The 144,179-nt window shown below is 40.3% G+C and overlaps 2 protein-coding genes across 2 annotated transcripts; one reads left to right on the forward strand and one right to left on the reverse strand.

Annotated features, from left to right (window-relative positions):
* The first annotated feature begins 17,636 nt into the window (after window positions 1–17,636).
* LOC124789170 lies at window positions 17,637–27,710 on the forward strand. The gene is made up of 2 exons (XM_047256464.1): window positions 17,637–18,574; window positions 27,545–27,710. The coding sequence occupies exons 1-2, from the start codon at window positions 17,637–17,639 to the stop codon at window positions 27,708–27,710; spliced, it is 1,104 nt and encodes a 367-aa protein (XP_047112420.1).
* Window positions 27,711–29,152: 1,442 nt separating this feature from the next.
* Window positions 29,153–89,442, reverse strand: LOC124788008 (probable NADH dehydrogenase [ubiquinone] flavoprotein 2, mitochondrial). The gene is made up of 7 exons (XM_047255054.1): window positions 89,288–89,442; window positions 79,300–79,359; window positions 51,670–51,732; window positions 38,735–38,922; window positions 37,364–37,571; window positions 31,996–32,072; window positions 29,153–29,314 (listed from the first exon to the last, which is right to left on the reverse strand). Exons 1-7 carry the CDS (start codon window positions 89,417–89,419, stop codon window positions 29,221–29,223), a joined length of 822 nt encoding a protein of 273 aa, XP_047111010.1. The 5' UTR covers window positions 89,420–89,442; the 3' UTR covers window positions 29,153–29,220.
* Between the last annotated feature and the right edge of the window lie 54,737 nt (window positions 89,443–144,179).

Below are 144,179 nucleotides of genomic sequence, written 5' to 3' on the forward strand. Positions count from 1 at the left end.
GTCACTAGAAAGAAATCCAGTGCAATTTGTACCTTCATAGCCAGTCTGTATTTGAATATTGCGAGTATTTCCAGGAGACACTTTTGATTCTCTTCCTATGTAAATTACAGTAACAGCTTGCAGGATCCTAGCACCTCAAAGTTCCTAAGTTCCTACTACTGTGCCATGGGTTTGTACTGGATATTGATTCTCTTTTCTGAAAACAAATAAGTGCAATTTGGAAGACCTAGTCTTATGGTTATAATTTCATAGCAATATTTTGTAATTACAGTAAGAAATATTTAATATATGACCATTGTTTGTTATAAAATTTAGTCTGACTTCTTGTTCGAACAATGTAAAAGGTCGTATTGAGGAAAGTAAATGATAATTCTTTTTGTACTGAGCTGAATCCAGACAAACATTCATTTATTTATTTATTTGCATGTATTGAAGACAAATAATTCCCCCATAGTCAATAAAAAACCTATCTCCATTCTCATCTTCAATATGTATCAGTAGCAGCGAATGTTGTTATAAATTTGGCATGTTATGCATTAAGTGCAAAACAGAGGGGAATCATGCACAGTACTCAAGCATTATTTGTAATTAGTTACACAGTTTGAGGGAGAACACAATCTCAGGTACCATTAATATACAAGCTGTGGAAAATCGTGGATGGAAAATGACAATATTATGAAAACGACAGTGTTACCATATAGAGGACACACTGAGTTGCAGTAAAGCACAACAAAAAGACTGCTATGAATTGAGCTTTAGGCCAGAAGGCCCTCTTCTACACACACACACACACACACACACACACACACACACACGCACACACACAGTCTGGCAGCTGAGGAGGCTGGATGACAGCTGTGTCAGATGGGAGAAGCAATCTGTGGGTGGTGTGGGTAAAGAGGAGGTTGTGGTAGGGAGGGGGAGTGATGGCAGTTTAGGGGTGGGGGAAGGTGTAGTGCCATTTGTGGGAGCATGCAGGGATGTGGATGGGGCAGGGTAGGGATGCTAGGTGCAGTCAGAAGGTTTGGTGTAGGAGTTTGGTGGACAAGGAGGGAAGTAGAGGAGGGGAAAAAGACTAGTGGGTGTGTAGTGATAGGGTGGGAGCAGGACAGGGACTACTGAAGGTTAAGGTCAGGGGATTTCTGGGAGTGTAGGATATATTGCAGGTGGAGTTCCCAACTGAGGAATTCAGCTAGTGTTGGTAGGAAGGATCCAGATGGCACAGGATGTGAAACAGTCACTGAAGTGAAGCATGCGTTGGGCAGCATTCTATTAGTCACAGATTGTCAGTGGTCATTCATAGGGACCAAATGCATGTTGGTTGGCATGCCTACATAGAAAGCAGCACAGTGGTTGCAGCTTTGTAGATCGCATGTAGCCCTACATGACTGCACTGGAATAGATGGCGGTGGGAGGATGTATGGGACTGGCCTTGCATGTAGGTCTATTGCAGGGATATGAGGCAAGGGGTTGGGAGCATTGGTGGAGTAGGGTTGGACGTGGAAATTGCGTTGGCTCGGTGGGTGACAGGATACCACTGTGGGATCGGTGGGAAGAATAGTCTGTAGGATATTCCTCATTTCAGCATACGACGAGAGATACTCAACATCCTGGAGGAGAATGTGATTCAGTTGCTCCACTCATGGGTGTTACTGCAGCATTAGGACAGTGCTCCTTTGTGGCTGGACAGTGGAAGTGTGAGAGGTTGTACTTGCCTGGAGAGGCAAGGCACTTGAGATCTGTTTCTTTACAGTGTTACTGTGCCCCATTGAGAGAATCTTTGCTGTCATGGACCAACACCTTCAGGCTGTTCCCTGAAACCTACCCACTTGTATAAAAGAGACCTACCATTTCCTCCTCCTGACTCACACATTTCCTGTCTGTTTACCACATAGTACCCTGCTTGTCACTATTGATGCCACTTCCCTCTACACTAACATCCCAGCTGTCCATGGCCTTACTGATGTTGAACACTACCTTTCCAAACACCTGACTGATTCCAAATGTACAACCTCCTTCCTGATCATTATGACCAACCATATCCTCACCCTCAATTGCTTCAATTTTGAAAGCATTGCCTACAAACAAATCCGAAATATAGTAATGGGCATCATATGGCACCACCCTATGCCAACTGATTCATGGGTCATCTAGAGGACTCTTCCCTGGCCACCCGGAATCCGAAACTGATTCAGATTCATTATTGACAGCCTCCTGAACAGGACTGAAGAAGAAGAAGACATGCTGTCCACATTCCTCTGCAACTTCAACGCTTTCTCCCTCATCATTCACTTCACCTAGTCCTCCTCAACAAAACAAGCCACCTTTCTTAATTTTGACCTGCACCTTAAAAATGACCACATCAGTACCTCCACCCATATCAAACCTACCAACCATCAGCAATACCTATGTCCCTTCCATACAGCCTAGTCTGTAGTTATGAGGCCTTCACAGACCAAAACTACCCTCCCAATCCTGTGTAGAAACAGGTCTCCCATGCTTTGTCTCTAGAGTCATCTAACACCTGCCCATTCCCACTGTCCAGCCACAAAGCACTCCCCTCGTGACCCAATACCACCCATGACTGGAGCAACTGAATTGTTTTCTCTGCCCTCATTGCACGTTGAAATGAGGAATAGACTTTCTACCCACTCCTCCCATGTGGGTATTCCGCCACTCACTGAACCTAAGCAACATCCTTGTCCATACCTACTCCAACCTTGCTCCCAACCTCTTGCATCATATCCCTGTAATAGACCTAGATGTAATATATCTTTCCATCACCACTTACCCCAGACTGTTCACAGGCATCACCCATCCCATCAGAGGCGGGGATGCCTGTGAAAGCAGTCATGTGATCTACAAACTAAGCTGCAACTATTGTGCTGCTTTCTGTGTGTGCATGACAACCAACAAGCTTTCTGTCCACTGACAAACTGTGGCTGAGAGACAGCTGGACCACCCAGTTGCTAAGCATGTTGCCCAATACAATATGCTTCACTTCTATGACTGCTTCACAGCCTGCACCATGTAAATCCTTCCTACCAATGTCAACTTTTCTGAAATGTACAGGGGGATCTGTCCCTGTAATATATCCCATGTGCCTGCAACCCCCTGGCCTCAACCTTCACTAGTACCTGTCCTTCACTCATCTTCCCCTTCCATGCTCCCACACCAGCAATACATAGCCTTCTATTTCAATAATCTAATAATGCATGCACTAGTGTCCCCCCCCCCCCCCCCCAAAAAAAAGAAAACCCTAATGACTGCACCTAGCAGCCCTACCCTGTCCCCACCACATCCCTTCATAATGCTTAACACATTTTTTTTTTATGTTTTTGTTTACCCAGACAAGTTTTGACACATATGTGTCATCTTCTGCAGGTCAAATTTATTTCTGTAAAATGTAATGCAAAGTTCATGGTCATTTATCTATATTAGGCCTAAAACTACAACACGTCCATTTTGTCTGGTTTGATTGCTCAGTTGAATGTTCACATTGCTAGTGAAAATGGATTTTTGTAGGTCAGCTTTTTGTGCCTTTTTATCCTTTTGGACAGCATATCATCTGCAAAATAACCAGAAGAAATATGTATTTTTTTTTTTTTTTTTAAAAGGTGGAAAATGTATGTATGATGTGAGGAGGTGCTGAAAAGTAATGCCTCCCAATTTCTTAAGTGAAACTCTTAAAAGCTTTGTAATAAAACAAACTTTATTAACATCCTACATCTTTATTCTGCTTGCCCACATATTTATCCCTCCACATAGTCACCCTGGTGACAAACACATTTCTTTCAATGTGATACCATCACTGCAGAATATTTGACTCCATGGACAGAGCCACAACCCATCTCTGCTTGCACTGCTTCATCACTTTCAAAATTTAGTCCTCAAAGGTGTTCTTTAACTTTTGGAAACAGTGAAAATTGGATGGTGTGAAGTTGTGAGTATATGGAGGACGATGACAACGTGCACCTTAGGTGTCTGATCGTTGCAGAAGTTGCACAGCTTGGTTATGGCCTGGCATTATCATACTGAAAGAGAGGGTGCTCCATGTGTGGACAAACATTTTCTGTGGTTAGAAATTCAACTACAACACGCTGCTTCTTGTGTAATACCTCAATCAATATTGAGAACAGAATAGAAAATTCAGAAGCATTATTTGGCATGCCCTTGCATATTGAGTATTGCAAACAGTGTTTTGTTGCAAAGGTAAGTATTTTCATTCAAGACTTTCGTTCCTTGTATCATTATTTTTTGTTTGTTGTAGTTCTCCTCGTGGCAGAGACTATTGCGTTCTCTGAGGATCATAAGATAAATTTCAATGTTGTTTGGGTGGTGGCTTTGTTCTACAAGAAGATCTGCCACAGTAGACTGCGTACCGTCACTTTTTAAGGCTCTGAGATGTTTAGAAAACCTAGTTTTAAAATTTCTGTGTGTTTGGCCTATTTAGACAGACTGCCATGAGCTACAGGTAAACTGATAAATACCGGCATGGGAAAATTTGACTTTGGAGGTGTTCTTAGTTTTTAGATTTTTCTGGGGAGAGAGAGAGAGAGAGAGAGAGAGAGAGAGAGAGAGAGAGAGAGTAGAATAATATCTGTAGTCTTCATTTTTCGAGGACCCCCACTGCCCCCCCCCCCCCCCCTCTCTCTCTCTCTCTCTCTCTCTCTCTCTCTCTCTGTCATTACACACACGTTCTCCCCCCAGCACACACACCACAACAGTTCTTACGTTTAATACTGAACAGAAAACAATGAACAATTGAGCAGCAACAGTGACATGAGTGTTTGCTCAAATGTTTTGTGGAAAATACGCACAAAGAAAATAGGCGAGAGTGAAATACAGGGTGATTTTAAGTACAGTTCCAGTTTCAAAATGGTGTGAAAAAAGAACCATTGCTCAGAATGACATCAAATTTGAATAGAATATTATTGAAGAAAGGGGGAAACGTTATGGAGAAAAACAAATAAACAAAAATTTTCCCCCTAGCTAGATGATACCATAAGTGTCATAATTTAAATAAGTTTGGCTACAAATGACAAATAAATTGCAGTACATTGGTTATGATGTGAGTTGCACATTAAACCATCTGTACTGTGCAATGTGCATGAATGCACAAGTTCGGCATTCAACAGTTGTGGCAAGACTGCAGCACGTTGGATGGCAAAAATCAGTTTTTGATTGTCCTGAAGCCAAAAACTGAAAGCAACAATGAAATGAGACTGGCCCAAGACGTGTGCAACAAACTGTCCACAGTTTTCTGCCATAAGTTGCAACTGAGAAAAAGTTCCTCTGCAGCAGCTGCTTCTCTGGCTGTGCAATATGTGGAGGAGTACCATCTTGCATAAAAAATGATCCTATCCAAGCTGTTGAAGGGTTGGAATGATATTGGTGAGCAAAGCACTCTCATAACATTTTTACCAGTAATGGTGCTGGTAATAGGACCTGCAGGACCCATCTCATAACTCGTTCATTGTCCTCTTCCATGATACCAAGAAATTTTATAACAAAGTACAACTCCTAGACATGGGTAATTTTGTATGGATAGCAATGCAGGACATTTTCTAGTCAGCTCACACACATGTCCAAAATTAATTTATACTGAGCATCTCAGGTGCAAACAGAGGAATAGCCTCTTACCCTTGCTTATTCTGCCACTTACAGCACCATCGAGTGGTAAAATTTTCATTAAATTGTTTTTGTTTCCATAAGGTTTCCCCTCCTTCTGCTTTACATTTGAAGTCATTCTGAGCAGTGGTTATTTTTCTTACAGTGTTCTGAAACTGAAACTTTAATTATAATCACCATGTTTATGTGTATAAAAGTGTACACAACAGCAGTAGAAAGAGAACTCCCAGAGGTGCATAACAGGGTGGAGAAAGTAAGTGCAATGACAAACAGCCACTACCCATGAAAAACGTTTTCCAAAACCATGCATATTTTCTTCATGACTACTTTGGTAGAGGTCATGCGGTAAAAATGATAAAAAAAGGGGTGCAAAAAGCTGACCTATAACAATCCATTTTCACTAGCAATGTAATTTTCAGGTGAGCAATCAAAGTCAAAATTACATTAGTGCAGTTGCACAAAACTATCCTCAACATTAGAGACCTACTGGTTTGTCACTTCATCAGCTCTGTGGAGCAATTGGTCAACACACTACCATCTGATGTTGCAGATGAGATTTGGAGAGGAGCCAGGTTGCTCAAAATGAACTTCTTAAGAGACGAGAGGATAGCCCTCAAAATTTTGTGAGAAGATGAAAACTTACTGGTGTTGCAAGGGGAACTGTGCTGTCATAGTGCAGAAGACCAACTATGCACAGAAGATCTGTCAACTTTTAGAGAACCCCACTTACAGTCCACTAGAAAATGACTCCAGCAATAGAGTGGACAGGAAAACCAAGGCCCATTTGAAGGAAATAGGGCGACATGAGAAAGTTGTCAAGTAACTGAAAGGTAAGGCACCAGTAACACTCAGACTATACAGATTACTCAAGACCCATAAAGAGGGTGTACCGCTTCATCTGATCACGAGCAATATCGGTGTAGCCATCTACCCTACAGCCACCTATCTTAAACAGGTGTTTGCGAGTGTTAGCACCATATGTGGGAAAGTGTGTCGACCACATCCGCAACTACTCGGACTTCATGGAATGTCTCAAAAACCTATGAATCCCGAACACAGTCGTAATGGTCATCTTTGATGCTGTGTCTCTATTCACCAGGCTACCACTTCAGGATACAGTAGATTTGATCAGTGAGAGATTTGACGGATATCTGCTGGATTCAAGCATATTTTAACACTTACTTCCTTTGTCAGTGCCAATTCTGTGAGCAGACGGAAGGGGTGGTGATGGGTAGGCCCTTATCTGTTTATGGAGAAATTCGAAAATATTGCCCTTAAAACTATTGCTTATCAGCTGACATATTTCTTCAGATATGACAGTTTGTCATCTGGCCACATGGACGGAAAAGACTGGACTAGTTCCTGACCTCAAAGACATCCCAATATTAAGTTCACCATGGAACTTGAGAATGATGGTCAACAGTATAGGAAAAGAACGCACACCGACTTTCCAGCACAGACGAATGGGGTGCACTTAACACCAAGCTGAGGCACTTTCTGACCCAGACAGCTTTACAACACAGTTAGAACACATACAGTGGGTGTTTACGGACAGCAGTTATTCAACCCGGGGCATCCACAGTGTTACAACCCACACGATGACCTAATGAAACATAAAAGAAACAAGAAGAAGAGACTGGGAAGGTAGCCATTCTACTGATTGCTTGACTATCTCTGCTAAGATCAGCAGAATACTGAAGAAACATAAAATCAGAATTGTGTTCTGTCCACCCAGCAATATCACAGCACTCCTTGGAATGGTCAAGGATGTTCTGGGGTTACAAAAACCTGGTACCGGTATGCGTCAGTCAGCATGCATATGTAATATATTTGAAAACAACACACATAAAAATGGGATTTTACAGTGCTCATACCTCGGGTTCCATTGGTAATAAAAGGGTAGGGTCAAATGTTTTGCGTAGCCTTTGGACTAGGGACAATTTGTACAGCCTACAGAAGGACTGTCTTAGTGTCAATATGCTACAATACAGTGTCAAGATATGAATATTAGACTTCCTCAAGCTTAGGAAAATCGTGCAAATTGGTTGGTTCTTTTTGTATTTCATGTAGTCTAAAGGTGGACTTGATGGAGCTTAATGAGGCAACATTAGTTAGAGAGACCTTGGTCTCAAATAACTTTGAAAATTTTCTTGTTTTAACAGTATATTCTCTAGGCATTTATCAGAAGAAACATCTCTCTCTTTTCAAAAATCTTAATCCATTATCGAGAAACACCACAAAAACTTGTTTTTTGGGTACCAAAATGGAGCTGCGGATTGTAAAGTGTCTCCGTTATCATATGGAAACCTCATGTTGTAGTACTGTAGCAGATGCAATTTTTTTTTTTGCACATGAAATCCAGCCTCGGGTGTAAAATTAGTTCTGTGGTATTTCAGTTTCAAAAAACTAAACTATCTAAATTTTACTGATCAATATATTTCTTTTCACATGAGTTACATGCTCTGCTGCAGCAGGGAAAAGGATGCAAATATGTCCCTATTTATTTATAAGACACAATGAAAAGTGAGGTACCAGCTGCCTTGTTCTACCTTCCTCAGCACCTTTAAATTTTGGCATGTGGACATACTTGTGCTTCTTTTATACTGAGTGAGAACACTATAGCAGTGGCAAGGAAATGGAAAAGTAATCAATAATAGAAGATAGTAGACACTGGTTGTGTTCTAGAAAGAGTGAAGGAGACAGTGAGACAAAGAGTTGGATGCAATGGCAGTGGAACATATTGACAGTGATAGAACAGTGCTAAGAAAAAAGAGTGAGACAGTGCTGGGAGGTGGGGGAGGGAGGGGGAATAATGAAAAGTGAAAGTGGGTGAGAGCCCATGATAATAAGAGACAGAGTATATGATGACAGCGAGGGAGAGGGAGGGAGAGAGAGAGAGAGAGAGAGAGAGAGAGAGAGCAGGAGGAAGGAATGACTGAGATATTAGCAGTAAGAAGGAGACAGTGACAATGAGAGGAGAGTAGCAATAGGACAGAATGAAGGGGACTGTGACTGTGACACAGGAGACAATGGCAAAGACACACAAAGAGTTAATAACAGTGAGTGAGAAAGGGCAACAGGGAGTGCACTGCTATGAACGACTTACAGTGATGGACTGGTAGGCGTGAGTGAGTTACAGTTTGGGGAACTTGTGGAAGGTTGAAATGAGTTGCATGTTAAAAACTGTGAATATGTTTGCAGGCAAAAATTTTTAAAGCTGCTGAGGAAGGTAGAATGAGGCAGATGGTATCTCACTTTTCAATCAGAGCTTTTTTTTTAAAAAAAAAAATAAACCGGAACATATTCACATTTTTTTTGCTCTGATAGGAGCATTTTCTTACTGGTTTACCATATAACTTGTGAATGCTGTATGTATTACATCTGTCAAACCACCAAAACAGTGGACATAAGCTGTAAGGAACACCAAAGATATACGGGCCACTAAATTAGCAAGAGAAGAACATTGCCTGAATGTTCAACACATCATTAACTATGACAAATCCAGGATACTGGCTCAGACCCCCAAATTCTGGGATGGTGTCATCAATGAATCTATTGAAATCAATATTGCAAATAACCTGATCAACAGGAAAGCAGGATACCAGGCTACTACAGTGTGTAATCCAGCTTTGGAACTAACTACAGAAACACGAAAAAAGTTATCTTCTTCGATAAGGAACCTCTGATGACCAGGAGCATAATTAAAAGGATCAGCTCTCATACAGAGCACCAGGTGGCAACTACCTCATCAGGAGGCAGCCACGGTGGTAATGGACAAGATATGCAACATCACCACCACCGGAAACCCCAGGTATTGCACAATCAGGGAGCAGACATAATACAGAACACCAGATGGCAGCTACCGTCACAAGAGTTTGCTGCAGCATGCAGGGACATAATATGTAACTCTAATAGCAGCCTTGCAGGTGTGTAGTGAATTCAGAATGCCAGGAGCTTGACATGGCCATGAGAGAAAGCTGTAGTAGCCACGAACTGCGTAAGGAACATCTATAGCTTTATGATAGTGCTAGGAATGCCCCTGTTGGTTACGGACCTAATAAGGAATGCCAAGAGATGGCTGCCACTGCAGAAGACAGCTGCAATGGCCATGGACGAAGAGGAATGCATGGAGACAGATACCACCACAAGAAACAGTCACAGCAGGTGCTGACGGTGTGGTGAACACCAGACAGTGAGCAGGCATAAATATGGTACCCGGTCAGCAAAGCCCCCAGACTCAGGAAACACCTAATGAAGATGTCGAGTTGAAACATCAAAATATTATGTTGGGAAGATGTGGACCACTGGCAGTACACCCAATTCTATGAGATAACAAAAATATAATTCTAAAATATTAAGGAAACCGACAGTCACAGTTAAAATCGTATAGGCAGAGAGAATGAGTACAACAAAAATAATAAACAAACTGCCCAACAAAATAAAAAAGCAAATTAAAAAAGAACAAACTATGAAGAAATTACCAGCCCCGACAAAGTGGCAAGAAAACAAACACAGGGAACCAGGAACATCTTACAAAGATCATAGCATGACACATACTAATATACAGCAACAAAAATGCCCATGGAGTGGGAGTCATTGTAAAGTTACGAGAACTATAAATATCATTCTACACAAATAACATGGTACAGGAAAGTGTAAACAGTGAGAACAGCTCCACAGACATATTTTCCAAATCTGAAATCTTTCAGTTTACCAGTAGATCATGAAAATCTGTCTATGTGTGCCAAACATCCAGAACTTTTAAATCTAGATATTCTTAACACCTCAGAGCCTTAAAAAAGAGGAGTACACTCTCCACTTTTGCAGATATCTTGTACAAAAAACCACCACCCAAACAACATTAAAACTGATCTTAAGCCCTTCAGAGAAAGCAATAGTCTCCATAAAAAGCTTGCATTAGAGGAGAATTGCTACATACAAAAAGTAATGATATAAGGAAAGAATGTATGGAATGAAAATATATCACCCTGCAACAAAAGTGTGTTTGCAGCACTCGATGAATCATACAAAGACACTTCTCCCCAAAAAATGTAGTAATCAGATACCCTAAAATATTCAAAAACATTGGTTTCTCAATCCCCTCCCCCCTTTTCCCCAGCTCAATTCACCCCTGACAGACACACCTCGATAGTCCTCATTAAACATTCAAAATTAAAGCCACACTAAAAGGAAGCAAAACGATGAGCAACTGAGCAGTGACAGTAACGTAGAACCTCTCAATGAATATTCATGCTACATAAGCAGTCAGCATTCTACATGAGTATGTGGAATACCTCTGTCCCTAGCACTATTGCTGACTGTTGTTGTAGTACGAATACGTGCATTGTGGCACAGTTTATGATTGATGCAATAATTTATTCTACAGTGTGGCAACAGTAACAAATTCATGGATTGTATTATGTGACACTGATGACTCTATAATGCCTAATATAAAGTAAATACTTGTATGAACCTGATGATCATCTGTGAACCAAAACTGGTTGTTAAATGAAGAAATTTTATCAGTGGCTCTCAGCAGTAATCATGGCATTCTTCAAATATTTACAAGTTGTGGGGCACCACCTTGTGCAAATTTTTAACACAGCCTCTGTCAGATGTATGGTTACATACTTTCCTCAATATTCTTATTGCTATCTTCTGCAGAATAAGTACTTTATTCACTTTAGATGCACTGCCACAGCAGATAATTTTATGCGACAATGAGGTGAATGTATGTAAATGGTCATCTTTAGAACATTACAATGAGAGTATACAAACAAGACATGCTGAACTGAATTTTTGGTTAATTTATCTACATGTTGACTCCATTTTAACTTGTTATCCAGCTGAAATCCTTTTAGAAACACTGTTTCATATTAATGGATGATCCTTAACGTGAACTTCTGATGCTAAAAGCTCATCATAATATAGGTCTCGATGATCTGCTTACCTATAGTTTGATTTTGCTCTCAGTTTTGAGAAAACATGACCTTCTCTCTTGCTGTACTCAAAACATTTGAAAGCAGTTCATCCCACTTTAAATGCATTATACTGTAGCTGATGGCTAGCTTACTTTTACAATCCACAGTTCTTACAGATAAAGTGATGACAATCATACCTAGAAAAGCTCTTTGTCACCTGATCTTCGCAGTATCCTGGTCAGACCCTATGCTCCTTCTGCACCTATCTTCTTACCCTACGGCTCCTACCCCTGTGACCGTCCCCACTGTAATACTTGCCCTATGCACCCTCCTACCACCACCTGTACCAGCCTTGTAACTGGTGGCAAAATATATACTATCAAAGGGAGAGCCACCTGTAAAACAACTCACACCATATACCAGCTGTTGTGTAAACACTGCATGACTACCACAAATTTATCAGTTAGGATGAATGGGCATAGGCAGAGGACGTATACTGGCAACACACAATATCCTCTACAACAAGACAGTCATGACCTTCGATACCTGTATCACGACACGCATCATCTGGATTCTTCCCTCAGACATCAGCTTCTCAACTCCGCAGCAGGGAACTAGTACTGTATCACTAGTTCCGTGTTAACATGTCCTTGGCTCTTGCCACCCGCATAGTCTTAATTTACTTTAATTTCTTCTGTCTCAGCTTTTCTTCACTGAAACTATTCTTTGCTTCACTCCTTTTCAATTTCCTACATCTGTCATTGTCTTTCCGTCTATTTTTCACCATCCCCTTCCAACTCTGTTACATACAATGCACTTAGCGTTTCTCTTTTATTGACCCATACATGATGTTTAAGCAGTAATCTCTGTCTTGCATATTATCCTTTCTTCCCCCTTTAAGCTCTCACATTGTCAGCTCTCGTCCAGTGCAGTCCCCAACAGTCTGTCTTTCCTTCTCATCCCATCAGGTAAGTCTGCCCTGACACTGGGTTGTGGATAACTTTTCTGAAGTCTACCCATTTTCCTAAACCTCTCCAGTCCTTTTCCTTCACCAATCTTGCTTCCCCTTCAACCCTTCTGCTGGAAAAAGAAGTCACTGGCTCCGAAAGTTTGCATACATAAAACTTTTTTTTGTATGTATTCTCCTGCCACCGCTGGGTAAGTAGATTCTTCTTTTCCATCCAGTTACACTATATTGTCAAAAATTGACTATTTTTGCTATTCATTGTATTGTCAGATAAAGTGATGGGCATCTCTTCCGTTGGTTGATTCGGGGGAGGGCATCAAACAGCAGTGTCATGGGTACCATTAGATTAGGGAAGGATGGAGAAGGAAGTCGGCCATGTCCTTCCAAAGGAACCATTCATGAAATTGCCTGAAGCAATTTAGGGAAATCATGGAAAACCTAAATCAGGATGGCCGGACACAGATTTGAACCATTGTCATCTTCCATGCGAGTTCAGTGTGCTAACCACTGTGCCATCTTGCTCAGTATCTCTTCTTTTGCAACTACTTAGGGAAGAATTGCTGTCGCAGTACAGGTTAAAGTTCACAGTGGCGTAATGTACAGTGACAGACATATGAAGATAACAGTACACATTAAATAACTTGCATGTTATCACCAACATTAACAACACTGGTCAGTGAACAGAGTTTGTAGATCATTAACACTTTCAGGTAGTGCATCAACTAGCTTGCCTGATATTTTTAAGACAAAATATTATCCAATTTCATACTCTCTATAAACATGTGTTGTGCATATTATATTGGGGTGCAGAATTCCACTTTATCTGACATGGAGATTGTGACCATCAGAAATAGACATTCTTATTCGAAGAAATTGTGGTTGGTGCATCACAGGTATCAGAACTTCGTCTATTCCTTTCGTTGTTGCAATTAATGTATTGCCTCGCTACGTAGGAGCTAACACAGTGATATGTTATGCAGAAGACCCATCATAGAATAGCACCACAGATCTATATATCATGAAACAGACAGCTCGAATAAACTTCCAGAGAGAAGTTGAAGGGACTCAGCAGGTAGAAAGATCAAGAACATATTAGATGGAAATTGTAGAGACAAACACTGCAGTGAGGGATGAGCACTAGATGATATCATGCACAATAGTTTTCATCCTGGAGGATTTGGAGGAGACCTGTACACAGCACTTGGGAAACTGCAGCAGTTAAATAATAATTATGATTTTATATTGAAATATCCGTTAACTTTCATCTTAAGTGAAAGCAGTCTTGCAATTCACAGCATATTACATGACAAAACCAATTCCATTGGAGTTGGTGAACTATTAACAGTAATAGCTGTTTGTGCACTGGCAGGAGGGGGGGGGGGGGGGGGGGTTGTAGCCTCGTTCTGCACCTAACTCCACATGTATTAATCATGACAGCTGTGAATGTAAAGGTGTGATTGATTGCTCTGAATTGGAAAACAGATTGTTCATTCCACATTGTGGAAATAAGTTTCATATTAAGTGTTATTGTCACTTAAGTTGTTGATTGAAAAATCAGTATAATCAAAAGAAGAGTGGAAAAATGGTCACTTTTCTAGGAGATAAGCCACTGCCAAACTCAAATCTGAGAATAGAAGTAGATACACATAGATTTGTTCAAAAAATGGTTCAAATGGCTCTGAGCACTATGGGACTTAACATCTGAGGTCATCAGTCCCCTAGAACTTAGAACTACTTAAACCTAACTAACCTAAGGACATCACACACATCCATGCCCAAGGCAGGATTCGAATCTGTGCCCGTAACAGTCGCACGGTTCCAGACTGAGGTGCCTAGAACCGCTCGGCCACACCGGGCAGCCCATGGATTTGCCCCCTTTCTTTCTGCCATATCAAGACAACTCTTATGCCCGTAAGAAATAATTCAGTTCTAAAGTCTTAATCTTCCTTGTGCAATAGGTGATCATTTTAGTTTTGATACATAAGTGTGAAAAATTCTGTTCCATTTACTTTCAGGGGGTACGCAGGTATGTCTGGCATGCCAGAACTTATAATTTAATACTGTGGAGGAATTGTTATATATTCCATCTATTGTGCAAGAGTTGCAGTTGAGCAGATCTATTAGGAATATGCGCAGCCTATTCCTGGAATTAAAATGAACTGAAAAACGACACACCAGCAGCAAAAATTAACTTTCAAGAAAAAAAATGTAGACAGGGCAAAATGATCATCTCTAGAACCTGATGAGGTTACCTTTCATTCATTTGCACTTATCTGCAGTTCCATATTTTATCTTAATTTTGGTTGGTTGGTTGGTTTAAAGGTGGGAGAAGGGACCAAACTATGTGGTCATCAGTCCCTTTTTCCCAATAAAACAATGTCACAAGTGTGACAATAAAACAGACGAAACATATAACACAAAATGGAAAAAAAGAAAAGCCACAAGAGCGAAGGGAAGGCAACAAACACTAAAAGGAACAAAAGCGGACAAGAAAACAACAGAGAGAGACTAGAAACAGAAGAGAGTAAAACGTGAAAGCAGATTACAGTGGCTGGCCAACCATCGTGAATGCTTATTATGAGCGTATGTCCTTATAAATCTACTGAATTCTTTAAACACCCATTCCACGGGACTTGCTTCTGGCTGGAAAAAACTTACCAATATGTGTTTAATGCTCTTTGTGCTCATGAATTGTTTCCATTTTCTTCCTACGAAATAGGCTGCATTGTCTGTTAATGTGACTTTGGGTTCCCTACTCTTCATAAATAATCCTCTTCAATTCTCCTTGTGATGTTACTGGCTGTAGTGGTTTTGACAGCATAAAATTTGATGTATTTTATGAAAATGTCATAAAGAGCTATTATGTATTTGACACCACCTTTTGCTCCAGGATATGGCCCTGTGATGTCCAGAGAAACCATTTCCAGTAGAGCTTTGGTTAGTATAGGGTGCAGTTTGTAAACTTTGACATATTGGATGATTTTGTTCGTTGACAAATAGTACACTTTTTTAATATTTGTGAAACATGTTGTCATAAATTAGAAAAGTAATAAAATTTGGAAATCTTGTCTGTACATTTATTACTCTGTAGTGTCCTCATACTTCGTGTGTGTGTTTGATAAATTCATTGATATATTCCTCTGGAAGGCATACACACCAATGGTTAGAACTTTCGTACTTCCAGTGGAACAAAACACCTTCGTATAACTGATACCATTCACTTACCTTGTGGTTTGCATTCCGGTTAAGATTTTGTATTACCTTCTTCCACCTGTTGTCTTGCTGTTGTATTATTCCCATTTGTTTGCAAAATTTTTTGTAGTCTGATTTTTGTGTACTACTTTGCATCAATAATGTACGGGTTTCTGAATCGTGTTCAGACAGTTCACTGAACTCGTCTAGTCCCTGCGGTAATTTGGATAATGCATCTGCAATAACATTCTGACTGCCCTTTATGCATATTATTTCAAAACTGAATTCCTGCAGGTACAAACACCACCTTGCTAGTCTTCAGTGTAGCAGTTTACATGTTAAGAGAAAAGATAATGACTGGTGATCACAATAGACTTTAGTGTTTTTACCCCAAAGAAAATACTCAAATTTCTTAAATGCCCAAATTACTGCTAAACTTTCCAGTTCTGATACGGAATATGATCTTTATCTTTCTGCCTTTGATAAAGTTCTGCTGGCAAAGCTGATGACTTTGGGTACTGTTTTTCCTCCTCCTTCTTCTTGTATCTGGAACAAACATGCCCCTAGCGTCCACGCTTAAACAAAAGTCTTTGGACATGTCAGGATGACTCAACGTTTGCTGATATTAATGCATTTTCAATTTTGGGAAAGTCTCCTGGCATATCTCATCCCATAACCAAGGCTTATTCTTTCTCAACAGGTTAAGTAGGTCATCGCTATTCATAAGCTGCTGTGGTATAAATTTTCGGAAAAAGGAAGTTAGTCCTAGTTATGCTTTCAATTGTTTTCCATTCCTTGGGGGTGGGCAATTACGTATGGCATCTAGTTTCTTTGGGTCTGGTAATATACCCTGTTCTGATATATGTCCTAAAAATTTCACTTGTTCTTTGCCAAAGTTAGATTTCTTTAGATTTGCTGTTACTCCATACTTTGTAAATATCTGAAATATCTTTTCTATTATACTGATGTGCTCTGCCCAAGCTGATGTGGCTATTAACACATCGTTAACATAAATGGTAACTTTACTGAGCAATTCAGGTCCTAAGACCTTGTCCAAGGCTGACATAAATACACCTGCTCTAATGTTTAAGCCAAAGGGTGGAACTTGAAATTCATAACTCCTGCCATTGCAGACAAATGCTGTGTATTTTCTACTCTCCTCATGTAACTATTTGCAAGTAAGATTTTTTAAGATGAGGCAACCCTCCTTTCTGGGGATTAAATGAGTAGGGAACCACTGCCTTGTGGTGGAGGAGAAACTCCAAAGGCTAAGGGAGACAACCCCAACAGAAAATCCTTCCTTGCGTTAGGCCTAGCAAGCCAGTAGGAAAGTCTTCATATATTGCTTTCAAAACATAGATGAGCCTCGGAACGAACCACTCAGGATTTGACCCCACTGCTTCTTCAAGTACTGGTGCAAATGATGGGAGACCTGATGATATTCATCAGTACAAGAAGATGAAACCAACTGGACTAAAAAATAACCTAAATATTGGCACCCTTAATATATTAACCCTCAATGGAAAAATGGAAGAAATGACAGATGCACTAACAGAGAGGAAGTTAGATATATTGGGATTAAGCGAAACAAAGTGGAAGGGAAAAAGTGAGATGAATTTGAGAGGAGGAGGAAAACTGTACTGGAGTGGGAATAACAGGTCTGGAAGAAATGGTGTGGCAGTGATGGTGAACAAGAATGTACAAAGCTGTATTGAAAATGTGAGATATATATCAGACAGGATCATAATCTTAAACCTGAGATTCCAAAAAGAAACACTAAAAGTAATCCAGATTTATGCACCTCAAGTGGGATGTAGCGAAGAAGAGAAGATGGACTTTGAAAATGTGTTAGAAAACCATATAGAGAGTGCTAATATAGTGATGGGAGATTTTAATGCACAGGTAGGCAAAGACAGAAAGGGATTATGAAGAGAGAAAGTCATGTTATCACCAGATACAGTTGGGATGGAAGAACGAAGAGTGTAATTGATTATATTCTAGTAGATAGGGAATGGGGAGAGAAAGTAACAAATGTGAAGGTAATTCCAAGTGTGAGTGCAGATGGAGACCATAGATTACTGGTGGGACAATGGAAAATGAATCAATGTGTGAAAAATAGAAAACAGAAGAAAGTGATGAGGATACGGGATTGGAAATTGAAGGAGAGTGAATGTACTGAGAAGTACAGAGAATTAATAACACAAAAATTTCCAAAAGAAGTTTTCTGTGATGTAGAAAAAGAATGGAGTTTATTCAAAGACACTTTAGTCGAAGCAGCACAAAAAGTATGTGGCAGAACATCTGGAAAGGAAAAAATAAGACAGACAAGTTGGTGGGATGATACCACAAACCAAGCAGTTAGAAGAAAAAATGGAGCATGGAGAAAATGGTGGAAAACTAAAAATGACGAAGACCGTAAAAGATATATAGAGGAAAAGAAGAAGTGCAAAGAAATAGTGGAAACAGCAAAGAAAAAGGCATGGGAAGAGTATACAAAAAAACTTGAAGAAGATGTGAAGAGCAATAAGAAAATGTTCTATAAAATGATGAAAAATAAAAGGAAGGCTTCTGAAGTACCAGTAAAGATGGAAACAGAGGATGGTACCATTATTGAAGATTCAGGGAATATAAAAGATCTCTGGAAAGAACACTTTAAGAAGCTGTTAAACGCTGAGGAGCAGGTACATGAGGAAACAACAAATAATGGAGAAATTGAGAGAAGTTGGGAAGGAGAATTAGGACAAATTACACGGGAAGAAATGGAAAAAGCTGTGAAGAAGATGAATGGGGGGAAAGCCCCAGGACCTGATGAAGTATCAGTGAACATGATAAGAGCAGCAGGTCCAGTGGGGATGCAGTGGCTGTATAGAGTACTATCAAGTGTGTGGAGAAATAGTAAAATACCTGATGACTGGAAAACAGGAGACATTGTTCTCATCTTCAAGAAAGGCAATAAAAGACTTTGTAAAAACTACAGAGGAATAACCTTCATGAATTATACAGCCAAGATTTTTGAAAGAATTTTACTAAATCGAATAAGTGAAAAGACAGAAAAGGAGCCGAGTGAAGAACAGCATGGGTTTAGGAAAGGAAGGAGCACGATCGACCTGATATTTTCTATCCGTCAACTGATGGAGAAAAGTTGGGAGTATAACAAAAGGGTGACAGTGATAATGGTTTTTATAGACATAGAAAAGGCATATGACTTAGTTGACAGGGAAAGACTCTGGGAAGAACTGAGGAAGATAGATATAGAAGATGGATACATTAATGTTATAAAGACAATGTACAGAGGCCACAATTGTAGAATTAAAACACCATTGGGGAACTCTGAATACTTCGAAATAAGACAAGGACTTAAGCAAGGAAGTATTCTATCTCCTGCGCTTTTTAATGTTGTGATGGAGGGAATTAATAGGGCAGTTAAAGATATAGTAAAAGAAAAAGACAAAAATATGATTTTTGCAGATGATATGGTAATATGGGGTGATAAAGAGGTAGATGTACAGTTACAGCTTGATGCGTGGAAGGAAATAATGGAAAGGTATGGATTAAAAATAAATAAACATAAGAGTGAGGTAATGGTATTTGGAAGAGAGAAAGGAACCAACAGAAATATTACCTTGAATGGAGAACCCCTCAAAGTGGTAGAAAGTTTCACTTATTTAGGGAGTGAAATATCTAGGGATGGAAGAATAACTAACGAAATTAATAGGAGGTTACAGAAGGGAGGCAATTTCTACCAAACAATAAAACATCTGATTTGGAATAATGAAGTTTCAGAAAGAGCAAAACTCCTTATGTATAAGAATTATTACATCCCTGTTGTCACCTATGGTGGAGAAACATCGACAATGCAGAAAGGGACTGGAGCAGACTGCAAGCAGGGGAAACGAAATTTCTCAGAGCAATTAAGAGAAAAACAAGAATGGACAGAGTAAGGAATGTAGAGATTAGAAAGGACCTCAAACAAGAAAGTATGAGAGAAGAAACTGAAAGAAAGAGATTAAGATGGTATGGGCATGTTAAGAGGATGCATGGGCAGAGACTCCCCAAAATCATGGAAGAACTAAAGATGGATGGGAAAAGACCTAGAGGGCGCCCAAGAACACAGTGGAAAATGGGAGTGAGAATATCTGTTGACAGAAGAGGTGTGACCTGGCAGCAAGTGGAGGAAGAAAAGTGGTGGGAGGACCGAGCCAAATGGAGAGGACTCGTCTGCATCCAGATCCGGCAGTAGCTGGAGCGGGATTCGGATATAGATAGAAGATTTTTTAAGGTCGAGAGTGCTGAAATATTTGGTGTTATCAAATTTTAGCAATTGTTTGTCTAAATTATCTGGTTTTGTTCTCACTGATACTAGGATTTTGTTTATGCCTCTAGCATCTAAAACTAGTTGTACTGACCCATCACGTTTGCTAACTGGTAGTACTGGGCTGCAATATGGAGAAAATGATGGCTGTATGATTCCCCACTCGCACGTTCTATTGATTTCCTGCTTAACTGCTTCACGCTTTACCCACAGTATAGGGTAAGACATAACACAATGTTTCATGAGGATAGACATTAAGTTTATGTTCATAATCTGATTACTCCTGGATTCTTATCAAAAACATTTGCATATTTAAAAAGTAAGTCAGAAATCTCTTGTCATTGTGTAGCATCTCGAATATTTGATTCATTCAATTTTTGTTCTACTAATTCCTGGTTAACTTGTGTCAGTCTCGTGTTCATTATCATATTTGTTCACAAAATACACGGTGGGATATGAATACTGTACAGTGAGATGGGGGTTCTAGGTTTACTTTGTCATACCTCTCCAGAATGGTAATCAGGCTGATAGTAAATCTTTGGTCCTTCACAAAGAACTGGCACTTACCATTACCTATGTCTGAGTTTTGTAGGTTCTAAATGTGTCCATACCTATCAAGCAGCTGACTATAAGTTTGTCTACTATTAAAAAATTACACTGCACAGAAAATTGTTCAATGTTCACGGTGATAACAGCTTGGTGTTTTACTAATTTGGTTTTGTCGCCTGTAGCGGTTTGTATGAGGGTGAGTCAAATGAAAACATTAAATATTTTTTAAATATTATTTATTGCACAGAAGTGGTACAGGGCTGTATCACTTTTCAAAATAATCTTCCCCACGCACAATGCAAGTCCTCCAGCGCTTACAAAGTGCATAAATTCCTTCAGAAAAAAATTCTTTTGGTAGTCAGCGCAACCACTCATGCAGCGCGTGGCATACCTCTTCATCAGAACAGAACTTCTTTCCTCCCATTGCGTCTTTGAGTGGTCCAAACATATGGAAATCACTTGGGGCAAGGTCTGGTGAGTATGGTGGATGAGGAAGACACTCAAAATGCAGGTCTGTGATTGTTGCAACTGTTGTATGGGGAGTGTGGGGCCTTGCATTGTCATGTTGTCCCCAGTAACGGTTCTTGCAAGGAAGCCATCACCTTCTCGTTCAAAGCACCGAAGAAGTTCTTCACAAGCATCAACACGTCATCCTCTCATTTCAGGAGTCAGCTGCCGTGGCACCGATCTTGCAGACACTTTGTGAAACTGGAGCACATCATGCATAATGTGGTGTGCTGACCCATGACTAGTCTGCAAACATGCTGCAATGTCACTGCAGTTTTCCTTCACTATGGCTTCAACTGCTGCAACGTTCTGTGGAGTCACAACTTGTTGTGCCTGATCTGGACAAGGAGCATCTTCCTCTGAAGTCACACCATTTGCGAACTTCCTACTCCATTCGTAGACTTGCTGCTGTGACAAACATGCATCACCGTACTGAACCTTCATTCGTCGATGAATTTCAATAGGTTTCACACGTTCACTATGCAAAAACCGAATAACAGAATCCTGTTCTTCCCTGGTGCAAGTCGCAAGGGGGTGGCCATCTTTATACTGATACTGCGACAGTCTGTGTGCACCTGCACTATGCTGCCACCTACAGGCTATTCTGCATGCTGTTTGTAGCACGCTTACCAACGTACAGGGTAACGGCGCGAAATTTCGATTTGTTATTACAAATTTAAGGTTTACATTTCACTCACCCTTGTACTTTGCAGTTTTGCACTGGCACAACAGGAAATTTATTCAGTCTTTTTAATTCAGCGAAAAATGCTTCAGACATTAGTCGTGGACCCTGTATCAAGTATTAACTGTGTGTCTATACCAAAAATTTTCACTCTGATTACTGCTTGCACTTTTTCTTCCAGTGTATTTTTCGCCTATTTTAGTTCATGTTGGTACAGATCGTCTTTCATGTCTCCTTGTTCATCGAATCATATGAAACATGTTTGCAAATCTGGTTTGCCCCAATCACTTATAAGGCCTATAGTATAGGGCTCAACTATGACTGATTCGGGTTTTCCTGTGGTTTAGTCTGATCTACTTCGTTACACGGAACAACTCGTGTCAGTTGTACTGTGTGATTGTTTTCCAGTGTGTATCATTTCCAGTTCGCAACCTGCTTTCTTGTGTGTTCATATGGCTGTTGTGAAATGTTCCCGTATTGTGATTTTGCTGCGCAAAGGTTGGCTGCAGTACGGCGTGTTGTATGTTGTTGTTATTGTTGTTGCCACGCACCGGCCACCTATGCAGCTGACTTATCACTTCCATGCGGTGCATAATTTTGAGAGGAGGGATTGAAATTAGCTTGTGAATGGTAATTGTTCCTGTTATACGGAAAGTTTTGTTTAAATCTCTTGTTCCTACCATTTCCATTCCCGTATCCATTTCCATGGTTAATGTATCCTTGCAGTTGCGTGCACCAGCTTTGCTCTGTGTTTGGCTGTCTGACGCCCTATTTGTTACTACTTTCTCTTCATATATTAGATCGATTGAATCTAAAATGGATAGAAAATGTTCTGTGTTGTGCTCAGGTGTAGTAATTAATTTTTTGTGAATGTGTGATGGCAAATGACTTTTTAAAACATCCACAAGAGAAATAGGATTTGTCCAATAACATGTTTTGTTGAGATACTTGTCAAAATATCTTCGCAAGCTACCATATTTTCCATTAAAAGGGGGCGGGGATAAAAACCTCTCGCCTAAGTCTCTCCTGTATAGTTTCTGACCAGTATTTGTGAAGAAATGCCCATTAAAATTGTAAATATATGGTACAATGCTCGGCTACCTCGGTCGCCCACAAGAGTACATCGCCTTGCATGCACCCAACAACAAACTTGATCTTTTGTGTTTCCGTCCAATTTCTAGGAAACACATGTTGAAAAGCATTAATAAATACAACAGGATTCATCTTCTTACCTTCACTCATAAACGTTGGAAATTGACGGTGTCTTAATAGACCTTCATCGGCAAATATAGTGGACAAGCTGTTTGCATTTTGTGCTGTGTTTACATAGCTGTCATAATTATTTACATTTCTCGTAGGTACTGGTTCTGGTGTTATGCCCTCCAAACTTACACTCCGCGTTCTGTCATTACTACTGACATTGTTTGTATGGTTTGCAATGATCTGTGTGCATACATTACTTTGGTTTGCTGTGGCTGGCACTTTGTTTGTGTGTACAACTGGTGCCTCTGTATCAGTTTCACCTAAGTAGTTGTTTATCCTGTACTCTGCAGCTTGCAAATTGGTGTTCACTTTGTCAATAATGTCATTTTCCTTTTGTTAAATAACCTTTTCAACTACATCATTGATTAATTTACATTCCTTCACTACCTTTTCCGCTGCAGTACTGGTTTTGTCTAAAGTACCTGCTTCAGCTTGTGAAATTACGTCAGATAAGTTTTCACTAATATTGTCTCTTTCCTTTTTGGCACAGATGATTCGATTTCAAGTGATGCTACTTTTAAATTGAGTTCATCAATTCTGCTCATTAAGAGTGTCTAATTTCTGTTTTATTGTGTAATGTCAGTTTACTTCGAAAAGTACATCCTGCTTTAGCTGTTTTTCCATGTCTTGAAATTTTACATTCATTTCCTCATGAAAATTCTTAGTCAAATCACTGATCTGTTGTGTGACTGTATCCTGAAAATCTTTTAAAACTTGTTTTTGCTCTTATTTTATGTTGTTCATATCTTGTGTGACTATGATAAGGTTTTGCGACAAACTGTCAAATTTTGGATTTTTTGTCTGCACACAAATTGGTGTTAGTATTTTTATTTCTGTGCACATCGAGTTTTTGAAGTATTGTGGCAAGTGCACTGTTTTGGTTGCTACTTAATGTACTTTGGTTGTTAACAACTGTACTTTGTAAAGTGACATGCAGATAGCAGGTGTAAAGCTTAACAGTTGCCGTCGCTCGGCCAGGCGGTGGAAAAAACCGCCACAATTCCACTGGAGGATGACATCGTGAGACTGGGAAGGCATAGGTGGTGCAGGAGCGACAGGGAGGGAAATGCCCCCCCACCATCAAGGGGGCAGGTGTAGTCTTCCAGCTCTGAGAAGTGACCCGGTTTGGCGGAGCTGATGGTGCCAGAAGTGTTGTAGTGGCAGTACAAGACCATGTCATACGCACAGGATGCAAGCATTCAAATTTTCTCTTAGCCTCAGTGTAGGTCAGTCTGCCCAGCGTCTTATACTCCATGATTTTCCATTCTTTCTGGAGAATCTTGCAGTGAGGCGAGCAAGGCGAATGGTGCTCTCCGCAACTGACAGAGATGGGAGGTGGGGCACATGGAGTATTGGGCTGTGATGAACGTCCGCAGTCTCGGCATGTGACGCTGGAAGTACAGTGGGAAGACATATGGCTGAACCTCCAGCACTTAAAGCACCACATCAGGGGAGGGATATGGGGCTTTACATCACACCAGTAGACCATCACCTTGACCTTCTTGAGCAATGTATCACCCTTAAAGGCCAAGATGAAGGCACCAGTGGCAACCTGATTATCCTTCGGACCCCGGTGGACACGCTGGGCGAAATTTACACCTCGCCGCTCTAAATTGGCGTGCAGCTCATTGTCGGACTGCAAAAGAGGTCTCTGTGAAATATAATACCCTAGGCCCTAATTAAGCTCTTATGGGGCGTGATGGTTACAGAAACATCCCCCAGCTTGTCACAAGTGAGTAACTCCTGTGACTGGGCAGAGGATGCTGTTTTGATCAAGACTAACCCAGATCTCATTTTGGACAAACCCTCCACCTCCCCGAATTTGTCCTCTAAATGCTCAACAAAAAACTGAGGCTTCATCGTCATGAAAGATTCCCCATCAGCTCTCTAACATACAAGGTACCGGGGTGAATAAGATCAGCTGCCATCCTTATCCTGACATTCCTCCTGTGGTGTGGCCAAGAAGGGGAACAATCTGGGGTCATACTTCTGTACGTTGAATTGAGCTCATGAGCGCTTAGAGACTGCTGGTGTTTCAATACCAGCAAGAGATGGTGGACTACGCTTCATCTCTTGTCATCCGCCCTGATGCCACCCACTCCAACCAGGGGCCCTCCCCATGGGCACCACCCAGCTGCAGCACAGGCCACCTGGCAGGATGGCCATTGCCAGAAGCCCCGTTGCCCCAGGGGGATGGTAATGGCGCAGGCATCAGCAGAGCAACCCCTGTGTGGTCAGGGGGCTACAACCAACAGGGTACATGGCGGCCCCACCACAACGGACTGGCTACCGTGCTGGATATCAGGTGCAAAGAAGTCCATGGTCATCGTCAAAGCAGAAATCGACACAGCACAGTGTATGGTGGAAAACGCACCCAGGAAGGTGTCCTTGCCCAAGAGTGCTTAATTACCAGCAGTTTTTTTTAAATATCTAAGCTTTAGAATAAGTAGCAATATGAGATGCAAAGAAGTAGTGAAAGAAGGATAATAACGGGAAAGGAAACCTTTTACAAAAATGTAAAATTTCTTTAGGCCCTTGGGTAAACAACAAAGGAAAAGGTTGGAGGTGTTTCATATGAAATACCGCTGTACTGGTGCTGAACAAAGGGCACTGAAACCAGCAGAACTTGCATGCTTTCTAAATGTGGATCTTGTGGGTAATTAGAGTTAATAGGAAAGAAAAAATAAGGACTGTAACAATGGAAACACTCAATTATTGAGAAAATAATTTAATTGGATAGATAAAAAAATCTACTCACCATGAGGGAGCAGAACACACACATGAAAGATGGTTGTAATTCGCAAGCTTTCTGAGCCAGTGGCTCCTCCTCCATGCAGAAGGGTTGAAGGGGAAGGAAGAGGGGTGAAAGGAAATGACTGGAGAGGTCTACAAAAGGGATAGATTTTGGGAAAGCCACCCAGAACCCCAAGGCAGAGTAGACTTATCGCACAGGATGAGGAGGAAACTGACTGTTGGGGAGTGCATCGGACGAGATTTGAAAACCTGAGAGCTTAAAGGTGGAAGTCAGGGTAATAAGCAGTCATAAATTACTGCTCAAACATAATGCATGAGTTAAGAGTGGAAAGTAAGTGCACTGTACGTAACAGATGTAGGAGGGGGCAGTGAAAAATAGATGGGTAACACGATGAAAGATGTAGAAAACTAAAACATAGTGAAGCGAAGAGTAGTTACTGTGAAGAAATGCTGAGATGGAAGCAATTAACATAAATTAAGGCCAGGTGGGTGGCGAGAACCTGCGGAGTTCTGAGTAACTGTTGTCAGGGGGAAGAATCCAGATAGCATGTGTGATGAAACATGTGCTGAGGTCATGATTGTCCTGTTGTAGAGCATGCTCTGCAACAGGATATTGTGAGTTGTCAGGGTACACCCTCTGCCTATGCCCATTCATCCTAATTAAAAATTTGATGGTAGTTACACCGATGTAGAAGGTTGAATAGTGGTTACATAACAGCTGGTGTATGACCTGTGTCATTTCCAGGTGGCTCTCCCTTTGACAGTACCACCTGTGAAATGACCCATGTCTATATCAGCTGTTATGTAAACAGTGTTCAGGCTTTTACATTAGCATGACTACCGCCAAATTAATTAGGATGAGTGGGCATAGAAACGGGGTGTATACTAGCAACTCACAATATCCTGTTGCAGAATATGCTCTACAACATGTCGATCGTGACCTCGGCGCCTGTTTCGCCACACTCGCCATCTGGATTCTTCCCCTAGACACTAATTTCTCAGAACTTCGCAGGTGGGACCTAGGACAACAATATGTCCTTGGTTCTTGCCAACCACCTGGCCATAATTTATGTTGATTTCTTCCATCTCAGCATTTCTTCACAGTAACTAATCTTTGCATCACTCTGTTTTAGTTTTCTACATCTTTCATTGTCTTACCCATTTACTTTTCACTGCCCCCTCCTACCCCTGTTACGTACAATGAACTGTCATTAACGCATGCATGATGTTTAAGCAGTAATGTATGCCTGCATAGTACCCTGTCTTACACCTTTAAGCTCTCAGCTTTTCTAATCTCATCCAATGCATACCCAACAATCAGTCTTTCCTTGTCATCCCATGGAGTAAGTCTCCCCTGACCTGCAGTCCTGGGTGACTTTCCCAACATCTACCTCTTTTCCTAGACCTCTACAGTCCTTTTCCTTCACCCCACTTTTTTCCTCTTCAACCCTTCTGCCTGAAGGAGCCACTGGCTCCGAAAGCTTGCCAATTACAACTGTCTTATGAGTGCCTTCTGCCACCACTTGATAAGTAGATTTTTTAAAATAAGGAATGTGGATGTATCAACATGTTCGCTGCAGCTGGTGCTTACAAATATCAAAACAAACCTCTAGCCCAGTGTTTCTAATGCTTATAAGCATTTCTGTTACCATTGAGCCAGTGTGGCATAAGATTACAAGTAGGTGTACTACTCAGTCTTGTTTTGCAGCTGTGAACACATGTTTACGCAAGCAATGATGTCTACAATTTCGTTTTCTTGTTCTTAGTTGTCTGAGGCATACATTGTTTAAAATGGTGACTAATCAACCAACATCAGGATCTTCTAACACTAAAAAGAGTAAGAAGAAAAAAATCACTGTCAATCAGTTATTGAACATATTAGAAGATAGTGATTCTGAATTCAATAACAAAGAATCGGAGGAGGATAGCTAGAATGTCAAGACCACAGAAACTTGCCAAAGCCATGATAGTGTGGAAGCAGAGCTTTCAAATTTATTTCATGAAAGTGCAGAATTGGAAGATATAGACAATGATAGTGATGTAATTATTGTTGATGAATAAACCACACTGGCATAAATTAATAAATCCTGTGAGACTTGGCATGATTAACTACATAAAATATGTTTACAAAATGAGAATGATTGCTTATTCATCTTACTAGCAATACACCAATGGATTTCTTTAGGCTACTTCTTACTTAGCAAATAGTTGATGACACAGACTGTGAATATGCTTCTTAGCAGTAATATGAAGAACAAGTCTAGGATTTATAGCTGGAAACCTGTTACTATAGACAAAATACTTTTCTCCTGAGTATTTCATTACATACAGGTAACTTGAAATCTGTCCGATTACTACTGGATGATCTTCTGTTTTAAAATAGAAGAACAGTGATGAGTATGAGCAAAGACAGATATATGATCTTACATTCATTGCATTTTATTAAAAATCTACAGCTAGGACAAAGAAAATAAGATGACTGATTACACAAAATAGGGTCTCAACTAAATTATTTTAAAAATAGAACATGTCAAGTGTATTACCCAGGAAGAGATCTATCTTCAGGCGAATCAACATTTCTTTGGAGGGAAACATTGTCTTTTGAACCATATAAACGAAACAAAAGGCATAAATATGGAATTAAAACGAACACACTGAACAACCCAGATGGTTTCATAAATACTTCACTTTGTATGTGGGGATGTGTGACAATCTGGGTGGAAAATCTCATGCTGAAAAGGTCATTCTGCATTTGTTGGAGGATAAGCTGCTTGTTGGCCCCCTTATTTACATGGAAAATTATTACAAATCCTCTACATTAGCTAAATCTGTATCGAACCTGAAAACCGATTGTACTGGGACTTTAGGGGTGTTCCTCCTATTTAACCCTAAAGAAACTGTATATGCAATACTAAGTAAAGGAAATAAAATTGCTCAATTTTTGCAAGCAGTGATGATCAGAAAATGGAAGTTAGTAACAATTTCACAGAATTTCATTATAAAAGAGAACAAGTGATGAATACATGCCAGCAAATAATCACAATGCCAATTGTCAAATACAATGTGAAAATGTCTGGGACTGATAAGAAAGACCAGATGCTGTCATTTATGTGAACAAAAGACCATCTGCTTTTCTAAGAAACTATTCTTCCACACAACTGCCTTCATAATTCTTGCTTCATTTGTGGTCACATGATAGAGAGAGAGAGAGAGAGAGAGAGAGAGAGAGAGAGAGAGCGTGTGTGTGTCCATCCTGGAACTTACATTACTAAAGTGAATACTAAAATAATAATAAACAGGAAAGCACCTAAAGATCCAAGTAAATAACAATACCAGTAAGTAAAACATAAAACATGTTACCAATGCAGGACATCTACTGTTACCAACATAAAATATTTATTAATTACATACACTTTTATTTAAATCATTACTTTAACACAGTTCAGAGATCTGAGCGCACTTTAAAACCAGGGCCTGGAGGTTCTCCCTTTAGTGATGTGAGGCCACCTGCTGGTTCTGCAGCATAACGGCCACTCCTGAAATATAAAATTAATTGGAATAGCGTGATAAACAGCAATAAAGGTGCAATTAATCAAAAATCTTTGTTTTCACAGGAATATATTATCTGCTCATGCAGTAACTATCATACGTTATTTATTTGTAATTTCTGCTACCAGTCACTTTAATTTGTTTTATGTTCAATCAAACATAATACAATGCATTTAGAACATAACATATACCGCAATAAACAATGGATATGATCCTTCACTAATTAATACCATGTCACAACAGATAAAAAATAAACTGAACAAACAACATCAAACTACACTCACAACTGACAGTGCCCCAGCAGTCAAATATGTAAAAATTCCATATCTTGGAATGGTATCTGACAAATTAGCAAGACTATTCAAAAACACAGATGTAAAAATCAGCTTCAGCATCAACAACCACATAAGTAGGAAGCTTATTCACAATATGCAACCACCAGATACAATATTGGTGCATCTGGCATTTACAAAATTGCCTGCAGCAATGGAATAAATATTACATAAGCCAAACAGGCAGGAATTTCAGAACTCAAGTCAAAGAACATTTAGACTGCTACAGACTCGACAAATGTAACAAATCAGCAGTAGTAACTCATGTTAAGGACACAGGCCACCCTTTAAAAGTCCAAGACAACCTCGAAATTTTACACAAAATAGGAAAAGTAACAGAGTGGATGTCATGGAAGAAATGGAAATTTTCATTCATAATACAAAACATGGAAATAACACTCTTAATGAGATAACCGAATTCAAACACTCAAATTTCTTCAACAGTTTGAAGCCAGTTCTAACTCAACAGATTCAAGATGTTTCAAAGTAAATAAACAACAACAAATCTGTCAGTACCAAGAATATTGATACAAAATCTCGATAACCGATACTGACAAGGGAACCTCCCCATCGCAACTTGAACCAAGGACCTCTCATTCCGCACCTGCTTACGCTAACCACGGGACCACGGCACTCCTGAGCTCACACTATCCTTGATGTTGCGTATCTTGCACATGGACTACTCAGTTTGTATATTTTGCTTATTTTTTTCGTAGTTCCACAAAACTTCTTCCTGTTTTCCCAATTGATCTGTGTTCAGTTTTTCAAGGCCTATCCACTGTGCCAACTTATAACTAAATCTGAGGGGGGTGTAATGGGGAGGTTCCCTTGTGAGTCCCATGCTACAAGTCCGCCATCTTGTATTAAGTGCATAATGTTTAAATATTGAAACAATTTGTGCACTGAATTGCGCTGAAAAGCAGTGACAAAAACAAAGTGCAGTAGTGTAAAGTTACTCAACAGCTCTGCCATTAGACCAATGACGTAAGTGAAGCTACAAGGTGATAAAATCATAAGCAATCAACTGTCATATAAAAGCCTTTCGCATGATTTTTGCAACACACAACTGATGCAAAACTATCTGCATCCTATACAGGCTGTGATGTCATACATAACCAACAAGAAAAACCAGCAGAAGACATCACTGGCATTGAGTTCTGGCCATCCACATCCCCCCACCCCCCACCCCCCATATGCCACACCAGCCCCTACAATAACGAACAATGGACAAAAAGTTCTAGGTTAATTTAGTTTAAGACAATTTATTTTTAAGCAACATTTCTATGTATGTATGTATGTTCTAAACATGTTTTATTATGTTTCATTAAACATAAAACAAATGAAAGTGACTGGTAACAGAAATTGCAAATAAATAATTATCCCACACAGTCACGGTTCTCAAATGTAGCATTATGGCTGAAAATAACGATCATGTGTGTCTGGCAAAAGCTATATCAATATGATTGAATACCTGTCCTCAAAAATTTGAAACACTTATCATGGATGATAATTCAGTTTTTGTAACAACCTTTTCCTTCCTTTTCTAAGATATTTTATGCTAACTGGTTATCTCAAATAATGTTATTGACAATGTAAGGAAAAGACAGATTGCTACTTACCATAAGGATGACTTACAGTGAATAGTAATCTACATTTTCCTTATATTGTTGATACTTCTACCTGCAGTTTCCACTGGCAAATAATTTTATGTTTGTAGCTAAGATGAACAACTGAGAATTAACTAGAGAAGGGCTGATGAGATGTACTAACTAAGAAACAATTGTGAATCTCTGGATTTCCAACAATAAAAAACAGTTACTCTGTCAACAAAGAAGAGACAGAAAGTAAACAAAACTTTACAAATTCCATATTACTAAATGCACTTCTGGCCTCAATGAATCCAGTAAGAGAACTACACTCAAGAAAAATCAGAGTACAGGCAGAAATGATATGCACAGAACACAAGAAAGGTAAAAAGAGTGTGTGTGTGTGTGTGTGTGTGTGTGTGTGTGTGTGTGTGTGTGTGAGTGAGAGAGGGGGAGAGGAAGAGAGGGGGAGAGGAAGAGAGGGGGAGAGGAAGAGAGGGGGAGAGGAAGAGAGGGGGAGAGGAAGAGAGGGGGAGAGGAAGAGAGGGGGAGAGGAAGAGAGGGGGAGAGGAAGAGAGGGGGAGAGGAAGAGAGGGGGAGAGGAAGAGAGGGGGAGAGGAAGAGAGGGGGAGAGGAAGAGAGGGGGAGAGGAAGAGAGGGGGAGAGGAAGAGAGGGGAGAGGAAGAGGGGGGAGAGGAAGAGGGAGAGGGAGAGAGGGGGAAACGGGGACAGTAGCTTCTGAGAAAATACCTTGGTCCAGCTTTAGGCTGCTTTCCATTCTTGAGGTCATCCAAAATTTCTTCAGTATCTTTCACAGTTAGGTCCTCCTGTACACATAAATAAAATGCACAGCTGTTATATGTACAAGTAATTATCAGATATGAAAAAGGATTGACAGATGTGTGTATTCTCCAAAATCTTAAAGATCTGATCAACACAGGTACTAAATAAAGACTGCTCTAAGTCTCATGGAATGAAAATATTTTACTCTTGGAGCAAAAGAAAGAGGGAAACTATTAGGAAGAAGACAAATAATTCAGCATTTGTAATTGCAACTAGATCCTAGAACTGCAGAGATATTGGAAGTGCAAGGTCAAAGATGTTATTCAATCTGTTACTGGGTATTCAGCAAGGTGGTGGTGTACGAAAATTCAATCATGCAGGACTTGCCAAAAATGATTTTCTTCCTGCTTTCTCCTGTGAAACAGATTTTTGAAGGCCATCCTCCCTTTTCCCACATAAGAAATAACCACATAACACACTGCCTCTACCACATCTGACTATTTGATTATCTGCTTGTCATCAAACACATTACCTCTCTGAACGCCAGTTTCTCCTATCTGCAGGGTCTCAATAGCACCCAACAAAAATTTTACCAGTGCCCTACTAACTCCCAACAAGCTTTTCTTATGAATACAATAAATTACACTTTACAATTTGCTGCTTTTCCTTTCAAGGTTATGTATACCACAAAATTTACAGTCAACAAATGGACACTCTGGCACCATCCTATATGTACCATCTTATGGGCTTCTGACAGAATCCTTTCCGCTCATCCACAACACAGTAGCTGCATTCAGCAAAAGTATATGCCATTTGTTGGAACTTCACATCTATCCTCATTCACAGAAATATGGCGTCTCCAGTTCCCAAACAGACACTGCATGTGAATAGGATGCAGTTCCTAATAGGACTGTGTAAGAGGATCTGAAAATGTTGAAAATTGTAGCATATCTTGAAGTTGGTTGCCCAACATCTCAAAGCATTTTTATGCTCTTTATATCACATTCAAAACCACTCTGCACATAACTGAAACATAAATTATTTCAATACTCTGGTGTATGTTTTCTTTCAATTGGCCAACTGATTTAGCGTTATTTCATGCAAGTTTTATTTTAAATGTCCACTTACAGAAAAATCATTACCATGTATGTTATGTGAATGAGGCAGCCACAAACAAAAAGTTCCAAAAAGGTGAAGATAACCAGATATACTGGCAGTGGTTTCGAAGAACAATGGGTCAGTAATTCGACTACCAGAAACCACATACCATACTTTTTTTTGCAGTACTTAACCTCCTTTTCTTTATTAGCTGGAAGTATCTATATATATTCTCTGCACTCTACACTGAAGTGCATGGTAGAAAGTACTTCCCATAGTACAAATTTTAGGGCTTTTTCCCCATCGCATTCACATGTTGAACACAGAAAGAATGATTGCTTGAACACTTCTGTCTGCTTTGTAATTAATCTTATCTTCGCAATTTGTATGAGAGGGATATGAAGGGGGTTGTAGCACACTCCTAGACTCATCAGTTAAAGTTGATTTTAGAAACTTTCTAAGTAGGCTTTCACATGATAATTTGCTTCTATCTTCAAGTGCCCGCCAGTTCTGTTTTTTCAGCATCTCCACAATGCTATCCCTTGTGTCAAACAAACCCATGACCATTCATTCCACCCTTCTTTGTATACATTCAATATTACCTGTTAGTCCTGTTTGGTATGGGTCTGACACACTTGACTATTAGTCTAAGGTGGTTGGGTGAGTATTTTGTATGCAAGCCTTTTAGTAAACTAACTGCATTTTTCTATTATTCTACAAACAAACCACATTTTACCATCTGCTTGACTTTTGACTGAGCCTAATGTGATTGTTCCATTTCATATTCTCGCTGATTGTAACACTGAGCTATTTGAATTGACCGATTCAATTGTGACTCACTGATATTGTAATCATAAGCTACTATCATTGTGAAGTGCAAAATTTTACATTTATGAACATTTAAAACATGTTGCCATGAACATTTAAAACATGTTGCCAATCTTTCCACCACTTTGAAATCTTATAAACATGTGACTGAATTCCTGAACACACAAAACATGGTAGGGTTTTTGGTATATCGACTTGTTGTTGTTGTTGTTGTTGTTGTGGTCTTCAGTCCTGAGACTGGTTTGATGCAGCTCTCCATGCTACTCTATCCTGTGCAAGCTTTTTCATCTCCTAGTACCTACTGCAACCTACATCCTTCTGAATCTGCTTAGTGTATTCATCTCTTGGTCTCCCTCTACGATTTTTACCCCCCACGCTGCCCTCCAATACTAAATTGGTGATCCCTTGATGCCGCAGAACATGTCCTACCAACCGATCCCTTCTTCCAGTCAAGTTGTGCCACAAACTTCTCTTCTCCCCAATCCTATTCAATACTTCCTCATTAGTTATGTGATCTACCCATCTAATCTTCAGCATTCTTCTGTAGCACCACATTTCGAAAGCTTCTATTCTCTTCTTGTCCAAACTATTTATCGTCCATGTTTCACTTCCATACATGGCTACACTCCATACGAATACTTTCAGAAATGACTTCCTGACACTTAAATCAATACTGGATATTAACAAATTTCTCTTCTTCAGAAATGCTTTCCTTGCCATTGCCAGCCTACATTTTATATCCTCTCTACTTCGACCATCATCAGTTATTTTGCTCCCCAAATAGCAAAACTCCTTTACTACTTTAAGTGCCTCATTTCCTAATCTAATTCCCTCAGCATCACCCAACTTAATTAGACTACATTCCATTATCCTTGTTTTGCTTTTGTTGATGTTCATCTTATATCCTCCTTTCAAGACACTGTCCATTCCATTCAACTGCTCTTGCAAGTCCTTTGCTGTCTCTGACAGAATTACAATGTCATCAGCGAACCTCAAAGTTTTTATTTCTTCTCCATGAATTTTAATACCTACTCCGAATTTTTCTTTTGTTTCCTTTACTGCTTGCTCAATATACAGATTGAACAACATCGGGGAGAGGCTACAACCCTGTCTTACTCCCTTCCCAACCACTGCTTCCCTTTCATGTCCCTCGACTCTTATAACTGCCATCTGCTTTCTGTACAAATTGTAAATAGCCTTTCGCTCCCTGTATTTTACCCCTGCCACCTTTAGAATTTGAAAGAGAGTATTCCAGTCAACATTGTCAAAAGCTTTCTCTAAGTCTACAAATGCTAGAAACGTAGGTTTGCCTTTCCTTAATCTTTCTTCTAAGATAAGTCGTAAGGTCAGTATTGCCTCACGTGTTCCAGTGTTTCTACGGAATCCAAACTGATCTTCCCCGAGGTTGGCTTCTACTAGTTTTTCCATTCGTCTGTAAAGAATTCGTGTTAGTATTTTGCAGCTGTGACTTATTAAGCTGATAGTTCGGTAATTTTCACATCTGTCAACACCTGCTTTCTTTGGGATTGGAATTATTATATTCTTCTTGAAGTCTGAGGGTATTTTGCCTGTTTCATACATCTTGCTCACCAGATGGTAGAGTTTTGTCAGGACTGGCTCTCCCACGGCCGTCAGTAGTTCCAGTGGAATATTGTCTACTCCTGGGGCCTTGTTTCGACTCAGGTCTTTCAGTGCTCTGTCAAACTCTTCGCGCAGTATCATATCTCCCATTTCATCTTCATCTACATCCTCTTCCATTTCCATAATATTGTCCTCAAGTACATCGCCCTTGTATAGACCCTCTATATACTCCTTCCACCTTTCTGCTTTCCCTTCTTTGCTTAGAACTGGGTTTCCATCTGAGCTGTTGATATTCATACAAGTGGTTCTCTTATCTCCAAAGGTCTCTTTAATTTTCCTGTAGGCGGTATCTATCTTACCCCTAGTGAGATAGGCCTCTACATCCTTACATTTGTCCTCTAGCCATCCCTGCTTAGCCATTTTGCACTTCCTGTCGATCTCATTTTTGAGACGTTTGTATTCCTTTTTGCCTGTTTGACTTACTGCATTTTTATATTTTCTCCTTTCATCAATTAAATTCAATATTTCTGCTGTTACCCAAGGATTTCTACTAGCCCTCGTCTTTTTACCTACTTGATCCTCTGCTGCCTTCACTACTTCATCCCTCAAAGCTACCCATTCTTCTTCTACTGTATTTATTTCCCCCATTCCTGTCAATTGCTCCCTTATGCTCTCCCTGAATCTCTGTACAACCTCTGGTTCTTTTAGTTTATCCAGGTTCCATCTCCTTAAATTCCCACCTTTTTGCAGTTTCTTCTGTTTTAATCTACAGGTCATAACCAATAGATTGTGGTCAGAGTCCACATCTGCCCCTGGAAATGTCTTACAATTTAAAACCTGGTTCCTAAATCTCTGTCTTACCATTATATAATCTATCTGATACCTTTTAGTATCTCCAGGGTTCTTCCATGTATACAACCTTCTTTCATGATTCTTAAACCAAGTGTTAGTTATGATTATGTTGTGCTCTGTGCAAAATTCGACCAAGCGGCTTCCTCTTTCATTTCTGTCCCCCAATCCATATTCACCTACTATGTTTCCTTCTCTCCCTTTTCCTACACTCGAATTCCAGTTACCCATGACTATTAAATTTTCGTCTCCCTTCACAATCTGAATAATTTCTTTTATTTCATCATACATTTCTTCAATTTCTTCGTCATCTGCAGAGCTAGTTGGCATATAAACTTGTACTACTGTAGTAGGCGTGGGCTTCGTATCTATCTTGGCCACAATAATGCGTTCACTATGCTGTTTGTAGTAGCTTACCCGCATTCCTATTCATTATTAAACCTACTCCTGCATTACCCCTATAATGACATTATATATGATGAACACCCGTCTGTTGCAAAAGCCTCCGGATAGATTTTTTCAGGTTAAAATTAATTTTTTGCAAAATATTTACAACTGTTTCCAGACTTCAACTGAAAAATAATGCGTAAGTTTATAATTAGATAGATCAGCACTGGATTGCCATTTCATCATCATCTGAACACTTCTTTTTCGGTACTGGAGTTCAGGAACTGTTCACAAGAAATTTCACAAGTCTTCTCAAATGAACCAGCACAGAGATGCTTCAATTATACACACACAGAACTATAACTACACTTTCATTCACAGAAAGTGACATACTTTGCTTGAATATTTCACACTACGACAAAAAGACACTCACACCAGTATCAAGCAACAAATTAAGCTGTTACAATTACCCTGTCATAAGACTGGGCTAGTGGGAAACAATTAAGTCACAAGTCAGGATGCTTATACTGTACATCGACAGTTACAAATACATGTAAAATAATGAAAAAATGTGAACCCTGATTGTACTTACATAATAGTCATCATTGACCTGTATCATGGGGGCATTCACACAAGCCCCCAAACATTCTACTTCTGATACCGTGAACATCCCATCTTTTGTCATCTCCCCAGGTCCTACTCCTAATTTCCTTTTGATACAGTTCATAATATCATCAGAGCCTCTTAACCAACAAGGTGTTGTTGTGCACACTTGCACATGGAACTTGCCAGTTGGCTGCCTGGAAAAAGAAAGCACATTTTAGTACTCAAATGACACAGGAAAAGTATGCACTCTAAATATTCTGAAGCTTTTACATGTAATGTTTACGCACACAGAGTGGAGGTAGTACACAACAGTCTAGCATACATATGAGCCTTACAGATGTAATAAATCACAATGTGGATTTATCGTGCATTTATCATGGTGTTTTCTAGGTGTTTTCTCATACAACGCAACCTCTGAAACATAAGGAAATAGGTGTCGATGGCAAAAAAGGAAAGAAGAATTCAGTTCCCTAAAAATGATTCCTGTGGGCGGAGATGGTCATAGCAGCTGGGAATTTCCATGTAAAATCACTAGTGGGGCCATTTGGTGGCTGCAAGAACTGTAAGGAACACAAGCAAAGCTTCTGTTTAATAGAAGGAGAATTAAATATGAAAGCATTTAAAATAATTAGGGTCAAAGGACAAATATTAAAAAATAGGATGATCATGGAAGATTGAAGTCCTACAGATTAAAATAAGGTAAAAGATTGCAAAACAATATATTTTCATGGAAGTCTGACAAAAAGGTTCTATGTGGCAGACTAAAATAACTTGGGAGAAGGAATGAAGTGCATACATGTCAAACAGTTTTGCCACAATCAGAATTAAAATGACACTAACAAAACGTGAAGGAAGGTGCTGCTGAAAGACAAATTATTGTGCCATTCTATAGCCTGACAAGATACGACAAAGTAGAAAGCTTATCAATGTTCAGTATTTTAAATGATCACCACCTCATTACCAATTGTTGTCCTACTAGTGAAGGTATGCTTTTGTGAATCTCCTAAAACATGTAACAAAGCACCTCAACAATTATAAAGGGGGCTACTGTTCAAACTAGAATCCAAAGCGAAGTACAATTTGCCATATTTCATGCATAATGAACTCCTGTGATCATGACAGTCTTTGTTCAACTTGTCCACATTTCACAAGAATTATTTACTGGTGTCCATTGAAGTTCATGTTTCTGTGAGGGTGCTTTCAGATGCTTAGTGATCAATGTGAACAAAAAATACTGTACAGAACTGGCCTCCAGTAACAACTTACATAATTATATCTAGTCTGTAGCAACATAACATGTCATGTCAGAAGAATGCAGCTCATTAACAAATTTACTCCTCTTGTCCTTCAACACTACCTCATAAACATTGTGTAGAACGTTGCAACTTCATAGACACGCATTCGTGGCATGCCAAGAAGTTCAGCAACATGGTGCATTGCTGAAATTGGTAACCATCCATGTTGTCGTTGTGCTAAGTCGAGCAAGGGAATGACAGCAGCTCTTTTATGTCCCTCAGGATAAATTGCCATAATGGCTTCTGCCCTCTGTGAAAAGAAAAAGAACATGAAAAAGAATATGGAAGATAAATATTTTAATATGATTGTAAAACACAAAACACACACAAAACACACACACACACACACACACACACACACACACACACAGCAGATAGGAGGTAAAAAATCTACATCTACATTCCATTGTGAAGTGCGTGACAGAGGGTACATCCTTGCTAAAGTCAAGATCTGACGATTTTTATGCAGCTTCTCTTTGGAAGTGCTTCATTATAGATAACTGCATCCTCTGCAAGAAGCCTGATTTTACTATTAACACTGTCTGCAAGGTCATTACTGCACAACGGGAACAGCAAGGGTCCCAACACTTCCCGGGGGCACACCTGAAGTTACTTCTATATCGGACAATCACTCTCCACTCAAGAAAGCATTCTGTGTTCTCTCTGCCAAAAAGTCCTCAATCCGGCCATAAATTTCTCTTGCTATGCATATGATCATACTTTTAACAATACACATGCAGTACCGAGTCAAATGTTTTTTGCTAATCAAGAAACAATGCATCTACCTGGTAGCCTAGATCCAAAGTTTTCAGTATGACATGTGAGAAAAGTGCAAATTGGGTTTCACATGATCGATGTTTTCAAAATCCATGCTGGTTGGCATTGAGGTGGTCATTCTGTTCAAGATACCTTATTATGTTTGAGCTCAGAATATATTCTAAGATTCTACAACAAATCGATGATATTGGACAATAGTTTTGTGGGTCACTTCTACTACCCTTCTTGTAGATGGGTATGACCTGTGCCTTTTTCCATGAACTAGGCATGATTTTTTGTTCAAGGGGCCTAGAATAGATTTTAGTTACAAGAGGGGCTAACTCAGACGTAAATTCAGTATAGACTCTGACAAGGATTCCTTTGGGACCTGGAGCATTGCTCATTTACAATGATTTTAACTGTTTCTCAGCACCATTAACACTAATACTTATTTCATTCATTTTTTCAGTGGTATGAGGACTAAATTGGAGCAGTTCTCCTGGGTTTTCCTTTGTAAAGGAACATTTGGAAATGGAGTGAAGTATTTTAGCTTTTGCTTTGCTAACCTCAGTTTCAGTGGCTCATTCGCTTGGGACTAGGCAATAACTTTGGTGCCAATAACAGCCTTAAAATACACCCAGAAGTTCTTTGGATTTTGTGAAAGGTCTTTTGACAATATTCTGCAACTGTAGTCATTGAAGGCATCACACGTTGCTCTCTTGACAGCCAAATGCGTAACATTCAGCATCTCTTTATCTACAGCTCTCCGCTTTGTTTTACACCTATCATGCAGCAATCTCTGTTTCTTTAGAAGTTTGTTTACAGTGACTGAATACAATGGAGGTTCCCTCCCATTATGAACTGTTCTATTAGGTACATAGCTATCCGGTGCACAGTCAACTATTCTTTTAAACTCGAGCCAGAGTTCCTCTACATGCTGCTGACCTGTGCTGAAAGTTTCAAGCTCCTTATTGAGATATGACATTACTGATATCTAAAAGGGCCTTTTTTTCCAACCTCCGACAGGCTATAAATAAAAGACAAGTTCATAGAAAACTATTATTTTATTACCATATGTTTTGTACACTTACGGTTACTTTTCAACATAATCACCGAAAAGATTGAGACATTTATTGTACCTATGGACAAGCTTTGCAATATCCTCTTCAAAAAATGTTGCTGCCAATGTTTTCAAAGAGCATTGACATTGTTTTGACGACCTTCATTGGTTTGTAAGTGCCTCCCTCCTACCCACGGCTTCAATTCAGGGAAAAGGTGAAAGTCACTGGGTGCCAGGTCAGCTCTGTACAGCGGATGATCAAAAATGTTCCACTGAAATTGTTCAAAGAGCCATTGGGTTGTGGGTTGTGCCAGCAGTGTGTGGACGAGCGTTGTCATGGAGCAACACAATTCCTGAAGTCAGAATTCCTCTGGTGGTTTCTTCTCGCCCCCCCCCCCCCCCCTCTCCACAAATGTCGTAAAGTTTTTCAATAAGCAACTGCATTGATAGTGGTTCCGGGCTGCATAAACTCTACAAGCAACACACCTGTTTGGTGATAAAACACAGTAGACATAACGTTTCTGTTGTTGAATGTTTGTTTGAATTTTTTTGGTTTGTTTGGTGAATTTGGAGGCGTCCATTGCTGTGATTGTCATTTTGTTTCCCATGTGCTGTATTGGATCCAAGTTTCATCTCTAGTAACAATTGATTTCAAAAAGTTCTCTCCTCCATTGTGCTAATGGTCAAGGAAATTCAAAGCTGAGGCCATTCGGTGACTTTTGTGGGTGTCCGTCAACATTTTTGCAACCCAACAAGCACAAAGATTTTTGTAGCCTAAATGTACAGTAACGACAGAGTGTGCGACAGATCTTGAAATTTCAGAATTTCCATAGACAAAGCAGTTATGGTGAACGTACTGTTTTCTCTAACCATTCCGTCAACTTGTTCAGCTAGGTCGCCTGTAACGAAAGACTTGCGCTCTTGGCCCCCTTCATCACACATGTCATTTCAGCCATCTTTAAACTTTCGGCACCATTCACGCATTAACACCATCAGTCCGAAGTCACTCGGCTCATTCTCCAATTAATTTCTGCTGCACAATTCCATTCTGCTTGCAGAAACCAAATTACACTTCTTTTTCACACTTGGTGGGAGCAACAAGTAACTTCTTGTGTCTACAATGCAGAAGTATAAGTGACAACTGGTGCTGCCCACCAGCACCACTTCTATTGGTTCAAATGGCTCTGAGCACTATGGGACTTAACATCTTAGGTCATCAGTCCCCTAGAACTTAGAACTAATTAAACCTAACTAACCTAAGGACATCACACACATCCATGCCCGAGGCAGGATTCGAACCTGCGACCGTAGCAGTCCCGCGGTTCCGGACTGCAGCGCCTAGAACCGCACGGCCACCACGGCCGGCACCACTTCTATTCCAGCTGTCTTTTGTGAACTTTCATGAATAGCTGTCTTGGCCTGGCACTCTCTTTCTTTAATATTAGAATCACATTCTGTGACACACTCCTTGTAAATATTGTTGCTTTTCTCTTAACCAACTGTTTAGTGGCATGATATGGAATTGTCTAATGAAAAATTATTAATAAAAATCACAAGTCTAGCTGTATTGTAATGTTTGTGTTATTAACCAACTGAACAGTCTTCAAAATTTAAGTGATAGACACTAAAAATCATCTTACTATGTCACCCTCTGGAAATGGTCTACATATTTGGAAGGGAAAGGGATGTTATACATGCCAGAAATTTGGTTGGATCATGAAAGTATGTAGGAGTGGTAGATGCAGGCACTGAAAGCAATACTGATGCCAGAGATCAGAAGGAATTTAAATAGAAGTAAAAATATATGGGTCAGGCTGCTACACAGGTCATGGACAATGGCTCTTCTAGGGCTTATTGGTAGTGAGAGAAACCCCACCCACATCTGACCCCTGCCAATCCAATTAAGGACAGAATAAAGAATGCCTTCCATCCAGGAGATTCTTAATAGTAAATGTGAGAAGGCTGCAAACCTAATGGACAGTAGTTTGAACTACAATAGTAAAACAAGATAAGAGAACTAACCAGGCCAGTAAGTGTGTGGGGCTAGGAGAGTGTTCCCAAGGACTCTGCATGCTACAAGGGCCCTCTCTCCCCACAGCTGTCCTACTCCCAACCCATTTATAGTCTAAGCATTAAAGAAGGGAACAGCATCCACTATGCATCAGAGCACTAATCCTGAAACAGAAAATAGGGTGCAACAGAAATGGAGGTAACCACATCTAAAAGCTATTAAAACAGAGTAAACAAGGGATGATTGAGGCAGCAGAGAAAGGAAGTAGGGTCGAGGGTCCCTCAGATCCTTCATGTGGCAAGAGACATCCTCACCTGATGATGTTCCATCTCCAAGTGCGGAAGGTCTAATGTATATCTGTAAATCCATATCTGAGATCATTAAACAGAATGTTGGATGAATAATCACTTCTCTTACCATACGGCCGGCCAGTTAATTCCCTGGGATACTCACATGACTTGGGACCTAGAAAAAGACAACTGAGCAGGCAGTAAGACTAAGGTCAAAGGGGTCATCTATAGCAGATACCAAAGGGTGAGAAGATGAACACTGACCAATAGCCTGGAGACTGCTCGACTGAATAAATACATATAAAAATGCAGTTGATGGAGGTCTGTTTAATAAAACATAAGGCTCTGTTAATGGCTATCAGCTCTACCATAAACACACTACACATTCCCAGCAACAAATGTTGACCACAAGAGATGTACGAGCATATCCTGTCCTATACATGTTTTTAAAGCCATAAGTGTAAATGATAGTAACACCCTGGTGGACTAGATGCTGAAAGGTGATGGGAGTGACAAACCTTAGTACCTTGAAATAGATTGCTCTTAAATCTTGGCCTAGGTGTTAACTAAGGGAGGGAAGGGGAAGAGGGGGAAATTCGTAAGGAAACATGGGGTACACATTCTAAGGAGGTTAGGTGGAGGTCCTGGCAGATGATCTCAACGCACATTTTAACTTACAATCTAACCAGAGGGTAGTAGTCAGGGAGTCAATGCACCTTGTATGCAAAATACGATTTGATATGTTGGCTGATTAGGAAATTATCTGATGATGATGATTGGAGAAGTGAGCAAGGGCTGGTACATTTGGAACTGAAGAGCAAAGATCTCCTTCAGCAAGGAAAATGTCTTAAGGGCCTAGTCCAGAAAGTGCCACTGGCCAATCTGATTCCATGATGAACTCAATCCAAACTGAGTATGCTGCTGAACCATAAACCCAGCAACCATATTCCAATACAGACAAGAGCAAGGTCCAGTAAATATGAAGGGGATTAGTGCGAACAGCACCCCAAGAGGTGTGGGCAAAGAAGTAGATCATGTTAAGTTTACACTTGCGGTTAGTCTAACTGGCAAATGTGGCCATGTCAGCTTGTGGGAAATCCAGGTTGGAATGCTCACAGTGAAATAGAGAGAGCAGATGAAGGGAATTCACACACAACTTGTTACTTAATATGGAGATACAACAAAACGAGGGTACACGATAAAATAGCATACTGTAAAACATCACAGGTACTCTCCTCACTGGAGCTCAACAACACATGAAAGGGTCTCATTATCTTGCACTTGCATTATCAACAGTGAGGGCCCCATGGAGACCCTGCCCCTTCAGGAATGCAGTGAACTGGAGGAAGCAGTCCCCAGAGGCTGTATCTACTGACATCTTCGTGCAGGCACACTTGACCAACAGTGCCACAGCTGGTTGCTATGCAGGGCATCGCTGGGCTGTTTCTTGATGAGAGAGAAGCAAAAGAATGTGATGTGATCTTCACCCCCATCTCAATACAGGTAATACTGGCTGAGGTAGGGTGGAGGTCAGTGGGGGCAGCTGTGTTGCAATTGCCGATCTGTCTTGAAAACGCCAAGCTGCGATGGGGAAATCCTAGGCTGTAGAGGTGGCTGGGTAGTGGGTGTGGTGCCATTAAGCTCTGTTTGCATGCTTAAAGGCAAGTGTTTTGTCCTAGGCGCTTTGTGGTTAAGGAGCATCAGTCGATAACTTTTATGTAAGCACAGAATTTGATGTCACTGAGAGAAAAAATAATCATACTGACCTGAGTCTGTGGTGGAACATGCATTGCATTCTGTACATGTTTGTCCACTGCTGATGCTATGAGAGTTGCTGCCTCACTCATGTAGGTCATGTGGAAAGATTCCTGTGGCCAAGTGTTCTCAAAGGCAACTGTGTATAAAGTGGCAAACTACTGGTGGTGCCAGGTACAGACTCTCTGTGGATTTCTTGCATCAAATCTGGAGAGATATGGAAGTGACAGAGGAAATCTGCACCCAAATACAGCTGTTGAACAGTGGCGACTGCCATGGAAATTTGTCACGTAGGCCAATGTTTATGTTGCATGTGACAGTTCCACAAAGTTTGATAGGACAATCATTTGTCATATGTAGTTGGGTGGCAAGTGTATCAAGCTTCATTGGTGGTTTCTCCCTGGGGATGGAGCTCGCTTCTGAGCTGATGTCAGTCAGAAAGTATTGATTTTTGAGCGCTAGCACAAAGAGTTGGCCACTTTTATTTAGAGGCGGGGCAAAATTAGTTTGGCCCTCATATTGGAGCTATGGATATCATTTTCATATGTTGCTATCTGCATCATGTCTTGCATTTGGGTGGTTGCACTGCATCGAGCAGTTGCATGCCCTGTCACCAAAACAAGAGTTGAATCAATACCGCCATGGTCACGACAGTCCAACTGTGTGCGGAATGTTATTGTTCACCATGGGGGAGGTGGGCACAGCTGGCCAAAGGGCAGTGGCCTCACAGTGGGGCCTAATCTCTCCCAAGTATGCAGAATGCATCACATTAGCTGCTAGCGGATTCAGACAGCATGTCGTGCTGGGAACGTGCTGGTGATGGCCATTGTTTGGTAATTTACACGTTGCTGTTGCTGCACGACTGCAAAAAATCTACCAACCAGGGCTAATTTGCATTCCATCAATTCTCTCTCATGCAAAATCATTAACATTTGTATCTGTGGTGCCCACAACATAACATCTGACATGAACAATGAGGTGATAGATGCAAAGAGATGTCTCGAAAGCTGCAATGGCATTCTGTTGACATGTGTATCCTTATAAATCACTGATCATAACTGACATACTGCCAGTGGTGCAATGGCTCTTTGGCAGTATCAAATTTGCCATTAGCCTGATGTGCTAACTGACATCACTGATAATGTAGGTGTGGTCTCCTATGGTGCCCAATAAGTTGACAAACTGGGAAGTGTAATTAGAGATGCCATGACTCTGTAGGATGTAGTCAATGGTTGCAAACTATGTTACTCAGTGCTCCTATTGGAATGGCAGTAGTTTGGGATGAAAATGATGTATATATGCTCTACAAAACTTTTATTGTTGATGTGCTGGGTTGTGTGGTCTGGGGGAGCCAGTAGATGAAACCCCTTAGACTGTGTAGCAAGGATGACAAACCAAGAATCATCTCGCACGGCTTTGATAGATAGTCTCGCCTTAAGGTTATGAATGGATTCAACTGTATCATGCCAGACAGATGGACCAGTAAAATCACTTGAGTTGCTACTGTGTAGACCTGAAATAGTTGGCAGAATATTGCCTAGTTGATGTGAGGAAGCTCTGAACTCACCACCAAAATCAATGACGAGGTCACGAGTCATTATACATTGCTCGTGTACACTTGCACCCCTATTGTAGACCAGGTTTGTGAAGCATCAAAAAGTTCAAAGTTGTGGTAAGATCCTATGAGACCAAACTGCGGTCAACGGTCCCTAAGCTTACACACCACTTAATCTAACTTACGCTAAAGACAACACACACACCCATGCCCAAGGGAGGACTCTAACCTTCAAGGGAGGAGGTGGGCTGTAAAGTATCCTGTTATGGGATAGTGCACGCAGAAAACAAAAAAGAGCCAATCCAGCACTGAGCAAAGGAAGCTGATTTTTACTTGCAGCGGTGTACCATAGAAGAGGGTAGTGTTCCAAAGGATTGGAAAAGGGCACAGGTCATCCCCGTTTTCAAGAAGGGACGTCGAACACGTGTGCAGAACTATAGACCTATATCTCTAACGTCAATCAGTTGTAGAATTTTGGAACACGTATAATGTTAGAGTATAATGACTTTTCTGGAGACTAGAAATCTACTCTGTAGGAATCAGCATGAGTTTCGAAAAAGACGGTCGTGTGAAACCCAGCTTGCGCTATTAGTCCACGAGACTCAGAGAGCCATAGACATGGGTTCACAGGTAGATGCTGTGTTTCTTGACTTCCGCAAGGCGTTCAATACAGTTCCCCACAGTCGTTTAATGAACAAAGTAAGAGCATATGGACTATCAGACCAATTGTGTGATTGGATTGAAGAGTTCTTAGATAACAGAACGCAGCACGTCATTCTCAATGGAGAGAAGTCTTCCGAAGTAAGAGTGATTTCAGGTGTGCCGCAGGGGAGTGTCGTAGGACCGTTGCTATTCACAATGTACATAAACGACCTTGTGGATGACATCGGAAGTTCACAGAGGCTTTTTGCAGATGATGCTGTGGTGTATCGAGAGGTTGTAACAATGGAAAATTGTACTGAAATGCAGGAGGATCTGCAGCGAATAGACGCATGGTGCAGGGAATGGCAATTGAATCTCAATGTAGACAAGTGTAATGTGCTGTGCATACATAGAAAGATAGTTCCCTTATCATTTAACTACAAAACAGCAGGTCAGCAATTTGAAGCAGTTAATTCCATAAATTATCTGGGAGTACGCATTAGGAGTGATTTAAAATGGAATGATCATATAAAGTTGTTCGTCGGTAAAGCAAATGCCAGACAGATTCATTGGAAGAATCCTAAGGAAATGCAATCCGAAAACAAAGGAAGTAGGTTACAGTATGCTTGTTCGCCCACTGCTTGAATACTGCTCAACAGTGTGGGACCCGTACCAGATAGGGTTGATAGAAGAGATAGAGAAGATCCAACGGAGAGCAGCGCGCTTCGTTACAGGATCATTTAGTAATCGCGAAAGCGTTACGGAGATGATAGATAAACTCCAGTGGAAGACTCTGCAGGAGAGACGCTCAGTAGCTCGGTACGGGCTTTTGTTAAAGTTTCGAGAACATACCTTCACCGAAGAGTCAAGCAGTATATTGCTCCTCCCTCCTACGTATATCTCGCGAAGAGACCATGAGGATAAAATCAGAGATATTAGAGCCCACACAGAAGCATACAGACAATCCTTCTTTCCACGAACAATACGAGACTGGAATAGAAGGGAGAACCGATAGAGGTACTCAGGGTACCCTCTGCCACACACCGTCAGCTGGCTTGCGGAGTATGGATGTGGATGTAGATGTAGAAAGCAAATAAGAAAACATGACAACAGTAAACAGCATCTCAATGAAGGGAACATAAGAGATCATCATGATCTATATTAAGAATTGTCATTATATCAAAACCTGTCCAGAAGGATGTGTGAGAGAGAGAGCACAGTCTGTCACCATAGATTACACTGCCACAGGTAAGATCGGAATAAGTCACTGTCACAATTGGTGGCTGCAGTGGCATAGTCCTGGTCATGGTGCACAATACTGGAGACTTCTCTTATGTCACTCGGATTCATGGTCAGCTTCAAACTCTTGTGTCAGAATGTCGGAGAGCCTATAAAGGCTGCCCGCCATATGGATACCAGGAATTGGGTGGCATCAAGTTGCTTTGTGTATGAAAAATAGTGCCGGCTGTGTCCAGTGATCACAGCACCCTCGTTACTAGGGCAGAGTGTTGCAGTGCAGTGGAGCTGTGTTAGCTGCAGGCATCTGAAAGAGCATCAGTCCACAAGGCATTGCTATCTGGTGTGTATGCTGGGTCATCAGACATCGGCCATACACTGCAGATAGAACATCACTTTCACATTTCACATATAACAGTCAGGTAAAGAACACTGATTAAGTTGCAATAGCTGCTGCTGTTTGTTGCGGGTTCACCAATGTAGGAGCTCCTGGTTGGAATGTTTGTAGTGAAATGGAGAAAGCAGATGAATGGAATGCACACACACTTTATTGCTTAATATAAAGATAAAACAAGACGTGTGCATGATACAAAAGCATACATCAGACAGGAAAACGTCAAAAATACTCTTCTTATGAGAGCTTAACCACACACAAAAGAGTCTTATTCTCACATGGGCATTATTGATGGTGAGGTTCTAACCCCTCCTCCTCCTCCTCCAACTTGTCATTTATTAATTTTAAATGTAGCCACGTAAGAAAAGGACACTAACATTTTCACAAAGTGGACTGCAAGGTGTTCAGGAAGAACTGACACATCAATACAACTACTACCTTAAAGGAAGACATCCCAAACAGTTGCTGACCCAAAAGACTTTGGTCCACACCTGCAATGAAGAGGCACATGCTCCCAAGGAGGAGACTGAACACCCCAGCATTACTTAGTGAGCTTAGTGTGAAGCTACTTACAAGGGAGGAAGGTGGTATGAGAAGGATGTTGCTTGAGGCACTGCACGATGCTTTGATGATCATGAATAGCTGATGCAATGTATTTGCTCTGCAACGGCACTAGCTGGCATTGAAGAAGGGCCTGTAGAAAGGGTAACAGCAGTTCCAGCAGCACGGATGCCCACAACCTTGTCGATGCAGTCTGATGAGTGGGGGTGAAAACAACAGCAGAGGTACATAACTGCCAGTTGGCTCTTTTACAAACCCAATGTGGTAGTTAGTCTACGCGGCAGTGACAGCAAAGGCATAAGATTGGAGGAACAGATAGCTGATAGCCAAAAAGGTGCCATGGGCAGCACTTAAGTGGGCAGGAGTACTGCCATTGGGGACACAAATCAAGATTGGAAAAAAAAGCTGGTCAATCAAAAGGCCCCTACCATACAAACTGGTGTGCATTGTAATCCCCATGTTGGAGGACAAAAGGGGGAATAATTGTTGGATTAAAGTAGTCAGTCATCTCAAATTAAGTAAGTGCCCAGCCTGAAGGCAAGTAAATGGTGATAGCTGGGGTTGTTTGCGAGCGCGCACGCCCCCCCCCCCCCCCCCCCCCCCACACACACACACACACAGACACACACACTCCTATTGCTTCCAGTGTGATATGGAGAGGAATCCACCCTGTGACAGACATGTGCCAATCAATGTACAGACCCTTCCAAATGCTCTACAGGCCAGCATGGTTCTGACAGAGTGCACAGTAACCTTGAACAGTTGGGAAATGGTCACCACTAAAGTGTGTTTCTTTGAGAGCAACATTGATTGCGGAACAATTAGTTGTCGCAGTTCCAGTAGTTCTACTTGATCATCACATTTACTGATTAGGCATGAAGGGGCCAGGGGAACAGTTCACACCCCATGATCACTGTCATCAGTGGAGGTGGAATATCATCAATGAGCACTAGTTATGAGTTAGATGGTGTGGTGGAAACTGCCACCTCCAGGGTCACTGGAGTAATCTTTTCTCAAGATTTCTTCTCCTGCTCCACCAATTTTAACAGTCAGGATTCTTGATAGCTTAATCCGCTGTGGATGTAGGAACAGAAAAAGAGTGGGCAGCCCTGGGACCCACAGCCTGTGTCTCCTTCAGCCATTAGCTGGTGACAGCTCTCTGATCTGTTGATTTCCAGAGAGAGGGTTCCTGAATGGGAGATGCCGGAGGAGAAAGCTGCTTCTCCAGCTGGATGCGGGAATTCGTTCCCAAAGATGGTGCTGCAGGAGCCACACGTGGGAAGGGTCTATCACTCCCACAGTCAGGTTTATTCATGCAACTACCGTATGTTGACACTGACTGAGTAAATTCACCAGCTACTGCTGAAGACCTGTCCACAGTGGTGGCAAAGGTTGATATCAATGAGTCTATTTTTTTCTTGCCTTCAAAATATGAGAGACGATCAGTGACCTTCAGTTCCTGGATTTTGTGTTCTTGGAGTTTGTTAGCACACTTCGGGTATTGGGGAGGATGATCATTCATGCAATTGACAAAGACAGGAGCACAAACAGTGAATTTTTGTGAAATGGCCAACCATAGCCTCCAAAAATTGGGTCATATGTACACAGGAAAGACATACATCCAAAGTGCTAGCATTTTAAACACTGCATCGGGGGTGGGAAACACTGCTTCACATCACAGTGGTAGCACATCAGTTTCACCTTTTTTGCAGATTAATCCCTCTCAAAATTGAGGCTGAATGGGCTGGTGTCTATTCTGTTGTCTTGTGGGGCTTGAATCATACAATGTATGAAGGGGAAAACCTCAACACACTGTCTGTGTAGTTCATCTGTCTAGTGTTATGTCCTCGTGAAAAATTAATTCCTCTAGCATGTTGAGATTCTTATGGGCTCCGATGATAACAGATACATCATTGAGTTGCTTACAAGAGAGTAACACCAAAGACTGGGTAGGATTTGAAATCTTTAAGATGGAATTTGCCAAAGGAAGAGAATTCATCGAATAAGTTTCCAATACTAAAAAAAGAAGAAAACCCCATTGGTTTAACAGAGAGAGAGGACCCATCACCTGTTTGGGTGCATCCAGGAACTGAGAGGACAAAGTCACTAGGTTTTGTTTTCCTGCCATTGCGTAGCCAAGGAGGAGAAGTTCCTAGCGTCAATTGACACTAAATTGCGGTCAGTCTGAAGAAACTGCCAAGGCCTCGCACCACCGGCTGATAACTTTGGTCATTTGATGATACCAAGTAGCTGCTACGATGCCATCTGCTCCAAATGAGGGCTTCTCTCATGAGCATCACCCATTCAGAGCAAAGGCCACCTGGCATGATGGCCTGTACTTGGAGTGCTGGTGTCCTCAAATACTCCTTGGCATGTGCAGGGAGATGACAGCTCGGGCATCAACAGTAAGATCCCTCTGTGGTCAGGAGGGCTACCACTGTATACAGGTACTTGACTGGCTACCATAGGCTACCTTCTCCACAGGGCCGAAGTCAGTATAAAGTTTTGAAAAAGGTGGAGGTCAAACCCAGCTACTGGGACCAAACATAAATTACCGATGATATATGGTGTAAAACAGGGTAACGAAGTGCGAGAAGCCATAATTGATGCCCTATGAGTGAGTTAAATTGTCAACCAGGAATTTGTCCTACAGGTTAGAGTTATATTCCACCAAGGGCTTTCCATTACCATATGCATATCAACTGTCACAAAATCCATTGCTTTTTTGCAGCCTTACCTTCTTATTGGCTTCATTAAATTCAAATGGAATATCTGGGTTGTTTTCTTTGGAATCCCTGTGCTGAAAAATAAATGTAATATTAATGCATGCTGTGTTACAAAGTTTTCTTCACAATTAAAAGCAAGGCAATGGGTATATAGTGTAACAAAAATGGAACTGACACTAAGTGCTAATTTGACAAATCATTAAGAGTATAATCTTAACATATGCTCCTTGAATAAACTGAATAGATAGTATGCTGAAGGAACCTCTTGACCTAACTTTGCACAGAAGGCACTGTTAGTCTGAGTGTGAACAAAGAGTCATTAAGGTAATTCACTGATATGAAAGTGCTCCTCAGATTTATCTATGTGAAGGTTAATTTTGCAATTCTGAATGATGATGATGATTACTCTTGAGTTTAGGACAGGGGATCATTATTAATAACTCTGCATGCCTCTTGGTTCTACCTAAAAATGTATTTGAACAACATTGTAAATGTGAATCATCTCTTTTGTGAAATAATGTACATACTGTTGAACTAATTGCAAGTACATGCAGCATAATCAAAATGGCAAAAAATTTAATATTCACAACTGTTTAATACTCTTTGTTACTGTAACTCAAATTATTTTATGCTCTTGCACTCACGAATTTACAGAGTATATATAAATATCAGCTGACTGCAAGATTTCATTCTGTGTTGTGTTCAACAATTGGGTATAATAAATTTACATTTTACTGTAATATTGTTTTCTTGCAAATAGCATGTTTGGCATTTATTAATGCAGCAAATAATTATAAGGTCAGTGAAAAGCCTCAGCTGCATTGTCTTTTGAGTTGGCACACACAACAGAACTTTAAAGTCTCTTGAGCATGTGGCCAGATTAATTGATTAATGTAGAACAAATGTTTGATGGTGAAATGTGTTATCATCATCATCATCATCAGGTAATTCCTGCAGACTGACATCCTGGACTAGCAGGTGTAATATATATACCGGTCGTCTCCCCCTTCCACTAACCCTGTGTATGGGCTGCACAATGTGCCAGCCGCGGTCGTGGAGATAACTTGTGCTCCAGAATCGAGTGGCGGTCCTCAGTCTGCACACCACCTTTGCCGTACTCAGTGTTCTGTTTCCACTGCATTTGGAGAATTTTCTGTGCTGGAGCCCGCACTTGATTAAATCGAAATCCACTGTCCTTGTTGATGAGGTTCTCATGTAGCTGGATTTTGATAGCCTCCTTGTATACAAAGTCCCAGTACTGGGAAGAATTTTGTATCTTCATAATTGACTTTTGCAGTTGGTTTCAAGCCATAGTTCAGAAATTGCTGATTTTTTGGTCTACTAGAGTTTGTTGTTTCATTTGTGTTCCATAGAACTTTCTTCAATTGTGTGAATAGTTTATTCAATCTATGCATTCCTGCACTCACATGATACATAATAAACTCCAGATTTCTGGAGTCCCAGATCATCGTTTACTTTTGCTAAAAGGGACTTGGCCTTTAACTAGCATGCGGTACATACATTTAATATTTTGTTGTCATAAAATTCTATAGATTTTTCCAGATACATTACCTGTGTATGGAATGTAGGCTATCTTTTGTGGCTGGTCTTCATCAGGTGTTGGCTGTAGTGCAGCCTTTTGTTTGAAGGCACATCAAATTTATTGGTTGCTATAGCTGTTTTTCTGGAACATGACCCTGAGATGACCCAGTTTCAGTTTTAGCCTTTCTTTGTCAGAGATCACAAGTTTTGTGGACCACCCTAGTTAGCACTCCTTCCCTTTGTGATGGGCGATGACAGCTAGAGGCATGTGTTCCATCCAGTTTTTGCCATTCCTGAACATCAACGAATGACAGCTGACCATTTTGCTCAACCTCCAAGGTGATAAATTTGGTAGTGGATAGACTTAAGATGCTGCAAGAAAACTTGAAGCTCATCTCCCCAGTGAAGCCAAATAGTGAACACATCATCAACATATCTACAAAAGACTGTCAGTTTTAATGGTGCTGGGTCTAGTGCCTTGTCCTCAAAGTCGTCCACGAATATAATGGCCACCACAGGTGACAGAAGACTACCCGTAGGCACGCTATCATCTGTTCATAGTAATGTCCAAAAAGAAAATATGTGGATGGGAGCACAAAATTGAAAAGTTTGGTGAATGAAGGTCCAAATTTCTTTTCAATAAGTTCCAATGACTCCTTTAGTGGAACTACCAAAGTGATACAACGTTGAAACTGACCACGAGATCTGAGCTGGCCAATGCGATTTCCCGTACATACTCCACAAACTGAGCCAAGTTCTTGACGTGGTGCTCACATTTGTCAACCAAAATACTCAAAACTAATGTCAAGTGTTTCGCAAGCTGGTATGTTGGTGCTCCTATTGTAGTCACTACTGGTATCAGAGGTGTGCCCTCTTTGTGTACCTTTGGAATCCTGTAGCATTTTCTTTGCTCTCTCTTCTGTAAAAGCTGTTCAAAGAAGTTCAGTCATCTTGCACAGCTTCTGGCTGGTTCGAGCCGTCGTCATCATCATCGTCGTCATCTTATAAGCCACATCACCCAGGAGTTTGGGCATTTTCTCTTTGTATTCTGCAAGTATTACTAAGATGGTTATGTTCCTCTTATCCACTGGTTGGATAGCAATGCCTGGAATGTAATGCAGAGAATGCAATGCAGCTCTTTCCCAACTGGACATGTTATGCCTTGGTGGCGCGAATCTGGCGAGAGTACGGCAAGATTCCCACCATACCTCCTCCGCCATACTGTTCCACTCCACTGATGATTCCTGTGATGGGTAGTGCTGTTGGTGTTGCGGAAAAGTTTTAGCGTTTCTGAAGGACAGACAAAACATTTTCATTGATGGTTTTCTCTGTAAGATTCACAGTGGTTTGTGAAGTCTGTTGTTTTGGCTATTTTGATGCTAGTCAGTTGAATTTTGAAGACAGCACAGATGCATTTTGTTGTAGGAGGAGGATGAGATTAGTGTTTAACATCCTGTCGACAATGAGGTCATTAAGATGGACCACAAGATCGGACTAGGGACGGATTGGGAAGGAAATCGGCCGTGACCTTTCAAAGAAACCATCCTGACATTTGCCTGAAATGATTAAGGGAAATCATGGAAAACCAAAATCAGGATGTCCGGAGACAGGTTTGAACCGTCGTCCTCCCGAATGTGAGTCCAATTTGCTAACCACTGCGCCACCCCGCTAGGTGCATTTCGTTATGCCCTCAATGAACATTCAACCAACTCCCAGACAATGGGGATGACCACGGATGCCAATTCTAGATGTAGGGCGTCCTATGGAGTCAAGGTGGTGGTGGTGGTGGTGGTGGTGGTGTGTGTGTGTGTGTGTGTGTGTGTGTGTGTGTGTGTGTGTGTGTGTGCGCGCGTGTGTGTGTGTGTGCGCACGCACGCATGATCCATTATCGCACAAGAGCCAGGTTGGCTCTTCTGGTAATTCAGTTCACTGCTGGAGTCTGGATATGATGTACAAACTTCACAAAGCTTGGCACAATGTGGATTCATGGCACCTTACAGAAAGGCATGGGCTCTCAGAAGGCATTGTTTCTTATTTCGGAGCTTATCAAGCTTCTTGACTTGCTGTAGCATTCCCTCCCCATAGAGGAAACTAATGTGTTTCATAGGTTTCCCCAATAAGCTCCTTGAAAGTCTCTTGAGCATGCAACAGATTGATTGATCACAGTAGAATGAATTTTTGATGGCGTAACAAGCTGTTATCATCAGGACCTTCACTTGATTCCTTAGCATGAGCTATCCCCACCACTGCAGCTGGCGCATCATGTAGTCCATACCGGGGTTAGTGGAGGGCTGAGAGGGGAAGGGGGGGGGGAGACAAACAAGTGTGTGTGTGTGTGTGTGTGTGTGTGTGTGTGTGTGTGTGTAAAGTTATGTTGTATTTGTAGGTTTTGTCTTCCCATGGAATATGCTGCTTGAAAGTCTCTCGAGCGTGCAGCTGGATTGGTTTGTAGAACGAATTTTTGACAGTGAGCTCACACGCACACGCACACAGAGACAGAGAGAGATATATATATATCACCCGCTGGTCCAGCAGGAGTAACCTGATGATAATGACACAGTTGCCATTGAAAATTCCTTCTACAAACAATCAATCAATCCAAATGCACACTTGACAGATGAATGTTAAACCATCTAAAGTAAATTACTTGTTCCACAGATCAAATTCATGGTAGACATTATGATGATTGTCAGCAGAATAAACAGAACACTGACGTATAACCAAAAATGTAAAAGTAATATCTATATGGCTATATGCTAGCCATTTGCAGTTTTTTCCTTAAATATGACTGTACTCAAGACTACTTGTATGGTGTAGAGGGAATTGTTAAGGAAAAACATCTTTAATCTACACTAAAAAACATTTCTGCTATGTGTCAGACATTTCTCTTTCATAGGCAGATCGCCAAAGAGTTTACAACTGCATATTTCACCCCTTTCTGTGTCAAATTTACATTCATTAAAGAAAGTGCAGATAACGTTTCCTTCTGCTGTAATTGTGAATATCTCTGTTACTATCAAACTTTTACTGTGACACTGTGGTTAATATTCCCAGCTGCTTAAAGAAATACCTGCAAGATATACGTCTTTCAATATCACACACCTCTAATAACTTTTTGTGCAATGTATACTTTTATGCAAAATATGTTAACTTACTGACTCGTACATTCCCAATGTTGACAATAAATCTTACGGCAAAAGTTGCTGAATCTAAAGGTTTTAGCAGGTCTACTATATGGTTTTTCCAATTTATGTTTTCATCAATACGCACACACAAATGCTTACGTTTTTCTACCCACTTATTATTTATGGCTGGTATACTAGGTTAATCAGAGGTGGGATATTTTTGACAGCACAAACCTGGATGAACTGCATTTTTTTTTCTTTTTCTTTCTTCAAAGTTTAATGCCATCCCATTTGTGCAAAACCATTCAGTAATTTTCACAAAAACATTATTTACTTCTTTGCTTGGCTTCACAACTATCCTTGTATCATCTGCAAACAGGAGTAATTCTGGCCCCTGATTCAAATAAAATGGCAGATCACTAACATAAAACAAGAACAAAAGTACGCCAATGTTCAAACCCAGTGTCTCATTGGAATTTGTCTGCATGCCAATGATGTGATGCCCTCTTTGTGTTACTTGAACAGCCTAAGGTAACTTTCTGCATTCTGTTTCTCAAATAAGAACCAAACCATACATTTGCTGAAGTATGTACTCCATAAAAACTCTAATAAGATATTAAGACACACAATCAAATGCCTCTGATAAGCCACAGAAGATCACAAACTGTGATATTTTATAATTCAACGATTTTATTAGGTGCTCAGTAAATGCATACATAGTTGACTCAGTCAAATAGTTCTTTTGAAGGCCAAACTGTGATTGGCTAAGTATCCCAATATTATATAGGTGGGTGACAATGCTTCAATACACTACCTACTTAAAATTTTTAGAAATTGACGTGGAAATGACACTTGGTCGTACTTACTGACGTCTGTGAAGTCAGCCATTGTATAGAGAGGCCTAACAAGGGCATAATTCAATCTTTCCAGGAAAAAAACACTGAGTTAATGATGCATTACATAAGTGACTAAGAAAATTACATATTTTAGGGCCACACTTTTTAGTGTTTTATTGGAGGTATTATCCACCCCATATGAACTTTTACTTTTTAGGGTTGTGATGATAAAAATGCAGTAAATTAAGCAGGCAAAAAGGAATACAAACGTCTCAAAAATGAGATCGACAGAAAGTGCAAAATGGCTAAGCAGGGATGGCAAGAGGACAGATGTAAGGATGTAGAGGCTGATCTCACTGGGGGTAAGATAGATACTGCCTACAGGAAAATTAAAGACACCTTTGGAGAAAAGAGAACCACTTGTATGAATATCAAGAGCTCAGATGGAAACCCAGTTCCAAGCAAAGATGGGAAAGCAGACAGGCGGAAGGAGTATATAGAGGGTCTATACAAGGGCGATGTACTTGAGGACAATATTATGGAAATGGAAGAGGATGTAGATGAAATGGGAGATATGATTCTGCGTGAAGAGTTTGACAGAGCACTGAAAGACCTGAGACTAAACAAGGCCCCGGGAGTAGACAACATTCCCTTAGAACTACTGAGAGCCTTGGGAGAGCCAGTCCTGACAAAACTCTACCATGGTGGAGAGCAAAATGTATGAGACAGGCGAAATACCCTCAGACTTCAAGAAGAACGTAATAATTCCAATCCCACACAAAGCAGGTGTTGACAGATGTGAAAATTACCAAACTATCAGTTTAATAAGTCACAGCTGCAAAATACTAACGCGAATTCTTTACAGACGAATGGAAAAAGTGGTAGAAGCCAACCTTGGGGAAGATCAGTTTGGATTCCGTAAAAATATTGGAACACGTGAGGCAATACTGACCCTACGACTTATCTTAGAAGCTAGATTAAGGAAAGGCAAACCTATGTTTCTAGCATTTGTAGACTTAGAGAAAGCTTTTGACAATGTTGACTGGAATACTCTCTTTCAAATTCTGAAGGTGGCACGAGTAAAATACAGGGAGCGAAAGGCTATTTACAATTTGTACAGAAACCAGATGGCAGTTATAAGAGTCGATGGACATGAAAGGGAAGCAGTGGTTGGGAAGGGAGTGAGACAAGGTTTTAGCCTCTCCCCGATGTTATTCAATCTGTATATTGAGCAAGCAGTGAAGGAAACAAAAGAAAAATTCAGAGTAGTTATTGAAATCCATGGAGAATAAATAAAAACTTTGAGGTTCACCGATGACATTGTAATTCTGTCAGATACAGCAAAGGACTTGGAAGAGCAGTTGAATGGAATGGATAGTGTCTTGAAGGGAGGATATAAGATGAACATCAACAAAAGCAAAACGAGGATAATGGAATGTAGTCAAATTAAGTTGGGTGATGCTGAGGGAATTAGATTAGGAAATGAGACACTTAAAGTAGTAAAGGAGTTTTGCTATTTGTGGAGCAAAATAACTGATGATGGTTGAAGTAGAGAGGATATAAAATGTAGACTGGCAATGGCAAGGAAAGCATTTCTGAAGAAGAGAAATTTGTTAACATCGAGTATAGATTTAAGTGTAAGGAAATCGTTTCTGAAAGTATTTGTATGGAGTGTAGCAATGTATGGAAGTGAAACATGGACGATAAATAGTTTGGACAAGAAGAGAATAGAAGCTTTCAAAATGTGGTGCTACAGATGAATGCTGAAGATTAGATGGGTAGATCACATAACTAATGAGGAAGTATTGAATAGGATTGGGGAGAAGAGAAGTTTGTGGCACAACGTGACTAGAAGAATGGATCGGTTGGTAGGACATGTTCTGAGGCATCAAGGGATCACCAATTTAGTATTAGAGGGCAGCATGGAGGGTAAAAATCATAGAGGGAGACCAAGAGATGAATACACCAAGCAGATTCACAAGGATGTAGGTTGCAGTAGGTTCTGGGAGATGAAGAAGCTTGCACAGGATAGAGTAGCATGGAGAGCTGCAACAAACCAGTCTCAGGACTGAAGACCACAACAACAACAACATGATCTTCCTTATTTCTGACAGGGTTGTGAGATTAACTTTTAATGTACTAAATATTCTCTGTATTGCTCCTTCAGTAAACTGGTTTGCTTTCTCTTCTGAACTATCTACACCAACTATCTTCTATGGCCTCTTTCTCTACACAACATCCTGGTCAATCCCTATGTCCTGTGGATGACGCAGGGGCATGACCTGGCCAATCCAACCATCCAGCACTTCCTACTCCAGTCTTGTCACAGGCATATCCTACTCCATCAGAAAATGGCCACCTGTGAAAGCAGCAATGTCATACTGCAACTCTGTTGTAATCACCACACAGCTTTTTATGTGGGTACAGCAACCAACTACACGTCTACTGTAATGAATGACCATCACCAAACTGTGGCCACCCAGTGCACAACATGCAATGAGCACAAAATGTTTGATTTCACTGGCTGCTTCACAACCAGGGCCATCTGGATCTCTTTCCCTCCAGCAACAGCTTTTCTTGCAATACATTCTTCGTTTCCGCATTCCTCCTGGTCTTTATCTCTGTTAGCCCAATGCCCTCACACCCTCCACTCAACAGTTACGCCTGCCTCTGTCCCTTCACCTCAACCACCACCCCCCCCCCCCACCCCCCCACCCCCCCTCCTCGCAATCCACATCACCTTCATCATGTGGGTATGCTTGTTGGTTGGTTGGTTTGTGGGATTAAAGGGACCGGACTGCAACGGTCATCGGTCCCTTTTTCCAAAAAAAATTAAAACCACCCAAAGAGAATAAAAACGAACAACAGGAAAGACGGGAGACGACACAGGACAAGAAATACTCCGACAAAGAATAGACAAAACAAATTAAAATCACACCGAGTGTGACGGTGGTTGGCCGACCATAGAGAAAAAAGGGAAAAGTCAACTACCGAAAAACGCATTAAAAAAAGCAGACTAAAATCGTAGGCCATAGGCCAGAATCAACACCAAAAAACACACACATTTACATTAAGCGATAAAATCCCCCTGCCCGAATAAAACGCAAAACTACGTCCGCTACGGCAGAGTCGTCAGTTAAAAGCGCAGGGAGCTTATCAGGCAGCGCAAAAGTCTGCCTGAGCACAGTGAAAAGTGCGCACTCCAACAGAATATGGACCACGTCAAGGGCGCCCCACAACGACAAAGAGGTGGATCCTCACGACACAGTAAATAGCTGTGCGTCAGTCGGGTGTGGCCAAGGCGGAGCCGACAAAGGACGACTGAGTCCCTGCGGGTGGCTTGCATGGATGACCGCCAAACTGTCGTCGTCTCCTTGATACGGCGGAGTTTGTTTGGCACGGGCAGAAATCGAAAACTTTGCGGCGTAATAGTGCCCGCAAATCAGTCACCAGGAGGCCAATCTCCACAGGTGGTTTACTGGTGGCCTCTTTCGCCAGGCAGTCAACATTTTCATTGCCGGGTATCCCAACATGGCCTGGGGTCCACACAAAGACCACAGAGCGGCCGCAACGTGCAAGAGTATGCAGGGACTCATGGATAGCCATCACCAGACGAGAACGAGGAAAACACTGGTCGAGAGCTCGTAAACTGCTCAGGGAATCGCTACAGATAACGAAGGACTCACCTGAGCAGGAGCGGATATACTCTAGGGCTCGAAAGATGGTGACCAGCTCAGCAATGTAAACGCTGCAGCCAGCCGGCAAGGAACATTGTTCGGAATGGTCCCCTAGAGTTAGCGCATAACCGACTCGACCAGCAACCATCGAGCCATCAGTGTAAACAATGCCAGAGCCCTGATACGTGGCCAGGATGGAATAAAAGCGGCGGCGGTAGGCCTCTGGAGGGACTGAGTCCTTCGGGCCCTGTGCCAAGTTGAGCCGAAGGCAAGAGCGAGGCACACACCACGGGGGTGTACGCAGAGGTGCCCAGAAAGGAGGTGGAACAGGGAAAAACCCAAGCCCGGAGAGAAGCTCCTTGACGCGCACGGCGATCGGACAACCCGACCGGGGCCGATGGTCTGGCAGATGGACGACGGGCTGCGGGAACAGGACATGGTAATTTGAATGCCCGGGCAAGCTAAAAACATGGACAGCATAAGCGGCCAGCAAACGTTGGCACTGTAACCGCAGGGGAGGGACACCTGCCTCCACTAGTATGCTGTCCACAGGGCTGGTGCGGAAGGCACCAGTGGCAAGTCGTAGCCCACTGTGTAGTATTGGGTCCAGCACCCGCAACGCAGATGGAGAAGCGGAGCCATAAGCCAGGCTCCCATAATCCAGACAGGACTGGATTAACGCCTGGTAGAGCCGTAACAGGGTAGATTGGTCGGCGCCCCAGCTGGTGTGGCTCAAGCATCCCAGAGCATTTAGATGCCGCCAACACGCCTGCTTAAGCTGCTGAATATGAGGCAGCCAAGTCAGCCGGGCATCAAAAACTACACCCAAAAACCTGTGGGTCTCAATGACAGCAAGGAGTTCATCGGCAAGATAAAGCCGCGGTTATGGACGGACTGTTCGGCACCGGCAGAAATGCGTAACGCGGGTCTTGGCAGCCGAAAACTGAAAACCATGCGCGACAGCCCAAGACTGCGCCCTGCGGATAGCACCCTGTAGCTGACGTTCAACAGCTGCAATGCCAGTAGAGCTGTAGTAAAGGCAGAAGTCGTCAGCATACAGGGAAGCAGAGACAGAATTTCCCACCGCTGCAGCGAGCCCGTTTATTGCGATTAAAAACAGGCAGACACTTAAAACAGAACCCTGTGGCACACCGTTCTCCTGGACGTTGGAGGAACTATATGAGGCCGCGACTTGCATGCAGAAGGTACGATATGACAGAAAATTGCGGATAAAAATCGGCAGAGGACCCCGAAGACCCCCATTCATGAAGCGTAGAAAGGATGTGATGACGCCATGTCGTATCGTACGCCTTCCGCATGTCGAAAAAGACAGCGACCAGGTGCTGACGGCGGGCAAAGGCAGTAGGGCAAAGGCAGTACGGATGGCCGACTCCAGGCTCACCAGATTGTCGGTGGCGGAGCGACCTTTACGGAACCCACCCTGAGACGGAGCCAGAAGGCCCCGAGACTCCACTACCCAATTCAAGCGCCGGCTCACCATCCGTTCAAGCAACTTGCAAAGAACGTTGGTGAGGCTAATAGGACGGGAGTTGTCCACCTCCAGAGGGTTCTTTCCAGGTTTCAAAACGGGAATGACAATGCTTTCCCGCCATTGCGACAGAAACTCCCCTTGACCCAAAGACAGTTGTAAAGGCCGAGGAGGCGTCGCTGGCAGTCCACTGAAAGGTGTTTCAGCATCTGACAGTGGATGCCATCTGGCCCAGGAGCGGTATCAGGGCAAGTGGCTAGGGCACTGCGAAATTCCCACTCACTGAATGGAGCATTGTAAGATTCTGGGTGGTGGGTGTGAAACGAAAGGCTCCGACGTTCCATCCGCTCTTTAATGGAGCGGAAGGCCAGTGGGTAATTGGAAGAAGCGGAACTAAGAGCAAAATGCTCTGCCAAGCTGTTGGCAATTTCATCGGAGTCTGTACAAACTGTTCCATTCAGTGAGAGTGCAGGGACGCTGACAGGGGTCCAATAGCCATAGAGGCGTCGAATCTTGGCCCAGACCTGCGATGGAGAGACACGGAGGCCAATGGTGGACACATACCGCTCCCAGCACTCCTGCTTGCTTTGGTGGATAAGGCGGCGGGCCCGCGCACGCAGCCGTTTGAAGGTGATGAGGTGTTCAATGCAGGGATGTCACTTGTGATGCTGTAGCGCCCGCCGGCGATCTTTAATCGCTGCAGCGATCTCAGGGGGACCACCAAGGCACAGTCCGCCGCCAAGGGGACCCAGAGGAACGGGGAATGGCAGATTCGGCGGCAGTAACAATGCCGGTGGCGACCAATTGAACCACCGCATCAATTTCATCATTAGAGAGAGGCTCAAGAGCAGCAGTGGAGGAGAACAAGTCCCAGTCAGCCTTATTCATAGCCCACCTGCTAGGGCGCCCAGAAGAGTGACGCTGTGGTAGTGACAGAAAGATCGGAAAGTGGTCACTACCACACAGGTCATCATGCACACTCCATTGGACAGACGATAAGAGGCTAGGGCTACAGATCAAAAGGTCAATGGCGGAGTACGTGCCATGCACCACACTGAAGTGTGTGAAGGCACCATCATTTAAAATCGAGAGATCGAGCTGCGACAATAAATGCTCAACGGTGGCGCCTCGACCTGTTGCCACTGACCCACCCCACAGAGGGTTACGGGCGTTGAAGTCGTCCAATAGCAAGAAAGGTGGCGGCAATTGGGCTATCAGCGCAGCCAGGACAGGCTGCGAGACATCACCATCCGGTGGAAGGTAAAGACTGCAGACGGTAACAGCCTGTGGCGTCCACACTCGAACAGCGACAGCCTCTAAAGGTGTTTGGAGAGGGACAGACTCGCTGTGCAGAGTGTGAAGGACATAGAGGCAGACACCACCAGACACCCTTTCATATGCTGCCCGGTTCTTATAATAACCCCGATAGCCACGGAGGGCGGGGGTTCGCATTGCTGGAAACCAAGTTTCCTGAAGAGCAATGCAGAAGAAAGGGTGAAGGCTGATAAGTTGGCGGAGCTCAGCTAGATGGTGGAAGAAACTGCTGCAGTTCCACTGGAGGATGGTATTGTCCATGGCGGAGAAAGGCGTGACGGGACTGGGAAGGCAGATTACGCCACTGGGTCACCTGCTGCCTCCGATGGAGCACCCGTGCAAGTGCTATCCATTGCGTCTGAGGGACCGGCGAGATCGAGGTCCTCAGCGGACGCAAGGATCTCCACCTCATCCTCAGACACAGAGCTTTTAGGTAGCGGTGGAGTAAGTGCCACCGCAGGTGTCTTGGTCTTACGGGTCTTCAAAGTCGTTTTCTCTCGCTGTTCCTTTGGTTGCCGTTGTTGAGAGGGCTTATTGGAGTCAGTCTCCGTGACCGAAGAGGATCGCGAAGCCCGTCGACCAGTGACCTGTGGCTTCTTCAGCCACTGGTTGGTGTCTGCTGTGCCGCTGGTAGGAACCTGGGAAGGAAGTGACCCAAGGGATCCCTTCCGAGCGAGAGAAGCCGAAGAAGACTTACGCTTCTCCGGCTTAGAAGTGGGGACTGGTGTCCCCAGTGGTTTAGTGGGCGCTGCTCCCGAGGTAGATGGTGTGGGAGCAACAGCGAGGGAAGGGGCCCCCATCTCAAGGGGGCAGGTGAGGTCCTCTGACTCTGAGAGCTGACTGTATGTCTTGCAGCTGAAGGAGCTGGAGTAGGAGTGACAGTGGAGGCATAAGATGACATCACGCGCACAGGATGTAGCCGTTCAAATTTCCACTTAGCCTCAGTGTAGGTCAGTCGGTCCAGGATCTTATATTCCATGATTTTGCGTTCTTTCTGTAAGATACTGCAGTCCGGCGAGCAAGGGGAATGAGGCTCTCCACAGTTGACACAGACGGGAGGCGGAGCACATGGAGTATCGGGATGAGATGGGCGTCCACAATCTTGACATGTGAGGCTAGAAGCACAGCGAGAGGACGTGACCAAACTTCCAGCACTTAAAGCACCGCATCGGGGGAGGGATATAGGGTTTGACGTCACATCGGTAGACCATCACCTTGACCTTCTCTGGTAATGTATCACCTTCGAAGGCCAAGATGAAGGCACCGGTAGCTACCTGATTGTCCCTTGGACCCCGATGAACGCGCCGGACGAAATGTACACCTCGGCACTCTAAATTGGCGCGCAGCTCGTCATCAGACTGCAAAAGTAGGTCCCGATGGAAAATAATACCCTGGACCATATTTAAACTCTTATGTGGGGTGATGGTAACGTTAACATCCCCCAACTTGTCACAAGCAAGTAACCTGCGTGACTGGGCAGAGAATGCCGTTTTTATCAAAACTGACCCAGTGCGCATTTTGGACAAGCCCTCCACCTCCCCAAACTTGTCCTCTAAATGCTCTACAAAGAACTGAGGCTTCACGGATAGAAACGAGTCACCATCAGCTCTGGTACAGACGAGATACCTGGGCGAATACACGTCACTGTCATTCATTGCCTTTCGTTCCTCCCATGGTGTGGCTAGGGATGGGAACGATTTAGGGTCATAAACGTTAGCTTTAAAATGAGCCCTCGAACGCTTAGAGACTGCTGGTGGCTGGCCACCAGCGAGAGATGATGTACCACGCTTCATTGCGGGTCATCCGCCCTGATGCCACCTACTCCGACCAAGGGCCCTCCCCACGGGCGCCACCCAGCCGCAGCAATAGCCACCTGGCAGGATGGCCATTGCCGGGAGTCTTGATGCCCCAGGGAGATGGGCATCTACTCCTTGGGATACGTGGGGAGTTAACGGCGCAGGTATCAGTAGAGTGATCCCTGTGTTGTCAGGGGGCTACAACCAACAGGGTACATGGCGGCCCCACCACAACGGACTGGCTACCGTGCTGGATCTTAGGTGCAAAAATGTCCAAGGTCATCGTCGCAGTTAAAAGCAACACTGCAGAGTGCAGCATGGTAATCGCACCCAGGGACGTATCCACGGCCAAGAGATGGAAAACGAGCGGGACACCATTGCAACGACGAAAAAGCCGGCTAAAGGTTTCAATGCACGACGGATACAGTGCACCATGTAAGGCGCCCTTCCCCAATTGGCTCGCTCTTCGGAATAATTTAGAAAGATGGAGGTCAAACCCGAGAGGGGACCATCACATAAGGTCGAAACATTTGAGACTCCTTTTAGTCGCCTCTTACAACAGGCAGGAATACCACAGGCCTATTCTAACCCCCGAACCCGCAGGGGGGTATGCTTGTCATTGGGAGCTATAATGTTAGGCAGGTGATGGAGCCCCTCAGGGAGATAGCAGGCACGGCAGGTAAGAATTTCAGTATGCATTCAGTATGTTTGCTGGAAGACCTCATCCGTGATGTGGAGGTGTTCTTGCCAGCGGCTATTGATCGCACTGGGTGCAACCGGCTGCATGTAGTGGCACATGTCAGCATGAATGCAGCACCGTTCAATGGCTGGCTGATTTGGTGAAGGAAACTATCAATGCAAGTGGGGTACAGGCTAAGCTGTCTATTTGTAGCATCGTACCCAGGGTTGATTGCGGTCTTCTGGTTTGAAGCAGAATGGAAGGTCTAAACCAGAGGCTCAGACTACTCATGATGGTATTGGATGTGAATTTATCATCCTCCACTAGCGGGTGCAGTATTGTAGGGTTCCCTTCAATAGGTCAGGCGTGTACTACACACAAGAAGCGGCTACTACGGTAGCGGAGTACGTGTAACATAACATGAAGCTTTTTTAGGTCAGAGAACCCCTCCCTTGGGATCAATGATGATTTGCCTGTTAAATCAGCCACAGTGACATTACAGAATCTTGGTCCTCGCAGATCAGAGATAGAAAAGATTAATATGATTTTAGTAAACTGTGGGAGCATCCAAGGAAAGATCCCAGAATTAGTATCGCTTATTGAGGGTTATAATGCACAGATAGTATTGGGAACAGAAAGCTGGTTGAAATCAGACATCAAAGACAACGAAATCCTAAGTTCAGATTGGAATATTTATTGTAAGGAAAGGTTAGTTGCCAATGGTGGCAGTGTGTTTATTGCAGTAAAAAAATTTGATACAATCTAGCGAGGGTATCATGGATTTTGAATGTGAATTAATCTGGGTGAAACAGTATTGAAGAACAGTCAAAAATGGTGGTTGGATTCTTTTACAGACCACCTGGGTCAGGATCTGAAGTTGTAGAGTGCTTCAGACAGAACTTGCGGAATATTATTAGTGATTTTCCTGATCATGCTGTTGCAAGTGGGGGTGACTTCAATTTGCCAGGTATAGATTGGGAGTGTTATGACATCAAAACTGATGCCACAGACAGGGATTCGTATGGCATTGTTCTGAATGTCTTGTCCGAAAATTACCTTGAGTAGTTAGAGAACCAACTTGTCAGGGTAACATCTTAGATCTCCTGGCAACAAACAGACCTGAACTTACTGAATCAGTTAATGTAGAGAAAGGTATCAGTGATTATAAGGCTGTAGCAGCATCTATGACGACGGGCCCTACAAGGAATGTTAAGAAAGATAGGAAGATATATTTGTTCAGCAAGGGTGACAGGATACAAATTTCAGAATATCTTAGCAGTCAGCATCAAATATTCGGTGATGGGGACGAACACGTGGAGAACAAATGGAAAAAAATTCAAAGGCATTGTTCAATATGCCCTAGACAAGTACGTTCCAAGTAAATTTTTAGAGATGGGAAGGATCCACCATGGTTTAATAGCTGTGTTAGAAAAGCGCCCTTCATCTCCGATTCAAGAGAAGTAAAAAACTAGTTGACAAACAAAAACCAAAGTGAAAATGAATGTAAGGAGAGCAATGAGAGAAACATTCAATGATTTTGAAAGTAAGACGTTGTCAACTGACCTGAGTAAAAACCCTAAGAGATTTTGGTCATATGTAAAATCAGTAAGTGGGTCAAAATCATCTCTCAGCGAACACACCAGCACCAAAACAGAAGATAACAGAGAAGGTCGAAATACTGAATTCGGTCTTCCAAAGTTGTTTCACCACAGAAGATTGTAACACTGCCCTTCTGTCGAAATGGCAGATATTGAGATAACCAATCGCGGAATTGAAAAATAACTTAGTAGTGGAAAGGCATCAGGACCAGATGAGACACCTATAAGATTCTATAAATATTATGCGAAAGAACTTGCTCCCCTTCTAGCAGTAATTTATTGTAGATCACTTGAGCAATGAGAGGTATCTGACTGGAAAAAAGTGCAGGTCATTCTTGTTTTTAAGAAAGGCCATCAGACAGGTTGACCTATATCGTTGATGTCAATCTGTTGTAGAGTTATGGGACATGTTTTATGCTCAAGAATAATGACGTTTTTGGAAAATGAACATCTTCTCTATAAAAATCAACACGGATTTTGCAAACAGAGATCCTGCGAAACTCAGCTCACTCTGTTCCTTCATGAAATCCACAGTGCAATGGACAATGGCACTCAGGTTGATGCCTTGTTCCTTGATTTCAGTAAGGCATTTGACATCATCCTGCATTGCCATTTAATGAAAAAAATATGAGCTTACAGAGTACCGGAAGCAGACTTGCAATTGGATTCAAGACTTTCTTGCAGACAGAACTCAACACGCTGCTCTTAAAGGAACAAAATTGACAGATGTCAAAGTAATATCTGGAGTATCACATGGAAGTGTGATAGAACCGTTGCTGTTTACAATATATACAAGTATAAATGATCTAGTAGAAAGTGTCAGATGCTCTTTAAGGCTATTTGCATATGATGCAGTTGTCTATACCAAAGTAGCAACACTGGAAGATAGTACGAATTTGCAGAATGACCTGCAGAGAACTGATGAATGGTGCAGGCTATGGCAGTTGACCCTGAATGGAAATAAATGTAATATATTGTGTATACACAGAAAATAAATCTACTACTGTACAGCTACACTATTGATGACAAACAGCTGGAGACAGCATCTGCCGTAAAATATCTAGGCATAACTATCCAGAGTGACCACAAGTGGAATGACCACATAAAACAGATAGTGGTAAAAGCAGGTACCAGACTCAGATTCATCAGAAGAATCTTAAAGAAATGTAACTCATCCATGAAAGAAGTGGCTTACAAGATGCTTGTTTGCCTGATTCTTGAGTACTGTTCATCCACCTGGGATCTGTATCAGGTAGGACAAATAGATTAGTTGGTTGGTTTAAAGACGGGAGAAGGGACCAAACTATGAGGTCATCGGTCCCTTGTTCCTAATAAATAAAACCATGCCACAAATGTGAGAATAAAATGGACAAAACATATAACACAAAACAGAAAGAAAGGAAAGGCCACAAGAACAAAGAGAAGGCAACAAACACTAAAAGGGACAAAAGAGGACAAGAAAACAACAGAGAGACGCTAGAAACAGGAGAGATTAAAACATGAATGCAGATTACAGTGGTTGGCCAACCATGAGAATAAAAAGGGAAGGCCAGACACACTGCAACACATTAAAACCTCCACCCAAAAAGAACTAGGGTGGAGGACACAGAGGGACGAAGGACATGCGCTAAAACCTACATAGAAGTATAAAACCCACTCTCACAGATAAAACGTAAAACTAAAGCTGCTGTGGAGGCACTGTCGCCAAACACCGAAGGCAGGGCACTGGGAAAGTTAAAAGTCTGCCGCAGAGCAGCTAAAAGTAGGCAGTACAGCACGAGGTGGATGACTGTCATTTGGGAGCCACAGCGACACTGAGGTGGGTCCTCACGATGGAGCAGGTAACCATGAATTAGCCACGCATGGCCAATGAGTAGCTGGCAGAGGACAACTGATTCCCTGTGGGAGGCCTGCACAGAAGACTTCCACACATTCATAGTCTCCTTAATGACACACAGTTTGTTGTGTGTGCTGTTATGCCATTCCATCTCCCAAAGCCGAAAAACCCTGCAGTGTAAGACAGATTGAAGGTCAGCTTCGGAGATCTCCAGAAGCGGTTTCCACGTCGCCTGTTTGGCCAGCCTGACGGTAAGTTCGTTGCCAGGGATTCTGACGTGTCCTGGGGTCCACACAAACACCATGGAACAGCGGAACTGTTCCAGGGCATAGATGGACTCTTGAATGGATGCCACTAGAGGGTGGCGAGGGTAGCACTGGTCAATAGCTTGTAGGCTGCTCAATGAGTTGTACACAGGAGAAATGACTCGCCAGGGCATGAGCAGATATACTCAAGAGCACGAGATATAGCCGTCAGCTCTGCAGTGAAAACACTGCAGCCAACTGGCAAGGAGTGCTGCTCAATATGTCTTCCATGAACATATGCAAAGCCTACGTGACGATCAGCCATTGAGCCGTCGGTGTAAATCACTTCAGAGCCCCGGAACACGTCAAGAATCGAGAGGAAGTGACAGCGGAGAGCAGCGGGGTTAACGGAGTCCTTAGGGCCATGCAAAAGGTCCAGAGGAAGCTGCGGCCAAGGCACACACCGTGAAGGCATACATGAACGGACTGCAAGTCAAGATGGTGAAGGGAAGGACTCCAGTTCGGCAAGAAGGGACCGCACGTGAACCGCAATCGTTGGCCCCGATCTGGGCCGCCGATGTGGGAGATGGACTTCCGTGGGCAGGAAAAGGAGACGGTAATTTGGATGGTCAGGGGAAATATGAATGTGTGCTGTGTAGAACCCCACAGTGGTGCAAAGGGTCGAGTAAATGTAATGCTGAAGGTGCTGCCGAACCATAAACCACACTCCCATAATCAATTTGGGATTGGACAAAGGCTCTGTAGAGCTGCAGCAGCGTACAGCGATCTGCACCCCAATCGGTGTTGCTCAGACAACGGAGGGCATTGAGGTGCTACCAGCACTTCTGCTTAAGCTGACAAAGATGAGGGAGCCAAGTCAATTGAGCATCGAAAACCAGTCCTAGGAATTGATATGTCTCCACTACAGTGAGTGGATCGTCATTTAGGTAAAGTGCGGGTTCTGGATGAACAGTACGACACTGGCAGAAGTGCATGACACATGACTTTGCAGCTGAAAACTGGAAGCCGTGGGGTAGAGCCCTGGACAAATAGAGGAGATAGAAAAGATCCAATGAAGAGCGATGTATTTCGTCGTGAGATTGTTTAGTCGGACAACATATTACTTCCCCCACATACATTTCACGTATTGACTACGAGGAAAAAATTCAGGAAATTAGAGCCAATACGAAGGCTTACCGACAATCATTCTTCCCATGCACTATTCGGGAGTTGAACAGGGTTGGAGGCAGCAGGTAGTGGAGCCGAAAATACCCTTCACCACACTCCATTAGGTGGCGTGCGGAGTATGATGTAGATGTACCACACGTCACTGTCTCTGGCACCTGTGCATCACATGCCTTGTGTGTGCACATGGCAGCATTCCCCCCTACATTCCTAACCAGCAAACCTGCTGCCCCCTCCAAACCACTAGCTACCTACCCCCAACCCTCTTCCTGCCTTCTCTCTCTCTCTCTCTCTCTCTCTCTCTCTCTCTCTCTCTCTCCCCCCCCCCCCCTCCTCTACCCACTTCACCTGACAATTCCCACCCTAGTCCACCTGCTGAAATGCAATACCAACACTGTGTGTCATGCAAGAGCAATGTAAGGGCACAGGTGTTTTGTGTGTGTGTTTAGAATAAAAATGGGGAAATAATTCAATATTGGGCAATTAGTAGTTGAAGGACATCTTCAAAAGCGAGTCGCTGATTACTGATTATGTTACAGTATATTTAGCAGCTATAATGTACACTTTAGTTTGCTATTTTTTGCTTTGGCTGCTAACTACAACCTACAGGAATTTTCTACATCACAACAAGAGATGTACTCAAATGGCACACAGGTACATTTGTTACTTAATTCTCTATAGGGTCTGAAGCCATCTGGCCAACAGTGGAATTTGAAGTTGAATAATACATTGCTTGAAATAGGAATCAAAACATTAAAAATTTCTTCCTGCATACATTACTCTGTTGTCAAATCAGTAATGTTATTCCTTAGAGTGTGAATAGAGCATACACTGATTTCTGGTAACCAACAGTGAATTGGACCAGAAATCTAAGAAAAGCTAAAAGAGAAATTATGCATTATTGGTGAAGCAAAGAAACATACTGGTGTATGTCCTAGACTGAAAGCACATCAATGAGGTGTTGGGAAATTCTGGACCTGTTTAAACTCTCATTGAAATGAATGCATCATCTAATAAAAGAAAAGATAACATACTCTACAGACAAGTGACACAACCTGATATTTCATATTCTGCAAGTTACATAAACATTGTGAAGATCCACTAAACAAGATTGGCTTAGCGTGGAAAGTTTTAAGGTATTTTCAGGGAACCAAGAATTTGCAACTATGTTTCACTAAAGAATACTCCACAGAAATAACTAGATACTGTGGTGCAGACTAGGCCAATGATCCAGTAGATAGGAGGTCTGACACTGAGTACATTTTCTGTTCCAGAAAGGCAATATTACATGTAATTTGTGCAAACAGCAAATTGTAATGATTTCGACTGCTGAAGCAGAATATAGGGTGACGTGATCAGCTGGGGAAGAATCTCTGTGGTCATCAACAGCTGCAACCTGAGATTTGTCAACGTGGGACTAATACAACATTCATATACCGTGACAATGAAAGTATAGTCAAGACAACTATTTTTTTTCCTTTTTTATTAGAGTTAGTTTTACAGCACATTCCCAATTGATAATGATCTTAGATTGAAATTGCAATTGCGTGAACTGTAATAAAAGATACAGTTGGCTGTGAACATGTCATTTAAAAAAAGAGCAATAAAACTGGCATCTATGGACTGCTACCAACCAAGGACAAAACACACAGATATACATCTGCACATTCTCAGAGAAAATGTTGTGAGGTCAAGAATGAAATCTGTTTATTAAAGGGTGTGACATTGTGGCTGAGAGTCTGTTGAAATGGACAATACATGAGAACTATTTGTATTGTGTCAATAAAATTTGTTTGCATTCTGGTGGAAATGTTAGATATTAGAATGCAAATAATTTTATGTTCTCGCAATTGCTCATGAAATTAAAAAGTGTAAATAAATATTAGCTATTGCAAGACTTTATTCTGTGATGTGAATAATCTTTGGAAATAGGGTTGCATTCTTCTCTACTAGTGTTTTCTTTTATTCCAAATAACTACATAATTTATCTTTATTTATACCAAACAAAACTACACGTTTAACCATTACAAAACACAAATTAAGATGTAAAACATATACTAAGTAAAATAGGCATCTACAAAAATTGTAATTAACTTTTACAAGGGGCCTAATTTTCAAAATTTTCTAACAGTGAATATGAGCTATTTCTAACAATAAAATAAACAGTACCCAAAATATAATGAAACTTTTATAGAAAAGGGAATCTCAGAGTATTAGAATGAAAGCTTTGGTCTTCATTGTGTCATCTGCAAAATGTGGAACACTGAATTCAAGAGGATTGACAGGCAAGTTGCAAACTCCATGACGTTTTCTTTTATGTGGCATATACTAGCATTTGAGAAACATGCCAGACAGTTTAGGACAAGCAATACTCTCCACACACAAATCTTTCCTAAAGGCTTGTCTCCATTCTAATACAAGTCAATTGCACACAGCAAAAATAATATTGTTTTTCCAGAATTTCAGGCATGGAGAGACAAGACATTGACAACTCAACAATCATTTGCCAGCAGAACAAGACTGAAGGTCCAGAAATCTTCTGGACAAGTACTACAAATGTGAAAATGACTGTTTCATATAGAACAAAACCCTCCCACAAGATATCTAGCCTTATCGAAGGTACTTTCACTGCCGGGCAGGAGGGTTTGTGTGCTCCAGCAAAGTTGAGGGCTGTGCCGATAGTAACACAGCTACTGACAGCGTCACCCACACCAGACAGGCCTCACCAGAGGAGCCAGATGAATCATGTCTTGCACTGGGTAGGGAAGCCAACCCTAGTGGAGTAAACCCTAAGGAAGGGATTCGGACCTAGGGCTACCAACTCCACCTTGCAAAATGGAATTGTAGCAGATACTACACATGGGACTTGCAAGGATATTGATTTCAAGACGAAAACCTGATAAGGGGAAAGGTTAAGGAGAAGGGAAATAGATATTATGATAGCTGCCTGGAATGTGACCACACTTACAAGAACTGGCAAACTGAAAGAAATTAGAGGAGAAATGGATGAGTATAGAGTGAAAATGGCAGCACTACAAGAAATACAAAGGCAAGGACATGGAATGATAGCATCAGGAAATCCTATACTACTGATATATAATAGACGCAATATGGACCATATTGGTACCATCTTTCTTAATGGTAAGTCAATGAAGGCAAATTTAATTATAAAATTTTAGGGTGTTTGCTTGCAGTTTAGGGCAAAATTTTTTAATGTTATGATGATGCCCCTCTGGAGGATAGGATGTATTTTACTCCAGACTTGATGAGGGAGTCAGCAAAGTTCAAAGGCATGATGTGAAAATGATCATTGATGATCTAAATGTAACAATACGAAAAGAAAAAGTGTATAGAAATTTTAACTGGAAAAGAAAACCTGCTTGAAGTCAATGAAGATCTAAGGCTGATAGACTTCACCAGTGGGAACACGGCAATGATACAAAGCACAAGGCATCCAAGGAATGACATTAAGAAGTGTACTTGAGCTTCATCACACAAAGTTACCCAGAAGCCAAATAGACCATGTTATAATAGAAATAGATAGAGATTATCAGATGATGTGGAAGTTAGTAGCTGTAGAGGGCAGACGAAGACACAGATCATTAATTTGTGTGGATAAGGTACAGAAATAACATAGATATGCCAAGAAACAAAAACAGCAGGGGAAAAAATGTAAAAAGTTTACACATTAAAGAAAACCAGGAAGAATATAAGAAGAAATTAGAAGACTTCTGTGACAAGGAAGTACACATGGAAGGAGGGGGATGTGGAAACTAAATGGTAGATTCTGAAACAAGTCATCAATGTGGCCTCAGAAGAAGTACATGAAGGAATCCCACAAGAAAAGTTAAATAGTTCGAAAGGGAGTGTTCACTGGTAATCCAAAAGAGGAAAGAGGAAAAGAAGGCTGCAAAGGACCTAGCAGTGGAAGTGTACAGTAGTAGTTGTGGTCTTCAGTCCTGAGACTGGTTTGATGCAGCTCTCCATGCTAATCTATCCTGTGCAAGCTTCTTCATCTCCCAGTACCTACTGCAGCCTACATCCTTCTGAATCTGCTTAGTGTATTCATCTCTTGGTCTCCCTCTACGATTTTTACCCTCCACGCTGCCCTCCAATACTAAATTGGTGATCCCTTGATGCCTCAGAACATGTCCTACCAACTGATTCCTTCTTCTAGTCAAGTTGTGCCACAAACTTCTCTTCTCCCCAATCCTATTCAATACCTCCTCATTAGTTATGTGATCTACCCATCTAATCTTCAGCATTCGTCTGTAGCACCACAGTTTGAAAGCTATTCTCTTCTTGTCCAAACTATTCATCGTGCATGTTTCACTTCCATACATGGCTACACTCCATACAAATACTTTCAGAAATGATTTCCTGACACTTAAATCCATACTCGATGTTAACAAATTTCTCTTCTTCAGAAACACTTTCCTTGCCATTGCCAGTCTACATTTTATATCCTCTCTACTTCAACCATCATCAGTTATTATGCTCCCCAAATAGCAAAACTCCTTTACTACTTTAAGTGTCTCATTTCCTTATCTAATTCCCTCAGCATCACCCGACTTAATTCAACTACATTCCGTTATCCTCGTTTTGCTTTCGTTATCTTATATCCTCCTTTCAAGACACTGTCCATTCCGTTCAACTGCTCTTCCAAGTCCTTTGCTGTCTCTGACAGAATTACAATGTCATCGGTGAACCTCAAAGTTTTTATTTCTTCTCCATGGATTTTAATTCCTACTCCAAATTTTTCTTTTGTTTCCTTCACTGCTTGCTCAATATACAGATTGAATAACATTGGGGAGAGGCTACAACCCTGTCTCACTCCCTTCCCAACCACTGCTTCCCTTTCATGTCCCTCGACTCTTATAACTGCCATCTGGTTTCTGTACAAATTGTAAACAGCCTTTCGCCCCCCGTATTTTACCCCTGCCACCTTCAGAATTTGAAAGAGAGTATTCCAGTCAACATTGTCAAAAGCTTTCTCTAAGTCTACAAATGCTAGAAATGTATGTTTGCCTTTCCTTGATCTATCTTCTAAAATAAGTCATAGCATCAGTATTGCCTGACGTGTTCCAATATTTCTACAGAATCCAAACTGATCTTCCCCAAGGTTGGCTTCTACCACTTTTTCCATTCGCCTGTAAAGAATTCGCTTTAGTATTTAGCAGACGTGACTTATTAAACTGATGGTTCAGTAATTTTCACATCTGTTAACACCTGCTTTCTTTGGGATTGGAATTATTATATTCTTCTTGAAGTCTGAGGGTATTTCGCCTGTCTCATACATTTTGCTCACCAGATGGTAGAGTTTTGTTAGGCCTGGCTCTCCCAGGGCTCTCAGTAGTTCTAATGGAAAGTTGTCAACTCCCAGGGTCTTTTCTCGACCTCAGGTCTCTCAGTGCTCTGTCAGACTCTTCATGCAGTATCATATCTCCCATTTCATCTTCACCCACATCCTCTTCCATTTCCATAATATTGTCCTCAAGTACATTGCCCTTATATAGACCCTCTATATACTCCTTCCACCTTTCTGCTTTCCCTTCTTTGCTTAGAACTGGGTTTCCATCTGAGATCTTTATATTCATACAAGTGGTTCTCTTTTCTCCAAAGGTCTCTTTAATTTTCCTGTAGGCAGTATCTATCTTACCCCTAGTGAGAGAAGCCTCTACATCCTTACATTTGTCCTCTAGCCATCCCTGCTTAGCCATTTTGCACTTTCTGTCGATCTCATTTTTGAGACGTTTCTATTCCTTTTTGCCTGCTTCATTTATTGCATTTTTATATTTTCTCCTTTCATCAGTTAAACCCAATATTTCTTCTGTTACCCAAGGATTTCTACCAGCCCTTGTCTTTTTACCTACTTAATCTTCTGCTGCCTTCACTACTTTATCCCTCAATCAAAGCTACCCATTCTTCTTCTACAGTATTTCTTTCCCCCATTCTTGTCAATTGTTCCCTTATGCTCTCCCTGAAACTCTGTACAACAACTGGTTTAGTCAGTTTATCCAGGTCCTTAAATTCCCACCTTTTTGCAGTTTCTTCAGTTTTAATCTTCAGTTCTTAGCCAATAGATTGTAGTCAGAGTCCACATCTGCCCCTGGAAATGTCTTATAATTTAAAACCTGGTTCCTAAATCTGTCTTACCATTATATAATCTGATACCTTCTAGTATCTCCAGGCTTCTTCCATGTATACAACCTTCTTCCATGATTCTTGAACCAAGTATTAGCTATGATTAAGTTATGCTCTGTGCAAAATTCTACCAGGCGGCTTCCTCTTTCATTTCTTATCCCCAATCCAAATTCACCTACTATGTTTCCTTCTCTTCCTTTTCCTACTATCGAATTCCAGTCATCCATGACTATTAAATTTTCATCTCCCTTCACAGAGAGGAGAGAAAATGAGCAAATAAGCTACACAGGCTGAAGAAATAGCAGTACAAAAGGAGGAAGATACAGCAATTGCATGAAATGAGGGACAATAATGAGATACCCAAGTTCTATGATAGATCTAGAGAACTGAAGACTTATTACCAATCGAGAGCAGTTTTCTGTAAGTATAAAGATGGAAACCTAATTGGAGATAACAGCAAAGCTTTGAGAAGATGGCAAGAGTATTTTATTGAGTTACTTGATGGAAATGAGGCAACGGCCTTGCTGCAGTGGATACATGGCTCCCGTCAGATAACCGAAGTTAAGCACTGTTGGGCATGGCCAGCACTTGGATGGGTGAACCATCTGGGCCACCATGCGATGTTGCCATTTTTTGTGGTGCACTCAGCCTTGTGATGCCAATTGAGGAGCCACTCAACCGAATAGTAGCGCCTCTGGTCACAGAAAACCATCACAACAACTGGGAGAGCAGTGTGCTGACCACACGCCCCTCCTATCCGCTTCCTCAGCTGAGGATTACACGACGAGCAGATGGTCCCGATGGGCCACTTGTGGCCTGAAGGCTGAGTGCTTTGATGGAAATGGGAAGGTAACAGACAGGAAGCCTTCAATGAGGAAGGGGGAAGCTGGATTTGAAATAGGAATTAGAAGCAGAGGAGCGGGAAGTTGAACCACCAGACTTAAAGGAAGTGAAGTGTGAAACTAAAAACTTTAAGAATAACAAAGCAACAGGAGAAGATGCCATGGAAGCTGAATTATTAAAATTTGGGGGAAGAAGATGGAGACAGCTGTCAATGACTTAATAAAGGAAATGTGGATAAAGGAAGAAATTCCAAAGGAGTGAAACATTGGAATAACCTGCCCATTACAGAGTGCAGCAATTACTAAGAGATTACTCTTGGATGTAATGTATACAATGTTTACTAAAATTTTAGCCTACTGAAGACAATAATGTGTGGAAAGACTACTGGGAGATTATCGGGCTGGATTTAGGAAAAATAGATCCACTATTGATCAGATATTTTTAGTGATGCAAATGCTGAGAAATTTTATGAATATGTCAAGCAACCTCATCAGTTGTACACTGATTTAAACAAGCACATTACAGAGTAGACAGCAATAAGATTCTCCAATATGAAAGATTTTAAAATCCCACTAAAATCAGTGAGGTTGATGGAAGTGATAATCAAAGCAATTGTTTACAAGGTCAGCATAGAACAACATTTGTCAGGAGACTTCCATGTAGGGAAGGGGGACATGATCTCCTCACTACTCTTTAACATAGCACTCGAGAAGGTAATTTGGTAAATGTCAACAAACCCAAGGGCAACAAATATTTAACCAGCAGGTTCAGACGGTGGTGTATACTGAAGATGTTGCATTAATTGCAAGTAATATCAGAGCTTTGAAGGATAATGATGCTGCATTAGAAGGAGTGGTGCAGAAGCTGGGACTGGAAGCAGATACAGGTGAAACAACTTGTTGTCAAAGCTTTGAAGTAAACACTCCAAAAACGAATTCACAGAATCCAGATACTGATGGCTCCAGTTATGCAAGTATCGATATACCTGACAGGCTGTACATGGAGTGCTTAGGGGCCTGAAGATGGCATTAATGAAATGGCTGAAGAGCAATAATGAGATACCAAAACTGGTCATCTTCCTAAAAGATATGTCAGTTTGCCAATTTTTCTTTGGGAAATATTTGACCAGCTGCTGTCCCATATCCATGATGGACCAACAGAGATACAAAGGAAGAGGGCTGGTTATTGAGATGGGAAAAGAAGATTTTCTGAAAGATATTTGGTGCAATGAGAGAGTAAGAAAGCTGGAGAATAAGAACAGACACATTTCATTATATTAATTTCATGTGGCCAAAAATATTACAGCAATTGCACAACTCAATGATACTTACAACAAACAGGTTTTCACTTAAGGATGCTGCTGAAGTGTGGACACCTCTTCCATTCCGCCACTGAAAAACAAGAGTCATATTAATAAACACAAAGACAGTTGTTTTTATATATTTATACAAATCAACGGGTGGAGTCATCACTTTGATCACTAGAACTTTTCAAGGTAGTAAATATAACTTTCACCTTCAGTAGTACACTGTAAGTGAGGAAAAGGGTGGCAGACGCATTTTCATAACTTTTCCTGTTGTCAGTTGGTGAGTCAATTTCTTATTGATCCAATTATATTACATTTTCAAAAATTGATTAATTCACAGCTTTCTCCTCTGCTTACATATGCAAGATCATGTATTAACTTGGGGGAAGACAATCAGGCTCATAATGAATTAGTATCAATAAAACAATCATAACTGATGTGAAGTAATTTTAAAAAATGAGGTATGTTCATGAAACAAACCGCTCAAAAATGTTTTGAACCACCCTCATGACTTACACAGTTTAGTTTTTGTCCCTAAACGCCTTTATGAATTCTCTTTCGATCACAGTGAATTGCTACATGTAGCTACACATTTAATGAAGGTAAAGGTAAGCCTGCATTCTCAGAACATGACTGTGTCTTCAGCTGAGTACAGGAAAATGTGGCCTGTATACACAACTGTCTGTCAATATACCTTGGAAGGTCATTTCACATTAACTACGTGCATGTTGTCATTTTATGGCAAGAATAGATGAAATTAACCCATCGAACTGGTGAGCAAGACATCAAAATCACTTGTCACCCACAATCACCAACAAATGCTGTCTACGAACAGTGGCCTGTATGTGGACCACAGAGAATGTGACAGAAATGCTAGCTGTCTTTTTGGAAGCAACTGGGAGGGCTGTTTCAACCCAGATAGTATGCAACCATCTCCCACGATCAATCTGGCAAATAGGCATCCATTACAAGTAATACTACAAATCTGAGAACTGTGATGTTTGAAGATGAGCACAAGAACAGCTAGAATATAACCTGGAACAATGGTATCAGAGTATCTTCACTAAAAAGTGCAGGATTCCTCTATGGCTTAAGATCACTATAGAAAAGTATGGAGGCAGCCAGGTAGTACCTATCTCAAGCATGCAACTCCGCATGTTCTGCAGATAGTTTCTTCCGCCATTTTTTGGTCCATTATCATGTATGCGTATCAGATGTCTTCTATTTAGTATAGAGCAAGGGTAGCCACTAACATTGTAACTGGAAGAAGTCTATTTATGAAACTGATTTGAAAAGACTAGCTGTTAACAGTAATGAAGAAATATTTAATTAAGTATCATAACTGAACAACAATAAATAAAAATTACTTTTGTAATGTGCTTTACATGTGTTAAGGTTTGCTGTGGCTGTTTGAAAACTGGTTGACAACTGGTGAACACAGTTTGCAAAACTTCACTTAACTGTTCATCAATTCAAAGCAATAATTACATTAAAAGAACTTCAGTGTTGAATTCAGTGATTCACACACAAAAAGGTCACACAAATTTAGATCATTCTCTCTGCACACTCTTTAGTTAGTAGGTATTTTCTTCTGAAACTTTATCCAAAATGTAGTAGTTGAACAACGACTTCAATTCAACCCATCATCCTCATGCAATTCCCGCACCTCAAACTACATGAATTGACTAATTTATAAGTGGTAGTAAAACAGTAGAGCCAGCACACAAAATCAACAGCAAATGGTTTTTTCATGAATGAAACTGAACATTTAAGTTTCTACAATTGCCATTCATTTCTTCAGCAAGGTCAGGCATGTTACATAAATTTTCTGTTTCCACTTCAACTCCATTAAGGAGTTCAATAATTTTCTTCAGACATTTTAAATGAGTGAATATTCAGACATTTTAAATGAGTGAATATTTTAGTTTCAATTTGTTCTGAAAGTTAAACACAGCCTGCATATGTACTGCATTGCCAAGCTGACAAGAGTTGCATCAGACTGAGATGAGACACACACGTGCCTTTTGAGCACACTGTGGGCACTATTACTATAGAGAGCAATTTTAGGACTGCACATAATTGGGACAAGTACCATACTTGCGCCCATCTCCTGAACACATTTCTTCATGAAGCAGAAATCAACAGAATGGAATGGTGTGCTGTATCTACTGAGATGAACACAAATGAGCATGCCTGGGACAAAGCGAACCTCACAGCGTGTTATTGCAGAAAACCACTTCACATCCTCCGTGACTCCAGAACAGCCATTGTCCAAGATCAGGGTAGAATCATGCAGTAATTCCTCAAACACCCTGTAAAGGTGTGCCAAAGAGCGTCTGAGCATGTTACAGTGCATATAGTGGAGCAACACAGTACTGAAAATTACCCAGTAACATATTTTGATTTCACAGGTGTGCACTTTTGAATAGATTTCCTTTATTTTGATTATTGGTTTGTTCTATTTCACAGTCAAGCTGTTTTTGTTTTTTGTAAGGTTTTGTTCCTTCATTATCTAATTCGAATTGATCTACCCCCACATATGTGGGCAGAGCAACACACTTTTGGAGCAGTTGATATGTAAAGTAAACTATGTACAAGTCTCGCTAACATCCAATTGCTGTTTTGAAATTTATTGTAAAAGTTCTCTAAGTTATGTACAAATTATTGTTGTTTTCAGTGTGAATAGATTAGATTAGTACTTGTTCCATAGATCATGAATACGACACTTCTTAATGAGGTGGAACGAGTCAGATTACTAAAAGGTGTCTACACAAGATATTACATTACACAAAATATTACATGACATTTAATATTTTTAAATTTTTTTATTGGTTTGATGCAGCTCTCAATGCTGGTCTATCTTGTGCAAGTCTCTTCATCTCTGCACAACTATTGAACCTCCTAACTGCATTCAAACCTTGGCTTTCTCCTACAATTTGTATCCCCCACACTTCCTTCCACTACCAAATCAACAGTTTCTTGATGCCTCAGGATGAATACTATCAACTGACCCCTTATTTTAGTACAGTTGTGCCACAAATATATTTTTTTCCCAATTCAGTTTAGTACCTCCTTGTTTGTTCTTCAGTCTAACCATCTTCTATAGCACCACAATTCAAAGGCTTCTTGCTGGAACTACTTACTGTCCACGACAGACTCCTGTACAAGGCTACATTCCAGATAATAACCTTCAGGAAAGACTTCCTAATACAAAAATTTATGTTAGATGTAACAATTCCACTCTTTCAGAAATGCTTTTCTTGCTATTGGCAGCCTAGATTTATATCCTCTTTACTTTGGCCATCATCAGTTATTTTTCTGTCCAAGTAGCAAAACTCTATTACTTTTAGTTTCTCATTTCCTAATCTCATTCCTCAGCATCATCTAATTGAATCTGATTACACTCCATTACCCTTGTTTTACTTTTGTTAATGTTAATCTATTATCTCTTTTCAAGACATGATTCATGAAACCACATGTTAGCAATGATTAAATTATGCTCTGTGCAAAATTCTATCAGGCAGTTCTCTCTGCCATTTCTTTCCTCCAGTCCATGTTCTTTTCTTGTTTCTTCTTTTTCCTATTAATAAATTCCAATCACCCATCACAATATAATTTTCATCTCACAAGTATTTGAATAATTTCCTTTATCTCCCTAGACATCCTTTCAGTATCATCATCATCATCATCATCATCATCATCATCATCATCATCTGCAGAGTTACTTGGCATGTACAGCTGTACTACTGTGGTGGGTGTTGGCTTCATGTCTACCTTGGCTACGATAACGTGTTTGCTGTGCTGTTCATAGTAGCTTATCCAATTTCCTATTTTCTTATTCACTGTAGGCCTAATCCCGTGTTACCCTTATTGGATTTTGTATAGATAGCATTGTACTGATCTGACCAAAAGTCTTTCTTTTCACTGTTGCCACACTTCACTAATTTCTCACAACATCTAAATTTAACCTACACATTTCCCTTTTAAATTCTCTAACCTACCTACCTAAATAAGGTATCTAATATTCCACACTCTGATCCATAGACTGACAGTTTTATTTTTTCTGATCACGACATCCTCCTGAGTAGTCCCAACTAGGAGATCCGAACGGGGGACTATTTTACCTCCTGAATATTTTATCCAAAGGGATGCTACTGTCATTAGGCTGAACAGTAGCCCCTCCAACTTCTGAGAAGGCTGCTGTTTCTCTTCAGGAACCATAAGTTAGTCTGGCCTATCCCTCCATTGTGGTTGCATCTACAATAGTTATCTGTATCATTGAGGCACCCAAGTCTCCCTGCCTCAGCAAGGTTCACAGTTCACGGCGGACAAAGAACTATGTCAAAAGGCCAGTAGAAGAAACATACAGGGTGTTCCATTTATCTGATGACCACCTGCCCAGAGTATTGCAGGCCAGCCACGGAAGCCACGCCTGTTGGTCAAGTGGGTCCCACAGGACCGCACAATTGCCCCCCCCCCCCTTTTGTGGGTTTTAGCCTAAAGACTGTACAGACATACGCATCTTGTTGGCCAGTGTCATTTGAGCAATGAAACAGGCATATCACGAGTAACAATGAAGTTCGCGAACACAACAATGACAAGAGTTTATTATTCAATTTCACGATTGTTTATTTACAATTCGTATGTGCGTACAGAGTCTGTTCGCACTGTTCGAAGATCGAACACAAGTTTCCAGGTGCTCAAGTTCTGAGCTGTGATGCAGTTCACACATTAGTGAATAAATTTCATGAAATATGAAGTGTTCAAGACAAGAAGTGTAAATGACAATGTACAGTGCGCACAGAAGTTCATCTCTATGACATTGCATACCGTCTGGAAAAGTCCCCAAAAAGTCTCTTAGACATCTTTTGCAGCAAACACCTCTGTTGCACCTCTGTACGAAGAGGTGCTAAGATGCTTGGGCTAAGGCCCTATGAAGTATCAGTAGTACAAAGAACTTTGACCTGGTGATCCTACGCACAGGGTTAAATTTTGGGAATGGGTTTTAAAACAAGTGCATGACTGTGAAATGGATCCTTCCCTCATTCTGTTTTCAGACGAGGCCTGGTACCATTCATACGGGTATGTTAACTCCCAAAACTGTTGACATTGGAGCACAGTTAGACCTTTTGTACTCCATGAGGAACCTCTTCATGATCATAAAATAGGAGTGTTGTGTGCAGTTAGTGGTGACAAAATAATAGTCCTATTTCTTTAATGACACAGTTACATGTGATAGACACATGCAAAACATTTTGTGACTGTTTTTTAATTCGTTGATTGAAAGAGAATGAAGCTTCACATTTTTTTAACAGGATTCAGCAAGGGGTCATATGTCAAATGTTTCTTTGCACAGAATTCATAATGTGTTCAATGAAAGAGTGATTAGTAACAATATCTGGCCCTCTAGAGGTACTGATTTAACTCCATGTGATTTTTATTTGTGGTGTGAACTGGTGGACAAAGTGTAAACAAAAAATCCTCACATGATATAGGAACTCAAGGATAATATCTGTGAATCAATTAATTCAATATCTCAGAGAGAATTACATCATGCGATTAAAAATTTCTTGAGTAGATGTCAGAAATGCATGGAAAATAATGGCAGGCTGTTCCAGCATCACACCACAAATGTATGATTCTCTTCTGGGTGTACAAAACATTTTATATGTTAATGCATCTACATGATCACTCTTGTCAATAAACATTTTGTTTCATTCGAGAAGTCTTCTTTCGAGAGGCCTCTAAGGTAATTTTGCACAGTTTTTTGATAGCTGTAATAGACTCTTATCAGGTTTCCTTCAGAGAACTATTCAGTAGGAAAAGAAAGAAGTCAATCTTTGCTTAACTGGGGGAGTGTGGAAGATACAGGAAGGTTATCTCTTGGTTTTTGGAAGAAACTGGGGGAGGATTGTCATAAATCAAAAACTATTCTTTGCTTTTATAGACAGTGGGCTCCACATGTCTGAATTGATCCAATACATATTTTTATAATTTGCCAATAACTGATTGTACTTTGACCATTAAGTAACTGTGGCTGGTGCCTTGACATTTGAAACAAACTGTATCCATAACATTATTCTTTTATTTCACAGCTCTCATCTTTTTCGGTTCTTTCTTCTTCACATTAATGTATTTGCTATTTTGTGGGCAAGTCACATTCTAAGCACCACATTTTGTCACCACTCATGATGGATGTTGGAAATTTGCACCTGTGTTCATTCACAATTCTTCCCTTCCAATTGACCATTGTTAACTATTACTCACACAAGTTAAATTTGAAACATTCGCAGAAAGGCTGATACTTTAATAAAGTTTCTTCAGTTCCTTTTAATAGGCTGTGTTTTAACTTAATATTCACATGAATTCAATGGCACTTATCAAAACATAACAGCTACCTGAATGCTGCAAGAACAGAGATCTGTTTACAGTGTACATAGTCATTTCTCATGCAGACAATTTTCTTCATACAAAATGCAATTGACTTTGTTTTGAGGATAATGCCATTACCATGCTGACACATAAAAGCTCTGATTACAAACAGTTATAACAATGTTTGAAACTTGCTGTTTTCTATAAGGCTTTAATAAACACATTTATTTTTCCACTGATCAAAACTGTCTTGAGCCCAAAACCAGAAAAAAGAACTTCACACCATAGTACTTCCACTTTCATGGCCATGAAACACACACATAAATATTATTTACGTATTTGTTCTTGTTATTAGTAGTTTTGGGCAACAGCATCATTGTGAGAACAGAGTCCTATTGTATCTCAACAAATTGTCACTGATCTCTGAATTTAAACTGCAACATCCTCTCACCAATAGTAAGATTGGGCACAAAAAGTCTCTGTAGGCACAACTAACCTGTTGGTAAATGTAATCATGGTCACATCCTACAACAATGATATCTGTTTTTACTACTATTACTCAGTTCTGTGTATGAAACAGACTTACATAAGCAAGCCAAGAAAACAGATGTCATGGTCAATTTGATGCACTGCGGCAGGGGGAAGTTTTAAATACATCAGTGACTGAACAGCAATTACTAAAGGACCACAATATTGCAAGCAAAACATTTAAACACTTAGTCAATGATATAAAACATTTGACAAGGCACAGATAAACTCAAAAACCGCTTTTGGGCAATTCCTTCAGTTCCACAGAAGATTTTGAATTCAGAAACCTGTAGCACAAAATAATTACATACATACTTTTGTTAGTCAGACAAATATATTATCATGAACATTATGTATTCTCCAGTATGTAGTAGACAGTAGTAGCCATATTTAAATACTGATATATTAACCGCCTGTAAAAACTTGTTCCATAATATTAAAATTACTGTGTGAACATGAATGATGTATACCACTAACTAAACTGAACTAATGACCCATTTCTAAAAATCATTATTGATGTTTTGAGGTCCATCTGTTTTGTCTCAAGACGTGTATTAGACTGACCAAGTTTCCACACTAGAAAGAAATCTAAGCTGCACAGACAGCTAGTAAGCAAAGAGCGCAATGGGTGAACAGTGTGTGTTTCCTACATCCGTATGTATAATATTCAAGACTGTATGGTGCATGATACTTCATACCAATATTATTGATTTTTTGTCCTTGCGGTAAGAGGTGAAATGACTGTCTTTATGCCTTTGTACTCAACCTATATATGTATAACGAGTGTTCAAAAAGAAATGAGAAATGAGCCGGAGGCATAATTACAGAAGTATTGACCCTGGCTGTTGAGACCCTTGTCCCACTGTGACACATGGGAGTGGGTGGCTATCTCATAAAATTCCCAGGGCTGCAATGTTAACCAGTTCCGCATGTACAGCTGGACGTCGTCCGAGGTGAATCGTTTGCTCCTCAGAGCCTTTTTTAAGGAGCCAAAAAAAATGGCATAATCTCACAGAGAGAGGTCTGGACTGTATGGAGGGTGGCCGAGAACCTCCAATTTGAATTTCTGGAGGAGTGCCGCGACTGTTGGCCATATGAGGCTTTGCATTGCTGTGGAGCAGAATGACCCCATGGGTGAGACAGCCTGGTCATTTTGATTTGATCACTTGAAGGGTGGTCAAGGTTTGCAAGTAACGCTGGGCATTCACTGTTGTCCCATGCTGCAGGAAGTGAAACAGAAAGGGGCCATCTTGGTCAAAGAATAATGCCAGCATAACCTTTCCTACACTCATGTGGACGATTGATACAAGCTGCTGCTAGCTCTGTAGAGTCACATGACGTGCTAGCGTGCCCTCTAGCGACGGGCTGTGAACTTCCACGCTCTGGTAGGAATCACACCTCTTTACACACGCTACGATATTACTCTCCTGTCACTGGTTTATGCATTCCAGGCTCTGGCTCATTTCTTTTTGAATGCCCCATATAACCGTAACAACACCACCAACGACAAACATAAAAAGCTTAAATTTTCAGCATGTAGCTACATTTACAAATTAGTTTGTGCAAGACTGTAAAATGAATTGTTCCACATTGTTATAATTTATTGTGCAAATGATCTACGGGACACAAAAATAACTAACTTATCTTATTCACATAACCCCTACACAAGAAATACCCAACATTGTTTCATCACAAAAACTATGCCATCTTCCTTCCAAAGATTCATATTCATTCTTCAACTATTCACCTTGCACTTTCATATAGCATACACTATTAACCTAGCAGCACATCTCTGATTTCATCCAATGCCTATTTCATGCCTACCTGGCAAGGACTCCAAAGACTGGAATAATTCCCCACATTTGTTGTACTGTACAAGAAATCTAAGTCTTTCATCACATTCTACAACACTGATTTTTACATGATAGTCCCATTTCCTATCACTCCTAAATACTTGCACAATGTGATGTGCTCAAGATGTTCAAATACTAATTTTGTAATAAAATACTATCAGGTTCTCTCTCTTTGTTGCAGGCACTATCTTGTAATGATACAGATTTAAAGAGTGTTGCTGCTGATTACAAACTGAAATTTTGTCCAAGTCTTTCTGCAATTCCTTAGGATCATCCAATAATTATAACTTCCAGCAGAGAACATTAGACGTCGTATTATGCTTTCTTGGGTCACGCTCAATGTTACATTGTTTATGTAGAATTATCACTGTCCTATAAAACACACAGGTTTCTATTAATCATATAATCACAAAGGCAATCGCAGGTCTGTGAACATACTCTGATAATATCTTGGTTAGTAATTGATGATGCCTCTCTGAAATCTAGTAAGACTGAATCCATCTGTTTACTTGCATCTATTATTTGCATGATGTGTATATACAAAGAAGGCTGTGTTCATACAAGTTTTATTTTCTGAATCTGTGCTGATTCTTTTAGAGAAATTTCTTTTTTTTTCCAGGAACATAATAATGCTTGAAATTAAAATATTCTCTGGGATCCCACAACGGCGTTGTCTCCATTATTAAGAGAATACATGGTGGTGATCTCTATTATTTTCATTAAAATGCCCTTTATTATTATTATCTCAAGCTTCTGCAATATCAGATTGGATTTGTACCCAACGTGACGTGTCTTCCTCACTATACTTCTCAACTACCTGACCTAAATCAGCACAATAGTTTCTTATTTAGGTATTTACTAGATTGTATAACTGTGTCATCAAAAAATGTGATTTGGGACAGCAAACAATCAGATACACTTAAGATACACTCCAATTGATTAGTGCACCTGGAAATGTAGTATGTGTGAAGACATAGCCAGGAATATATAAAATTCTGTGACACCACAACGAAGACTTAAGGAAATCGACTCGTTCCTTAAACTAGAAAATGATCCATAAGAGTCCAGTCGTAACGATTATAGCTTGCGAATGAACGTTTAAAAGCATGCGTGGAAAGTTAAACTAGAAGCATTATGAATGTGTAGGTGCACCATTAAAAGTTAGCAAAACTGTATGCGAAAAATGTGTTAAACATACTGTCTCCAATATTGATATTAGCTCAAATAAAAGAATTTGTAAGTTTGGAATGATACACTTACTAATAACTGAGAAACATTTCTAATATTCGCTAGCATGTTATTTTTTTTTTCTCCCAGAGCAGTAACTTCTACCGCATAGAACCTCACTGTTTCGGGTTTCGGCAGACGACAACCGAGTACCGGTGGTAACATATATCGATTTATGGGTCACTAATCGAGTTTACGAGAATCGATTTGTGTTTAGAGGAAAAAGTATAAACACAGAAGTTACATATGCTGTTTGTATGTTTGCCGTTAAATTATTTAATAATGGTGGCTACTACATATAATCAATCCATTGATCTGTTACATGCGTGTATTGACTATAATGATGTGAAAAACAAATACGTTACTACATAAAAACATAGCAGCTTGTAAGCCGTTTAATAACCTGGCTTCTTGTCACTTCGCTATCTGTTGTTGTTATTTTACAGAGGAAGCTAACAGTATTTTAAAAGAATTTGTATTCTTCCCAACTGTTTTTGTCGTTCTTTTCACATTATACTGCATACTACTACACCAAGATCGAAGTGGCTGGTGTGTAAATTAGCAACGACCTTGGCGTCTCGGGTTGTCCTAAAGGACCAGCACCACAGAGTGTTCAGACTATTTCTGTTAGCAGAGTAATATACGGGCGGTTTCTGATTGGAACAATTTATTAATACTTTCAACAAGCTACATGAATTACACACATAAAGAACTCAATACACGGAATAAAACAAATCATAGTGTCCGTAGTTGCCCATAGCACCACAAAAGATATTCACACACCAGGGAGGCATAGATTCTAAAATTCCACATCCCTACTAGAATTATGCCTGCAAAAATGATACACGCAACAAAAAACTACTTTCTCAGTTCAAATTCTTGCAGCAGCAGATGATGGCGCGTTGTTGGAATTGTCTGAACAATGTATTTCGTGTGTGATGGCGCAAAGTGCACTGTGTAAAATAGACCTCTTTGGCATTGTCTAACACTCTTTGTGTGCGCTAATTATTCTGTTGTGTTCGCTGTAAATTTTTTGTTCTTGAATGTGCAAATATAGTTATTAGTAAAATGTCCTTTTTTTCTCCTTAATACTTATTCAGCTGCGCAAATTCCAATAGGTTATGGGCCGAGGCTGCATTTGGAATAAGTATATCAATAAAATAGTAGGGAGAAAGTATTGGAAAAGTTCCAATTTACTTGAAGTGCGAGTTATCCTTACAAGACGATCGCAATTTTTTTCCGCATTATTTTTCGGTGTTCTTTACGGCAACAAAAAGCAAGTTACCGTTAAGAATGAGTGCGGCACAAATTCCACAGATTGAAAGACTTATAGGTCGCGAAAACTATGCAACCTGGAAGTTCGCAGTAGAAGCGTATTTACGTTTAGACGACGTAGGGGACGTGGTAGATGGGACAATGAAATCCACAGATCAGAATTATTCAAATAAGGATAGGAAAGCAAAATCAAAATTGATATTACTGATTGATTCGATGAATTATGTTCACGTTGAAAAAGCTGCTACATCGAAAGAAGTGTGGGACAATTTACGAAGTGCATTCGAGGATGGTGGTCTTACGAGAAAAGTAGGATTGTTACGCGAGTTAATTACCACTCGTCTGGACAAATGTAAGAGTGTAGACGAATACGTTAACAAAATAATAACCACGTCGAACCGACTGAGAAACATCAGATTCGAGATCGCTGACGAATGGATAGGAACATTGCTGTTGGCAGGACTGTCCAAAGGTATGCACCTATGATTATGGGACTTGAAAGCTCGGGTATACCAATCACAGGCGACAGTGTTAAGGTGAAAATCCTGCAGGACGTAAAGAGTACTCCAAGCTGTTGTACATTGGATAAGGAAGGTGCTTCTGCTCTCTACTCAAAAAACAAAAAGAAGAAATCGGTGAGGTGCTATAAATGTCAGAAGATGGGACATATTGCGTCTCAGTGCAAAGAAAAAGTAAACCCAAGATCAGACACTTAGCAAAAGAGGTATGTTACTGATAGCCCAGAGAGAAGGACCAATAACAAAGGTAAGGTTCAAATGGTTCAAATGGCTCTGAGCACTATGGGATTTAACTTCTGAGGTCATCAGTCCCCTAGAACTTAGAACTACTTAAACCTAACTAACCTAAGGACATCACACACATTCATGCCCAAAGCAGGATTCGAACCTGCGACTGTAGCGGTCGCGCGGTTCCAGACTGTAGCGCCTAGAACCGCTCGGCCACCACAGCCGGCAAAGGTAAGGCATTCTCATGTTTTTATTCTTTTGGTGGGATGAGTAATCGTGATATGGGATGGATTTTAGACTCAGGTGCATCTGTGCATATTGTTAAAGATAAATCACTTCTTTATGACATCAAAGATAAGACTCATATGGGAATATCTACTGTTGATGGCAACAAGCTCCAATGTCACCTGGCTGGGAAACTAGATCTACATGTAAGTGTAAATGGTGAATCAGATATGGTTACAGCACACAATGTTCATTATGTGAAAAATGTGGCAACTAACCTGCTGTCTGTAGGGGAAATTGTCAAGAAAGGAAATACAGTCACTTTTGACATGCAGGGTGCAAGAGTAATCAGTGAAAGTGGTGAAGTTATAGCTACAGCAAGTAACGAAAGGGGTATTTTTAAGTTGGATACCATTGACAGTAAACGTAAAAATGTTGAATCTTCCTGGCAGATTAAAACTGTGTGCCCGACCGAGACTCGAACTCGAGTCTCGGTCGGGCACACAGTTTTAATCTGCCAGGAAGTTTCATATCAGCGCACACTCCACTGCAGAGTGAATATCTCATTCTGGAAACATCCCCCAGGCTGTGGCTCTGCCATGTCTCCGCAGTATCCTTTCTTACAGGAGTGCTAATTCTGCAAGTTTTGCAGGAGAGCTTCTGTAAAGTTTGCAAAGTAGGAGACGAGATACTGGCAGAAGTAAAGCTGTGAGTACCGGGCGTGAGTTATGCTTCGGTAGCTGAGATGGTGGAGCACTTGCCTGCGAAAGGCAAAGGTCCCGAGTTCGAGTCTCGGTCAGGCACACAGTTTTAATCTGCCAGGAAGTTTCATATCAGCGCACACTCCGCTGCAGAGTGAATATCTCATTCTGGAAACATCCCCCAGGCTGTGGCTAAGCCATGTCTCCGCTGTATCCTTTCTTTCAGGAGTGCTACTTCTGCAAGTTTTGCAGGAGAGCTTCTGTAAAGATTGGAAGGTAGGAGACGAGATACTGGCAGAAGTAAAGCTGTGAGTACCGGGCGTGAGTCGTGCTTCGGTATCTCAGATGGTAGAGCACTTGCCCGCAAAAGGCAAAGGTCCCGAGTTCGAGTCTCAGTCGGGCGCACAGTTTTAATCAGCCAGGAAGTTTCATATCAGCGCACACTCCGCTGCAGAGTGAATATCTCATTCTTATAAAAATGTTAGTGATTCAGTATATTCAGCAGAAGGTTTTTTATGGCACCGGAGGCTTGGACATCTAAATAGAAAGAGTATGTCTATAATAAAGGATATGGTAAAGGGAATACAGAATTTTAGTGTGTCCAAGGATCCTTGTGAGGCATGTGTAAAGGGAAAACAAGCAAGGTTACCCTTCAAGACTAGTAAGAGTAAATCCACAGAAGTCTTACAGTTAATCCACACAGATGTATTTGGCCCGATGGAGTGTGAATCCATAGGTGGGAGTAATTATTTTCTTACATTTATTGATGATTACTCACAATATACTCATGTTTACTTTCTTAGTTCTAAAGACCAAGTGAGAGATATCTTTGAGTAATATTGCAATATGGTTGAAAGGTGGACGGGAAAGAAGATCAAGATCATCAGGTCTGATAATGGGAGTGAATATATTAACCAGAAATTGAAGAAACTCCTGGCAGAAAAGGGAATCAGGCATCAAACTACCATAAGGTACAGCCCATCTCAAAATGGGGTTGCTGAGAGGGCTAATAGGACCATTGTTGAGAAAGCAAGGAGCATGATGACTGACGCTGAATTATCCAAAGATTTTTGGGCAGAGGCAGTGTCAACAGCTGTATATTTGAACAATAGATCACCTATAAAAGCATTAAAGAATAGAACACCCTAATGAGATATGGATAGGAAAGAAACCTGATCTAAGCAATATAAGGGTTTTTGGGTGTGATGCAATGGCACATATTCCAAAACAGCTAAGAGGAAAATGGGATCCAAAAGCTAAAAAGTATATTTTTGTAGGCTATTGTGAAAATTCAAAGGGCTACCGATTAATGGATCTATTGACTAAAAAGATTGTCACAAGTAGAGATGTAATATTCTTTGAAAATAGAAAGGACTCAAAAGAGAGCAAAACCACTAAGTCAACTGCACCTAGTTCAGAAGGTGAAACCTTGTGTGAGGAAATAGAAAGTGAAGAAGAGGAAGACGAGAGCCAAGGACAAATGGATACAATTTATGATGACAATGAGTTAGAGGATGAAAAAAATGAAGAAAACAATGTAAGGCGTCCTTCTCGTATACCAAAACCGAAAGAATATCCGGATTTTGAGATGTATACAGCACAGTCTTTTAATGATGAACCAAGAACAGCAGAAGAAGCAATGAGTGGCCCAAACTCTCAAGAATGGAAAGAAGCGATGAAGAGAGAATTAGAATCTTTATATCAGAACGAAACCTTTGAATGGGTAGATATGCCAGGAGATAAGAAACCACTGCAGGCAAGATGGGTATTCAATTTGAAGAACCCTGAAAGCTCATCACCAAAATACAAAGCAAGACTTGTGGTAAAAGGATATTCACAAAAACAAGGGGTAGATTACGAAGAAACTTTTTCACCTGTAGTCAAGTATGCATCATTGAGATATCTTTTAGCCTTGGCAGTAAAACGAAATTTAATAATTCATCATGTGGATGTTAAAACGGCATATTTAAATGAGAAATTGGAGGAGGAGATATATGTCATTCCACCAAGGCAAGCCATAAAAACCAGATCAGAAAGTAAAAAGATTTGGCGTTTGAGAAAAAGTATTTATGGACTTAAACAAAGTGGACGTTGCTGGAATCGATGTCTACATGAAACTCTAATAAATATGAATATGAAGCAATCCAAGGCAGATCCCAGCATTTACTATAAGGGGAGAAAAGAAGAAATAATAATAATGGCGATATGGGTGGACGATTTCTTTATCCTGACTGAAAGTGAAGGCCAAATTAGAATTTTCAAGAAACAGCTGCAAACCAAGTTTAAGGTGCATGATTTGGGAGAAGTCAAACGTTATTTAGGTATGCAGATTACTAAGGATGAAGAAAGACAAAAATTGAGCATAAGTCAATCATCATACACGGAAAAAATATTAAAGAAATTTGGCATGAGTGATTGCAAACCCATAAGTACTCCAATGGAAGTAGGAGTGAAGTTAAGTGTAAACGAGACTGATGTGGAATGTGACAAGAATGTTCCTTATTTAGAAGCAGTAGGGAGTCTGTTATATTTGTCTCAAACGTCATGACCCGACATTGCTTTTGCCACCAATGCAGTGAGCAGATATTGCAGAGACCCAAAGGAGAAGCACTGGAAAGCTGTAAAGAGGATATTCCGATACCTAAGAGGAACCTCAAACTATGAGTTAAAATACCATAGAGATGGTAACGCAAAACTAGAGGGATATAGCGATGCGGACTGGGGGAGTGAATTGGGAGACAGATACTCCACCACTGCTGTTTTAAATTAATGGGGAGCCTCACATCATGGTCCTGTCAAAAGCAAAAAACTGTTGCATTGAGCACCATAGAGGCCCAGTATATGGCACTATCTTACACCACACAGGAAGCATTATGGCTACGAACATTAATAAGTGAAATAGAACCCAATTTAATTGAGGAACCTACAACCGTCTTCTGTGACAATAAGGGAGCCATAAACCTAGCTAAAAATGATGTTACTAGTGCTAAGACAAAGCGTATTGATATACGGCACCATTTCATTCAGGACCACATAGAGCGACAGAACATTGCTGCGAACTCTCTGCGCACAGAAGACATGTTAGCTGACTTTCTGACCAAACCCTTGGAAAGGGAGAAGTTTGAGAAGATTGTGGGACTATTTGGTTTATCTTGTGGAAGCAACACACAAAATATAAGTTCAAGGAGGGGTGTTGGAATTGTGTGAACAATATATTTCGTGTGTGATGGCGCAAAGTGCACTGTGTAAAATAGACCTCTTTGGCATTGTCTAACACTCTTTGTGTGCGCTAATTATTCTGTTGTGTTCACTGTAAATTTTTTGTTCTTGAATGTGCAAATATAGTTATTAGTAAAATGTCCTTTTTTTCTCCTTAATACTTATTCAGCTGCGCAAATTCCAACACGCGTCTTCGTCAGAGCTTTTGTCATCATATCTGCCAGCATTTGGTCTGAAGGTTTGTGCTCCACAGTAATTTGAGCAGATTCTATTTTTTCCCTTATGAAGTGGTATCTTGTATCTATATGTTTGGTTCGACTCTTGTAACTGTAGTCTTAGGCAGGTCAATTGCTGCCTTGTTGTCACATAATAGCTTGATAGGGTCTCTTTTGGGATTTGGTAATATTTCATTGCGAAGCCATTGAAGCCATAGAGCCTCCTAACATGCTGAGGTCAGAGCCATATATTCTGCCTCAGTTGCGGATAAGGCCACAGTTGGCTGTTTCTTACTCTGCCAAGATATCACTGCTCCTTGAGATTTAAAGATATATCCAGTTGTTGACTTTCTGTCTGCAGAATCTCTGGTCCAATCTGCATCACAGTAACCTACTATGTGGCAGTCCTCTGATTTAGAAAACAAAAGTTTCATATCTTTAGTACCTTTTAGATATCTGAATATTCTTTTGACTGCTTGCCAGTGCAGTATGCCTGGATTATTACAAAAACGGCTAACGATTCCTATCTGACAGACTAAATCCGGACTTGTTCCTAATTGAACATACATTAAACTACCTATTGCTTCATGATAGGGTATGTTCTTCATAGCTTCTTGCTCTTGTTCTGTTTGCGGACACATATCATGGGTAAGCATCTGACTACTGTCCAGTGGTTTACATATTGGTTACAATCTTTCATATTAAATCTGTTGAGAATTTGTTCCACATAATGTGTCTGATCCATCCACAGATAACCTTCTTTGCGGTTCCTAGTAATTCGGATGCCGAAACATTTTGTAACTTCATCAAAATTTTTCAGCTTAAATTTTTCTCTGAGTTTGTTTTTAAAAATGAGCATATCATCCACATAAACAACAACTATTAAAATGTCTGAACCTTGATTTTTATAATATACACAAGGATCAGCTGTTGACCTATTGAAGTTGAGATTCAATAATGTACCATCTAATTTCAAGTTCCAGCAGCGACCACCTTGCTTCACTCCTTATACTGCCTTTTTTAGTCTTTTTACACCAGTATCTTTCACTGTCTTTGTAACTGGATCTACTTCTGGAACATTCACATAAATCTCTTCATGTAAGTCATCTTGTAAGAAAGCTGTGGCAACATCTAAGTGATCAATGTCAAGATCATATTTAGCAGCCATAGCAAATAAATACCTTAATGAGTTATACACTACTGGCCATTAAAATTGCTACACCAAGAAGAAATACAGATGATAAAAGGGTAATCATTGGACAAATATATTATACTAGAACTGGCGTGTGATTACATTTTCACGCAATTTGGGTGCATAGATCCTGAGAAATCAGTGCCCAGAACAACCACCTCTGGCCATAATAACGGCCTTGATACGCCTGGACATTGAGTCAAACAGAGCTTGGATGGCGTGTACAGGTACAGCTACCCATGCAGCATCAACACAATACCACAGTTCATCAAGAGTAATAACTGGTGCATTGTGACGAGCCAGTTGCTAGTATTCATTGAACTACTACTTGATGTTACTCTCCCAGGTTCAGTTTCAATTTCTTCTAATTCAGTTGTAGTTACTTCATCTTGCTTCTTCTCTGTCAGTGGGACAAACAGTTGACTTGGTTAATATGGCGCAGTTCCCTCTCTACACTGTTTCGAAGTATCTACATCATAATTCAAATCTCTCGTTTTTATGATTCTCTGACAGATAGGTTCAAAAAGTCTGTACGCTTTTGAATCTTCGCAGCATCCTACCAAAATACACTCTACACTTTTTTCGTCCCATTTTCGTCTGTTGGCTCTTGAAATGTGAGCATATGCCTTAGCCTACTTCCAAATATTCTAAGATGCTTAAAATTCGGCTTCTTGTTTGTCCAAGCTTCCTCTGGTGTCTTGTTCTTTAGTGCATTAGTCGGGAACCTGTTAATTAAACAAACTGCAGTGGAGACTGCTTCTGCCCAGAATTTGCTTCAAAGAGCAGGCATCTTGCTTTTTCTAATATTGTAAGGTTGTAACTCTCAGCCACTCCGTTTTGTTCTGGTGTACATGGTGCAGTAGTCTGATGACTGATTCCTTCCTTTCTGTGCCATTATCGGTGTGAGGAGTGCAGATCCTTTTCCAGTTTGATTTTCTACTAGATTTTTTAAGTCTCGTGTCAGTTGTGATACTTGATGTTTATTCCTGAGGAAATATACAGATACTTTCCCGGAATAGTCATCAATTTTAAAGTAAGGAAGTATTTGGCTTCTCCAATTGGTCTAGTTGCCATCGGCCCACACAAATCTGAATGAACTAGCTCGAGAATTTCTGTGGCTCTTGAGCTAGATCATGGAAAAGGAAGTCTTGTTTGTTTTCCCTCTAAGCAAATTGCACAGGGAGTATTTATTGTTCCCTTATATGATATTCCACCAGCCAGTCCATTACAAAATGCATCCATAGCTTCAGAATGCAGATGATCTAGTCTTTTATGCCACAAGTCTGCATTATTTGCGTGCAATACGAATTTTACTTCAAAATTTCGATCATATGGTTGGTCCAGTCGGTACATTCCATTTGCTAATGACGCACTAGCAACCATATTTTTGCATGCGTCGTAAATACGACAATGTTGTTTGTCAAATAAAACCAATGACCTTTTTCTACTATTGTACTAATAGACAGTAGATTTGTGCTTAGCTGAGGCACATACAAAATATCCTCTACTTTGATTCTAGCTTTCTTATTGCCAGTGAGAACATCTACAAATGAAGGTTTTATACCTTTTACAGATAAGTTTTCATTATTTGCTATTAAAACTTGCGAGCCTGTCGATGCTTCAACAATACTTTCATTATAAGGATATTCAGACATGTGCACTGATGCGCCTGAGTCTACGTACCATTCTGTCCTGTAACCTTACCTGCAGCTGCTGTTGTGAGAAACGTCTGGTAGCTGGCTGTCTCGGCCGAAGTCGTTTCGTCGTTTTTCTTCTTGCTGCGACAGTTTTTTGCCAGATGCCCGTACTTGTTGCAGTTATACCACCTGGGACCCTTTTTGAATATTACATCGCTCTTTTTCTTGTTGACTCGCAGAACAGCATCACTATTGATTGTTTATTACAAGCTTCATAGTTTATTTTTTGCAGTAATTTATTTTTATGGAGTCTCCTGTGATGGGCACGTTTGAATTTTCTAAGTGCATAACCATAGGCTTATATTCGTCTGGTAATCCTGCAAGCAGAATACACACAATCCATTCTTCTTTTACCTCAAAATTCAATGCATTTAATTTTTGTGACGTGGAAATTATCTTTGACACATATTCCTTTAGTGACGAACAATTCTCCAGTCTGGTTGACAGCAACGTTTTTAATAACCCTATCCTTCTGACGAGACAAGAATCTTCGTAGACTTGCCTTAGCTTGTCCCACGCTTCTTTTGCTGTAGATGTATCTTGCAAGTGAACGTATATCGACGGAAGGACGGAGAGAATAATTTTGGTTCTTACTGTACAAACTCTAGTTGCATCCTGTACTTCGCCACTGACGCTTCCCCACAATTGTTCGTGTTCTAAATACGTTCGCATAGGGAACTGCCAAGTACTGTAGTTTTCTCTTCCCATCAGTTTTTCGATCGTAGGCGGTGAATTGGTATTTAGTGCCACCATAATTTTAACGATTACGTCGTTCCAAATTACCACGCGCTGCTGCTAATTTTCCCGAGCCGGTGATCTCGTAATTTTTTTTAGAACATTACGCCGATTTGTAATACTGGGCCCATAACTTGTTAGCAGATTAATTTACAGGCGGTTTCTGATTGGAACAATTTATTAATACATTAAACAAGCTACATGAATTACACACATAAAGAGCCCAATACACGGTATAAAACTAATCATAGTGTCTGTAGTTGACCATAACAACAAAAAAGATATTCACACACCAAGGAGGTATAGATTCTAAAATATTACAATTTCCTCCTGCATGTGGGACTGGTGAGCGCTGCCAGTTCTCTGTACGTGTATGCTTCTACGACCACAGTGGGACACAACTATGGAAAGTTACGAGCTATAGGGAACAACGATCTTGTTCTAATTGTCTGGATCGCGGTGACAATAAGCGGATGGTCCAAAAGCATATAAAAAATCTCAAGGTGGCTATATGCGGATGGGGTGAATGGCTTTTTAGGTGAAGCAATTGTTAGTGGGCATCCTCCAGGAAACCTGCCACACCTCAGTTGTACAAGGCATGACCACGTAAGTCAGGCTTTTTGTGCATGGACTGTTCATCCCTGGCTCAAATCGAACTCATAGATCAATAATTACACTCTCTCACTGGTTTGGATGGGTTGTTGGGTAGTATTAACGACAAGTACAGAGAACTAGTTTGGGCAGCCCCCTGTGCAATAGTCTTCTAAGCAAAGAATAAAGAGCAAGGAACTGGCTCCATTTATCAAACAAAAATGTTTTTATTTTTATGAAAAAGAAGGAACTTCCGAGTCAGAATCTCCGTGAGACACTCAAATCACTGAAACTTCTCTATAAGGTACTCCCCTTTTGAAAGTTCTACTTACAATAATGTTAACAAACTCTTGAAAAGTTAAGAATTGATAAATAGCCAATAGCTGTCAAACTAGAAAACCCTGAATCATAGTAAATGTTCTATAACATACAGAGACAATAAGGAAACAAGTACTCTGAAATCCATAAAGAGTTAGAAGAGAATGGAATTACTGAAATAAAAAACAGTATGGTCAGGGTAAATGGAAAACACGAAAACCAGTGTTTATTGTGACATTCAATTCCCTTCTGTTACCTGAATATGGTAAGGCAGGTTTTCTGTGGCTAAAACATACATTTCAATCCAGTGAGGTTTACAGATGCCAAAGATTTGTCCACACTACAATGAGTTTAAATTATAAAGCAACTTAGGAATTGTGCGGCATAGTCACAGCAACTTATGAAACTAGTGCCCCATGTACACATCCAGAAAAATGCATTAACTATTTAAGTCAACATCCTGGTTAGGAGCAAACAAATCCCAGTATTTATACAGGAGAAGAAGTTTCAAGACATCAAGGTGACAAGATATGTATCCTATCCTGAAGCAATAAAGTAGTTCAAAGCAACACAGCCATTGACTTTCAAAACAAATTTTTTCCACACCACTGAAAAAGCTAATGGTTATAATGACTGCCACAATGCAAACCAAACCATCAGCGCCATTAGCAGGAGAAATCCCTCATGAACTTGCAAGTGTGCATGTGAAAAGACTCTGGCGCCACAACCATGGCACAGGCTGATGCCTCAACAAAGATGGTGAGTTTCCAAAACACAAAATTTGTAATGTCTGTCCTCAGTGAAACCCAGTCTGTAATCTTCTCCCAGAAAGAGACGAGTAAAAAGCAAACAGAACACAAAGAGGGGACAAACACACTGTCTCTTAGGACGCCAAATGTATCTAATGCCAATGATTCAGCAATTTATATTGAAGCAATAAGCCTTATTAATCTTTCATCCTCTCTACTCTTCTTTCCCCATCGAAATGTAAAAAGAAACAAAAATATCACCAGTTAATGACCCGCATTATACAATGTAATCTAAGTGACCTCTGTACATGTGTGAAAAATGGGAAGCTCATGGTGCAGGAGAAGCTACTTCGTACTTGTCTCCAACTGAATTTTAAGCCTATCCACCCACTGGCATTACAAAGATACGAAATCTTCTAAAAAGCCGATACTAATGGAGAAAGAGTGATAGATATTGTTGCTGTCTTCGTCTGTGACACTTACCACTCTATGTCAATCACAAAAACGACGACACTTTAAGCTGTAGCTGACACAATATATATATGCTTCGAATTCAGTATACTCAGTTAACTTACCACAAAATAAACATCTTGACTGAGACTCTCAGTGAGCTCCTCGACCACTTCTCCTTTCAGGACACTTATATGCACATAATGGGCTTTGGAGCTTTGCCAGCACTTGTCCAAGGATTCGAGTGGTTGAGAGCTCCCTTGGTATAGGAAGAAATTTGTCTTTTGGATGCATTAGGAATGACACATTTCAGCACAGCATCAGGATCCTTTTCTGCCACTGACCTCATCTTCAGCTATCCATTCTTCTCAAATATTGATAGGACAAACAGCCAATATAGATCCTCAGTGAGGCAAATAGGACTCTTTTCCAGCCAGTTTGCGGTATTGCAGCAGACATAACATTGCAGCGTCCATAACTGGATGGATCATATTTGTTATTTACTGTTTTACTGGACTAATAAGCGCCATCAGGTTCTCTCTCTTACATCTCGCCAGGCATTCCACATATTTACCATTACAGTCAAATGACATCTAAAATACAAACCAGTATTTAGAAATTACTGTGTCATAAATAGTACAGAAAAAACAGTTTATATAGGTTTCATGACAAGTTCAACAATAAAGACATGTTAGAGGAAGGCAGATTTAAATTTTGCGCGCTAGCAGCAATGGATGTCAGGGAAATATGCAAGAAGAGAAGAAAGAGGAACGTGATTGAGCACTAGTAATGAAGACAGCAGAAAAGAAAGTGATGTGACTGACGAAGAAATTAAAAGAGAAAGATGTGTAATTGTGAGAAGATGGAAATATTTGACAGAGACAGAGGGAAATAGGCCAAATATATTAATTTCTGGGGAAAAGTTTTGAAACTGACAAAAGTAAGTGCTTCAGATTTTTCTCAAACACAGTAGGGCACTGAATTGTGCACAGAGTGCAGGGCAACATGTTCCATAGGCAGGCAGGGGTAACAGAGAAGGGGTTTGCGAATGTTTCTTTTTTTTAAAGCTGGGCATACGTAAGATAATGGACACGTGAAACCTTATGTTATGATTATGATAAAATGATAGGTAATTCATCTCTGATGTGTGGTATTGGGATGCACATGCACTGAGGAGCCAACGTCAGGCAGCAGCCATCGTACCTGGGCATATGAAGCAATATAATGGTCAGACAGATGTTTCAAATGTAATGCACACAAACATTTGTGGTTAGTTCTAACTGTGTAGAGTTTTCACTACGTATGCCATGGTAGATTACATAATACAAGGGAAAGCAATTATTATCTGCAATTTAGTATATTTTTGTTTATTTTGGTAGTACTGTCGTTTTACATTAATGACACATGCTTTGTTTATTTGTTGTTATATATTTGCAATTTTCAAGCTGCTAGGAAGGGTTGCCAAACGTACAAGGTTCCTCATACAAATATGAGATTTGTGGTCTGCAGTATGAGGTACGAGGACATTGTCAGACTCGTACAGTTATGTATGAGATTCCGACATAGAAAATTTTATAACATGATTTTTTATTGTTGGCAACAATTTATAGCATAAATGGATCTTTACATTTTAGCTACACTGGGTGTGCTAAATGAAAAGTAGATTCATTTGGTATGTTCGCGGATTGTTTTCATTTTAATGTACCTTTTAAAGTTTTCGTAGTTCCCTTAGTTCTCTCAGTTTTCCTCAGAGCTCGTCAGCAGAGTCCGGAACATTCTGTAATTCTGCACAATGCTGCCAACGAATGCAATTTGCAATGTGTGGCACTTCAATGAACAGAAGTTCAGTGCACATTGGACGCAATAGTGTTAATGATGATGATAGTGATGATGATGATGATGGCACTGAAGTCCAGAAGAATGCAGCGCCTGCGACTGACTTCTTAATGATTAATCTGTTCTGAATATTAAAATAAATTTTTATATGGTTTTGAATGTAATTCATGTCTTACTCATTGAATGACTGTGTCACATCATGATTTACTTTTTTCTATATTTCATGTTAATTGCCATAGAAAAGTACCATAACTTAATATAAACTTACACAAATACGCTCAGCAAATGTGTTTACTTTCGTGCTGTTTACACCACAAAAAGCGAGGACCGTGTGCCCATTGGCAGTATTGCAAATAAGCCATTCTGCTGTTATGTGCTGGCTTTTGCTTTCGGTCCTCCTTGCCACGCTTCCCCCTCATCCCAGAAACTAGAAAACCTTTACTAGGAATAGTGGCCCATTGCACGGAAATTACACATTTGCAGCAGATTGTTACTCAGCAATTCAAAAACTGTTAAATGTAATTCTCAAGTAGAATAGATCTATTCTCCATGGTAATACATTAAACTCTTTCATTTCCGAAATATGGTTCAATGTTCTCTAAAATTAGCGTTTCTATTGGTAGATTTTGTCCTTTTTAGTTACAATTTAAATTTTTGAAATTCTGACACTTACACAACAGGCATCTGACTTTCCTGTTACTAAAGAAATTAAATGTATTATTGTAGTAACGACGTTAATCAATCTTTATTTATTTGCAATTCTTAAAAAAATCATTAGCTGATAAGCCTATCTCTGGAATTAATTTTAACTAAGTTTCGAATTATGCACACTAGAGTACGTGACAATGATAACGGGAAAGTCCAATGGAAATAAAACAATTTTTTCTCGTAGATATTAATTTCCGTTTCATTGGCCTTCAGTCACACAAAAATTGACATAACACTTGCAGTCATGTACTTAAAGTCTAATCTAAGCTATCCCTAAATAAACATGCCATCATTTAAAAGAGAAAGCAGTCTACTCTATGTTTAGTTTGTCAGGAATTCATGAGGAACAAATTCTGTTCTTCGTATTTGTCGTCTCTGACTATCACAAAAGCGAAAACACTATTCAGCCAAGAATAGATGGCCCCTTCCTCTGACACTTACCGACAATTACAGGACTGAAATCGTATCACTGCCAACATATGTGACTACATGACTACATGACAAAGGTATCTGGCCCCATGGTAGAGAGAAGTTAGATGAGTTCCTGCTACATCTGAACTCTTGCCATCCAAACATTCAGTTCACAATGGAAATGGAGAAGGATGGACTACTTCAGTTCTTGGATGTTCTGGTGAAGAGAAAGGCAGATGGCACATTTGGACACAGTGTGTACCGCAAACCTACGCACACTGACTTATACCTACAAGCCAGCAGTTGCCACCATCCGGCACAGAAGAATGGAGTGCTCAAAACACTGGTCCACAGAGCAGAAACTCTGTCAGATCCTTATAGTCTGGCCACAGAAATAGAACACTTACGATCAGTGTTCAGCAGGAATGGATACTCCTCTAGAGATATCCAGACAGCACTTCAACCTGCCAACCGGCCAAAGGATCCAGAAGAAGAACCAGAAGAGGCAAAGAAGATGGCACACCTGCCATACGCTGGACCTAACTCTGCCAAGATCAGCAGGATTCTCCAGAAATATGACATCAAGAGCATATTTTGCCCACCCACCAAAATTGGGGCTATGCTGGGCAATGTAAAAGATGACCTGGGGCTATGCAAGCCAGGTATTTACAACATACCATGCCAGTGTGGGATGTCATACATTGGCCAGACCACCATAACTGTGGACATCAGATGTAAAGAACACCAGAGACATACCAGACTCAGGCAGGCAACTAAATCAGCCATAGCAGAGCATTGTTTGCAACTTGGTCATTCAGTGGATTACAATGACACCAAGATTGTGACACAGACCTCAAGATTTTGGGACAGTGTCATTAAAGAAGCCATTGAGATTAAGGTCACAGACAATCTAATCAACCGTGACTCGGGATACCAAATCAGCACTGCCTGGAATCCAGCGCTTGAGCTTGTGAAAACTCAACCCAGTACACTCCGGGATTCTACAAGAAATAGAAGTGGAGACCGAGAGAACAGCCGTGAGACAAGGTGTCAGATATTAGAAACTAGATCTGACACACCCCAGATCATGGACTCGACTTCAGAAGACGGCCAGGCCGGGCGCGGACGGCGGAGGGAACACTGGCGACCAGAGAGGGACAATGTAGCCGCGTCTGGCGGGCGCGGACCTCAGACGGAACACACGACGCGGCGCGGACCGATTAGGGAGCGCCCAGCACGAAACAGAAGTGGAAATCATAGTAACAGTCAGGAGATAGAGTACCCAACATCTCAAATCGGGTCTGACACATCTCAGATGACAACCACATCCGTTGAGGACGGCCAGAACGGGAGCCGACGGCAGTCAGAACATCCGCGACTGGAGGGGGTCCATTGAAGCCGAGTCTGGCGGGCGCGGACCACAGATAGAACACTCGACCCGGCGCGGACCGATTAGGGAACGCCCAGCTCCTCCCAGGCATAAATACTGGACTCGATCGACCCAAGGACCAGTCTCAGGTAGCACCTGAAGAAGACAGCGAGGCACGCTGTTGAAATATCGTGCGAGAACGACGCAAACATCCGGCTGGATTCCCGAATGTCCAAGATGTCAACAGATCGCCAGGAAAGCATGAAGGATTATAATATCTTTATTCTTTGCTTTTGTGTAACTTCTGTGTTTTGTTTCCAGTAAATGTGTTTTTTCGTATCCAGGGTGTAGTTATAAAGTTAATAAATTGTTTTCTTGCCTTTAAAATAATATTTTTCATCAGGTTATGGGCCCAGTACACGTGTAAAGCGAACAAACAACATAGTTTAATTAAAACAATATTTGAAATGAGCCTATGTCTGTAAAGAAACATGATTGCTAGCGGCGAATATAAGGTCAGCATTGATAAGCTTGAAGGACCTGAGGACTGGGCCAAATGGAAATGGCATATTTCTATCGTGCTGCGTTCATATGGACTAGAAGAGATTATTAACGGTACGTGTGAACATGTAGAGTTGCCGCAAGATGCGATAAGTGCACAAAAAGAAGCGTATGTGGAATGGCACAAGGACAACGCAAAGGCGCTAAGTAAACCTGTTGCAGAACTCGTCTTAATGTGCAAGAATGCTAAAGAAATGTGGCACAAATTACGCACCCTATTTCAACGTAGCATTACTCAGCGTTTGAATATGTTGATTGAAACATTTTTCGGTGTTAAACGTGATGAAACGGAAGATATTAGTGCACATGTGGCCAAACTGCAAAATTTATTTGTGGACCTGAACGATGAATTAGCAAAACATGAGGAAAATACGCTATCTGAAAGAATCTTAAGTGGTCGAATTTTGTCTGCACTGGGAAAAGACTACGACAATTTTAAGGATCTCTGGGATACGATACCGACAGAAAAGCAAAGCTTGAATTTATTAATTGAAAAACTCTGTACTATTGAACTGTGTGAACAAGATATTAATGGAAGTGCAGCTTTCGCCGTTCCTAAAACAAGAAAACGGCAAACAAGTAATCAGCAAGTAAATATGACGAAGTCACAATTAAAACAGAAGTTTCCGTGTAACATATGCAAACAATTAGGTCACTGGGCAGCAGAGTGTCCACAGAACACTTGTAACCTCCCCCTCACTTACCGACCTTAATGACAGTGAAAAATGAAACCGCGTGTACCTAATGGGAGTTTTGGAAAAGCAATCGTCACCGAAGTTAACCTGTCGGTAAAGAGGGAGGAAAGGGTTACATCTAAATGAAAGGAAATGTGCTAATGAAACTGGTGGAAATTAATTTTGAAAAGGGGTAAAGTTAATAAAGAAAGTAAATGTGCAGCCGTTACATTAACAATTAACTAGCGGTAATTAGGTATTTGAGATTTGGGGAAATCACGGTCGCCAGTCCTAAGGACAATTATTATAGTAACTGAAAAAGAAAGGTTATTACACATATAATTAGCACTAGAAGCGTGGCAATTGAAGGTTGACACGTGTAGTGTGAAAACTGAAAGTTTGTCAGAAGTAATAAATTTCGCTACACCCTGACTTAATTTAGCAAAAGAATTAATAACCGGAAAATCGAAAGTTAATTTAGTGACTGAAGTTAATAGTGAGCTTTCTTTCTGAAGCACATCGAAATTCAGTAAAATACGGTTAGTCTTGGACTACCTCAACAATCATTTCAAAAACTACTTGAATCTACGCAATATAGAAATAAGAGATTTAACTTTGAACTTGAATTAAATGATTCTGAACAATTAACAATAGTAATATTTAGTACGTACCAAGCTGAGCTGCAGTCACAGGTAAGCTAAAATACGGTAACAAAACTCGCATTCTTAATTTGTGCTTGTGTAATCTAACTATTGTAGCCAGCTAATGCTTGAATTGAACTTTGAAATTAAAGCAGTGAAATGGAATTATGCTGGCGTTTGAATTTCAACGACACTCGGGTTCATTTCGGAAAAGGAAGGGACCCTGCTTGGCAATGCAATTGGGACAATGAGCAACAAAGGTTCATGCTAAGTTGCTGTAATTTTGCGAGGCAAATGGAACAATTTGAAAAGCTGAGGTCTGCCATACAGTTCTGAAACTTTACGTGCTTTTAGTCTTCCTTGTTGGTTGATTGAAGGTTTGAAGCCGTCGATCGAGGAGGTGGCGACAGTCACTCATTGTCGGCCGTCGCTGTTGCAGAAGCTGGATGTTGGCGCGCCTTCTTCTCGACACGGTCACCAGGCGAAACGGGCTCTTGATGTGCGCCAGCTAATGCTTCCCGTCCGCGACACCATGTCAGAAACTATCATCGCGAGTCGAGCGCAATTACTTGCTGCCAAACCCCGAAAGCGCGGCAACTCGCGGGAGCGTCACACGACACCTGCTCCACTCGCTACTCCCGCCAGACTCCCACCGTTCTGCCCGCGCTCCACGCGGCAGAGTTCACACTACCAAAGATCCTACACACTTTGATTCTTCACACGACCTATCGATGTAATCGTTCGATAGCAGTTTTCCCTAGGCAAGACCCAGCGTAAAAATACAAATAATATTTACGAAACAAACCAATTACACATCGACATAAGTGCATAAATATATATATATACAAACAGTAAAACAATTACAATATATAGACAGAAATGTCATATCTTGAGGTAACAAAACAAGGGGAAAAAAATAATAGCACAATAGATGGAAATAGGAGGATATGCATTTCCGGCGTTACACGTGCCCCACATTGTCTGAGGATGTTCGTGTAACGTAAACAGACTCAGAAAATGTCCCAAAAAAGAAACAGCGGAAATGCATATGCTCAAAACATCAAAAAAATTTAGCATTCGTCTAATTAACCATAAACCAATTTGTAGACAATAATAATTGAGTGGAGACACTCCTAATCTTATTCCACTCTGTCATCTTGCACAAAATAAAACAGGTTGACAACATATTAAAATTCATAGAAAACATAGAAAATGGTTTAGCTATCCAAAATCATTAAAATTCGTAACACTATGAGAAATGGAATACTATTTGCAAAATTAATTAGATTGCATGGTCATAAAAACAGGTAGATCAAAATACGCAAATTAATTATTAATTACATAGAATACACATTTTATATAACCTTTTCATAATTATTATCTCGTCATGAGATTCCACTTAACGCTAAACAAGAAAATAATATTCAGTAGATCGAAAAAAACGTAAATATTGACAGCAGAATTCTTTCAGCTGTCCAGGAAGAAAAACAATTCCGCCTTCCGTACTCGCAAGTACAAAGAATGCCGAGAACGGCACGGAGAGCCTACGGCGGCACAAGAGTCGACAGCTGCCCCGCCTCGTCAGTATTGTTGCGCCCGCCTGTGCGGCACGCTTGATCTCACTCGCCTGCCTAACGGCATTTCCAGAACGTCCGCTTCACTGAATTCTTTGGGAAAAACTCACTCCCGAGTAATCTCAAGGAGTCCATTAACACTATCACAGTGGATAACTCAACACTGTCCATCATCACACATGTACAAGCCTGAAACTTAAAACAGCGTCTAAGTACATCGGCAATGACTAGTAAAACACATATTCATGAAATCTTACAGCTAGTTACAAAATCATATTTACATTGCTTAATCTACTGTGACTCAGCTGAAAACTTGAACTAGCAGCTTGGATTTTTCAATTGATAAATAATCACTCTCTCTTAAATCATTTAGTCAAAATTAATTACTTATTAATTACAACTTCTTTAATGTCCTCTTGGTCAGTCAAAAGCATGGCAATCTAGCAAACCTTAAATCTTACACTCTATATTTACATATTGTACAAATTACCCATTGTGTGGTATTAATCGATCCTAGGTTGGTACAATTTCAAATCTATTATATTTCGTATACCTAATAGCTTTCCAGAGCTTGGATACTCTAAGCAATAAGCATTTGTGTGAGGTATACCAATGACTTTATATGGTCCATTATAAACAAACTTAAATTTAGAGATTTCATTGTCTATCTCGCTCGATTTCTCATGAGCTTTTACAAGTACTAAGTCTCCGATCGCAAACTTAGCAAAACGCGCTTTAGCGTCATGACGACGTATGCAAGCATCGGCTTTAAGCTTCATTACTTCTCGCAAACGATCTTTTTTCACACCAATACTAATGTCAATCCGTGGAGGGAATTTGATTATCTCTTCCACTAAACTTTTACTTCTGTCAATGCCGAAATTCCTCACGTCACGGCAGTTCAAATTCATTCCTACATCAATGTCATCCGGCCAGTTAACAATGTGTATAGGCTGGTATTGCCTATGCACACAGTCTCCTGCCTCGTCAAAACTAACTACTATTGTTTTATCTTGTGACATACATGTCAAAGTTTTGCTTTCGCAATTAATCACTGCACGGTACTTTAATACCCAATCTAACCCGATAATTACTCCCGTAGTCAAGTCTGGCACGACGACAAACTCTTGTTCAAATCGTGCCCCACATATCTCGAAGTGGACAAAAATCTGTTTTGTGACCGGTTTACTGGCCTTCCCAGTAGCACCGATAATTTTCACTCCTGTTACTGGCATAACTACGATGCCAGGTCTGTCTTTCAGTAACTCAAATATTTTCCCAGATACAGCACTCAATTCTGCACCGGTGTCAATCAACACGTTTAGTTGTAGGTCGTGCATATTAACCGACACTACTATCTGTCTACACTTGTCCTCGACTGTTTCTTTATTTTCCCACAGTAAATCCTCGTCTATATCTAGGTCATCCCAGAAAAAACCATCCGGCTTTGATCCTAAATCCGGTTTATCTGGCGGCTTTTTCAGTCTCTGTTCACATACAGTTTTAATTTCAACACGTTTGTCCTGAGGCTTAGTCTCTAGCTTCGCCTCCAATACCGAAACCTTTTCCTGTAACTCGTCAACTAGTGAGTGTTGCTTTGCTATCAATTCACTAATTGTCACCTTCGTTGATTCCACTTTGGTCAGATTGATCTCATCTGCCAATCTACCTGGAGAAATGTGCCCAGTAGTATCTGCAATTACTTCCTCTGGATCTGCGCAACCCACACTGCTATCGTCTGACTGTATAATGTCAGCTCTAACCTCATACACGCTGTAATCTATGTGCTTTTCTACCAATCGTGTCCGGCTATCACTAAAATTTTCGTAATCTTTCTCCTTAATACTCTCGCAATGTTTAAACTGGAGGTTTGCGTCGGATGGGTCGGCTGCTTCTACCACTATAACTTTCGGTAAAGTCTGCCGGTTAGGGCCAGAACTTTCCGTTACTACTTCAACATCTAACTCCTGCGGGACGAAACACGACGAATCTTGCTCGTGCTCCCCATTAACATCAACTATTTCTGGTAAAGTCTGCCGGTTAGGGCCAGAACTTTCCATCACTTCACAAATACTATCTTCCTGTGGGACGAGACGCGGCAAATCCTGCCCGCGCTCCCTATAAACACTCCTCCCGTACAGGCCCCTATAATCTCTTAGTTCGTCGTATAAGCGACCGAACTGCCTTAACCAGACCTCATCCCTCTCTGCATCCCCTCGCTCGATGACGGACGTTTTATCCGACATCTGATCTTCTCTCAACAATTGCGAATCATTCTTAAACTCAATCTCCAGTTCCGCTGTGGGTATTACAGCTGCCACTTTATAATCGATTTCCGGAACACTACTTAAATTGTTCTCACTGACAGTGAATGTATTTTCTGCTGCCATGTATACAGCTGATTTACTACTTGTGGGCGCACTCCTTTCTCCTAACACTGGCACACTCTCCCGCCGTTGATTATTCCATACGGAATTTTCATAACGACGACACCTGGGTTTTCTCCTGTTATTGGGCCGCCAAAATTTCTCCACGCCCGGTAGGCCCCTCACCGGCGCGGCTAATGGTTTCCCTGTCTCGTCCCAGCAGATACGCTCCCCGGATACTGCTGAGGCGGCTGGTCACATCCTCTGGCGTTATTACTATTCTGCGCAGCCCGTATCACGCTAGTATGATACTGGTTTCCGTCATTCCGGTTATTATTTGCATTGTACCGATTGTTATTACGGTCCGAACCATTATTGTCATTGCTGCGGTATGCATTATTCCCATGGTTATCGTTGTTATGGTTGGGGTGGTACCCGTTGTTGTTACCACGGCCTCTACCACTGTCGCGATTATTGCGCCAATTGTCCTCGTCCTCAACTCTTTCCAGGAAATCATTGATTGTCCTGTAATTGCTTCCTACATAGCGTTTTGTATCATCTGGAAGCTTCATGTAGAGTTCCCAGACTATTTCGGATTCCGTGCGGCGATCACGCAAATATTCCAACTTGCGGATCCAGCCCTCACAAAACTCCCTCATCGAGCCGCGCGAATTCGCATCGAAAGGCCTCGATACGACAAATTCGCGCCAGACACTTTGCTGTTTTTGCTCTGACCAGTATTCAGCCAGAAACAATTTTTTAAACTCGTCAAAAGTCAGGTTCGTAATGTTGAGGTTTAAGCCCCAACGCTTGGCATCACCAGCCAGCACATCAATAACCGCATTAATTTTTCTCTCATTAGTCCATGATACGGGTAAAACTCTTTCACAATTTTTAATGAAATCCGTCGCGTGTATACCGCCTTTTTTCAAGGGGTCGAACCGCTCCTCTTTCGTCAACCATTCCGAACTATGTGCACAGACTGGCACATAGCTCTGTTTTTCGTCAAGTTTCTTTTCTAATTCCGACACTCTCGTAATTACTTGGCAAGTGGTTGTCGCAAGCGTTTCCACTTCCCTCTTTTTCTCTTCGCAGGTATTAGCCTGCTCCCTCACTTTAGTGTCTACTTCGGACACTAAAGCCTTTAAAGTTTCCACCTTCTGTTGATCCTCTTTTTTCACTAATTGAATTTGTTCCGTCACCTTATTCTCGATGATCGGAGCAACTGCTTCTCCTACACTTTTCTCGATTCTGCTAATTTCGGAATCAAAACGAGTATTTATGCTCGCAATTTCCGCCTGAACGCCTATCATTTCCTGTTTAAGATTACCGATTTCGGTATTAATTAAAACAATATCTTCTTTGATTTTATCAACTTTTGTATTAACAACTCCAACATTGTTGTTAACAACATTAATAGCTTTGTTCTGATTGTCTAGCTTTCGTTCAATCTTTTCAGACTGAGCTTCTTGCTTGGCAGACAGAGCTATAATTTCTGCCGATTGACTCTTGATTTCATTAATCAAAGCATTCAATAAATCAGTTAAATTCCCAGAGACTACCGGTTTTACTTCCGTAGCTGGTTCCTCTATACATGTTCCCCCGTATTCATCATCAAGGGGTACAGATTTGATTTTCGCTTCCGATTCCGAAACATTTTCTAAAGTTTGGAATTCCATTTCTGCTCTTTGTTGCGTTTCGGCGGTCGCGTCTTTCATGCTAGCCGCCTGCCCCTGAACAATGGGTACCGCGGTGCGCGTTTCCCACTGTTCGACCGATTGTTCCGTATCCAAGTCTACCAAATTTTGGCAATTGTTGCCTTCACTCATTTTAATAATTTTCAATATAAATGCCAAATCTCAAATATAATTAGGACTACTCCCACTACTTATTCTCGCTGACGTAAACGGCCTGTACGTAACCAGTACTTTGTTACGATATTTGCACAATGCAAAATTCGTGTCCAGAACAACCTCAAAATTGAAGATTGTCCTGTCACCAGGTCGCCACGTGTAACCTCCCCCCTCACTTATCGACCTTAATGACAGTGAAAAACGAAACCGCGTGTACCTAATGGGAGTTTTGGAAAAGCAATCGTCACCGAAGTTAACCTGTCGGTAAAGAGGGAGGAAAGGGTTACATCTAAATGAAAGGAAATGTGCTAATGAAACTGGTGGAAATTAATTTTGAAAAGGGGTAAAGTTAATAAAGAAAGTAAATGTGCAGCCGTTACATTAACAATTAACTAGCGGTAATTAGGTATTTGAGATTTGGGGAAATCACGGTCGCCAGTCCTAAGGACAATTATTATAGTAACTGAAAAAGAAAGGTTATTACACATATAATTAGCACTAGAAGCGTGGCAATTGAAGGTTGACACGTGTAGTGTGAAAACTGAAAGTTTGTCAGAAGTAATAAATTTCGCTACACCCTGACTTAATTTAGCAAAAGAATTAATAACCGGAAAATCGAAAGTTAATTTAGTGACTGAAGTTAATAGTGAGCTTTCTTTCTGAAGCACATCGAAATTCAGTAAAATACGGTTAGTCTTGGACTACCTCAACAATCATTTCAAAAACTACTTGAATCTACGAAATGTAGAAATAAGAGATTTAACTTTGAACTTGAATTAAATGATTCTGAACAATTAACAATAGTAATATTTAGTACGTACCAAGCTGAGCTGCAGTCACAGGTAAGCTAAAATACGGTAACAAAACTCGCATTCTTAATTTGTGCTTGTGTAATCTAACTATTGTAGCCAGCTAATGCTTGAATTGAACTTTGAAATTAAAGCAGTGAAATGGAATTATGCTGGCGTTTGAATTTCAACGACACTAGGGTTCATTTCGGAAAAGGAAGGGACCCTGCTTGGCAATGCAATTGGGACAATGAGCAACAAAGGTTCATGCTAAGTTGCTGTAATTTTGCGAGGCAAATGGAACAATTTGAAAAGCTGAGGTCTGCCATACAGTTCTGAAACTTTACGTGCTTTTAGTCTTCCTTGTTGGTTGATTGAAGGTTTGAAGCCGTCGATCGAGGAGGTGGCGACAGTCACTCATTGTCGGCCGTCGCTGTTGCAGAAGCTGGATGTTGGCGCGCCTTCTTCTCGACACGGTCACCAGGCGAAACGGGCTCTTGATGTGCGCCAGCTAATGCTTCCCGTCCGCGACACCATGTCAGAAACTATCATCGCGAGTCGAGCGCAATTACTTGCTGCCAAACCCCGAAAGCGCGGCAACTCGCGGGAGCGTCACACGACACCTGCTCCACTCGCTACTCCCGCCAGACTCCCACCGTTCTGCCCGCGCTCCACGCGGCAGAGTTCACACTACCAAAGATCCTACACACTTTGATTCTTCACACGACCTATCGATGTAATCGTTCGGTAGCAGATTTCCCTAGGCAAGACCCAGCGTAAAAATACAAATAATATTTACGAAACAAACCAATTACATATCGACATAAGTGCATAAATATATATATATACAAACAGTAAAACAATTACAATATATAGACAGAAATGTCATATCTTGAGGTAACAAAACAAGGGGAAAAAAATAATAGTACAATAGATGGAAATAGGAGGATATGCACGTGTAACCTCCCCCCTCACTTATCGACCTTAATGACAGTGAAAAATGAAACCGCGTGTACCTAATGGGAGTTTTGGAAAAGCAATCGTCACCGAAGTTAACCTGTCGGTAAAGAGGGAGGAAAGGGTTACATCTAAATGAAAGGAAATGTGCTAATGAAACTGGTGGAAATTAATTTTGAAAAGGGGTAAAGTTAATAAAGAAGGTAAATGTGCAGCCGTTACGTTAACAATTAACTAGCAGTAATTAGGTATTTGAGATTTGGGGGAAATCACGGTCGCCAGTCCTAAGGACAATTACTATAGTAACTGAAAAAGAAAGGTTATTACACATATAATAAACACTAGAAGCGTGGCAACTGAAGGTTGACACGTGTAACCTCCCCCTCACTTACCGACCTTAATGACAGTGAAAAATGAAACCGCGTGTACCTAATTGGAATTTTGGAAAAGCAATCGTCACCGAAGTTAATCTGTCGGTAAAGAGGGAGGAAAGGGTTACATCTAAATGGAATGATAAATGCCAATGAAACTGGTGGAAATTAATTTTGAAAAGGGGTAAAGTTAATAAAGAAAGTAAATGTGCGGCCGTTACGTTAACGATCAACTAGCGGTAATTAGATATTTGAGATTTGGGGAAATCACGGTCGCCAGTCCTAAGGACAATTATTATAGTAACTGAAAAAGAAAGGTTATTACACATATAATTAGCACTAGAAGCGTGGCAATTGAAGGTTGACACGTGTAGTGTGAAAACTGAAAGTTTGTCAGAAGTAATAAATTTCGCTACACCCTGACTTAATTTAGCAAAAGAATTAATAAAACCGGAAAATCGAAAGTTAATTTAGTGACTGAAGTTAATAGTGAGCTTTCTTTCTGAAGCACATCGAAATTCAGTAACATACAGTTAGTCTTGGACTACCTCAACAATCATTTCAAAAGCTACTTGAATCTACGCAATTTAGAAATAAGAGATTTAACTTTGATCTTGAATTAAATGATTCTGAACAATTAACAATAGTAAAATGTAGTACGTACCAAGCTGAGCTGCAGTCACAGGTAAGCTAAAATGCGGTAACAAAGCTCGCACTCTAAATTTGTGCTCGTGTAACCTAAATATTGTAGCCAGCTACTGAACTTTGAAATTAAAGCAGTGAAATCTAATTATATTATTTTAATGCTGGCGTTTGAATTTCAACGACACTCGGGTTCATTTCGGAAAAGGAAGGGACCCTGCTTGGCAATGCAATTGGGACAATGAGCAACAAAGGTTCATGCTAAGTTGCTGTAATTTTGCGAGGCAAATGGAACAATTTGAAAAGCTGAGGTCTGCCATACAGTTCTAAAACTTTACTTGCTTCCAGTCTTCCTTGTTGGTTGATTGAAGGTTTGAAGCCGTCGATCGAGGAGGTGGCGACAGTCACTCATTGTCGGCCGTCGCTGTTGCAGAAGCTGGATGTTGGCGCGCCTTCTTCTCGACACGGTCACCAGGCGAAACGGGCTCTTGATGTGCGCCAGCTAATGCTTCCCGTCCGCGACACCATGTCAGAAACTATCATCGCGAGTCGAGCGCAATTACTTGCTGCCAAACCCCGAAAGCGCGGCAACTCGCGGGAGCGTCACACGACACCTGCTCCACTCGCTACTCCCGCCAGACTCCCACCGTTCTGCCCGCGCTCCACGCGGCAGAGTTCACACTACCAAAGATCCTCCACACTTTGATTCTTCACACGACCCATCGATGTAATCGTTCGATAGCAGTTTTCCCTAGGCAAGACCCAGCGTAAAAATACAAATAATATTTACGAAACAAACCAATTACACATCGACATAAGTGCATAAATATATATATATATACAAACAGTAAAACAATTACAATATATAGACAGAAATGTCATATCTTGAGGTAACAAAACAAGGGGAAAAAAATAATAGTACAATAGATGGAAATAGGAGGATATGCATTTCCGGCGTTACACACTCATTGACAGCAATAAAAGAAAAGAGAAGAAGCGAGAAAGTGAACACGCTGCATTTACTTCATTCGCTGTGGGTGTGTGTACCAGTAATCACAATGACCCAAATAAATGGTATTGCGACAGTGGCGCTACAAATCATATCACTCCCAACAAACAGTATTTTGTTCCGTATAATGAATTTGATGCTGCTCAAGTAAGCAGAGATAGTGAGCTTGCTGTGCCCAAGTACAGTTTTGTATTCAGTTTCAGTAAACTTACAGAATGACTTCAGAGATTCAACCCTTACTGTATATATGTGGAAATGCTGGTAGATTTTATTTACAATAAATTGGCAGTCGATGGGTAGGCAATCTGAGCCAGTTTGTAAGGAATTGTGCACCACATGTGCTGGACAGCCAACACCTACTATATTATTCACTGTATTCTGTTGAAGTTTATAAGACAAATTATTTTTTCCTTTCCTCTGCTTACCACCAAAATTGGTGTTAGTGTTGTCTGCAGAAACTGCAATCACCTTTCCCTCAAGATCATATTTCTTTAAAATCTCCAGCACACAATTGTGAAGTAAATATGAAGTTTCTCCAGCTAAATTAACCGATTCGAGCACTTTCACTGTGATGCCATTTTCAGGGTGAAAATACCTGATAAGGAGAGGAACCAACTTCAAATCCGGATGATTCGATGTATCAATCATTACAGAAATGAATCGAGCGCTTTTCAGTTCACTTAAAACCTGCTGAGCTGCATACAGTGCAATAACATCTGAAATGATTGCATTCGATTTTGTGTGTCCACATGAGAATTTAGGATTGAAAAGTTTTTTAACAACTGCTGTAGTACAGTTCATTGACTTAAAGCTATGGTTATGCATTGAACTGTGGTATGCAAACGTAGCTTCTTGTGCAGCCAACTGCCTATCTATTGCTGTTACTGACTTTAAGTTTACATAGTAGTCACTCACGCATTTATTTGCTCTTTTCGTTTGATGAGTCATGCGATGTTTCTTCGTCTTAATGTGAATCACAATGTCAGACCTTCCACCATGACTAATAGCAAATTCTGATCTGCACAATGTACATTCTACAGTTTCTTCACTACCAGTGATAAAAGGAAACTCGCTTTTTATATTGCTGCGAAAATTACACTTTTGTTTTGGCATAATGAAACAGTGATTGCATCGTGCAAAACATTAACAGTGTGGTGACGAAAGCCAGAGAGCGAGCATCAGTGGTGTAGAGTATCTCTGGACCGAAAGCACAGATTCAGTGGATCGATTTAGGAGAGAAGAATCTTCGTTGTTATTCGTAACCTATAGTGCGTTTAAAATTACTTGCGATTTTTGACAGTTCAGTACATGTTTGGGGTATGCTGAAAGTCATCACACGCTTCCTAGTGTAAATAATTGCGCAGTTAATAGCAAGTCAAACAACCAGTAGCGTAAAATACTCTAGCCAAGCGGAATCATAAAAACAAACAAGACATATAAGCGTCCCCAAAAAAACTTTCGGGACAGCGGGACATTTTGGCATAAAACAGGACTGTCCCGGGAAAAATGGGACGAATGGACACCCTATTCCATAGATCCGTGCTGAGGAGATCTTCGTGGATGCGGAACATGTCAAATTTTATTTTTTAGCTAAAATAACAATACTAATAGTATGAGTATATGCAATACATCATTTTTTTTCTTTTTTTAAATCTGAAATAACAATACTAATAGTATGAGTATAAATAATACATCATTTGTATCTATTAAAAAATTCGTCAATGGAGTGGAAGGAGTTGGTCACTAGCAAGTCTTTCAGGCTCCTTTTAAACTGATCTTTATTTGTAACTAAATTTTTTATGTTTGCAGGTAAATTATTGAAGATGAGTGTTCCTGAGTAGTGGACCCCTTTTTGAGCTAAAGTAAGTGCTTTTACGTCCATGTGCAGATCATTTTTGTTTCTAGTATTGTATGTATGAACTGAGCTGTTTGTTGGAAAAAGAGATATATTATTTAGGACAAATTTCATTAAGCAGTAAATTTACTGAGAGGCAGTAGTTAGTATACCCAGTTCTTTGAAGAGATTTCTACAGGACGTCCATGAATTTACTCCACTAATAATACGTATTACACACTTTTGGACTCTGAAAACTTGTTTGACTTGAAGAGTTACCCCAAAATATTATACTATATGACATTATGGAGTGAAAGTAGGCAACGTACGCAATCTTTTTCATTTTTATGTCGCCTATGTCTGCTAACACTCGAATTGCAAATACAGATTTGTTAAAGTATTTCTGAGTTCTGTGGTGTGCTCCTCCCAGTTGAATTTATTATCAAGTTGTAATCCCAGGAATTTAAGACTGTCAACCTCTTCTATCTGCTCTTCTTCATACTTTATGTATATGCTGGGTGGAAACCTCTTTACAGGTTGTGAACTGCATACAGTGAAGTGAGTCTTTTCGAAGTTTAATGTCAGTGAGTTGGCTTTAAACCATTTATTAATATCCATGAAAATATCATTAGCAGATCTTTCTAGAACTATACTCAACATACTATTTATTGCAATACTTGTGTCATATGCAAACAAAACGAACTCTTCTTCTGGCAGTGTAACTGATAAGAGATCATTAATGTACACCAGAAAAAGCAATGGCCGTAAGATGGATCCTTGTGGGACACCACATGTAATTTCTTCCCATTCTGATGATGACTGATGACTTAATTCACTAGTCCCTTGCACTGACACCCTTTGTTTCATGTTAGCGAGGTATGACTTGAACCATTTTGCAGCACTGCTCGTGGCACCATACAATTCTAATCTATTTAAAAGGATGTTGTGGTTCGCGCAATCAAATGCCTTTGACAAATCACAGAAAATACCTGCTGCTTGTAATATGTTATTTAATGAATTAAGTAGATTTTCACTGTAGGTGTAAATAGCGTTCTCGATATCAGAACCCTTCAGAAATCCAAACTGTGTTCTTGATAATATGTTATTTGTGGTCAGATGGTTGAGAAGCTGCCTGTACATTACTTTTTCTAAAATTTTTGAGAATGCTGGCAAAAGTGAAATTGGTCTTTAGTTTGGTGGTATCTCTTTATCCCCTTTCTTGAATAGAGGCTTAACATCCGCATATTTTAGCCAGTCAGGAAATGCCCCAGTTATAATTGACTGGTTACACAAGTAACTTAGAATTGTACTAAACTCACAAGAACATGCCTTAATTAACTTTGTTGATATTTCATCATAACCACTAGAATGCTCTGTTTTAAAAGATTTCATTACGGAAGTTATTTCTTTTGGTGAAGTGAGTGACATATTCATGTACCTGAAGCTATTTGTAAAATGAGATTTGTAATGCTCTCGCTATGGCTAAATGTACAAGTCACGAATCTTGCCACTCTTCTTTGGACCTTCTCAATCTCTTGACTCAGACCCAACTGGAAAGGGTTCAATACAGATGAACAATACTCTAAGACTGGACGAAGTGATGTATTGTAAGCAATTTCCTTTGTTGAAGGACTGCATCACTTCAGGAGTCTACCAATAAACCACATTCTAGGGTTCAACTTACCTGTTACTCGTGCAATCAGAACTGAGTCGAAAGCCTTTCGAAAGTCGAGAAATGTGGCATCAGCCTGGGAGCTGGTATCTAGAGACTGTTGTATATCATGCACAAAGAGGGACAGCTGTGTCTCACATGACTGCTGTTTCCTAAAACCGTGCTGGTTTCTGCATATGAGCTTCTCATAGTCTATGAAGGTCATTATGTCTGAACACAAAATATGTTCCATGATTCTACAACAAATCGACGTCAGTGAAATTGACTGGTAATTATGTGTATCCGATTTTCTACCTTTTTTGTAGATTGCTATCACCTGGTCCTTCTTCCAGTCCCGTGGAACTTTCTGCTGTTCCAATGATCTCTGATAGATGATGGATAGGAATGGTGCTATATTTGTAGCATAGTCAACATATAATCTTTTGACAGCTGCTTTCATTTCGCGTAATTTCTGTTTGTCAGCGGGGCAGTGACTATGCTTAAAATCCCAGATACACGAAACACTATGTCAGCTATCCTTTCCTTTGTTTGATAATTGAAAGGGGGAATGGGGCTGCAGTCCTCTATCGTAAACGAGTTTTTGAAAGCTAGGTTTAGAATTTCGGCCTTCTGTTTATCATCATTAGTTACATTACACGTACTGTCAGTAAGAGAAAGTATTGAATTATTTGTAGCGTTCATATATTTTACATACGACCAAAATTTTTTGGGGCTATTTTTAGAATCTGGAGATAAAATATTGCCTTCAAATTCGTTAAAAGAATCTCTCATTGTCCTTCTGACAGCTGCTTTCATTTTGCATAATTTCTGTTTGTCAACGGGACAGTGTCTACGTTTAAAAAAACTGTGCAAAATTCTCTGCTTTCTCAGCAACTTCCTAATATGTTTGTTGTACCAAGGTGGATCCTTTCCCTCCTCTATATTTTTGCTAGGCACATACTTCTCTAGGACATGGTGGGCAATACCTTTAAATTCCGACCAAAGATGCTCAGTATCATTGTGTCCTGCGGTGAATGCTTGGAACTGACTACGAAGATATTCATTAATGACACTTTTATTTGCTTTCCCATACAAGAAAAATCTATGCTGTTTCTTTGATTTTTTTTTTTTGCAACTTCCACTGACATAAAAGCCACAACGACATTATGGTCGCTAATACCTTATTCTAGATTAACGTCCTCAAAAAGATCAGTACTGTTTGTCGCCAAGATATCTAATATGTTCCCATCTCGAGTTGGTTTTCTAACCAATTGCTCGAGGTTGTATGTTGGGAGCGCTCCTAGAATAACTTCACACGAGTCTTTGCGTCTGCCCCCTGTAATAAACGTGTAATTTTCCCAATCAATGGATGCCAGATTAAAGTCTCCACCTATAACTAATGGATAATTTGGTTATTTATTTCCTATGTACTCAAGACTTTCCCTGAAACGTTCTGCTACGTTCGTTGCAAATGCTGGTGGTCTATAAAAACATCCTAATACAATGGTCAATTCTTGTCTGATTGACAGCTTTATACATACTATTTCACAGATTGACCCAGTTTAAACAGCTTTTATCTACAATGAACACACCATCTCCCATAGCATCAGTCCTGTCCTTCCTAAACATTGTCCAATACGAGTTCAAGATCTCACTGCTATTTATGTCTGGTTTTAACCAGCATTCAATACCTAATACAATACTGGGATTGCTACTGTTTAAGTCGAAGAATAACTCGGGAATCTTGCTACAGACACTTTTACAATTTACTAACAAGAGATTTAGCATATTTAAATCCTTTGGAATGGCCTGTTTAGGCGAACTAGAAATTTTTACAGTTGGCACACCCACATCAGTGTCATGAACTGGTAATTTTTCAGGTCAACAATTTGATTCCCCTGGGGAGGAACCTAATCTAAAAAACCCCAATGTGCCTGCCACAAGTACTGTGCTACACGTGTAGCTGCTTCCTGTGTGTAGTGCACCCCTAATCTATCGAGTGGAGTTCTACAACCTTCCACCCCATAGCGTAGGTCGAGGAATCTGCAACCATTTTCGATACAGAGTCGACATAGCCTCTGGTTTAGATTCTCCACTCGACTCCAAATCAGAGGAACCTGGTCCACCCTGGGTATGATGCTGCAGATCTTCAGCTTGGCTTCCACTCCTCAAGAGATGGAGACCGCCATCAACAATTTAGCCAGCCATCGAAAGAACCCAAGGATTTCCTTGTAACCCCTATGACAGGCGTCGTTGGTGCCAACATGTACAACAATCTGCAGCTGGCTGCGCTGCACGCGATCAATAGCCGCCAGAAGAGCCTCTTCCACATCCCAGACAACGCCCCCAGGCAAGCACACCGAGTGATCGTTGGACTTCTTCCCCGCCCTAGCTTCTATGTTCCTGAGGGGCTCCGTGACCTGCCTAACATTGGAGCTCCCAATAACTAACAAATCCCTACACCCATGTGCCTGCCCAGACCTTGCTGAAGGAGCCACCACAATCGTGGCAGAAGGTGCATTGTGATCCGGCTCAGCCTCACCCCCCCCCCCCCCCCCCCCAGTATCAGATAGCACACTGAATCTATTAGGAAGGATTGTGAGGAAGACAGTGACCGTTCGTGTACTCTTCCGCCATCCCGAAAAATATCCAAAAAAGGCCGCTGGACAAGGAAAAAGGAGGGTAACACATCTTCACAACATCACTCACAAAATTGTAGACATCAGTGGTTAAAGTGTCCGGCTTTTAAGGACAGGCTTTTGCCAGCCACCAATGACTGAACTAAAGCTATGTGTGCAATTTGCCTGGCAACGTCAATGGTAGCTGAAATGTCTAATTTGGAAACTCACAGCACTATCAAAAAAAATATAAATAACAAACCTGGTTCTAGCGTAAAAACGCAGACGTTAATATCGCTTGGATTCCAAAAAAGTGTAATGCCATAAAATAAAGAAAAAACACTTGCAGAAAATTTAACATGCTTTTTTTTTCAGAGCATAGAGCTGCATTTTCGGTTGCTGACCATTTGATACCTTTATTAAAAGAAGTTGTGACGAATTCTAAATTAATTAAGGAAATAGAGCTCAAACGAACTAAAGTAATAGCATGATATAAGAATGCAGGCTTCTGCGGCCGGTGTCGTAGTGATTTAAATTCTTCTGGGTATTATGCCGCGTCCACTGGTACACTTACCATATGTAAGAGGCGTCAGTGAACGGCTAGGAAACGTCCTCCGCCGACGAGGTTTCAAACCGATTTTTCGAAGCAGTCACAGAATCCACAAAATGATAGGTTCCACCAAGGATGTAGTCAACAATCTTAACACTGCAGGTGTTTACGGACTACGATGTGAGTGCAGAGCTACCTACATAGGAGAAACAGGGAGACCTGTCAGCTTACGAGTAGCAGAACACGAACGCTGTCTACGATTACAACAACATAATCAATCAGTGATAGCAGAACATCACCGTGACTGTGGACAATTTATCAGGTTCCAGGAAGCCCGAGTACTGGTGAAAGAGTCGTGGATGCGAGAACGCAAAATACGGGAAGCGATCGAAATTAGTAAGCAGCCTGACAACATCAGCAGAGAAGATGGCTACAAACTCATGGCGTCCTGGCTGCTGGTCATCCCAGTCCAACAGGCCGCGAGCGGTCGCGGGGCAGAAGCTACACGGGACACGGACGTATCTGCACAAACAGCTGTAGAGCGACTGTCAGTCCACTTCCGCACACACCAGGAGGAAAACTTGCCGACTGGAAGCCGAATGCTGATTGGTGAACAGCTACCAATCGTTGACGACATGGACACCCACGAATAGCTTCTTTCCTTCCATATTCCCTTACGTCATGACTAGCCAATCATATTAGACGGCCAATTAAAAGTTTTACAACAGTGACGTCAGACATCGATATTCTGTAATAAATAGGAGCACCTATCCCCATGCAAAACCAGTCGTGCTCTGAGGAAGGCCGTTGCAATTCGGCCGAAACGTCGGTTTTAGTTTTTAGCAATGACGGGTCATAATACCCAGAAGAATTTTAATCACTAAAGTAACAGCAGCTGTAAAGAACGTTCTTGGAGAAGGTCATAAAGCAGAATTAGCTAAAAACTACAACAAAATAAATTTTCAGTCATGACGAACGAGACAATCGACATTTCATCGGTCAAAACTGCTTGCATTGTGGTATGCTATTTTGATCAAGAAGCTCAAAAAATATATAGCACGTTTTGGGAGTTGCAGAAAGTTTTTAAGAAAAGAACCAGTGCTGATTATATTCTCACCGCCAGTGTCGAGATTTTATACAAATCTCTTATCGATTCGTTCACCAGCTATAATGTCCTACTGAAAAATGTTATAGGCTTCGGGCCAGATGAGTGTAACGTCATGATGAGTGAAAACGACTCCGTAAAAACTAGATTACAACGTGATTTTAAAGGAATCATTATAGTGAAATGTGTTTGTCCCTCAGCCCATTTGCGTGCCAGCGAAGCATGTAAACAATTACCTGAAAGTGTAGAGCAGCTAGCTCGTAATATTTATAACTTTTTTAAAACACAGTGATAAGCGCCAGTTTGATTTTTGTAACTTCCAGTCATTTGTTGAAGTGGAGTCCCATAAAATTCTTAAGCCATCTTAGGTAAGATGGCTTTCATCGTCAGCAGTGGCTAAAAGAATATTAGAGCAGTGGGAGGCCCTATGTCTATTTTGTAACGATATCACGACAAATCGTGCACATAAAGCCAAACCAAATGTGCGAAATCTGGCAGTATTTATTTCTGAAAAACTCAGCAATCCATTCTATGAACTCTATTTTTGTTTCCTAGAATAGTCGCTCCATTTATTTAATAAATTAAATCTGGAAGTTCAAAGCGAGAAAATGGTTATTCACAGTCTAAATGAGAAAATACGTGAACTCTACCAGGAAATCCTATTGCGTTATTTACAACGTGAATATGCCATGAGGCCAAACCTAGGTGACATAGCCCCTGAAAGTCAGCAACATCAACTCTGTAACACTGAACTGTATCTTGGCGACAAAGTGTATGAGCTATTAAAAGATACAGATGTGGTCAGACATCCCGCAAGTATTGAACAATTCTCCTCATGTTGCAAAAATGTCTACGAAGTTCTGCCACAGAAAAAAAAATTATACAACATGGAGGACCCTGTCTTGTCAAAGTTACAAGTTTCCAAACCAGAATCAGCGCTCTCTCACAATTTTAGGAGTCTCTTCCCAACAATAATGCCTCTCATTCATGTGGTTCTGCTTATAATTTCACCAGATGATCATGCAAAAAAATAAATAATAGACGATCAATGGAGACGGCTGCCAAATGCACAAGGTCAGTATCCTGAAGGACTGAATGAAATTAGTGAGTCAGTTACGTTTTGGGATCTATTGCTGAAAACTGAAGATTTTTCTGCTCTAACTGCACTATCCCTACCTCATACAAATGCCTACTGCGAGCGAGTTTTCAGTAAGGTTAATTTGATAAAAACAGGCATAAGAAACTGGCTAACTGTGAAAAGTGTGAACGGGACACTTCTTGCTGCAGAGAGCATAAAGGAACCAACACGTACTGGAAATTGCGTCAATTTTGAACTGACAAAAGACATGTATAGCCATATCACTATGGGAAAAATTATATGGTAACATAAATAAGAATGATGTCAGTGAGGCTGAGGTTGTACCTGATATTATATTTGGAGACATAAACTAAGACTAGGAACTACCACAAAAAATTTCACAGTTGTGTGCAAATGTAGGTTAGATAGCGCCACTGTTGAGTGATCAAAAATGGTTCAAATGGCTCTGAGCACTATGGGACTTAACTTCTGTGGTCATCAGTCCCCTAGAACTTAGAACTACTTAAACCTAACTAACCTAAGGACATCACACACATCCATGCCCGAGGCAGGATTCGAACCTGCGACCGTAGCAGTCGCGCGGTTCCGGACTGAGCGCCTTAACCGCAAGACCACCGCGGCCGGCGTTGAGTGATCTGTGGCGCTGTCATGGTCTAAGTCGCACCTCTAATGGCAGACCAGGAACGTAAAATGCTTCGTCACCAAACATGTGCGAAAGCGACAAAGAGGTTTTTCTCACCAATAAGAGGTAAGAGGGGAGTATATTCCAGTTGGCTAAATAATAATGATATATCATGTGCCTGTGTAATTTTGTAAATAATTAATTATCTCCTGATTGTCTTATCTCCTGATGAAATCATTTTATTAATGTGCATTCTCATTTAACCTCAATGTACAATGCAGTTTGCGAATCCTTGTTACTTATGAGATTGAAATAAAATTGTATCATTGTTGTCACTCGATATTAAGCATTCACGCATTCCAGTATGTCTCATCCCACCACCTCTACCCCTCCCCACTACCCCATGGCCCAAAAACAGCCAAGTCGAGTAATATGCTCAGAAACTGTGTCTAGAAAAGATGGCCACTATAATATTTTATTTGTATAATTCAAAATTTTTAAATTAAAAAGTGCCTGCTAAAGTCACACTTATCTAATATGAGTTATTTTGGTTTTATAACATTTTAAATGCTTGATAAGTGTACAAGGTTTGAAATCCAAAGTACAAGATTTTTAGTTGTTTATGAACGAGGAAAAAAGTTCTATGGTTGGCAACCTTGCTGCTACGTTAGTTTTGTTATTGCAGCCATGCTATTAATCATGGCTGTTCCACTGTCTATTTGCACCAAATAAGGGCAACGTCTAGTGATCCGTTTTTTGTGGTCGGAAGGTATATCATGGGCCGATATTCATCGAAGACTTTCGGTACAGTACAGGAACAGTGTTTTGCCACAACAGAGTGACTACGAATGGACTGAAAAATTCCGAAATTGTCCCACAAGTGTTATGCATGATGAAGGAGCTGGACGACTCTTTACCGCCAAAAATGAAGAAACCATTCAGTGTTCACATGAAATGATTCTCTTAGACAGACAATTAACTATTGACGAAGTGGCACATCTTCTTCATATTAGACACGGTTCTGTCTATGAAATCATCCACAACAGTCTTGTGTTTCATAAAGTTTGTACAAGGTGGGTCCGAAAACAACCCACACAGTTGCATAAACAAACGCTTTTGAACATATGCAAAAAAACATTTGGATCGCTATGGTAACAAAGGGGACAACTTCTTAGACAGGATCATTACTGGTGACGAAACATGGATCCATCATTACGAGCCAGAGAGTAAATGGCAGAGTATGTAATGGAAACATCCAAATTCGCCACGCAAGAAAAAGTTCCAGACCCAACGGTCCGCAGGAAAACTGACGCCTACAGTTTTTTGGGACGCACAAGGTCCAGTACTGGAACATTATGGGGAAAGGTGCACAATAATAAAAAGTGTATGGTACAGTGAGATGCTTACTGCCAGGCTAAAGCCTGCAATTCGAAGCAAACGCCAAGGATTGGTGTTAAAGCTGTTGTGTTGTTGCACAACAATGCCCATCCACATACTGCTGCCCACACTGCTGAAACGCTCCAGAAACTCAAATTTGAAGTACTGGATCATCCTCCACATAGTCCCAATCTTGCCCCTTCTGACAATCACTTGTTTGTTCCACCCGAACAGGCATTAAGGGGCCGTCAATTTGCCTTGGACGAAGCAGTGAAAGAAGCAGTGCATTCCTGTCTTGCTGCTCAACCAAGAACCTTCTTTTATGAGGGCATGAGGGAGCTTGTACAACGATGAACCAAGTGTGTTGAAACGCAAGGAAACTATGTCAAAAAGTGATGTTCTTGTAAGTTTCCTATTTGATTACAATAAAATTTTATAACTACTTAGCGGATAATAATTGACTTACCCTCGTAATTATTGTGGAGGTTAGGTAGAACGAGTGATTTCTCAAGTTTACATTTCACAGCCTTTGGAAATACGTACTGAAACTTGTTGAGGGCACCAGCTTATTGCAATTATACAGCTGGTGTCTATTGAATCTTCTAATACATCTTACATGATGTTATCTGGCCCGGTACCAGTCAGGTTAGTCGAGAGCGCTAATGCACTGCTTTCTGGGCTAGGGCAGGCGCGCCAACACCAGATCGAATCCGCCCAGCGGATTAACAACGAGGGCTGGTGTACCGGCCACCCTGAATGTGTTTTTTGGCGGTTTTCCACATCCTACTATGTTAATACCGGGCTGGTCCCCACGTTACATGACTCTCAGGCATCTGAACACATTCACACTGTTCCATGGATTACAATAGACGCAGAATGCTGGAGTACACTAATTCCATCCCAGGGGATACAGGATGGTGGCAGGAAGGGTATCCAGCCACACCTTAACATTAACCTTGCCATATCCGCTTCTAACCATGCCGATTCTGTGAAACCTTGGGATAATGGCACAAGTGAAAGAAGAAGAAAGAAAGGTGTTGTCTGCCCACTCTCATCCAGCAATCATCCTTTGTACGTTTTGACAAGGATCTTTTGGGTGTACTCATTTTTATTCTGACAACCCACCATTGCGATTTGAGTATTAATGTGGATAACTTCATGAAAGCTGAGATTCCGTTTTTGTCGATCTACAGTATGGAAATATAAACATTATTGACCTTAAGATGCATGCATATTGACGTGAAACCAGTAGTTACGAATAAAGCACCTTCAAACAGCTATGTGGATTTTGGAAACACATCATTCTTGATTTTGTAATTGTTATAATTCTTATGATAAGTTGAATGATTATTGAATGCTGAGTGTTGTTATTGTTATTTATGATGCCTCTGAGTTGTGGTTACTCCCCTCAGAAAGTTGTTTGTATGAGTGAAAATATACAACAGTAGAGCCAGAAACAAAAATGTTTCAGTAAATGTGGGTCTGCAAATGAGCCATATACGTGATGAATACGAAAGTGTGGCATTATTGCTTCTGTTACTGTATATTTTAAACTATGTCTGCTTTTGCTATTACACTGCTGGCCACTGAAATTGCAACAAAGTATGTAGGAGATTTGGGAGCATACAGTGAGCGAAATTTAATGCACATAGCTGTCACCTTTGGCAGCAACCAACACTCTAGCCTGGCTGGTTAGTGAGTCGAACTGAGTTTCTAAGGGAGATTGGGTATATTGTTCCATGCTGCCTTCAGCCGTATGCCAGAGTTCATCAATCATATTGATCAATGATGGCTAGCATGTCAATAATTTTACCATTCTATAATAAAACGCCATTCTGAGGTATCCAATTTTACCCTATCAATCAGATTCTATTCTGAATTATAGTAGTTGTTGTATGTTTATTAACATGAATTGTTAAACGACCAGTTGAAGAACCTTATATCATAACAGGACAAATCTTAACAATTATCTACTTTACATATTTCTTAATTAATGTTCATGTTGCAAATGCATGAGATAAGCTAATTAAGGAATAAATAAGTTAATTAGCTTAGGAGAAGCATATGTTTTGAAAACATAAAACTAGAAGTTTAACTCTTCTATTAACTTTTCTTAAAAAATTTCATTAAATAAATGAGATAAATAAAATCTTTAAACCAACAAAGAAAATAAAAAAATTTAAAGATAAAGGTAAAAAACTTTTTCAAGCTAAGTATATCAACTAATCATAACAGAACCATGGTAAAGTACCCCAAACTCAAATAAAACCAAAAGATATAATAGCAAGCTTAATAAAAAATATAAGAGAATAAAAATCACCCCCCCCCCCAAAAAAATTAAAGCTAATAATATCCTTATAAAAACAATTCTAGTACACTCAGCTAAAAAAATTAAAGTAAAACCACCTGCACCATTTTCAATATTAAAGCCTGAAACTAACTCAGACTCACCTTCACCAAAATCAAAAGGAGTACGATTAGTCTCGGCCAAACAAAAAGCAAAACAAGCTAAAGCTAAGGGAAAAGAAATAATAATAAACCAGCAATAAAGCTGATAATTCATAAAATCAGACATGTTAAAACTACCAATTAAAATAATTACAGACAATAAAATCAAAGCTAAACTACCTTCATAAGAAATTGTTTGAGCAACAGAACGAAGAGAACCTAATAAAGAATAATTTGAATTAGAGGGCCACCCAGCAATTATAATGGTATAAACACCTAATCTAGTACAGCACAAAAAAAACAAAAACACATAAGAGAAAAACATATATAAGTTAAGTAAGGGAAAATTACTCAAACAGCCAAAGAAATCATTAAATTAAAAACAGGAGAAAAATAAATAATTAGATATAATAGGAATTGGCTGCTTCTTACAAATCAACTTAATAGCATCACTAAAGGGCTATGGGATCCCTACAAATCCTACTTTATTTGGACACTTACGAATCTGAATATAACCTAAAACCTTCCGCTCCAACAAAGTCAAAAAGCAACACTAATTAAAACACAAATAACTAATAAAGTAAAATTTAAAATAAACACAAATAAATCATAAAGTATCAATACTATTTGTAGAAAAAAATCTACATAAATGATTCTAAATTCAACACATTAATCTGTCAAAATAGCACATTAATTAATATTAATCAATATAGTAAAAATATTTTAACCATATGGGCCAATTGTACTAATATGGTAGTCTTAGGGTAGAAACCGACCTGGCTCACGCTGGTCTGAACTCAGATCATGTAAGAATTTAAAGGTCGAACAGACGTAATCACTGAGCTCCTGCACCAAAAATTTTTCTTAATCCAACATCGAGGTCGCAACCTGCTTTGTTGATATGAGCTCTCAAAAGCAATTACACTGTTATTCCTAAGGTAACTTAATCTTATGATCATAAATTATGAATCAAAACAACAAACATAAATCAATGATATAATAATGAAGAGTTTATTTATTCTTCATGTCACCCCAACAAAACATCATCATTAAATAAAGAAAGACAAACAAAATATATACAAAAGTAAAACTCTATAGGGTCTTCTCGTCCTAGAGAAGAATTTAAGCCTTTTGACTCAAATTTAAATCCAAAAATTTATTAAGAGACAGTTGATTTCTCGTCAAGCCATTCATTCCAACCACTAATTAAGAGATTAATGATTATGCTACCTTCACACAGTCAAAATACCGTGGCACTTTAAAAATCCGCTCAGTGAGCAGGCCAGACCTCAAAATATTTTCAAGAGGACACATTTTTGGTAAACAGGCAGAAATCAATTTTGCCTAATTCCTTATAATAAATTTACAACATAAAAACTTTATACAAATAAATATACTAATTCTATCATTATTACAAAGATTTAAAAATTAACTCAATAATCTTAATAAAAAACCTAAAATAGTTATAAAATCAAAATTTAAAATAATGAACTAAAATGCAATCTCAAAGATAGCTGGTTTAAAGCTTACTATTATATTTTTAAAAAAAATTATAGGTTAATAACTTCAAAGCTTATCCCTTAAAGAATAAATAGGTTATTATTTAAGTTCCTGGCAGATTAAAACTGTGTGCCCGACCGAGACTCGAACTCGGGACCTTTGCCTTTATAAAAGGCAACTTTGAAGTTTCATATCAGCGCACACTCCGCTGCAGAGTGAAAATCTCATTCTGGAAACATTCCCCAGGCTGTGGCTAAGCCATGTCTCCGCTGTATCCTTTCTTTCAGGAGTGCTAGTTCTGCAAGGTTCGCAGAAGAGCTTCTGTAAAGTTTGGAAGGTAGGAGACGAGATACTGGCAGAAGTGGAACTGTGAGGACCAGGCGTGAGTCGTGCTTTGGTAGCTCAGATGCTAGAGCACTTGCCCGCGAAAGGCAAAGGTCCCGAGTTCGAGTCTCAGTCAGGCACACAGTTTTAATCTGCCAGGAAGTTTCATATCAGCGCACACTCCGCTGCAGAGTGAAAATCTCATTCTGGATGTTAATATTTATAATTAAAAATTAAATAAAAACGACTAACTTAAAAAATTAAAATTTTTCTTAAGCAACAAGATATCTTAGGAAACGATTAACATCTCATTTCCATAAATAATTTAATAATAATTATGGAACATTAACTATAAATTATTTATAAATCAACCCAAATCGAGACAAGTAAAATAAATACTAAAATTTTGATAAACCCTGATACAAAAATTACAATAAATAAAATCTACTTAAAGAAATTTAAAATAATATTTCATAGAACATTTGCATTACCAATCACACTATAATTTTAAAAATCAACTCTATAAAATATACTAAGACAAAACACAACAAAATTATTTATATTACATAATTAAATAAACAAAAAATCAATATAATAAAATAAATAATCAAGACATCCTGATTTGCAGAGAAAAATTTTCAGTGTAAGTGAAACACTTTACTAATAAGTTATATCTTGAACCTCTTCCTAGATACACTTTCCAGTACATCTACTATGTTACGGCATATCTCTTCTAAATTGAAACAACTTTAAAATATTCAAAATAGAATAATCAATAATGAGAGCGACGGGCGATGTGTACACACCTTAGAGCCAATATCACTTAAATTAAATAAATCAAATTACTATCAAATACACCTTCATCAACAGTATTTCACCATCAAATCTATTATAAACAAAAGTCTATTGTAGCCCACCTCCTCTTAACAGTAAGCTGCGCCTTGACCTGAAATATTTTATAATTGTATATCTTGAGAATTATAACTCTAAGAACATTCTCTGATAACAGAGATATACAAACAAATAAATTAAGTAGAGTAAATAGTGTATTATCAATCACAGGGTAGGTTCCTCTGAGTTGAATGAGATACTGCCAAATTCTTTGGGTTTAAGGACCTTAACTAATAGTACCCTGGTAAATATAATTAATATTTAAAATAATAGGGTATCTAATCCTAGTTTATTATTTAAATTTCACAGATTCATGAAAAGAGCTACAAATTAATTTTAACATTTCACTTACAAATTTATATGTTAACCCTAATAATATAAAGAACTGTTTTACCCATAATATTCACTTGTATCAATCTTATAACCGTGGCTGCTGGCACGAATTATGCCGATACTTAATCAAATGCTAAATCCAAAATCACTTGATGATTAAATCAAATAACTGCAAAAAGAACATTTAGTCTAACAAAACTTACATATAATACAAAGAAAAAGTGAATAAACAAGCAAGAATAAAACTTTTAGGAACAAAAAATAAAAAATTTAAAAATTAACCAAAATCGGAAAAAGGAAAAGATACAAATATTTAAAGAAAAAGAAAGAAAAAGATTACAAATATTAGCAAAATAAAAGAAGCAGATCCCCTTCATGACCACAACAACTTCTCTATTGTATATAAATAAAGATAGATATAGAACACATATACCAATAAATGTATTGTATTCTTTCTTATCTAATCTTTCTTTTCACTAATAATAAAGAAAGATTAAATAATATAATAAATATATCTATGTAAACTAATATAATATGCTATTAACATAAAATTAACTTTATATTAAGTTAACTTAAATATTAATTAATTAAATGATCTAATTATAGATCATTTATTAGTTATATTATTTATTTTAATATAATATATTATATTTAATGTAATTAATCTTATTTATTATATCTAATTATATATATATATATATATATATATATATATATATATATATATATACATATATATATATATAAACAAAAATATATATAACCAAATCGGAACAAAAAATTCAAAATAACCAAAACAAATACACAACCTAATTTCAAAAGAAAAACTTTTAAATTATATGTTAAATAAATGAAGTGCCTGATTAAAGGGTTACCTCGATAGGGTAAATTAAGTACCTTCATTAAACAAATTACATAAGATAGAATTAAACTACTTCCTTTAATATCAAAAACTAATGTGCATCATACACCTTAATGTAAAAAGTTAAGCTAATTAAGCTAATGGGTTCATTCCCCATTTATAGAGGTATCAATCCTCTCCTTTTTAATGACCAACAACTCTACAAAACTTCTCTTCCTATCAATGTTAATGATAGGAACGATCCTCTCTGTTTCATCACATTCCTAATTTGGGGTTTGAATAGGACTTGATATCAACTTACTTTCATTTACTCTGCTTCTAACGAGAAATATTTTATTGTCAAGGCAATAGCATCCACAATACTATTACTTTCAATTTTGTTGATTCAAATAAGGTATCCAATAAGATGGAAAACAGAATTTATCCCCTCAATAATAATCAGATCTAGATTGTTATTAAAGATTGGAGCTGCATCATTTCATTTCTGATGTCCATAAGTCATAGGCGCTTCAAGATGAAATAACTGTTTAACATTAATAACATGACAGTCTGTAACCGCTCAACCGCTACAGTCACAGGTTCGAATCCTGCCTCAGACATGGATGTATGTTACGTCCTTAAGTTTGTTAGGTTTAAGTAGTTCTAAGTTCTAGGGGACTGATGACCTCACAAGTCCCATAGTGCTCAGAGCCATTTGAACCATTTGAACCCTCTATCCAAAAAGATGTGATGAAGTAAGAAAGATACCAAAGTACTCTCTGGATCAAATTCGCATGACTAGCACCTCCAAGTAGCAGCGACAAGACGTTTATCCCTCTTGCCTCCCCACCCCTCCCTTCCAAAATAATCATTCCTACGTAATGCACCCCATTCCAAAGAAACACACCAAATATGAATTAGGTCAACCAGATAGCTTCTAAGCCAATGCACACACAGATGTAGTTTGCTGACCCAAGCTGTCTCCTCACATTTTATCGACTGCTTCTGAAGCCTCTTGCCCCTCTTTTTTTGGAAATGGGTCCATCAGAGAGATTTTAAGCTGATATCCCCCTATCTCCACACCACCCACCCAGCCACCCACCCACCCACCCACCCACCCATACACACACACACACACACACACACACACACACACACACACACACACACAAACAGATTTGCTCTCCCTATCACCAAAGAAGCATGATAAGTACAGACCACAGGAAAAGTCACTGAATTCTTAGGTTATAATATATTATGAAACTTTTTCGTTAGATTTTCATAACACACTTGTAATCAGTATGTTACAATTACATTTTAATTACCATTATGTGCCCATAATATCTACATTACCGATTCAGTTAATACTACTATTACAGCTTTTCTATACCTACAGTATACAGGCTACAATTTCATACTTTCTACTGTCATCACAGGTGAGTTACAATTTCAGTTTACATCGTTTCTATATCCACAAGATATAAGTTACCATGATAGCACATTACATCCACATCCACTATTTTAGTGCTAAATTAGTTTTAAATTACTTCATTTTGTACATACAGCTGTTGAGTAACCTTGCCTATCCTTCTACTCATTACACATTATGTTTCAGATTGAGAGTGTACATATTTGCTCTTACATGAGAATGGTAAAATCTGACACACTGAAATTTTTTCGCAGAAATGATACACCAAAAGAAACACAATTCAGAATTATAGCTATTGAGGCATACTGCAAGTATTTAAAAAATGTCGAAAATTGCTAACTTTGTAGTTATCCAGGTGGCTGGACACGTTGGGCACGTATCCTTGGTTGATGGCGAAATGTTTAACAGATAACGTGGCACAACGCGATCGTAATATGTAAGCAAATTTCAGTGTCAGTTGACATTTTGTCTGATACAATAAATGGTCCACATTTACTATACTCTCGAATTTGCAGCTCAATTAATGTCCATAATAATCAGCAGTTGCCTTCACGATCTTGCTAAGTGTTAACAATGGAGATAAAGCTGAAGTAATTTTCTTTGTGATTCCTTTGTATATGCTTGCTAATAGTTTCTGCCTTTGTGCAGGTTCCAGAGTTTCACAGTAATGTGGAATCCAATTAATGTTTTTAGCCTTACAAAGATGAAATATGAAGAATGTGATATGCAATCGAATCACTCTTCTCTTGAAGACCTACATGTGTGTTATTCATTAGTTAATTTCTTGGACATTCATTTGAATGCTGTCAACATTTCGTTAGAAATTTTGGAAACATTAAAAGTAATAGGAAACAATTCTGACGTTTGTATGAATTGTGGGTCGAACCATGATATGCTAATTAAAGTCAAGAACAAAAATGGAGTCCTTTAGAAGTCCAAAGGAAACATGTGTAGAAACAGTTTATAGTGATAAAGAAAAGGATGTAAACTTTTTGGTTGAACAAAGGAGGGAGAAAACTCTTCAACTTCAGCAGTGTGCAGAGCCAAAGCCAGTTTCATTTGTTAAAATCTGAAAGTGAATTGTTTAAATCGAAGAAAGTTTTACATGCAGTATAGAATACGTGGTGAAATGAAACTCGCAAAAGTGTGAAAAATCATTTAAAAGGTTGAGAACTGCTAGTGAGAGTTAATGCACCATCACCAAGGAAGAGATACGAGACTGGGTGCTTTCAATTCCACTTGATAATAACATGACTACGTTCCAAGCTTCTTTGACCTAATTAAATAGATTCAGAAAATTATATGGAAAAGGAAGACGCAAAGTTAGGAAGTGTACCTCAAGTATACCTCTAGAGGAGATGTCATTATGGGAAATACTATAGAGAAATTTGTACCTGATGTGAAAATGAAAACACGTGTTATCGTTTAAAATGTTGTGCATAAGGCCAACCACTCAGGCTTTGTACAAGTTCTGTATACAGACTACACTTCATTATTTTGATTAAAAAGAAGACAGAGTCATTTGTGAAGTCAATGAATGCTATGACATTGTGTTATACAAAAACGCCAGTGATAAGTATAATTGGGTAACCGTTTCCGTAATTTTACATCTGTTTTCAGGAACATCAAACCAAATTAGGATGAAAAGTTAAAAAGGTAGTGCTGTTAACCAACAAAAATCTTGCAATCGATGTAGCAATATCTGGAAAATGGGAAGAAAAAATGTTTACATCCAAAACACCTTCTTACCATTTGTAGAAAGTAATTGATTAATTTTGTTGGAGTCTTTGCCTGGACATAATGAGGCCTCTTTCTTTAGGAGGATGATGTAAAGAAATTCGGATTCTACCCTGAACTAATAGTGTGATTCAGCCTCTTGATAACAAAAAAAACTTCAACACCATAAAGTATTTTCAGAAAACTGTCAGACAATATCATTTCCGGCAGCTCCTTGCGATTTCAGGTTCATCAGCATAACTGTACCATTAAACTTCAGTCAGTTCTACATTGTCTTTTTGCATCACCAAATTTTACAAATTTTATCAAGTATGTGTGGTATGCATCACAGTATGCAGAACAATGCAAGGACCATTTCTTCCTCAGTCCCATTTTTGTCTAAATAAAAGTAATAATGACTGTGAAGTGCCCTAATGTATTCATTTTTTAATCAGGTGTAAGGTAAATGTTTGTTTTCGTTATCTATTAGACACTCCACATTTTTGTGATGACTACAGGGAATAAACAAGGTATTGTTTCATTGTTAATAAAATGTACATTATTCAAAAATGGACATAAGGACAGTGCTACAGAATTTTTTATAAAAATTTAATGTCAAAAATTAAGGTCCCAATTGATGGAAGATTTGTAATGTAACATCAGACACTGCCTTGATTTTCCTTCTTCTGCTAGTCACTTACGTAGCAATTACATCTGCAGCAATTAAGTGCCGATATGAACTGCAAGGTATTCAAAAAACTGATTCTGTGAGATATTTTTGGCATCGTTTAAGTGCTTAAAATTCGCTTGTGTGCATTTTGACTTGGCCCTACATGGCGCTACGTTCGCTTATCAGGGCTGCATCTGCTTATTCACTGATTTGCGCACTACACAGGAAGGACTATACAGACTGCTGTTATAAGCGGTTCTTGTGCGGCAAAAATGAATAACTTTATCATTTTTTTGAATACTTAAACTGCAATGTAGCAGCTAAATTTTAACAATGCATTTTTTCTGTATGAAAATTTCATTTTTGGTTTCGACATGTCTGACTGGACCACTCCCTTGTTAATCCTAAGAATTCTGTGATTTTATTTTTAGTGACACGTGAGGTTTAATAAATGTTATTTGTGAAGTAATCCAAAGTGTGGAACAACCTATGCGCATCATTATTAATAACATAATAAGTAATTGAGATAATTACAGGCTGCATCCTGCTAGCTTAACGTTAGATAGCACTCATGTCTGTAATGTCCAAGTTAGCCATTCATTAGACAGTGCCCCAGTTTCTCTGGTAGCTGTCCCAAGCAGACGTTGTGCATTGTGTTGCTTCTATTTTAGGTCGTTTTTGTGAGATATACTGATGCTTCACAGTCACTCTTTGGCACGCTAGAGCAAAAGGTGACATGATATCATCTAAGTGAAAAAACGCCACCCAGTTCGCACGTTCATTTACTTACAGTAACTTACAGTATTTCTTTTGTCTGCAAGAAAAATCACTTGCATTGGATAAAATCTTTCCGAAAACTTCGATCCAAAATTTTTTCCCTAAAATTTAAAAGTGTTTTTCAGGTTGATTTTATCAAAACTCACACAGATCTCGTGATACATTATTTAGTACCTACTTTATCGCCAATTGCAGGTATGTAACTTAAGTTTTTCAGATACATGGTATATTGAGTGGTATTATATCCTCGACTGAAAACTTGATGTACGCGTTTGATGACATTTTGGCCTTGATAACCTCGTTCAAAACGGACAGTTTGTAACCTCCCCCCTCACTTATCGACCTTAATGACAGTGAAAAATTAAACCGCGTGTACCTAATGGAAATTTGGGAAAAGCAATCGTCACCGAAGTTAATCTATCGGTAAAGAGGGAGGAAAGGGTTACATCTAAATGAAAGGAAAAATGCAAATGAAACTGGTGGAAATTAATTTTGAAAAGGGGTAAAGTTAATAAAGAAAGTAAATGTGCGGCCGTTACGTTAACAATTAACTAGCGGTAATTAGATATTTGAGATTTGGGGGAAATCACGGTCGCCAGTCCTAAGGACAATTACTATAGTAACTGAAAAAGAAAGGTTATTACACATATAATTAACACTAGAAGCGTGGCAACTGAAGGTTGACACGTGTAGTGTGAAATCTGAAAGTTTGTCAGAAGTAATAAATTTCGCTACACTCTGACTTAATTTAGCAAAAGAATTAATAAAACCGGAAAATCGAAAGTTAATTTAGTGACTGAAGTTTATAGTGAGCTTTCTTTCTGAAGCACATCGAAATCCAGTAAAATACGGTTAGTCTTGGACTACCTCAACAATCATTTCAAAAGCAACTTGACTCTACGCAATTTAGAAACAAGAGATTTAACTTTGAACTTGAATTAAATGATTCTGAACTATTAACAATAGTAAAATTTAGTACGTACCAAGCTGAGCTGCAGTCACAGGTAAGCTAAAATATGCTAACAAAACTCACACTCTAAATTTGTGCTCGTGTAACCTAAATATTGTAGCCAGCTACTGAACTTTGAAATTAAAGCAGTGAAATCTAATTATATTATTTTAATGCTGGCGTTTGAATTTCAACGACACTCGGGTTCATTTCGGAAAAGGAAGGGACCCTGCTTGGCAATGCAATTGGGACAATGAGCAACAAAGGTTCATGCTAAGTTGCTGTAATTTTGCGAGGCAAATGGAACAATTTGAAAAGCTGAGGTCTGCCATACAGTTCTGAAACTTTACGTGCTTTTAGTCTTCCTTGTTGGTTGATTGAAGGTTTGAAGCCGTCGATCGAGGAGGTGGCGACAGTCACTCATTGTCGGCCGTCGCTGTTGCAGAAGCTGGATGTTGGCGCGCCTTCTTCTCGACACGGTCACCAGGCGAAACGGGCTCTTGATGTGCGCCAGCTAATGCTTCCCGTCCGCGACACCATGTCAGAAACTATCATCGCGAGTCGAGCGCAATTACATGCTGCCAAACCCCGAAAGCGCGGCAACTCGCGGGAGCGTCACACAACACCTGCTCCACTCGCTACTCCCGCCAGACTCTCACCGTTCTCCCCGCGCTCCACGCGGCAGAGTTAACACTACCAAAGATCCTACACACTTTGATTCTTCACACGACCCATCGATGTAATCGTTCGATAGCAGTTTTCCCTAGGCAAGACCCAGCGTAAAAATACAAATGATATTTACGAAACAAACCAATTATACATCGACATGAGTGCATAAATATATATATACAAACAGTAAAACAATTACAATATATAAAGAGACAGAAATGTCATATCTTGAGGTAACAAAACAAGGAAAAAAAATAGTACAATAGATGGAAATATGAGGATATGCATTTCCGGCGTTACACGTGCCCCACATTGTCTGAGGATGTTCGTGTAACGTAAACAGACTCAGAAAATGTCCCAAAAAAGAAACAGCGGAAATGCATATGCTCAAAACATCAACAAAATTTAGCATTCGTCTAATTAATCATAAATCAATTTTTAGACCATAATAATTGAGTGGAGACACTCCTAATCTTATTCCACTCTGTCATCTTGCACAAAATAAAACAGGTTGACAACATATTAAAATTCATAGAAAACATAGAAAATGGTTTAGCTATCCAAAATCATTAAAATTCGTAACACTATGAGAAATGGAATACTATTTGCAAAATTAATTAGATTGCATGGTCATAAAAACAGGTAGATCAAAATACGCAAATTAATTATTAATTACATAGAATACACATTTTATATAACCTTTTCATAATTATTATCTCGTCATGAGATTCCACTTAACGCTAAACAAGAAAATAATATTCAGTAGATCGAAAAAAACGTAAATATTGACAGCAGAATTCTTTCAGCTGTCCAGGAAGAAAAACAATTCCGCCTTCCGTACTCGCAAGTACAAAGAATGCCGACAGCGGCCCAAGAGCCAACAGCGGCACAAGAGCCGACAGCGGCTCGCCTCGCCAGTATTGTTGCGCCCGCGTGTGCGGCACGCTTGATCTCACTTGCCCTTGTGACGGCGTTTCCAGAACGTCCGTTCCACTGAATTCTTTCGGAAAAACTCACTCCCGAGTAATCTCAAGGAGTCCATAAACACTATCACAGTGGATAACTCAACACTGTCCATCATCACACGCATGTACTAGCCTGAAACTTAAAACAGCGTCTAAGTACATCGGCAATGACTAGTAAATCACATATTTATGGAATCTTACAGCTAGTTACAAAATCATATTTACATTGCTTAATCTACTGTGACTCAGCTGAAAACTTAAACTAGCAGCTTGGATTTTTAAATTGATTAATATTCAGTAACTCTTAAATCATTTAATCACCATAAATTACTTATTAATTACAACTTCTTTAATGACCTTGGTCAGTCAAAAGCATGGCAATCTAGCAAACCTTAAATCTTACACTCTATATTTACATATTGTACAAATCACCCATTGTGTGGTATTAATCGATCCTAGGTTGGTACAATTTCAAATCTACTATATTTCGAATACCTAATAGCTTTCCAGAGCTTGGATACTCTAAGCAATAAGCATTTGTGTGAGGTATACCAATGACTTTATATGGTCCATTATAAACAAACTTAAATTTAGAGATTTCATTGTCTATCTCGCTCGATTTCTCATGAGCTTTTACAAGTACTAAGTCTCCGATCGCAAACTTAGCAAAACGCGCTTTAGCGTCATGACGACGTATGCGAGCATCGGCTTTAAGCTTCATTACTTCTCGCAAACGATCTTTTTTCACACCAATACTAATGTCAATCCGTGGAGGGAATTTGATTATCTCTTCCACTAAACTTTTACTTCTGTCATCCAACAGGATTTCCTCTGGAGAAAATCCCGTAGATTCATGTCTCAAGGTGTTCATAATTCTCTCAAATACTGCTACATATTTGCCCCATGCCCTATGGTTGTGATGGCAATAGGTACGGCACAGTCGGCCTAGCTCGCGCATATACCTCTCAGCGGGATTCCCAGCCGGACAATAAGCTGAAATATGGATCACCTCGACCCCATTACTTTCCATGCCTTCATTCCACAACTTAGAAGTAAATTGTGCCCCATTGTCTGATAGAACCGCCTTGGGCTTACCAATATGAACAAAATAATCGTTCACCAGCTTGCTATAGACCGCTTTGGCTGTAGCTTTCCTAATCGGGTATAGTTTGATGAACTTGGAAAAAGCTTCTAGCACTACTAAAATGTAGGCAAAGTTTCCTGATGACTTGGGCAAAGGTCCGTACAAGTCCACGCACAGTAACTCAAAGGTGTCGTTAGGCCTTATACTTTGCATAGGACCACGACTCGTACAGTTGGTAACCTTCACCTTCTGACATAAATCGCAAGTTTTCACTCTGTCAGTAACTCGTTTTAACATGTTGTTGAAATGCACTACTTCACTCAGCTTTTCCGTACATTTCTTTGGTCCACAGTGACCATACGCCAAATGGTAGTAGTCTATTATTTCCGTGACGTATTTGCTGGGCCAGCATACCCGCCAAATATTACTATCTTCACCCTTACGTATGTACAAGATATGATCGTATATCTTGTAATACTTCCTTAATTTCTCTCCTTCTGGACTCTTTTCATCATATCGGGTTTTCACCATATTTAAACAACCATCCTCGTTCTGATGACGACGTAGATTCTTACAAATGTTCATTATTAATTTACGTCCCTCAACTTCTTTAAAATAGTACAATTTGACCACTCCATCTGCCTCATCTTTCAATAGACCTTGATTAGACTCGGGCAACCGCGACAGCGCATCCGCTACGCAATTGTCGGTCCCTTTTACGTAACAGATGTCATAGTTAAATTGCTGTAAATACAGCGACCACCTAGTCAGTCTTTCGTGAAGTAGTTTACAATCCTTCAGATAAGTGAGCGCCTTATGGTCCGTATGAATAATCACCTTACGGTTCGATAGGTAACCCTTGAACTTCTTGAATCCCCACACGATAGCGAGACACTCTTTCTCAGAAATCGTGTAGTTTCGCTCACTTTTTGATAAAGTTCGACTCGCGAACGCTATCGTCCGGTGTTCCTTATCCTCTCCTTTACCAACTTCTTGGAACAGTTCTACCCCCACCCCGTAATTCGACGAATCCGTTCCCAGATGGAAGGGTAGCGATAAATCAGGATGAAATAGTATGTTAGATCTTAACAACTCGTCTTTTAATCTCTCGAAAGCGGTCTGACACCCGTCAGTCCACACAAACGGAACATTTTTGCGCAAGAGGTTATTCAAATTTTCATCATTAAACACTTGTCCTTTTACAAATTTACGGTAAAATCCTGTGAGCCCTAGAAAACTTTTTAACTGTTTCCTAGACTTGGGTGGAGGACAATTCTTTATTGCCTCTAGTTTCTCTGGGTCTTTCGTAATACCAGCAGTGGTAATTACATGCCCTAAAAATTTCAGTTCCTGCTTCACAAATTCGCATTTCTTTAGCTTTAGAGTCATTCCGCCACGGCGCAATGCTCTAAAAACTTCATCTAACAGGTCACAATGGTCATGCCAAGTGGCATTGGCCATCAATAGGTCGTCAACATATACAGTTAATCTTGAACTCAAAGCCGGTCCTAGCACTTTATCTAGGGCCCTGATGAATACGGACACAGATATATTAAGTCCAAACGGCAGTACTCTATACTGATAACACCTGCCCGCAAAC

Source organism: Schistocerca piceifrons, chromosome 3, assembly GCF_021461385.2.
Source record: "Schistocerca piceifrons isolate TAMUIC-IGC-003096 chromosome 3, iqSchPice1.1, whole genome shotgun sequence".
NCBI classification, from domain to species: domain Eukaryota; kingdom Metazoa; phylum Arthropoda; class Insecta; order Orthoptera; family Acrididae; genus Schistocerca; species Schistocerca piceifrons.

What these genes read in the sequence shown, in the direction of transcription:
- LOC124789170 (XM_047256464.1), top strand. Translation starts at nt 17,637, where the DNA reads ATGAAGAGAGAAAGTCATGTTATCACCAGATACAGTTGGGATGGAAGA. An exon ending in CCAGTGGGGATGCAGTGGCT is followed by an intron (nt 18,575 to 27,544) that starts GTATAGAGTACT and finishes TCTTGTTCTTAG; the next exon opens with TTGTCTGAGGCATACATTGT.
- LOC124788008 (XM_047255054.1), bottom strand. Translation starts at nt 89,419, where the DNA reads ATGTTACCACCGGTACTCGGTTGTCGTCTGCCGAAACCCGAAACAGTG. An exon ending in AGGTCAATGATGACTATTAT is followed by an intron (nt 32,073 to 37,363) that starts GTAAGTACAATC and finishes TTATGTGTACAG; the next exon opens with GAGGACCTAACTGTGAAAGA. An exon ending in CAGCCTAAAGCTGGACCAAG is followed by an intron (nt 29,315 to 31,995) that starts GTATTTTCTCAG and finishes TTTATATTTCAG; the next exon opens with GAGTGGCCGTTATGCTGCAG.